This window comes from Metopolophium dirhodum, chromosome 1, assembly GCF_019925205.1.
Source record: "Metopolophium dirhodum isolate CAU chromosome 1, ASM1992520v1, whole genome shotgun sequence".
In the NCBI taxonomy this organism is placed as follows: Eukaryota; Metazoa; Arthropoda; class Insecta; order Hemiptera; family Aphididae; genus Metopolophium; species Metopolophium dirhodum.
This window is the reverse complement of record NC_083560.1, coordinates 53330729-53474907: the sequence shown is the minus strand read 5'-3', so window position 1 is coordinate 53474907 and position 144179 is coordinate 53330729. Positions and strand designations below refer to the sequence as shown.

Sequence of the window (144179 nt, the reverse complement as noted above, 5' to 3'; positions counted from 1 at the left end):
AGCCTTATTTTATTAAATTTTCAAGCTTTTTTACCCTACAAATAAAGTTTTATTGACGTTCATAGAAAAAAAGGTGGATAAGTGGATGTCGCTCTGCTGTACAGTAGGTTACAAGTGGGTCACTGTAATGGATGGTGTTAAATTTGAATTCAATGATATAATATCATTGTATAAGAAAAACGATTCTGAGCGAAAACGGTCAGTCAGCCTATGATATTACCAAGTATATTTGATGATATTATTGTGAATAAAGTAATTTATAAATAACCTATTTACGTGGAGCCTTGTTTTCAATTTTCAATCCTTAGCTATAAAAGTTGAAAATTTTATAAATTTTTAACTACAAAATAATTATTAAATTATAAATTTGATAAATTCTGTCCAAATTTGATCTTTAAATGCTTATAAAAAAAAAACTGTGCCTATGTATTTTCAATATTTTTCAACTGCTATTGTAAAAATATATCAGGAGTCTTGTATTAAATTTTTACACTTTTTGGCCCAACAGATAAAACTTTATTGATATTTATAGAAAAAAAAACTAAAAAAATTGAAAACTGAAAATGCCCGTAAACAGCTCAAAAAGTGTCAAAATATTTTCAAAATTGTATGGTGTATAGGAAATGCTAATATAAACATTCAGTGAAATTTTCATGTATCTACAGTTATTCGTTTTTGAATTACAAGAAAATAAGGAAATCGGTACATGAGAAATCGAGTGAATATCTAATGTTGTAAAAATATGAATTTAAAACGCTCATAAAAATTTAATTTGACTTTCTTGTAGAAATTTTTTTTTTGATAAAGTTAGACAAACTTATGAGGAATCTTGTATTAGATTTTAAAATCTTAGATTTAAAAAGAAAATTTTTTATGAATTTCTAACTCAAAATAATTTGCAAATTTTCGTGATTTTTCCGTATTTTTTCAAGATTTGAACTTTAAACGTGTATAAAAAAAAACTGTGACTAAGGATTTTTAATTTTTTTCATCTGCCTTTGAAACAATAACCTAGGAGCCTTCTATTAAATTTTCAAGCTTTTTTACCCAACAAATAAAATTTTATTGATATTTATAGAAAAAAAATTTAAAAAAACTGAAAACTGACAATGTCCGTAAACAGTTCAAAAAAAGTCAAATTATTTTCAAAATTGTATTGTGTATAGAAAATGCAAATATAAACAACCAGTGAAAATTTCATGCATCTACGGTCATTTGTTTTAGAGTTACACCAATAACCAAAATCGATTTTGTTAAAAATCGATTTTGCGTAAAAATTCCCGTTTTTCCTTAATTTTTCTTTTGTTTTTCACATCGCTTTTGAAAACTACTGGGAAATTAAAATTTTGACCTCCCCAATGCACCAACGATATTCACTTTCCCATCGAACAAGATACTGAAGTCGAAAATCGAAGCATTATTTCGACTACTTATCGTGTACACAGACACAAAAATAAAAAAATAAAAAAAAAAATAAAAAAAAAAATAAAAAAAAAAAAAAATAAAAAAAAAACACACATCATTGTAAAATCAATACATTCATCGTTTCACTCAGAATCTAAAATACTAATATAATTGGAAACCAGAAAATGTTTCTAAACAGTTCAAAAAGAAACAAAATATTTTGATTTTGTCGTGTATAGAAAATGCAAATATAAACGTATAGTGAAAATGTCATGTATATATACGTTCATTTGTTTTAAAGTTACACCAATACTAAAATTCGATATTGACAAAAACCAATTTTGCGTAAAAATTTCCGTTTTTCCTTGATTTTTATATTGTTTTTCCTAGCGCTTTTGAAAACTATTGAAAATTTGACCTCCTGAATGCACCAACTAGATTCACTTTCCCATCGAACAAGATACTGTTGAAGAAAATCGGAGCAGTTTTACTGCTCCAAACCGTGATGACATACACAAAAATAAAAAAATAAAAACACACATCATCATTGTAAAAATCTAAAAAAACTATGTTTTTATATTTTTGAGATATTTTGGTTACAGAATATCCTACTTACGGGGAATCTTGCTGTAAGTTTTCAGTCCTTAGCTATAAAATTTGAACATTTTATAAACTTTTAACTACAAAATTATTTTTAAATCTTAAATTTAATATATGTTGTCAAAAATCGAACTTTAAATAGTTATAAAAAAAAATTGTGCAAATGTATTTTTAATATTTTTCAACTGCTATTTAAGCAGTATATCAGGAGCCTTGTATTAAATGTTGATGCTTTTTGACCTAACAAATAAAATTGTAATGATATATTTATAAAAAAACTAAAAAAAATTGAAATTTGAAATTGTCTATAAATAGCACCCAAAGCAAGTCAAAATATTTTTAAAATTTTATCATGTATAGGAATTGATAATAATATATACATATAACATATGACACGAATATCAAAATTGAATTACAATTTTTTGTTGATAAATGTAGATAACACAAGGAATCTTGTATTAAATCTTAGACTTAAAAAGAAAAATTTTTATGAATTTCTTTAACTCAAAATGTCATTGTAACAATATATTAAGATCCTTGTACTATCAAAAAAAAATTGAAAATTGATAATGTCCGTAAATAGCTCAAAACAAACCAAAATATTTTGTAAATTTTATTGTGTTAAGAAAATTCTAACATAAATAACCAGTGAACATTTCATGTACGGTCATTTAATTTAGAGTTAAACCAAAAACCAAAACCGATTTTGTCGAAAAAATGCGTATAAATTCCCGTTTTTCATTATTTTTCTTTTGTTTTTCACGGCGCTTTTAAAAACTACTGAAAATTTAAAACTTTGACCTCTCAATGCACCAACAATCTTCACTTTCCCATCAAACAAGATACTGAAGTTGAAAATCAAAGCATTATTTCGACTACTTGTCGTGTACGTAAACACAAAATTTGAAAAATTAAAATAAAAACACCATTGTAAAAAAATTTCCAATTTTTCACCCACCAGTAGGAAACAAAAGATTATTACTAGTACATGTTCCGCACCCGTCAGAGCAACACGTGTGTTACCTTATCGTGAGTGCGCTTTTATAGCTTCGATAGCCAACACAGCCACGTCGAACTACACCGATACCAGGTAATATGACTATTAATTAATTATTAGTTATACAATACCCAGGCATTAGTATTCTCGATATGAAAAAAAACAACCCGGGCACCATGCCCATCACATCAAACCTCAATAGATCAAACACTCAAAAAAATATGCACATACATACTACCAACTCCAAAATCCCCACATCACCATCAACTAAAGGAAGTTAACCTATCTCAAATTCTCCACCGACAACACGGAATGTAATCGCAACGAATACCGCCTCCCACCACCCACCCATGATGGCCAGTACGATACCTAATGACACCGCGTCAAACCCAACCGTATACACCGATAACGTCATACCCAATGTTGATAAAAACAATTACACACAACCGACCTCCAATAATGGTATTAATAACACCGATAACTCATTAAATTTCACTAGCATTGCCGCTAAAGAGAACACCCAATAGAGAACAAGCAATTGTGTTCAACTCAATCGACGGAGTCCCGCAAAAGGATTACGTAATAGCTGTCGGCCAACTCGTCCAGCCCAAAAACATATTATTCGTATCCAGAATCTCAAACAACAGATTTTGCATATTTCTTAACAACAAAGAAATACTTGAATCGCTCATCGCCAAAAATCCAGCAATCACTATAAACGGACATGAAATACAGTTACGCAGGCTGTTAAACCCAGCAAAACGTATTGTTATATCTAACGTCTGCCCCTCCATACCTAACGCAACTATACTGCATGCCCTTCAAAACTTAGATGTATCACCCTCATCTCAAATTAGCCATCTAAAGGCGGTATCAACCTCGTGGGATATGAACACATCCTAAGTTTTCGAAGACAGATATATATTAAACATGAAGACATACAAAAATTACCCGGCTCTGTCCATAACACACAATCAGTTCCAATTTAGAGTCTTCTTCACGGATGACACACTTACCTGCTACACTTTCCATAGAACTGGACATACGTCCAATACATGCAGAAAAGATCTTTTAAATGATATAAACATGCAAACAGCGCATGATCACAACCCTTTATTACAACTGGAAAACACACCTGAAAAATGCAATGATAAAGCAGATACCACTTTACCTATGCAACCTCTCCTAATACACAATACGACAGAGAACACAAGCCAGGATTGGTTAGAAAATCTTCCCAACACAACAGACACAGTGATAATACATTCCTCTCCATCAGCCCCTACAAATACTTACACAAGAAAAAGCAACGAAAAAGAACCTCTCCAAATTACTGGGGACCCCCTAGCCAACACCTCAACACACAACTTACCAAGCATGGATACAAATGACAAAAACAAAAGACCCTTATCGGAAACAGCTTCGACGCCGATGTCAACCACCACGAATAACTCTCCTCACTCCCCTATCTCCAATAACAAGCCCAGCAAAAAAAAACCAAAAATAAGCTCTCGTTCCAACTCATTCTCACAAGCTGAAGATAGCCCAATAGTCAGCTCTTTAAAACCAGTTGAAAGCCACTTCCTCGACATCAACAACGATCCAATCTCATTGCTGCAATATCAGTATATAATTGAAAACTTCTCAAATAAATCCATCAACATACACACCCTATTAAAACAAGTCAACACCGACATCCCAACGATCATCGATATAACCGAAAAAATTCAGCCAATGATAATGGAAACCAAAATGAAGGACAAGCTCACTAGACTAAGAAACCTTCTCTTCCAAAGTCTGCCGCCGCCAGATCTAAAATCGAATACACCGAAAGAATCCACATACTCGGGATGATCTTTGACAGCAAACTCTCAAACTCTTCAAACTGACTTATCAACACAGACACCTTTTCTCCGTTTACAACAACTCCCTTCTGGCAATGGTCCCCTAAAATCAACACGCAGCTTCTCCATTTCAAAAAGAACAGCACCTCACATGTAAAAATCACAGCAATCTTCAACGAAATTCTACACACCAAATTCCATGATTTCAAACATATTTACACTGATGCCTCAAAAACCATTGTCGGAGTAGGATTTGCTTACTGCACATGCCGTACTTCAAAATGTTTCAAACTACTACCTGAAGCCAGTATCTTCACAGCGGAAACTCAAGCCATCAAAGAAGCATTACTATTCGCAAATTCAATGTCCACAAACAATATTTTAATAATCAGCGACTCTCTAAGCGCCCTTCTAGCCATCGAAGCACCTAACCCCTCTAATGAGATAATTTACCAAATTCATAACATCTCCTCGACCCAAAAATTGATTGAATTCATGTGGGTTCCTTCTCACACAGGCATCCCAGGAAATGAAAAAGCAGACACACTGGCAAATGAGGCAATCACCTCGATCTCGTCTTCATTCATTTCCACTCTTCCATACCAACAAATAAAAAGAACCATATACACACACACTACCAACATGTGGCAAAAATCCTGGGATGAAATACCAATGTCAAACAAATTAAAATCAATTAAAAAGAAAGTTACCAAATGGCATCCTCAGCCTAATATCCCTAGACGTTCCGAAGTCATCAACTCAAGAACAAGAATCGGCCATACCAACCTTACCCACATACACATCATAAAACACGAAGAACACCCTCTCTGTAGCCAATGCAATGTACCGCTCTCAACCAAACACATAGTCCTAGATTGCCCGCTGCATGTCAACGCAAGAAACATCCTCAACCAACCCTCATCGATGGAGGAAGCACTAGGAGAACACAATACTCACTTAATACATAGCTTCTTCAAATATATCGGTATTGACACCAAAATCTAATGTTGTAAAAAATCTCACTACTAACAACTGTACTCTTAATATTATATAAAGCTGTAAAACTACTAACCCATAAACATGTAATTCTTATCTATAACTAATTGTATATAAAATGTAAACTTTCCGCAGGCTAATAATGACCTTGGGTTGAAGCCTTAACTTCAATAAAAAAAAAAAAAAGATTTACTGTTCGTTGGATGGAAAGAGATCATTTTCATACACTTCAATTTTGGTGCTGGTGTGACAAAAACTGCAACATTATATTGATAATAATACCATTCATGCGACATTTTTGGGAAATTAGCTAAACCTACGCCTACCATGTAACTAATAGAACAATATTATTAACATTATTATTAATAAATTCGAAACATATACGAACTAAATTTCTTTGAGTGAAAAGGAAACCAGTGACAACCAGTTACCTAAATATATAAATATTATAAATATTATAAATACTAAAATATGTGTGAATATTCAGACACAATATTTATAAAATATTTATGACATTTATATGCATATAGAATTCGTATCAAAATAGCCAATTCCTAAGTCAATGATATATTAATAATGGTATATTTATAGGAGTACCAGAAATCTATTATACAACGCAATATTGAGTCAATTATTAAGTTCATGAAATGTAAATTGATTTCAAGACAACATCGAAAACATAATATCTACATAAATCTTCGAAGCTATGTATTGTCATAACACCTTTTTAAACTATAATTAAATATAGCGTAGGTATCATGTTCTATAGATTGATACCATACTATGACCTTCGTCCATTTAAGGGGCCCGGTGCCAGTTTTTCAAATTTTCCTCAATTCTTGAAAATTTAAAAATTAAATTTTATATTTTAGTTGCTACCTTAATTATAATACTTTTTCACTAATCTACTACCCGGTACCTATTTAGGGGGAGAGGTAGGGTGTATCATATCCAAAAAAATGACTTCACGGAAATAATTCTTCAGCCTTGTAGAATTGTCAGAATTTGATAACTATTTTTTTTATCTGAAAGAACATACAGGCCGCATCGAACTCCGATTTTTTATTTTATTTCAAATAATGGTATAATATAATTTATAAAAAAACCACTTACAATTTTACTATTTTTGAAGACAAATTATAAAGTTTGAGATTAAAATATACAAAAATGAAGTTCGATGCGGCCTGTAAATTACCCTCTATTAGTTAAAAAAAAAAAATATCAAATTTGGTTGATTCTACAGAATAGGATCGTTATTCCCGTAGAGCGTATTTTTGTGTACAAAATTACATTGGCACCGAGCGCCTTAACAGTTTTAAAAATAACCATGTAAGCCCTATTAATAATATATTAAGCTTATTTATTGCCAATTTAAAAATCGACGGCAAGGCTAAACAATTATCATAAAAAATGGCCATCTTACTACGTCGATAGTTTTATTGAAACAGGACTCCTCTGCACAATCTATTATCTTTTTAAAATGTGTGTTGTCTTTTATTTCAATAATAATCGCTAATATAATAATATTATATATACCTATTTACCTAACCATCTATATACATTTATTTATATATAATAGCTCAAACCATAATATGCAAGAAAAATATAAATACTTCTTAATATTTAATACTAACCTATAGGTACTATAATAACTTATGTAATAAAAAATGTTCTATCAAATTTAGTGGTTTTCTCGTTTTTGAAATGCAGTATCATATATGCAGTGTTGCAAAGTGTTTTAAAAGTATTATACATAAACATTTAAAGCGTGTTTCAAACTTTGTTATTTCTTTTTAGTATTACGATTTAAACTAACATGGATTTTTGAAGTTGTTGTTATATATTGCGATACTTGCCCTGAAGTAAACAAAAGATTATTAAAAAAAGGTGTTTATAGTTTAAACCATGTTAGCGAAAAAACATTTTAAAAAAAGGTTGTAACTTTGCTGTACAGTAGGTTACAAGTGGGTCACTGTAATGGATGGTGTTAAATTTTAATTCAATGATATGATATCATTGTATAAGGAAACGATTCTGAGCGAAGACTCAGTCAGCCTATGATATTACTAAGTATATTTGATGATATGATTGTGAACAAAGTAATTTAAATATTTACCTATTTATAATATTACTATTTTTTATTCGTTGCTATGGTGATAAACAAAGCGTTAGAAATTAAAATCCCATTTTTAGTGGTTTTTCGTAGTTTGTTGGTAGTTTTTTCCGTGACATTAAATAACTATTGAGAATATCGAAAAATGACCTCTCTAAAGTACCATCTTTATCCAATTTTCTAAAAGATACCTTATCTTTAAATTATATTATGTTAAAATCCAAGCAATCCTTCTGGTAGAAATGTTGTACACAGGATTTAAAAAAAACAAAATAAACACCATTGTAAAACCACTAGATCTCTCACTCCGCTCAGAATCTAAAACGTTTTAAATAAAAAAAAAAAATTTAAAACGTTTTTTTTTTTTTTAAATATTTGTACTTAATTCAGGACTTGGATTTGAAAAAAAATTCCGTTTTATGTTTTTCAGAATAAAATCGTTAGGTAGTGTGTGTGTATCGTTATTTATAATTAAAACGTTATACAAGTTTTGTGATTATCGTTATTTAAAATAGTGTTAATACCTATTAAATTTGTTAGTAATAACTAATAACTAATGGCTCGGAATATAATATAATCAATTCTAATATCCGTATACGCATGAAATAATTCTACGAAACCAATATAACTTTTAAATTATTTCGTTTCGCGTTAAAAATATTTTTAAGAGTAACAACTAATGTAATATAAATTTAATTTATTAAAAAAAGACTGTTGTCTATACGTAGTCACGTATGAAATGTTATGTAGGAAAACCACGTTGCGTCATAATCGCAGTAGCGTAAGTCAGCTGTACGTGCGTATACGGTGTACGTCAGTACATTATAGGAAACCTTAAGTAAACGGTTTTTATTGTACATTATAATACAGTATGGTATAGAATAGGGACATCCCTTGAACTTGAGAAATCGTTAAAATCCAAAAAATGTCGACTGTTTCGCGACCACCGGCGCGATTATTATAATAATACGCGATGAGGGTCGTGCTCTGGGAAACCGATCCAGACGCGCGTCATAAGAACATTATAGTAATAATAATGAAATAACTCGAGCGAAAACTGATCCCATTCGGTTTATTATAATATTATAATATAGTACGCTATAACGATAATTACGTTCACCGACTAGCCTCGCCAATCCACTTGCCTTCACACCACTAAGTCGCATACAGAACGGAAAACTGAATCTGCCCCGTGGGTGGACGGACGCGATGGCACACGATGTCATACACGACGAGTGACGACCGGTGGTTTTTGTTGACACGACACGCGGTGGACGTGTAAAATAATGTTATCCCGGGGTACATCGATCGGCGGCGACAGTGTCGGCCGGCGGTGTATTGTCACTCGCGTAGTACATGAAACATATTATTATTATTATTGTATACGTATAATATTATTATTATTCTGATTATTGTGTTGTGGCGACGGACAATGTGATTCGTCGAGGGTATATACGCGGCTAGCGGCATTGTTATATTTCGTACATAATTTTATAATATAGTGTATATAGTATGAATATTGTATATATATATATATATAGTATATACAATATACACCTAATGACGGTGATGATGATTTATACAGTATTATGGCATACTGTTTATTATAATATAATGGTAATAACAATAATGATATAATGACGATACAACATGCGCGAGCGGATTTTGACGGCGACTTTACGTATCAAAGATACGTGGGTTAGCGGTGGCGAAAAGCGAGGCGCGGCTACGCGGGGACAAAAACGCGATTCGGCGTGGATTTACGGTCCGGGGTTTTTTTCGTCTCTCACAACCCTCCTCCAACAATATCGTTTATTCGTGCTATTTTTGTTATTGTTTTAGTTTTATTCATTTTTTTGTCCCGTTATTTTGCTTTCGACGAGCTTTGCAATGGACGCGGTTGATAGAGCTGATGGCGGCGGAGAGAAAGCCCACGCGCGCTGTGGCGTACAGCGCGACTATGTAATAATATGTATATACATCGCAGAGTACGGCAATAACAATGGGATTTTTCACCATCCCACGTCGGTTAACACATATACCCACATATACCCACACATACACACACATTACATACATATATTTATATATATAGATAAAGGCCTGAGACGGCGGCGGTGGTAGTGGCAGTTGCGGCAGTGGAGATTCAGTAATCCCGGCGCGTCAAGATAGGCGCGATAGATGACCTTTGCAGCTGACTCGTTCTCACGATAGTTTTCCACGCGAAACGTTACCACACAGATACAGACACACACAAACATAAACAACATATATATACATAAACACCCGCGCTTTCTATCTACCTCCTCACCACCGACCCGAACCCAGTCATCATTCATCGCGCGAACACCCCTCGGTTTTACCCTTCACCGCCGACCAACATCTGCTGGACTAACCCTAATCTACGCCCTACCCCTCAACTCCTCACTAGTGGCTGCCCGTACGAAACATAATATCATATTCTTCAAATTTACACACTTACAAATATTCACGTTATAGGCTACTTTATAATATAGGTACCTATAGTAATTACATGTAAGTGGAAGTATACAAAATATATAATATATAATATAATAATATTATTACTATACTGCAGGTGTGCCGAGTTGATACTATACTATGTTTTGAGTTATAACTAAACGTGCGCGAATCGAAGAACGCCTGGCAAGATTAATCTAATATTTGTATTTATAACCTACAATATTAGTAGGTATATACAATATAAACGAGGATACAATATTATATTAATATATATTATATATCTCATTGATAGTAAATAGTAATTTAATACATTTTTCAATGCCTTAACGGAACTCATTGATTTTTATTTGTCAAAACATAATATTTGTGAAAAAATTGTTCTAACTTCAAAGGCTTGAAAATAGGGCTTGCAAACGTTATAATAACGTTTTATTTGAAAAAAAAACAATTGAAATTTGTAAGTGTAATTATGACGGAAAACAAAAATCAAAAATAATTAAATAACGCAAAACAAAACATAACGATTAATAAAATATATTATATAATTAAACATAACACAAAACGTAATTTATAGAATGTCATTAAACGAAAAATATCGCAAAACGTAATTTATAGAATTTCATTGAACGAAAAATAACGTAAAACGAAATAATTTAAAATCCATTTATTTAACAGTTAAATTGGTTTCGTAGAAATATTTATTTTTTGCATACAGACATTAGAATTTATTATCCGCATAATTTAACATATTAAACCTCTATATTTAAAAATTTAAAATTCATAGGTACTTACATAAAGAATCAAAATATTATTTTAATAGCATGAAATTAGTCTAAGAATTTTTAAAATGCCATTGTATATTATGTTTGAATAATAACAAAAATCGTTGAGTATAAATCTTTAATAAACATTTTAATAATATAAAATATCGTCAATATATGACTTTCAATCACTCATATAAAATGTATGTTGCTTCAGGCAAAAGATTAATTCTAATTTCTAACAAAAAAATTACTAGGAATCTTTTATTACATTTTAAAACATAAGGTCTTAATAATATACAAAATAATTTGCAAATTTTCATAATATGGACGAATTTTGTAAAAAAACTTAAAATGTTTATAAAAATAAATTGTGGTTAAGTATTTTTGATGTTATTTAATCGGATTATGAACAAATGAGGAACCTTACACATAATATTCAAAATTTTTTACAGAAAAATAAAAATTATTACAAACATTTATTAGCTCAAAATTAGGTTAAAAGTTCTGAAAGTTAAATCCTATTTAGTACCTAAATACTAATATGAATATTTCGTGATAGTTATAAGTATCTACTATACCTATTTATAGAGATCTCGAATTTCATTTTTTTACTATAAATGTTGATTAAATGATGTATGCTTGGTCAAAAAGCTTGAAAACGTAATACAATGTTACTTATAAGTTATTTTACTGGTTGTTAAGATTTGATCACACATTTCCGTATCAGCATCAGCAAAATCACATTTACACTGATGTTTGAAAAAATTGTTCAGCGTAAGGCCACAATGCCATATATATTGTTTATGAGTGTTTAAATTTCAAGTTTTGGCAACATAAGGTATTCAGACGTAAAATAATAATTTCTCCTTAAACGATTTTTGTCGGAATTTCGTTATTTTATTGTATACTTTGGTAACTAAAAAAATATTTTTTGAAATTATTTTTATAATAATATTGTATATATTAAGATAATATATTTGATTTACTTTTAACAACAATTAGTGTAACCAGATACCATGGTACCTACTAAAATATTTTTTACCAATAGAAAAATAAATTACTTTTATAATTAGGTATATAGAATATAGATATGTATATACACTTTTTATAAAATATTCTTAAAAGTATATTCTAATAGACTGCACATTTCCGCTCAGAATCGTTTTTTCGGAATTATTTAATTAAAATTTAACTTATCCATTACAGTGACCTAGTGAAGAGCGTCTATATTCTATACAGCTAATTAAATTCCCCGTTTCTATTTTTGCTTTTAAAGATTTTTTGAAAAGAACTTATACTGGGAATCGTTTTATCTTTGACATCCGAAAACCAACTAAATCCAATTTGCCACTAGAAACAATCCTCAGAGATGAAAAGAAATTATTATAGGTATTATTAATTATAATAATCGTTGGGTGTCTATATACTATTATAATGATATTAATTACTACCTATCACATTTTATTTTAATACCTCGTTTTGTACCTTATTAGAACGTATGCTTAGGTATTAAAAATAAGTTATTTAAAATGTAATACATAAATGAAAGTAATTCATAGTTTAATGAGTATTAATTAAATAGGTGTCATATTGTTAAAATCCTACATAACATCCTAAATTATATGTATATTGTATAATAACATAATATAATAAAAATGTATTACAAAGTAGATGTAATGCACTGTATCAACCTAACCTGTAAAAATCTAATATTAGTATAAACGTAAGAAATTAACTATATAGTAAATAATATAATATATAGTTACTGTATATACACCAATGTTTACACACAATTAATATATCAATATCACGCATGTGATAAATTATGAAAAAAATAATAATAATAATAATAATACACTGTGTCGTGTATTTTTCGAGATTGAAAACGCCGACAACATTAGACCACGGAGGAAATCATTCAGCTTTCGTATGGAAAATTGTTTCCAGGGAAATCCAATGCCTACTTTCAATGGAAAACGGGCAACGGCAGATACAACAACTGACCACTGGACCGCATGATTAAAACGGTTGCACCATGCGTACACACTTATATATATATATATTAAGAGCAACATGCAATGAATGAATTTTTCTCTTCCACTTTTACAAACACACACAAGCATACGAATGCACATAATACATACAAATTTATATATGTGTGTGTGTGTATGCGTCCGTTTAATAATAATAGTAACGTGAGCTAATGAATTAAACGCACAATATACACATGTATACATATATACAATATGTGTTCAACGACCGATATGCTTCTACTAACTCTGCTCAGTGTCCTCTTATACGACATGCAGTCATCGTGTTAAATGGTCCCAACAAAATAAAATGTGTTTTTACAACACTGTGTCCACCACTCCCTACCCATCGGTTTCCGCTATTCACTTAACCTTTCAAATTAAATTCGAATTTATTACCCAAATGGCCAAATATATATAATTATAATATATAATATATTATATTTTTATACATTTTATTTAGATATGTTTGGCAAAAAACACATCTAAAATACCATATTCCGCGTGTGTTAGACAAAGACAGAAAATCACCGGGAGGAATCCCCTTAAATCATATTCATGAAAAATTGGCCTAGTGCGTATCCTGGATTAAATTTAGGCAGAGAGAGGGGGGGTCGTTATAAATGCTACCTATTACGGCACCATAATATTGTTATAATTATGCAGTCCTTATCATTTTGTTGTTATCAAGCAAAAATCTGTTATCTAAAATATGCGTGGCAATTCGTATTTTGATTTTTGAAGACAGAAACCCAATTAACTGGATATTTAACTTTATACAATGTAGGTCGTAGGTGCAATTAGATCTATTGTGGTTCACAATGTCATTAATGCTATTAAGATAAGACCACAGAATTTATGACATGACATAATATATAAAACTGTTAAATATATTAGGTACTTTATTACAGTATAGTACTGTACTACTTCTATAGGAATATGAAAAATATCCGAATACAAAAATATAAATAAAGAATTATTGAAAGACTGGTTTTTGGAAAAAATTTTTCTTCAATTCATATTCATCATGGGTGACAGTGACTTTTTTAATAATTTAAAACCAACATTAATTAATGCAGAGATCTGCAATGCAAAAACAATTGGAGAGACACAACATTTTGAGCTCTTTTTTAAACAAATTAATATACTAGGATATGGATTTGTTAAAAGCAAAACAACAAAATATGATGGTAATTATTATTGTATTTGAATAAATACTCAATTATATATTTTTTTTCAAGTATTTTTACTTGATCTAAACCTCTACTTTACAATACTTTTGGTTTTTAAAGTAGGTTTGTAATTATCAATTAACATATTATAGTTTAGTAGGTTTTTTTAATTTGATTCATTCTTAAAGTCTATCAACAATATAAATATATAATTATATACAATAACATATCATCAAATGACTAAATTGATATTTCTCTTAAACTCACTTAAGTAACTCACACATAAATAAATCAACATTGTATATTATATTGGCCCATTTTACAATAAGATGCATCAGAGAATTAGACAAATTAAGGAAAAACGGGAATTTTTAAACAAAATCTGTTTTCGAGAAAATCGATTTTGGTTTTTGGTGCAACTCTAAAACAAATGATCGTATAGGTACATGACATTTTGACTGGATGTTTATATAAGCATTTTCTATACATTTTCAGTTTCCGTTTTTTTTAGTTTTTTTTCTTCTATAAATATCAATAAAATTTTATTTGTTGGTTACAAAAGCTTGAAAAATTAATAGAAGGCTTCTAGGACCTAGAATCTAGGTTATTGTTTCAATGGCAGATGAAAAAAATTAAAAATCCTTAGTCACAGTTTTTATTTATAAGCATTTAAACTTCAAATCTTGACAAAATACGGAAAATTCACGAAAATTAGCAAATTACTTTGAGTTGAGAATTTATAAAAGTTATTCTTTTTAAATCTAAGATTTGAAAATGTAATACAAGACTGTCCATAAGTTTGTCTACCTTTATACATTTTTATAAATTTTAATATAATAAAATTATGTTTAATATGATTCGGCGGTTTGTACAGCAATAACATCTATATCTGTATGCAAATCTGTTGTTTATAAATAGAATAAATTAAAAATAGTAACCATTATTGTGTGTGTTTTTCAAACTTGAAAAACTTTTTTTATATAAATTATATCAAAAAAATAAAAACAACGTTGCACAGCCAAAGTTCTCCTTTTTATGTGGTGAAAATCTCGTTTCTTAGTTATGATTGTAGCCTTCTCGGTTCTTTCCCGCGCAAAACAGTTTTTGCTATGTTGTGCATTTGTAAGACGGAGACAACACATGCGGGTGTAGTGTCATCTTACTATATAAATCATAATACGCATATTATTTCTTAGAGAATAATTTTAATGCAATAGGTATATTACGTCATCACGAACCCGCTTCAATATTTTGTTATTTATTTTCTATATATTATACAAATTGGAGTGGCGAAATAACTATGTAGTAGGCAGGTACATAATATTATTAATATCGACTGAAATGGTCGGTGGAAATCGTTGTATACACTACTATCAACCGCGCAATAAATGGTAGAGCCGATTTATCTTCAAGTAGAAGTCTGCGATATAGTAATATAGATGTATACTGCAATACGTCATAATATACTTAACATAAACTACCGGTGCAGTTATTGTTGCGGAACGGGCCGGGAAACCATGTACTTTACAAAATAATATAAATTATTGTTTAATTCAAGCTGTGTTATAGTTATATAGGTATAACGTACACATACACACACATATATAATATATACACGTGTACTAGGAAGTTGGTTTGACTAATCTGGTCGTGATTAACGCCACGCGTCCCGTATTAGTGTGTGTGTGTGTTGTACTTTACGGTCGGACGCGGACAAAACGGCAATGCATGCGCCGACAAGTGCATAATGAGTTTTCGGGGCTCTGCAGCGCAGCGTTTTCGTATTATTACGCGTACAGTGTATACGATATATTATTGTATTACTTGTGTGTGTAATATATATAATACGTGTGTGTTGTGTGTATATAATATCGGAGTTGTAACCCCATCGCTGTCCGTCGTCAAAACTCTGCGGTCGTTAGTGACTCGCGGACAACATATAATCTATCACATAATATACACGACTGCAGTGCGGTCGCGATGGCGGCAGTGGCGCAGTGCTATAATAAATTATTCGAAACAATCCGTTGGACGACGTAGGTGAATAATACGATTATATTATGTAAGTAATACTGTGTAAACTGTATATATATACGCATGGTGTTCGCATAGTTTGAAAATAGATGGTAGGTACCATGCAACTACTAATGTCTCAGAAATACGAGTCGAATATTATGGTTCATTTTCGTTGTTTTAATTTTGAGACCCAATCAATGAATCACGGACACTATTTATTAAGTGTTGTTCATATTACTTGAATTACATTTGCACCAAAATGTAATTATTGCATCGATAATAGTTCCTATTGTTATCATAAAAAAATAGATTTTTTTTTTATTAACATCATATCGTAGTCCCTCAGTCATTATATGTGTGCACGGAATTATTTGGCTCAAATAATAATTATTACATTTCTTACAGACAAAATAGTTCATTTAGGTTCTAAGAGGATATAAATGAATGTATTGATTTTACATTGAGTATAGTGTTTTTTTCTTTTTGGATCTGTCGTCATCTTTTGAAACAGGAAAAATACTTCGATTTTCAACAATGAAAGTAGTTTGGAAATTTGTATCTAGTTGGGAAATAAATGTTAAAAAAACGAGGAAGTTGCTCTGCTTTTTAAAATACTTTTATAATTTAATTTTCAATTAAAAAAAAAAAAGGTGGGTAAGTGGATGTCGCTCTGCTGTACAGTAGGTTACAAGTGAGTCACTGTAGTGGATGGTCTTAAATTTGAATTCAATGATATAATATCATTGTATAAGAAAAACGATTCTGAGCGAAAACAGTCAGACAGCCTATGATATTACCAAGTATATTTGATGATATTATTGTGAATAAAGTAATTTATAAATAACCTAATTACGTGGAGCCTTGCTTTCAATGTTCAATCCTTAGCTACAAAAATGTAACATTTTATAAATTTTTAACTACAAAATAATTATTACATTTTAAATTTGATAAATTTTGTCAAAATTTGAATATTAAATGCTTATAAAAAAATTGTGCATATGTATTTTTAATATTTTTCAACTACTATTGTAACAATATATCAGGAGCCTTGCAATAAATGTTCACGCTTTTTTACCCAACAAATATAATTTTATTGATATTTATAAAAAAAAAACTAAAAAAATTGAAAACTGACAATGTCGGTAAACAGCTCAAAAAGAGTCAAATTATTTTCAAAATGTTATCGTGTATAGAAAATGCTAATATAAACATTCAGTGAAATTTTTAAGTATCTACAGTGATACCTTTTTTAATTACAACAAAATAAGAAAATCTTTACATGAGAAATCGAGTGAATATCAAATGTTGTAAAAATATGAATTTCAAACGCTCATAAAAATTTAATTTGTCTTTCTTGTAGACATTTTTTTTTTGGATAAAAATAGACAAACTTATGGACAGTCTTGTATTAAATTTTAGATTTAAAAAGAACATTTTTCGTGAATTTCTGACTTAAAATAGTTTGAATATTTTCGTCATTTTTACGTATTTTGTCAATATTTGAACTTAAGATGCTTATAAAAAAAATTGTAACTATGAATTTGAATTGTTTTCATCTGCTTTTGAAATATTATACTAGAAGCCTTCTATTAAATTTTTAAGCTATTTTAACCAACAAATAAAATTGTATTGATATTTATAGAAAAAAAAACTAAAAAAAATGGAAACTGAAAATATCCGTCCGTCCGAATAAGTCAAAATATTTGGAAAATGTTATGGTGTATGGAAAATGTTAATATAACCATAAAATGTGAATACAAACAACCAGTCAAAATGTCATGTATGTTCATTTTTTGTAGAGTTACACCAAAAACACCTTAAATTCTTTACAATATCGATCTGTACGATCGATAGTCTGTATCATGCTACTACACTTTTTTTAAATAATAAGAATAATGTACCTAGGTATAGGCTATAATAATAGTGCAATATAAGAAAATAAATTCTTAAATTCTTTACAATATCAATATCTACTGCAGTGATATTTCAAACGAATTCAATATAACCCAATATAATGGAGGATTGTTTCCAATTTATAACGACTATAACGAGCGTGTGTTTACGATACCTTTTCATATACCTGTGCAGTGTGTATACATCACGCGGTGTGCTGGCATATACAAACATACTATTGTCATGTATATATATGTTGATATATGTCACCTAAAATTGTATAAAACCAAAACGTGACCGAATCGGACCGTATATTATTATTATTATCATTATTATGATATACGAGTGTGATTAAAATAAAACTATTGTAAGCGAGCACTCGTGCGTGCGTGCGTGTGTGTGTGTGAGAGAGAGAGAAATAGAGAGAATAACGGCGGCGAAATCAACATAATGACGTGGCCGTATAAAAGCCATTATATATGTTATATAGACGTTATCGGGTCCCCGAGGTGAAATAATTCAAAGTGGCGATACGCGATGACCGGCGTCTCTTGCCGCCACTGCCACCGGTGTTTACACACGCGCGCGGGCACGGGAGTTCGCGTTTTCGTCGTCAGCTAGTGGCCTGCAGTCCATTCGCCGCGCACTACGCCAAGCTTCGTGATGACGAGGAAATAATTTGCTCTCTCTATATCTCTCTCTCTTTCGCCCCATCGGCCGTCATCCACGTATCGTCTGTCTTTCTCTCGACTTAGACGGCGGCCTCGTCGCTGTTCATTGTGCACAGTCACGCAAATCCCAAAGCACTGGCGTCAACCAAGCACGTGGTGGTGGTATATCTCATATGTATATAGGTATAAAACCGCAGCCGTAATGAATAATTAAGCATAACTGTACTGTAATATTACGCGAGCCCGCACACACACGCACGTGTATATATATATATTGCAACGTATTATAATATCGTGATTACGCAGTGCTTGTGTGTGTAAATGTCCGATATTTTGATGACCCCTACGCGGGTGTGTGTTTATTCGGATAAGTCCGTCACGAACCCGGGAATCGACATCATTTTCATGATTGTATACATATATATATATATATATATATTAAATAGGTGTGTGTATTTAGTGTTTATGTGTGTGCGTGCGCATGATATACATACATTGTATGTATTATGTATACCTTTACTATATCAAGCGCATATCTGGATATGCACTTACCATTTACTAGATAATTACTATTATATTGTACAGATATGCTTAAAACCTTTAAACAACATTATTTTCATATTATAACCCTTTGCAGATAAAATCCGTCGCATTAATAGGAGGGATATATAACGTGAAGTAATGAGATCGTCCCACAAAACCCACGTATATAGGTATATAGGTATAGTAATTATTATACTCATCAATACTCATGTGGTACAGCTAAGACAATAACTAAATATTTTCATGTAGATAATTATTAATAATACATCTATTGAACACCTTAAAATTAACATTGATTGTATGTCGAAATTTTTATTTATGTGGTCTACTGCATGATAAACCACACACTATTCGTTTTCTATGTGCACCTGCACTCTGCAGTCCACTAAAACAAGTGTCTTTTTTTACTGTCCCGAAAGAATTTTACGAAAGAAAATAAACACGCACATCGTCGTAAAACCAATATAATATATACACTTATGTCCTGTATATATAAGAGTATAAAACTCACTTTGCTTAGAAAGTAAAAGATTTAAGTTTATTTACTTACATACAATTTAATTTTTATTATGTTAGGTATCTATAATACACATAAAATATTTTATAATTTTGAATTCGTATTTATAGTTGATGTCATAAATAATTGGTTATAGATTCGTAAAAGTTAATTAATGATAATGAAACATTTGACAGTACAAACAAACATTATTTGATGTATATTTATACAGAACAAATTAGGGTAGACTCTTACAATTTATTGTAGTTTTTAATAATATTAAATTTATAAAATGTTCAACTTTTTTCAAAAGCATTCAAAATTTAAAACAAGGTTTCACGTAAATAGGTTATGTATAAATTACTTTATTCACAATAATATCATAAAATATACTTAGTAATATCATAGACTGACTGACCTGTCTTCGCTCAGAATTGTTTTTCTTATAATGACATTATATCATTGAATTCAAATTTAACACTATCTATTACAGAGACCCACATTTATCCTACTGTACAGCAGAGCGACACTCACTTGCTCATCTTTTTAAATTTATATTTACAATGTATGTCAATTAATTATTATGATTATGCCAATTAAATTATGGTATAGTCATATTGTCCCATATTATTCTCATAAGTAATAATCAATCTAATCAATAAGTTTTCGATGAACATTTCAGGGAAACTTTTAAAAATAAAAATAAAACTATGACATAAGCTAAGGGGGGGGGGGGGGGATACGGACCAGGGATCTACCCCCTTGGGTTGGCCACTGACATAAATACATTTTAAATAACTGTTGTATAATGGGTTACGTGAAACTATCTTCCTATGATTAATATAATGACTTTTTAGTCTTACCTTGATCCTTGATGGTTGATGTGCTGCTCTCGTAAAACGATCGAGGTGGTTTCGTCATACAGGAATTTATGAGACTCGCGAAAATACATAATAATATGAACAAACTCCGTTTCACTGACATCGGGTTGCAGCCTGCACACTACTAAATAGTAAAGGCCTTTTGAACATGGATGGATCAAACGCAACGTACCATACTCGAACATTTTCTTTTTCATTTACATTGTTTAAATTCATACACGAGACACGACACTCCGACGATGGAATATAAATAATCGAAATCGGAAATCATTACACGGCATACACACACGCAAGCGCAAACGGCGATACTAAAACGGTTGGAACGAGTATCAGATGGCGCGACAAATACGGAGAAAACGGACGCGCCGCGACCGGTGACCGAACGGAAAATATCATTGTTGTTACCACGAATCACGATGTAGAGAAGATATATCATGATAATAATAATAATTACGGATATTTATTACCTAGATATTATGATTATCTTCATGAGTTTATAACCTCACTGGATTCATGTATGGCGTGAGTGTGGAGTGTTGTCGTCGCGAAACCCGTCTGATACTTTTAAGAATTAATGTTTATAGAAATAAATTATCAGAATTCAGCGATAAGGTTTAGCTATTTGCAACATCGCAATGATAAAATGATAAATATATTAATATTCTACACTTGGTTAACAGTATAATATGGTTAATATCGTGATAACGTGAACCATAATTACCGGGAAAAAATATAATACCTATTTTGATTACCTAAAATGGTAAGTTTTAATGTGATAAAGAATATGTATATTAATGTATTTTATTAAATGGTAAGTGCGGTAACTGGTTACCATATGAAATGAGTAGGATTGGGTTCTATACTTCCTGGTAAGTATATATCGTATATCGTAGGAATATGAAATATACTATGATAACATTATTGTAGTATACCGTTTGGCGCTTACTAACCACTATGGTGTGCTATAATATTCTGCCAATCGCAGCTATGAATTTTTTTTTTTCAAAATCTCGGTCAACAGTTCACGGAGCAATGTGTAGGCGTCGGTATGTGGACCACATCTGATGGAAATTATGACGGTTAGTGCCAGTTGTCGGGTAACCACTAGGTATATTTTTCGTCAAAATCAGTTTTATAGGAAATTGATCATCACGGTAGACTTTTTTTTCACATCCGATCACACTATCCGATTTTTGATTTTATAATATTGTATTTTCATCGCGTTCAAGTATGTCTAAACATGCGTATAAAATATCTATTATTGTGATCTCATGTCCAGCAGGTTAGTGCTGCAGTGCAGTGTAAGTGTGTAACGGACATTCCGCCGAAACGGTTATTATAATATATTGTTGTCTCTCTCATCGTCATCGGCACTTCCTACTTACGAGTTCCGGGCCAACGAAACTGCGAAACTCGTCGTCTGTTCTCCAAGGATCGCTTGTCAAGGTAAGACGAACATATTATTAACAGGTTCCCCTGATCCCTGTACTCGTGTGTATATCACATTTGCAGTGATGAATTGATAAAAAAAATTGGTAGATATAGATAATTTGTTTGAGATTTTAACTGCAATTATAACTACCGTATTTTTCACGTAGGTATGGTGACAATCATGTTAAGTGTTAAGAAATATTAGGCATAATTGCGGTTAAGATCTCAAGTGATTTTAGTGGATTTTTTTTCTGAATCTATGTGATTCAATGAGTTAACAAAAATGGTACAATCAGAATTTGTAGCTTTTAAAGTTTGCTATTTTGCGTATTCCCACTCATCGTACCATCAGGGGAGGGGTATTACTTTATGTAAAAATAACATAAAAAGTAAGTACGATATGTAATTTTTTAGAGTACCATCTTATTAAACATGCAAAATACATTTCGAAAAAATCCCAAAAATCGCTTGGGTACTAAACTGCATATTTTGTTCTAAAACTATAAAAACAAAAAAATTATATACATTAAACATGAGTTAAACAAGACCAATATAAATTAGTTAATGCTAAGAAATGTAGATACTTTACATTTTCACACATTACTATTTTTTAGATTAGGTTACTATATAACTATATAGGCATAATATGATTGTTATTTTTAAAATCGTTAAAAATGAATAGTTCGTAATTGTCAAGGTTGGGAACTCTGAACTTCAACAATTTAACTCCTCCCATTAGTTGAAAATAATTTAGTTTTAACTTAACAAAAAGGTAGACAAGTGGGTACCGCTCTGCTGTACAGTAGTTGTAATGGATGTGTTATATTTGAATACAATGATAAACCATTGTATACGAAAAACGATTCTGAATGGTTAGCATAGTCTTTATAGTATTATTATTTTTTATTTATTGCTATGGTGATAAACAAAGCGTTAGAAATTAAAATCCCATTTTTAGTGGTTTTTCGTAATTTGTCGGTAGTTTTTCTCTACGCTTTCTAAAACTACTTGGAATTTTCAATTTTGACCTCCCAACTAGGTTCACTTTTCTATCAGAGAAGATGCTGAAGTCAAAAATTGAAGCATTCTTACCATCCAAAATGTTGCTAACAGACAGAAAAAAACACACATCATTGTAAAACCAATGAATTCTATATATTTTTCTATGATAAAAATCGGAGTTGTGGTCTAAAACTTAGTGGTTTGCTTTTGTAAAATAAAGTAGGTACCTATAGGTATGTTAGTTACCGACTATTGCATTAGGCGCACTATAAATTGAACTCTCCCAGTCCCAAAGTCCGAACAAATCGAAAAGTAATCAGAAAATATACCGAAATTATCCACAAAATTACGCAGGTATAATAGGTGCGAGAACATTCAAAAATCGCAAATATAGATGCTAGTGAAATGCACCTAACAGGCTTCACCACGACATTTTCGTCGATACTGCATTATTGGAATTGACGACATTGCGGAAAATACAGATAACGGCGGAAAATCTCTATAGGGACCTATAATGTATAAGTTCACCACATAGTTCACGCTAAGTTATTATATTATATTATATAACTTACATAAGATACGATGACAAACAACAGCCGATATTAAACACTATTTTAAATTAAATGTTTTGTGTGCACAATGCCACAATGGTGATATTATTCTGTAATATACATACAAGAACATTTTAAATTAAATTAAACTTCGAGTTTGTTGTTATTAATATAAGACTAATATTCCAAGCGCAACGAGTCAAGTGCACAAATCGATTCGCTCACCCTATCGTCCCTATCCAATTATAGCATTTTCAGCTACAATAATAATAATATAATACCGCTATAGATCTAGGAGCGTCCACGGTGGGGGAAATAAAGACAGACATCGTTTGAGAAGTACATAATATTTCATATTAATTTTGATAAATTACTATATTAGTACCTATTATTGTATTTGTATACAACTATGAACTAAAAATAAAAATATATTAAACATTCAGAGACATACAGGCCCGGCTCAAAAGGTACGTGACATAGGCCCACGCCTAGGGCGGCACTTAAGCAGCACGTTAGTAAAAGGGCGACATTTTCAAAATACTGATAATATTATATTGTTAGGGATGGCAAAATTTGATTTTGCCTAGTTCACTATTTTCGCTTGAGCCGGTCCTGGAGATATAGATATAGTGTGTTCAACGACAAAAACATAAATATTTCGGATGAATGACCTTGATCTTTAAAATGCATTGATATTATTAAGTCTTATTAAAGTTAGCTACATATTGATCAAAGAAAAATAACAACAAGTGCAACTTTGTAGTTGTTATTATTATAATAGTGTCATCTCGCACTATTACCTACAAACATAACACATTGTTAATATATTAACATACACAACAGATAGAGAATTAGTTAATGTTTCGATTTGTGAATGACGTACTTATTTATCTCAGTTTTAATACTATTTCTAATTACGGTGTTACAAATGTCCATTTGATTTAATATGATTAGTTTCAAGAACTATATCACGCTCTCAGTTTATACATTTTTTTTACACATTTTTTGTACATTTTAAGCCCATTCACACTAAATAGTTTGAAGTAAGATGTGGGTACCCGCCGTGTTTTAATACTTATTATTCTGAATTCACTTATATATTGAGTATACTTTTCTATAGTAGATAATATAAAAATAATTTTTAATAGAAGAAGCAGATAATAGCAATATTTTGTTTACAGAGAAAAAAGAAAAATCCTGATACATTATTTAAATACTTGGCTGAGTAAAACTACAATGTATTATCTACTATCTGCTGGCTCATATAAAACAATACCTACTTATAAAATTATAAGCATACTTATTTGAAATAATAATTTTTCCTAAACAACTTAAATTCAATGACACTAAAAATATATATTAAACAATCGTTTCTTAACCGATGGTTCGCAAATAATTTTGATTGAGTCAACCCAACATATTATTATTAAAAGTTAAAATATAGATGTTTTAAATATTTTAAAATGGGGAAGTATGTAACTGCTCTGCTGTACAGTAAGGTGTCGAGCGTACCTCGTCAGTATAATAATATGTCAAATTTGAATTCAATGTAACAATAATGTTTTTATGTATACATATATTATAAAATATGATAATATCTGTAAAAGTTTCAAGTCGCCATGAATAATATTTTTTAATTACAACAAAATAACTAAAATAGAATATCGATTCATCATTTTAACATCCAATTTCGTCAAAATACAAATTAAGGAAATATATACTTAAGAGGATGTCAGCACACTATTTTTTTTTATCTCTCTGATCCACGTGCAACATATCAAATTTACGTTTAGCAGAACCAACCCTGTGTTATTACTTTTAATATTAGAGTTAGTTGACCTTTTATCAAACTTTAAGTTAAAAACATTACCTGTATCCCTACGTTGGCTATTTTATGATATTTTAATTTGTATGTAAGTTATGAGCGTTTAAATTATTACAATTTAAATACGCTTATACATTTTATTAAAATTAAAATATCGTAAAAAAGCCAACGTAGGGACACTGGTAATGTTTTATCTTAAAGTTTGATTATATGTGAATTCATTCTAATATTAAAAGTAACAACACAGGGCTGGTTATGCTAAACATAAATTTGGTATGTTGAGCGTGGGTCAGTGAGAGAAAATAAATAATGCGCTGACATCCTCTTAATATCGAACCAACAATGTGTATATCACTAACAAACGCCATATAGACGCATGAATTGATTTGTTGGTATAATACAATATTAAGACTAAGAAAACTAAGAACTAAGGAAGTCATCAAACTTTAATGGTACATATGACATGTCTATTATCTATATATTGAATTTTTTATTTCACTTAAAAATCTATTAATATAAATTAAAACCAAATTATATGCAAAAATTATTATTGAATTATTATCAATCTAAAAAAAATTGTTTCCTTTAAAATTGAAGGTACCTATATAAATTCTTTGACGTCGTGTCGTTGGTGAATACGAGTATATTAGGTGCATACGTTAAAATACATTGAAAGCTAAATAAAATCCAACTTAAACTTCATTTTTAAAAAAATTGGGGCGTACACTCATACATATACACAATGGTTTAGTACCGTTGTCTTCAACTTTTGCTACCAATGTATATTAGAATATGTGGAGACCAATAATTATTTATTATTCCATTTTCGGATAACATAATTTGTATGCTCTCGACTATCCTGAAAAATATATTTCATTAAGTCGTTTGAGGCTTCACCATTGGACTGGAAGAAAAATATTTATTTTAAAATATAGGTATATTAGATACATCAGATACATGAACTTTTTAACATTTTATTTAGCCAATGGATAGAGTAAATGTCGTTTAAAATAGTTTTATGATTGTAATATTATATTATATATTATGTTATAGCATGGCGTTTTGCTATATTGATCGTATAGTATAATGATAGTATTAATACCAGAAGGGTTGACGTTTTTTTTTAATAATCACAATTGTGCGTATAATACAACAGAGTTTATGTCCACATTGACATCTCAATTTACGATTGTCTGCGATACTAAATAATTTATTAGTTCATATAGTTAATGACAATACATATTATTTACCTATATGTGTGTGTATATACAGATCACTTGCAGTTAAGTTGTAAAAAACGTGACAAAATATATATTATTAATTTATATACCCTATAATAACAATACAACAATCCCCTAAGCGGAACGAAACTGAAAAAAAAATAATAAAAATATTCCATCGAGGTGTAGTTTTTATGTATTTGTTTTTTTAGCGGGGACCCTCCTTTTATAGCTCTTTTATTCACATCTCCCCTAGCGTGGCAAAAACAAATGATTTACTAATTGTTTGTAATGATACTGTGCAACATACGTCGAATGACCGAATTATTAAAGTTTTAATCACGACATTTATTGGATTTACGGTGATCGTTTTAAACATAATATTGTAACCACCTAGTTAGTATATAAGATACTTCGTTACATTCATAGCTTTGTATAGAATAGGATAGGATGCGTTGACAGTTTTTTTTATTTTGTCAAAATTTGTGACTTATAATGAAAATATAACTATATACCTATGTAGAAATAATAATTTCATAATATAATTTTAATACCATCTTTTTACACTATCTATACATTAAAAATGTAAGTATATATTTAAATAATTATAGGTATAGCTAAAATATCTAAATCATTAGTCAAGTATAATGTATGTATTATATAATATTATAATAAGAATAGAATCCATTTGAATATTATTACAAAGTACCTATATGAATCCGATTGGACCAGTCTATAAATTATTTACCTATACTTAGCATTTTCCATTTTCCGCAGGCTTAGGTTTGACAAGCAGTATTGACATGGATAAACTTGAATAATTTTTGCAGTTTCCTATTTTTGGATTGTACTTTAAAAGTTTTGAACTCTAATTATTTTCCTCTGGCCTTTACTTCCAACTAAATGGGAATGACTAATCTTGTTCACCACACCTCCATAGAACTGTCCCACACCTCTTCTCTACTTATACTAGCAATTTCACCTATTATTTCTATCCTTGTCTATCTACTTTGGTTTTCCAAGTCTTAAAGTAAACTGGTAAAAGCTCAACGCCAAACTCTGATGCACACCTAATCTTACACTAAATTTTTCCGTTTCTCCATATGAACTCTTCACTCTGGTAATTTCCCCTTCATATATTAGGTAGGTACTTATTCCTTGTTTATTTCACATACATCCTTGGTACTCATTTCCAAACACAAAACATTTCTTAGAGCTATATACGTCTCTTCCAAATCTAAAAACACCAACCACAAAAAAACATGTTTATTTCTTACAAAAAGTACAGCACAAGGTACATTGTAATAATACAATCGATAAACAATCATAATCTGTTTATATAAACTGTACTTTCAACATTATGTAATAAACAGTATAATAATACATATATTATGCGCGTGGCTGGTAAAAAAGCTGTCGTCTACTCGTTTGTAAAAAGGTTCAAAGATGATGACGAAGACTGTCGAAAAACAATGAAATAAAACGTTTGAGGGTGACGTTGACAAATTTCGATATATTTTACTATTGAATCGGTTAGGCGGAGAGTCATCGCGATAACAGTGCGTAATATATACCTATATATTATAATATACTGTTAGCGATGGGAATCGTCAATAAAAATAAATTAACATAAATTTTTCTGCTAAATCTAATAGACAACGTTTAGTCGTTTACGTGGTTTCCATTTTGTATTCGCTATATTATATACATATTATTTAATAATAAAGCCACTACCACTGTAATAATAATACTACATGCGTACCCGTGGCACAAAAACCGCAGTGTCGGATCAAATGACATGTATTTTATCATTAGGTACACATTTTTTGTAGTCAACACACGATGCGACAAGGTTAAAACGATTACGGCGTGGGGACTTATGGTTGGGGAAAGGGTGGATCCGTTCCGCAAATGGAATTTCTGAGTTGAACGCAGTGTGTTTATACTATAAAGTATATTATCATACACTTTATACAAGTAGTATACTCTGACGATTATAATATTATACCTTATACATGCACGTTACACGTCACACGTCTTTTCTCTTCATAAGGAAGTGGAGAAAGATAAATTTGACCGACAAGGTGATAGCACCATCATCTCAACTCTCGACATTTGTGTATGTTATATATATATATATATATATATATATTATATGCCATTGATAGGTTAATCTGATTATAATATTTTATAAATATGTGAAATTACAATCATAACAAATTCAATCACCCACATAAATCGATAATACTTATAAGTTATAAAGATAAAACATGTATACCAGGTATAGTCAATACATACCTACCTGTACGATACTTCTATCTTGTATAATATATTATTTTTGTGGCAATGACTAATGGTGTTGAGGGTACACCGGTGATGGAGTTGCATGAGTTATTCCACTGTTATCACGCCAACATAATACTTTATTGGGGGATGGAGTGGCCGAGCGGACTAAGGCGTCGGTTGCGACCTCACCCGGGCATGGCAGATACCTACGGGTGCCCACTAAAAAATCTGCCAAACGGTGTAAACGTGTTTAAAACCTACGGTACCCTCCCACACAGTAAAAACCACCCAATGGCCTAAGTTGCCGCGGGTTAATTAATAATAAAAAAAAAAATACTTTATTACCTAACCTCCTTTGCCGATTACCGAATGTGTGTTGCACCGTCTTCATCATCGTCTGACGTTGACATCAGTGTTTCACAAATTTTTATACTTGAATAGATGTATATACCTAACACTGTACATATATTTCTGCATATATTATATAACTATAAACATATAGGTATATATTATATAAGTTAAAAATAATGAAATAGGCGTGGCTGGGAAAAACCATAGCCAACAGTGTTGAAGTCATTATTCACACCCCTGCTCTTTGGATGAATTTAAATGTGACCCCACCATCCTTTCCTTTCAGACGATCCAATTTCTTACGCGGTGTATCCTTCCATACTCCACCACCACTCCTCCTCTCACTCTATCGCCTTTCACCCCATGTTATCAGCGTCTCATCACCCTCCTCTCCCCTCTCCCCCTTCTTTATATAGATATATAGGTACTGCAGTATAATATATACATATTATATATGTGTGTAGTATTTTATATACATCACGTTTCCTCAACCCCCCACTCTCACGTTACTGTATCTTTTTTTCCGCTACCATTTTCGCGTCCCTTCATCCTTCTGTGGTCTCGTGCCAAATCTGTATGCGGCATGAGCGTCCAAAATTGACTGATACATTTGGTTATCAGCGTTTGCTATATATATTATATATTATATATGAATAACTTAATATTATATAGATACTCACTTGTATTCAAAACTATTTCATCTTTTTCCTCTTCCCAAGGGTATGCACCTATACAATGTAGTATACGATATATAGGTACCTGGTTTATACATAGATTATAATAAATCAATATGTGTATTACACACCTCATTTATATACACTATATGGATATTGTATATGCAATATTATATACTAAATAACCTATCAGCATGCCACTCCGCGATAGCATTACATAGGTTATTGGCATCTTCAATATATTATATTATAGTACAGTCTCTGACTCTTTTCCGACGTATGCAACTTCAGCGTATATAAAATGTATTGTTTTTATATTCCTCACTGTATTTTTAATATCCAATATTGTTCATAAATCAAATAATATCAAAACCACTGCAAATAGAATATTCAAACACCGAAAGACCTATCCGGTAGAAACTAGAACTATTGTATACAAATACAATGTTGAGAAATTTCTATTTATGGTTCTATAATATTATATAGAATATATAATAAAAATCAATTATTTAATTTAGATAATATTTAGTGCGTGTTCATAATCCCTGCAGCATTTAATAAAATAAAACTCAAATTTTTGTCCTATATTTAGAGTAAAATTCTTAAACATATATTTTAATTATAGTTCATTATACCTACTTAAATTATGGTTTTTTGTAATTAGCTTAAATAGTATATAATATAATTATTAAACTAACTATACATAATAATATAATATTCAGCTTCATAAATACAGTTTAGTTTCACATAATACAAATACTTATAATATAGTAAATCGTAACTATGTATGTTCCATAATTCTATATGGTGATAAATGATAACTTAGTAGTCCACGGGAGTTACAAATGCGCAATCAGTAAACCATTAAGTGTTATATGCTATTATATGCGATTTTCGATTGACCTATTTTATTGTTATTTTTATTAATTAACAAAACTCAAGAAACTATAAATTCGTTTTTCGCAAAGAGAAAAATACGCAATTAATGTAAAATACAAAAGTCTATATATTTCCATTTTATTTGTTCGCATTAATTGCATTTATAAGTAAGTATATATATAACGACGCGGACATCGCAGCTTATTTCAATTGAATTTACACAATTTGCATTTCTTGCTATTAAACACTCGAACGTCTAATGACTGAGAGTACGTGAACAGAAATGTAAATGCGGAATTTTGATTTGAAATGAAGTAGTATTTACCCTTGATGCCTTCACTTAATTCCATTCTGAACGTGCTAAATTATTTACCCTCTGAAAATCTGTTAACATTGCGGATCCGTATAAAAAATTCGCCGTCTTGAGCTTGCATTGCACGATTCCTTATCAGACTTCATTAATACATGAATACATTAATAGATATAAGATGTTATTTTATGATCTTTGATTTTATTATTTTCAACACAATATATTTTATATAGAAATTTATAAATCCAACAAAATGTACTATAAAAACTATAAAAACTAATCCAATAAAATAAAAATGTTGCATTTGCCTATATATAGAAGTCGTCTATGATTTAAAACTAGAAGTTAGTTAAACTTTAAGTTTCATTTTTATTTTCCGTTATAAGTGATTATATTACGTACAAAACAAACCTACAATTTTTAAAGTTGTAGTATTACCAATAACAGATTATTTTAGAGTATTTTACATTGTTGCAAATTAGGTGGGTGCAAATGATGCATAATATTAATTATTATGTGTAGGTAAGTAGTTACATTTATAGCAATAATAGTTTATGCTAAAAGCTAATAAAATAATTCATAAGTACGAGGTACACCAGTATATATATATTATTATTCGTATAAGCTATAGATCAATTTTTTTAAATCCTAAAGTATAGCTTATTAAATCTAGTATATTCTGGATTTTGATGAATTTTTTTATAGTTATTATACAGTTTGATTAAAAAAAAGATATAATCAATATGAACGGTGATGTACGTTTAAATATTGAATTATCTTCAGTAGTTGTGGTGTAATACATTCGTGTGTAGATAATGTTATAGTGTTAAAGTGGAGTATTTAGTTCCCAATAATTTTTTTAAATACATATTAAAATGTCTGCGGCAAGTGATGAGCTATAAAATCGTAAATTCCTCAACTCAAACCTTCTTCTCGAAAGTTCTTTATTTTCTCCCCAGATTTAAATTATAGGTTCATATAGTTAAACCTGTAGAAATGTACAAAAGGTAGTGATTCTTAAAATGTGGTAGGTATATGGAAAGCAACGTGGTGGTACAAGAAATAAATTAAACTACAGATACATTAAAAATGATTATAATATTTTACTGATTTATCATTTTGAATAGTTTTTTTTAGTCGTTAGTTAGTAAATGACTCTATCACAATACAGTGTACACATATTTTGTCATAATATGTGCAGGTATCTTCGTAAAAAAGAAAATTTTGAGTACCTCTGTCGGGCTCTATCTGTACCTATTATAATATTATTTATACTTATACCTACACTATACCGTATTAAACATAATTTTATAGGTACACATATTAAGTTTTGCAATGTAAATCGGTACGTGAAGTACGTTCACAGTATACGTGAATATTACGGTTAAAAAGCACGAAAAAAAAAACCGAAAACTAATATATATATATTTACAACTAGTAAGTAAGGGCGATGTAATTTTACCACGCACTTCTTTATAATAATTCCGACCATTTCGTATATTAATACAATAATAAGTCGAGAGTGCCGCGTCTGGACAGTGTTTGGCGGCCACGTGCAAATAGTGTATATATATATATATTGTATAAAGTATAAACCTTCGCCGGGTGTCTTAATGTATATAATATTATATCCCGTCACCTTTTTGGGGCTGACCCGCGGTGTTATGTATATAAACACTATATTTAATCTTTACACTCAAAAATACTCCCAGGAAAACTAAGATAGATGTGTCCCTCAAAACACTGCTATTTTATCTAGATAAAATTATATACTATATCTAGTATTTACGATACCAAATTCGAATTGACGAAACTTCCGCATACAATGCGTGTTCGTGTAATAAGTTAAACTGTGTGTAGGTACCTAATTATATTTGGTACCTTTGTTCGAATCACTTTTTTGCAGAGCTTTTAGACATAAATTGTACTATACAGGCACCAGACAGTGGTGGATTTAAGGTAAAACCCAGGCGCTAAATGTTACAATTATTAGGGTCGGATAGCAGTAATTTATTACTAAATACTTTAAAGATACTATATTAATAATTATTATAACACTTACTGAGTATATTGGCATACTGCTATACTTAATCATATTATAATGTATACAAATAATAGTAAGCAACGATGAGAAATATAATAATAAATAATTCATTTTAATTTAATTTAAATTAGGTGATTACTGTATTTATAAACAATAAATACCTACATTAATATGTATTATAATGTATACTATACGGTTTTTAAATAATTTATAGTATTTTAAAATAATTTGGCTACTGTATAAGAGCTTTTGTTACTTGTTTGTTATTGCCTCACAGTCACCGAGCTATATAAAACGTATCACCCCGCTACTTCCAAGTTACTATACGACAGCTATGTAAAAATATCATAGGTACCTATATTATATTTTCAAAATTCATGATCGATTTTATATCTCGACACCTTACGTGTGTTATAGGTGTCATATAGTTATCTAAGTCTTATATAATATTGTATGTTTTAATTAATTCACTTAGATTATATCCAACAGCTTAAGACGAACATTATCGACGTTATATGTTTGTGGGTAGGTACATAATACGCATGAGTCTGTTTTTCAATATAAACATAGCCTATAATAATAATATGTTATCATTACAATTATAGGTAAGTGGGTAAGTCACTATATTATGTGATCTATTTAGAAAAAATGGCGAAAAATTCCTACAATATTTGAATTTGTTATAATAGTTAGAATGTTGTAGACTTGATAGCTGCTTCTATATGCATTGTATGATATAATAAGTGCGAACCTATTTTTCAAATGTTATTATAATTTATGTATTTTGAAACATTCTAAAAAAATAATTTTGATGAATTTTTTCTTGCAATATTTTCATACTAACATTCTATTTAAAGTCTTAAAGAAAAAAAAAATATCATCAAAAGAATTAAAACGTATGTGAAATTTAAAGGATCTTTAGGAAATTGTCTTTTTTTTGTGTTTATTTACGTGGTACCTAATCATTATGAGATACTAATTATTATTTCTGCTACCATCTTAAAAAAATGTATCATTAACATTTTTTCTTATTTGAATGTTTTGTGACGACACAAAAAATATCCTAGTACAATGGACGGTCACCGGGTGGGGCGGAATGACGTTAAGTTGTATACAGCGCAGTGGAAATAAGTCGGTAACAAACAAGTATAGGTATTTCACTACCTTTTAATGGTATTGAAATCATTTTCGTGTACACGTGTAGTCGTCGAATATCTCATTTGGGCAAAAATGAGGGAAAAGATCAAAGTAGATACTCTTTGATGGAAACGGGTATTATATATGTGTGATTGAGAAAGGTACACTTTAATAGTGGAAACGGATACCGCCCACGACGGCGACCGAGTGACGGTGGTTCGTATGCGTAATAACTTTTATAACGACATCGTGCGCATTATAAAACGGTTGTCGAACAAAACCTATTTTGGTGTAAAGTTTATTGCGTTGAATCATAATAATATTATCACTGTAGGCAGAATCCGACAACGACGAAAAATCGTGAAAATCTAAAGCCCCGACCTCGCGTATAGGTACGTAGTACATAATAATAATATAACGCTGTACACTACACAAAATATTAATATTGTTATGTGGTGCGCGGCGGCGGTGGCAGTGGCTGACAACGCGCGCAAGTGTGGCCGCCACAGATTTGGCCGTCTACAACGCGCGTTATTATTATTATTATTATATTTCATAATAATAATAATAATAATAATATAAAGGCGAACGGCGGTGGCGGACGATGACGCGGTAAGGGAAGGGCAATAAGACGCGGGGGAGGGGAGACGGCGCGGAAAAACCACACGCACACTCGCGCGGCTTTAATACTGTAATACATATAATATTAAACCGGCGTCGTCGTGGCGGTGGGTGAGCGGCGGCTGCGGCGGCGGGTGGGTGGGATTGGCGCGTCGCGATCCGTGCGCGGCGGCGGGTGTACGGGTTCGAGCGGGCGCCGTCGAGCGGACGGACGAGCGGCGAGCGTGTGTATAGGTAAAACCACTGGCGCGCTCGCCCGTTGCGGTTAGTCAAAAGCCGTTTTGTGGGAGGAGTGTGTCCGGGGCGGCTGCGGGCGCCGCCGCCCACCGACGTGCCCGACCGTTCGGCCGGCGCCGCCGTCGCGACATTACAGTTCCGACCGGATCACGTACCGTACCATCCGTGCTGGCAGAGCGCGTCCACGACGCATACCTGTCGCCTGTCGGACTACCATAATATAAATAGACGGAAAAAATATCATCATTTCCTAATTTGAAATCAAATCGTAATTTTTAACAACTTTATTCGGTATTCAGACACCGCTGTACACACGCCGTAACACGCATTGCACACGTACTGATAGTAGGCACGGTAATAATATACGGACCGACGATCATAACAATAACAATAATTGTTTATCGGGAACTGATTTCACAATATTTGCGCATAGTTTTTCGGTGAAATAGTCGCGCGCGGACGGGCGCATTTTTCCGGCGACCCACAGGCCCGTGTCGTTTTTGCCGCCGGAGTCTACTGCTGCAGCCGCGGGCCACATCAACCCGTACGCCGTCGTCGTCCCGTGCGATGGAGATCACAGTGTCCGCGCCGATCGACTTTAGCGTGTCGGTCAAGAGGACGCCACCGACGGCCGTCGTCAGGACGCCTTCGTCCGGGGCCGCCGCAGCCGCCGCGGCAGCGGCTGCTGCTGCCGCTGCAACGAGTTGTGGCGGTGGCGCCTCGTCCACCGCCGCCGCCGCACAGCAATCCAACGACAGCCGCCGTTCACCCGCCGCTTCACCCGCACCGCCATCGGGTCTGCTCAAGTTCGTTCAGCACGACCACCAACACCATCATCACCATCACCACCACGCCACCGGTGCCGCCGTCATAAACGCCTCGGCCGTGAACGGACACCATCACAGCAGCGCCGGCGGACACAGCGCGTTCCGCTTGGTCACCCCGAAAGCCAAGCACAACGGTAAACCGAAATGCACACTAATTATTATTATTATTTATTAGTACGGTTAAGATGAAGTTATAATCAGCCGGTGAACGATTATTGATGTTGGGACTGTATTAGTATATAGATACTACAGCAGCACTGGGTGACTGGTATTTTATGATCAATATCGGGGTTGCTCTGAGGATATGTGGGAAACACATTTTTTCATGTATATGTGTTAGTGTTAGTCCAGAAGGTTTCCCGGTGGGCCGCGAACAGTTACGACTCTAGTGCTGGCATTGCCAGTTGCCATACTAAAACAAACTTTCACCTATAACTTATTAATTGATATAAATCAAATTTAGTTTTCTTTTCATTTTTTAAATATTAAACTTCCTTCTATTTTTCTCATTATACCTACCTATATAAGGCATCAGCCAACGTTGCTTGAGTCACATTGTTCTATATAGTATAGTATCATACTATAACTAGTATTACATAGAAAATAGGTATAGGGGTACAGATTTCATACACTCAGTATTTCAGTGTTCATCAGTCTTTAAAGAAAGATACGTGTGTCCAAACACTCAAATCAATAACTTTTCATGATAATGCATATTGTACAGCAACAGCATAGTATAGAAACCTGTGGCATTTAGCTTTGTCCTGGGCTTATACTTCATACCATATAGCTATAGGTATATATTATACTAATATTATAATTTTACTACTTATAATATGTTCTCCTGTACCTGTATCTATCACAAATGTATATGAGATGTCCCGAATACTTGAATTAAATACCTATCTGAAATCGGATATTAAGACGCGTAGTATGGTTTATGTACCTCCCTATATTAAATATCAAAAATAGACAATATAATATAAATTCTCTCGGGCCGATTTTTATTCCGAATCAACTACTGAAAGGGGTGCCTGATGGGCGATGGTATAATATAAACCGATCTATAATGTAATAAACACGCAGCGTATGTTTTATGCATGTTAATAATGTAGGTACCTATATGTACATACTGTTAAATTTCCGAAACACCATTTATTGCTTACTATACAGTTATACACTAAACACTATATTATAAGATATATAGGTTAATGTCCTTTTTCCCTACTAGTGATACAAACCGAGTACCGACAATACGTTTTAATAAATATAGTATATAAATATAATGCAATATCATCATTATATAATATTATATTGTATCGCGGTCCCTACATTTCAGTGTTTTCTATACTACTATAGCGTATAATAATTATAGAATAAATACAAACATACTATAATATCGAATATCTATATAGTAGTTATTACCTACTTAAAATGTTTAGGTTTTTGTGAAATAAGATACCTGTCAAATTTACCTACTTATTTCATGTTTAATAGTAAATATTATGTATTTATACAGTACCTATAGGTATCAATATAGAAAATAAATATACAATAATATATTATATATGATATAATGTATAGGTACAATTATAGGTGACCTGAAAGGAGTTTAAGACAATATATTTTTATTATATTATATGATGTATGAATAATAGTAATACTAATACATACTAGGTACCTATAATAACATACTAGAACAACATGACGAAACATCAACGTGATGTTTTAGTATTCATGACATAATAATGCAAACAAAGTTCATTTAAAGTAATGTATAGGTGCTAATATTTTTGGTGACAGGTAAAAAAATATACAAATTAACTTCAAGTTTGTTCTCACAAATTTATCTCGTGAGAAATAAATTAAAACAATAAATATCAAATCGATGCAATAATGCATTTCAAATAATAAAAAAATGATCAAATTTTGTACCTAGTAAATTATTATAATTTTAAAGACACATGTTATTACTATTCACTATTATTTATTATATTATGCCTAATGGATATAAATTAACAAATACCTACCCTATTTAGGTATTCATTACAGTAGGCAGGTAATAGGTTTATATTATCTAATTTAAAAACGTAAAAATCAATTAATCAATTAATTTACCTATTAAAAAATAAAAATTAGTTACAATTTCTATGTCGTAACTACAAAACTGTTAACAATTAGGTAGATGTCCTAAATCATGGAAGTAAGTTACCATTTATAGTTAGTTAAACATTTAAAAAAAATCGTAAATATCGCTACTATTTAAAATTTATCAGACTGTATATTTGTTAATTTATTTATTTATAAACAAGTTATACTATGAAAAATAGTATATAATGATAATACAAATAAGAATACTTTAAGATATTCTAGCTGGGAGGACAAAACAGGATGCCTGAGATGCGTGCTGTATACTGAATAAAATTATTATTATTATTATTATTATTATTATTATTTTTTTTTTTTTTTTATTAATCATAGTTTAACTGACATTGTAATCTAAACTTATTGCTAATACAATTACATATTTTAACAATAATAGTATCATTAGTCGGTAGATAATGATGATAATATTACAGTGTTTGATAATGTACTATATTAACTTATATTATTTTGAAATATAACATTAGTAATTGGATAACATATACTTGTGTCGTTTTTGAAATTACTTACCATTTAAATATAAATGTAAAAATAAAAACAATATGTAATTGTAAATTAAAAATAAACTTCACTCGTTCAGAATCTAAAACGTCATATAAGTTTCAGAAAAATGTATATACTATATATACATTGAGGACAACTTAACTTTGTTAGCTTTTAACATAACACTTAATATACCTATATTTTTTATTTCTTCTGTCCGTTTGTGTGTCATAACTAATTCGACCAAGATCGACAGTTAATTTATGGTGTATTGGATACCTCGAACGTGATTCAAACTCTTGTTTAAACCATGGCTAAATATATAGGTATATGATCGCATTGAGACGCATTTTCGTTATGGACTGTGCACGTACAATTATTGCATGTTTTAGCATGGAAAGGAATCTCAGCTGGCAGTGATTTTTGGATTTATTTAGCCAAGCAATTAATAATTTGTATGGTTTTGTTAGCAAATAAATCGAACTGCCAGTGGCGGCCATGACACCTGCGTATCACAATGTTGCGATCATACCTATATATTTAACCATGGTTTAAACTTTCCTGATATCTTTAAAAACTATTTTAAATTTTCACAAAATCGGTTAAATAGTTATTGAGTATCTATGAACTGAGGAATAAGGTAGATACACCAAAACCAAGATACACTTATATAATATATATTTTGTATTTTTTCGTTTCCTCACGGACAAAATCGGGAACTATGCAACTAAAATTATATGTTGATTCATCCGAAGTTAATAGCCTCAAAAAATGACTGGACTGTTTTCAATATATAAGTTATATCAATGGATTACTTGAAACTTGAAGGGTGTTTATAGCTCAATTTTTCAACTCCTATAGTTATAGTAGCTTACAAAAAAATAAAACTGTTTTGTTTATCTAAATGGTTGCAATTGGTTAAATATTATATAATATTATGATAAGAAGAAATATGGAATACCTACACATTTTTTACAATTATATTTATTAAAAATACAAATCTTTGGCCTATACAACGTCGGGTAGGACAGCTAGTATTATATATAAATATACATTAGCTTGGCGATAGTTTTTAATTATATTTTACGTATAATAATAACTGTACATTATACATACAATAATTAAGTCACTGCTTTATCATGTTAAATAATAATACATTAATATTTCAAATACTCCCCACTAAAACAATAAAATTAATTATTCAATTCAGCTACGATATACCTCTTTTCAATTTCATACCATACCAAAATACAATGTACATAATAATAATGAAATATGTTTTTATCATAAAAATGCGTTTGAATCGTTAAAAAAATATTCTTTTTTCAATGATATAATGGGTGGTGGTATATTAATTGTTATAATAGTTACTGGTTATGTTCTTTGTAATAGTTAAAACTAATAAATCCTAATGAAAAAAAAACCATAAGCAATTTTGCATCGGGTTACACCCGTATACCCATGGTTGTTCAATGTTCCGTAATATACGCTACTAGACAATTTAACGTCCTATTTATTAACGGGTAGATAAAAACAAAAATTAATGGCTCGCCATTAAAACACCTTTTAATACGTTACGCCACTTAAATCGGTTCCAGACTGCGGGAAAGCAAGAATACGTAAAAACAGGAAATGATCAATTAAAAAAAATCAAATTTTCACATAAATGTCAACGTTTGCCTACGCAATAAAACATAAATTAATAAGCATAATATTATACAAATGTTAAATGTTATTCATCTTCGCCGTCGCGAGTTGGGTACTTAATAATAATAATTTTCTTGAGGTCTGAGGATAGGATTCGCGGTTCTGGTCACAGCAACTTTAATTGTATTTACGTGTGTACGTGCGCATAGGAAAACAAATGAGATATTTAGAAATGTGAAAAATCTTATATAGGTATTAATAATAATATAATATAGTCGTTATATAACGTGTCGAGAATACAGTGTACTGTACAGGTATGAGGTAGGTAGTATAATAGTTATGTAATATATACCTAGGTATTATGCTTATAAAATGTGTAGCGTTCGACGTGATTTTAAAATGTACAATGTCGTTTCATCGAATCGTGCATCTGACATAAAATACAGATAATAATAATTTCAGTTATTGACAAATGCGCCGACAACCAATCGAGTTTGGCACCTTATAAAAAAAAATCGCCGTCTTCGTATAATACACACACTTACAAATTATACGTAATATATATATATATTGTACACCCTCGTAAACAATTTAGACAATCGACATAATATAAATATCATAAAACGATCGTGTAAACGCATAGCATTCAGCTATTGAAGATATTTTTGAGTGCACGAGAAATAGTGGCTTTAGATAAAACTCCCACGCCAACTGCGATTTTAATAATAACAATAACCGTGTAGGTATATACTAGTATGTAGTAATTACCTATATAGGCATAGAGTACCGAACTCTATACATATATGAATGTATGGAAATATAGAATAAATTATTAGGTACATTATTACCAGCAGGTACTGTACCTCAGGTACATATACGCTATGATAAATTTGTATATTTAGGTAGCCCTAACTGTGATACTCTATAGAGTGGCACGTGATAATTATAGTTCTTAGGTGTTAGAGGTAATATACGAGATAGCCGTAAGCCATATGGGTATGGATATAGTGCGAATAGTATTGTTGAAACAGTCGAATCCGTGCGTGTATAAAACAGTGGATCAAGTGATATACAGTATTACAATTAAGACCTTGATTTACGTTCGACTTATCGTAGGACGAGAGGAAGGGTGGGGTGCGTGGAAGACAATAAAAATTATAATATAAATCTACGTGGCATTATGATCATAATATCATTAGAAATGGTCAAATTATTATAACGTCATAATATTGTTACACCCGTGTTGCCTTGTATTTTGTGTAGCTACAATCTGCACTGATCATCAATATTTTACGGTAAACCATCGTATTGTCTATTAATACTATTAAAAATGTTACTATCTAATCGTTTGTAATCAATTTCCATCTACGATAACTATTTATTCAATATATAATATACAAACTTCATATTAAGGGGGAACTAAATATAATATTATTGTATTATGTGAACTTATTTCTAATAAATATTAAACCTTGAGCGAATTGAAATATTATCAAGTTTCAGAGTTCAGATACAAGGTTTTCGTAACTCATAACATTATGTTATTAATTATTATACTTATTTTATTGCCACTATAATAGTACTATATTATATTTTTATGTAATATGTATATTGTATAATCTATATGTAGCGCGAAATGTCAAAGCGCGATTATGCTGACGATGTCAATACATAATAAATAATGATGTGTCTCCATACATTTATAACGTAAAAAGGGTGTGTGTGTATTTGTGTAATATATTATTGTTATATAGGTACCTATACTCGCGATTTGAGAATACGCGACGTTTGTCGGTAGCTGAAACGTGCCCGGAACGTACAATGATAGAAACGCCTTTACACACTGCATGTATACGCAGTACGCACACACACACACACACACACACACACACACACACAAACACACACCCCAGGATTGCCAGACCTTTGCAATTTTAAACGATTCGCAGTGCGGCTAACTTATTTAAAGACTAGAGAAAAAACACGTTCAAGATTTTTATTTTTATTCCTCCTCGAAAAGGATTTTTCTCGTGCGTTCCGTTTATGGGCACTGTGCACTGTTTTTCATCAAATTTTGCTTCATCCGCCTAAATTGTTTTTTTTTTTGTATTTGCAGTGCACGTATATTGCTCGAACAATATATTATATATAAATTGATTGGAAAATATATAATTATGTTATAGCACCTTACAAATTAGGTATACCAAATAGTATAAAGTACGAGTGATAATACCTTAAGATAGTACCTAAATATTCATTATTTTGTTTTATTAAAATATATTTTTTTGGAGACAATTAACAGTTATACAACGCAGTATATATTGTTTAGTGATTAATGTTTATTTTCCAAGTTATAATGAAGCATATCACAATAGACATATGATGCCAGAACTTTCATAATGTTTTAACTCGGCCTGCAGTACACAATTTATTCAATTTATCTCTTTCAACAGGTAAATTTCCACTGTTATGGAGAACAATTTATGTATCTTCAATTTTTAAATGATAAATCAAAAGTTATCAACTATTACCTTTATTATAACTTAGCATTTTACTTCAATTATTACAACGTTTAGTTGAGCTTTTAAGATTTATAATATATAATATTCAATACAATATATTGTACTTTTGATGGGAAAATCAATCATAAAAAACTTTCTAAGTTTTCACTCATATGTTCTGAAAGTGATTGATTAGAGTGGTTAAGTTAATTCGATATTGGTATATAATATTAAATATAGGTACTTACTGATCTAAATCAATAATGAAACTGATAAATCAATAATGAAAAAATAAAGTTTAAAAGTGGGTGATCCTCTTTTGTTATAGTTTTAGTCTTGCCTCAATGAAAAGACACAACGCATAAAAATCGGAAATAATATAATATCAAAACATTTAAACATTTTTTCAGACTTGGCTGTCATTTATGATTTATCATCCTTATTTCCCATACTACTTTTCAATGATATTTAACATGTTTTTAAATGCTCTACCATAAATTACCCAAATTATTGTTTCCGATTACAATTATAATCTTAGAAAACGTTAATAGCTGGAGCATTAAGAATACTCCGTTACTGAATATAAATAAATACTTCCGAAGTTCCAAATAATACTATGTGCCGTAAAAATCCAATCATAATTAACTGCTCCGTAGTAATAATTTTTTGGAAACAGTAACGTCTATTAAAGATTTGGTTATTATTATTTCAAGTGAACTCCCTTGCGTTAACATGTAATAAAGCAATGCGTATGTTAGGTTTTATGCTCGGAAACTGTATTGATTTTAATGATCCTTGGAAAGTATTATTTAATGCATTTGTACGATCGATAATACAATATAACTCAGTATTATGAAATCCTTTTATAGCTACTTAAATCTACTCTAATCAGTAAGTTAAAAAAGTATCAAAATAACTTACTCCATAAGGACTTTATTATAAATTCGATGAGACTACCAATTATTGTTCAATTATATATCTCTGTTTTTTTTCTCATTATAATATTATTATATAATAATAAGAAATTCCTATGTAAGCTATCTATATCTACGGATATTTAAAGAATTTTTTTGATTATATCTCTCTAATATAACGATTGGGGGGCACTGATTCATAAGTATTGAAAATAAAATATTTAAATGTATATTTTATTTTTTATTTATTAATAACCATCATATTATGTTATTGGCCAGAACTATTAGACATTAGTAAACATATTACTCAACGTACCTACCATAATTTAATTCTACGATTCCGTAATAGCCATTTTGTATTTATTTTTGTGTTAGATATTAAAGCCACAATATAGGCCGTTAAATAAAATTCCCATGCATATCATGCATAGCATTATCATCAATATTTTGATGATAAAATTAAATTTAAAAAAAAAAAACAGGCAAGTGGGTAACACTCTGCTGCACATAGGGTGTCTAGATAAGTCACTGTAATTGATTTGTTCAATTTGAATTGAATGATATAACATAATTGTATATAAAAAACTATTCTGAACAATGACGGACCGTCAGCTTATAATATTACTAAGTATATTTTCAGATATCATTGCGATTTAAGTAATTTATTTTACTATTAGACATTAGTACTACCAGTATGTTAAATTCGTTTTTGCCGAAAAAAAATACTTTTGAAAATGTCTGTGTGAATAAAAGTAATAATATACTTTAAAAAAAAAGTATCCACAAATAATATTTTTAAATTACAACCAAATAACTAAAACTGTTATTCTTCGTTTTAATATGACTATAAAAAAATATATAAACACAGTTTTTTAATTTCAGTATGAACTATATATTTTAAGAATCCTTGTTTAAATTATCAATCCTTAGCAATAAAAATTTGAACTTTAAATACTTAAAAAAAATTTGTCAAACGACCTTTTAACCTTTTATCAACTACTATTCTAACAGCTTATGTGGGACCTTGCATTTAATTTTCAAGCATTTCGACCAACAAAAAAATGTATTAACATTTGTAGAAAAAAAACTAAAACAATTTAAATTGTCTTTAAATAGCTCAAAATGCAAAATGATACAAAATATTTAGAACATTTTTAAAATTTCAAGTATTTACTGTTAATAGCTATTAAATTACAATAACAAAATAACAAAATATTTCTATGAGAATTTTGAATGTACTGGTGAATCCAATGACTAACTTCAAACGTTCATAAAAAATTAATTTTACTTCTCAGTGAACTTTGTTTTTGGTTAAATTTAGGGAAAATTATGGGGAATCTTGTATTCAATTTTCAAGTTTTTTGATCAAACTAAACATTTTGATTGAAAATAGTTTTAAAAACCACTAAAAATCGAAAACTCAGTAATTTTTTGTGCTGTGATAATTTTCTATCAAAAAAGTAAAATTAATAAACAGACAATTAATCTAATAGTCCAACTACGAGAGCTTCTAGGAAACCCGTACATTTTCAAACAATTAACAATTATATTACATAAACCTATGAAAAAAAAACACTAACAATAATAATATGAAACTGTTTTTTATTTTTCATTTTAATACATAATTTTGTCCAAATTTCAACTTAAAATATCTACCTATATAAAAAACTGTGTTTATATATTTATTAGATTTTTTTGGTCACAGTATGATAAGTACTTATATGAAATATTGTTTTATCATTTTGAATAATTTTCGAATCATATATATTACATTTTCAAGTTTTTTGACAAATTATCCACAAGATTTTAAGAAAACTTAAAAAAATAGAATTTTTCTCTTTCCTATAAATAGCTCGAAAATAGTCAAAATATAATTCAAATTTGATCATGTATGGAAAATGGTATAGTGTCGCTTGGCTATATGTACGCGTTTGTAATATAAATATACGTAATACGCAAGACTCAAGTGTTCCTCAGAAGCAATAACGCACGGATAGGACTCTCGTGGGGCACTTGTCGCATTATATAACTCCGTGGTGGCGGTCAGGGGCGGTCCGGGAACGAGCAGGAAAGGGGTAGAATCAGAAGAAAAAACGCCATCGTCGTTCGTCGTCGTCGCCGTCGCCGCGCCCAAGACGGAAAAGGCTGCAGTGGCGTCGCCGGCGACGATGGTGGGCGGGCACGTGACGTGGGTAGCGGTAAAACTGTTTTGTTTTGGGAGACGATTGTCCGCGGAGAAATTAAACCTTGGAATCACACACACGGACACGCGCTCGCAGACGGTTAACAATCATAAAAGTATATTACCCCACTCGTCCTTCCATCGCACATTGTGGTGTCGTCGTAAAAGTCCTGCGGCGGTCCGTCTTTCATAATATATATTATTATATATCTCGGTTTTAGATTCTAAACCGAGAGAGGAATGTATTATTATATATTTTTTTTTTAATAGAGTTTTATTACGATTGCTTAGTTGTTTTTTAGCGCTCTCATTCCTCTCCTCTTCCGTTATTATTATTTTGTTCTTAATAGAACCGCCCGCGTGCGACCACTCGTAAATATATATATACTGCACGTGAGTCATCCGGTAAAACGATGTCAGTGTCGTCGAGGGTCAACTCTCGTCTCGGCCCTAGCGATGTACGCATGCGACGATGATGGCGTTACGCGGCGGTGGCGGAATATTATACGTACTGCAGTTAATGAAAATTAACTGCCGTCGCGGCGCACCGCCACCACCGCCGAACTTCCTCTTACGCGCCGCCGCTACCCCGGGGCCCGGTGCTGCTGGCGGATCGCGTTTTCTATAATTTAATACGCCGCACACAGCACACAGCACACAGCACACACACACACACACACACACACACACACACACACACACACACACACACACATACACACATATATGATATAAATATAAATATTATCATTACGATGTGATACTGCCGCTGCGCGCCAGACGGTATGTATATATATATATTGTCTGTCACGCCCGGTCGCGATAAATTATTCCGTCAAACGCAATTAGTGGGAAAATGTACAGAGACACGACATGCGGCTCATCGCCCCGCGTACCTTACTACTCGCATCGCGACCACTGACCTAACTTAGCTCGCCGGAATGTTTTTCGCGTTTGCCATTTTTGTATATGTATATTGTACATGGATAGCGACGAACGACTCACGGAAAATGTGGTATTTGTAATATACGACGATGAAGAGAAAAACATTGTAACCATGTAGTATATTATAGTGCAGTACACGGCCACGCATCATGCATGCTTATCCCTTTTTTTACATTAATAATAAGTTAATTCAAGTTCAGATTTTCTGAATTTTTAAATGATAACCTACTAAAATACAGTATAATATTTTTAATTACTTTAATGTTTATACTATATAAGGAGTGTCCAGCTGTGGCGATACAAACTTTTGTTTTTCAAATAAGAACCACCCTTTTTTACAGTAAATCATCTAGCAGGTGAACTTTTTGGAAATTTGTATTTATCTAAATTAAAAATAAAACAAGTATTTTAAATTTGAATGAATACGTTATTAAAAGAAAATTGGTGAATCACCTTGTATAAATATAAAACGTAATGTGTCAAATGGTGGTCCTGAGTTAAAAATTTTTTTTTATCTTTTATATTGTGATATCTTAAAAACCGTTTTGATGAATAGCATATTTTATTTTTTAAACTATTTAAAACTCCAAAGCTTAAAAAAAAATCAGGATTTAGTGTTTTTGATTTAGTTTTGATTGAATTTGTACTTGATAACTTTTTAAGGAATTGACTTTTTCTTTACTTTTGCCAGTTCAATTCTAGTAAGTTCCTACTAAAGTAACATATCGTGAATCCAAGAAAGCAACACTGCATTACAGTTTAATAGGTGTAGTATATTTACTATAAATAATTTACAAATAATAATACTTTAATAATCATAATTTACTATAGTGAATTAACAGTGTTTATTTTTTGTTGGCATTCCAATTATTGAGTACTAGTATTGTTACAAACTGATATAAGTACTTAAATATACCTAGTATATTATTACAAGTAACAACGTATTTATAATAGACTGGTTATGAAAAACAATATAATTACTACCGATATAATTTAATATATATCTTATTATTTATTAATTCAATTTTTGGTTCATTTTTGTAATTTTGTTTTTAATTACCTATATTTTTGGTTTAATAGACGATTAATCGTGGTTTGTTTAATCAAAGTCAATGTTAGCTTTATACCCTTTTATATAGTTTAAATCTCTTCGTAGATGCTTGATACGGTTTTGTGATGCAAAACTGATATATTATGTTACTGTTTTTGAACCTGTTGGTGACCTAGGTACCTATACGTAACTATGTATTTGGTGAACGTAACAAATATTCATATGATATTTTTCATGTAAATAATTATTTATTTGAAAATTGATGGTTGGCCAGATTACCTAAAAAATATACAATAATGGGTTTTAATACTTACGCACAATTAGTATATTATTATGACAGTTTATAACCATTATTGATTACGCATTTTAGATTTTTACTTTTATTACATACAATATACTACCTAAGATCCACGCAATGACGTATGTGTCTGTTAAACTCAAATAGAAGTTATGATCTCCATGAACTAATCACGTGCGTGCATGTACCTACAGTCAAATAAACTATATCATATACGGGGTTTAATAAATATGTGTTTTGTTTGATTTAAACCAAATGTATATGAGCTATAATAACTCATATTATTACTAAAACAATAACCGTAAAATCTAGTATATAGTTCTTTATAGTTCTTCAATTTTCGCTCAATAATCGTTTCCGGTGCAGTATAGATAACTTTTTAGGTTACAGTACAAATTTGTTTCAAAGTCATTTGAAATACTGCACAATAAAATAATTATAGTTATACCTATAATACTTAGGTATACGTTGTATGAGACACAATAATAATTAATAGTATTATATTGTTTGTCGATAAACATAATTGCACGTGTTTAATTTATTATGCTCATACTCCCGTAAACACATAAAATATAATTTGCATAATAATATGCCTATGACGGTATTGCAAAGGGTTTGAGAAGAAGTATAATAAGCATGTCTGATTATGTTGGGTTGCATACTGAACATTATATGATGATAAAATGAAAAGGGGCGAAGAAAGTAATTCTTGTTTCATAATTGTATTTTGACGTTAAATTATTTTACCACGATAAACAAAATAAAACTATACTTAATTTACGGAATTGAAAAAGTTTGAATCCCGCTTCATATTAATTAAAATACATTAACATTTTATAATAATTGGTTTTCATTTCAACTTAAAATGTTAGTGAAGAATATGGCTTGAATAACTTACTAGTTGTACACTTTTTATTTGTATGGAAGTTGAGACATTTAAAAAATAATTATAAATATTTAAGTGATATTCATTCAAAACCTCTGATTTCCAATCTATCCTATCTTAATTTAATAAATACTACCCAGCGCATAAAAAGAAAATGGGTCAAGAGACATTTTAATTTAATTATTATATAGAAAAAACACCAGCTAAGAATGTAATTGCATCTCTTTTATGGAACTATTATTCTTACTAACGAAAATAAACTCTTTCACAGACATGTTGAGACTAACAAAAAATAAATAAAAACTAATATGGCACCAAATTATCTTATTCTACACAATAAAACGAAATTAAACAAAATATCACCAATTGGACGTGTCACTTTTAAGTCATTCTCACCCGTCTTAGAATCGTACATCCAATATCTCACAGTTTTTAATGAATTGAGACGATCCCTCTATATGATGTGCGTATCAATATGAAACGCATTTCAAATTCATAAAAAACCTATTGTAATAATACTGGTAGGTATTAATTAAAGTTTTCCAAGCTCGCCCTTAAACTCTTAAAAAACAAGAAATAATTTGAACTCAGATAAGTTCTTATTATAACTGTATTATATTATAATTTATAATTGTAGATACTAAGATTTTCTCTGCTGAGTAAATCCAATGGATATTTGCTCTAAGTAATTATGTCACTTCATGTTATTTTGATTACTATAATTTTATTAGATGTGCTTTTAATATTAATAATATGTTAATAATATTATAATATAATATATATTTTATATATATTTTTAATAAAATTTCAAAGTAAAACCACAACGTTATTGTTATTTGCATAAAAATAAATCATCCAAAATGATCTGAACCTGCATGAATTCTTAATGACTTCATAATGTATTATCAGTCATATAAAAGGGGACAGCCCTCTCTGCGCAAGAATGAAGATAGGGCAGGCGTGTATTATATTATTTCAAAGTATATACTATATAGGCATATAACAATACACTATTTCATTGGATAAATGCATTTACATAAGCAGATCTCAGTTAACAACGTGTGTACGTATACCTACTACCCTCATTAAATGAAATATCTTTACATTGCTCTGCTAATTTTCGTGATTTTCTAAAAAAGTATTGAACTATTTGAAAAGTTATACTTTTGCAGAGTTTAATTTTTATTATGGTTTCTAACTGTACATTGACCGAATAAAGTACATCACATACGACAATCCATTTTCTTTTAAAAATTTAAAAAGCAATAAAATCTAAAACGGAACCAAATTCGTATTAAATATATAAATATCTGTGGAATACCTGCACGGCTACAGGTGTATTCCGATTACGATTTCAATTTTTCTCTTTTAAACTTAGCACTAAATTGTTTTTTCTTTGAATTCTATATTATGCCATTTGTTTCAATTACAACAATAAGTTTGAGTGGTAAAAAATAATAAATAATGACATAGAATGAAAAGACAGAGAGAAAAGGCTTCCCAGCGGAGGTATTTCAATAACTCTGTACCTATTAGTATCGCGCTTAAGAAAATCCAATTTTTTGTTTTTCAAGATGATTGTCGGGTTATTTACACTGTAGGGGTCTTTATGTTGACAGACTAAAAGTTACGTAGATATAGGTTACTAGCGAGTATACCGGTATACTGTGATAGACATTTTAACATTCATCGGGGTGTGTTGTTTAATATAACCGTACATACAATATACATACTATATAATATAATATCGCGACCGGCTCGTAAAGAGGTTATACGGTACGCGCGAGATTTAGCCCATTATGTATGTATTATGTATACATATAATATATATATCTACCTACGACGAGTTGCGCAGCATAAAGTTTTTCGGTCATCAGAGTTTTTAAACAGTTTAGTGGAGACATCAGGTGTGCTTGTACCGGAGACCACTCTGTGCTAATGTGCCTTCTACATCCGCCACCCTTTCCGCGCTCCCACGTATATAGTATGAATACTTATATATATTTACCCGCGTCACCGGCAAGGTTGTTATATTAACACGCCGGAATATTATTATCATCATCGTTATTATTATTATTATCGTGTACTTAATATATACGCGCGCGCGAACAAAAGCTATTCGGCATAATTTCGCCGCAGCGCGTCCTCGGCCGGCGAGTTTGGTTGGACGGAAGAGGGGTGGACGGGTGGTGTTTGGATGGTTAAAAGCAGTTCAGGTTGGCGGGATAGGGCGTATAATATTATAATATTATAATATATACAGTGCGAATAATAATAATAATGATAACCCGCAAATTCCGTTGTGATTATGGAAAGAGTCTTGATATATAATATCCGCGAGCGTATGCGCGATCCTTTGCAGGGCGGGGTGAGAGGCTGCGTAAAGGGAGAACAGGCCATTATCAGATTCCTCGGGGAGAGCAAATTATATACACACACACACACACACACACACACACAAATTATAATATTGCAAGTGCTCGAAAAGCGCATATCGTATACTGTTGTGTACAATATTATACATTATATATTATATATACACTATATTATATACTCTGAGAAGTATAAACGCGTTCACAAAAATACACTGCCGCACTATAGCGGTCAATCAACGCACACACACATCCGTAACCTTGTCATGATTATTATTATTATTATTATTATTCGTAGGCGTTAAATTACTCGGGCGAGATTAATTGTATGAAATTCTCCGGGTTTTATATTAACAGCCGTCGCGCCGTTGTTGAACTGATTATATACAGAAATGGGACGGCGTCGTCCGTGTAATATTGTGTGTAGGTACCTAATATAATGTTGGCGCTACGCAGCTGCAGTTCGAAGTCGCCTTATCGTCACCTTTAAATTTAATTATTATACATTTTTTTTTAACAAACCGAGAAAATGATATAAATTTAAACGTTTCGTTTGACAAGTTTCACATTTTAAATACCTACACTCGAAAAAAATTGTATTACGTTTTCGGAATATCACATATTGCAGGAATATAGCGTGCGTATAATATTACCCCCACTGTTGTTACAATTCAACAAGGGCGTGTCGACGAGATATTAATTTAAATTTTTTATACGCTTCATCGACGAGTGATAGTACGATGTAAACTATAATATAATAATATATAGTATTGTAGAGAACATTTCGATTTAAATCAAAGCTGAAATACACGACGAGAGCGATTGTGTAGTGAAGTCGTCTTCTTATCTGCGTTGACGTCTAGTATATTATAATAATATAGTATAGTACTATAGTATAATATAGGAACCCATATAGTTTATATTTTACCATATAGTATTGCTCAGACCAAATATTGTGTTAAGTAAATGTAAATAAAATGTGGGTCTTAAGTGTAGAAGGAATAAAACGGTGCCGCCGTCTATGTGATGTACATTATAAACACAATATTTTATATAGATGCAATGGTTTTATGACTGTACAATATTATATGTATTTAGTATTATGTCATAGTGATATAAGCACACACACACATTCACATTCACATACACACATAATGTATAAACAGGTATATAGAGCTAATGGTATATTAATCTGGTGGGATTACGGAAATGCAGACGGTACGACCACCGTCAACGTCATATTACAGCCGACTCGAGTTCGAGCCCACAACTACAGTGTATATATCGACAGAATCATAAAATAAAACAGGGAAAAAAACAATCATAAAATACTTAATGCTCATATTATATTTGATGATATTCTTGTTATCTGCTAAAATCCAATAAGCAGTTGAACGATTTTAAATTTGGTTTGGATTTTATTGTACTGTATTAGTCAAACATAAACAATTTTGAAGATAATAACAAATCCTAATCCATGTCGTTACACCGACTGATAAAACCCACTTAAGACACATAGGTACTAATACGTAAAATCGGTGTGGTTTTAAGATCGCCATTTCAAGTTTTATTTCTTACAAAGTCATTCGGTAGTGCCCTATAATTTTTGACAAAATTCTTATGTATATTATATTCGTATATATTTGTATATCTCTGACAGATCTAACGAGGAATATGTATATAAGCTTAGGCGTTTCTTAATTTTCTTTACGTATTATTATAATTGATTGGACGATTTTCTTGGTCCGGGTGACTTGCGTGAATAATGATAAGCGTGATATAAACATGGTTTTCATTTTACATGTGGAAATGATCGGGCTGCAGATGAAACGAGCTATCTATATTGTATACAATATAATATATACGTGGACGTCTTGAACCTAATATCAGCAACTAAGGAAGAGGTCATCTGCAGTTATCGGAGAACCATTTTGGTGGTTATTTTTTTAGATTGTTTGTATTTGTTATCTACTGTTTGTGTGTGTGTGTGTGTGTGTGTGTGAGAGAGAGAGAGGGAGAAAGATAACGTTAGGGGCAGAGCAGAGAGTGAGTGAGATCACGGGAGGTGAAAAAACGATTTACTCTGCAGCAGTGCAGTGCCGACCGCCGGGAAGTTGAACGCGTTTATAACGGTGTGAGTGGAGGGTAGGGTAGGATTGGATATATATATATAGGGCGGGTCTGGTAATGACATACCACCGCCGGTGAAAAAGCGCCAAGGCTGAACCGGGCCGAACCGCGACTGGTATTTGTAATTAAACGCCGACGGACTGCGAGATAGTGGTTGGACGGGCGGCGCGGGGCGGCCGGCGAGTTCATTTATACACTACACGCGCGACGGCCGAGTGGTGTAATTACTATCGGGTATTCCGCCATTTTTCGTCATCCATATATATATATATATATATATATATATATATATATATAAATGCAGCGGTGGCGGATAGACCATCTCGGGGGCCCGAGATTCCTGTTTCATCCCTTTTCGAATCCATTTTGTATAATATAATAATATATTCATCCCAAAGTATGTATATATATATATTATAATAAATGTGTTTGTGTGTGTGTAAGGAAAGGTGGAGTGGGTGATATATATAATATATATAGAAACGCTGAAAGAATATTCTAGACACGCAGAGAGTATAGGATATATATAGAGATATAGTCTGCACTGTTGATGATGCTGCTGATGATCTGCATATTTAATATATACCCTGCCGTCGCCGTATCTGTATAACTTTCCTTCACGCGGATCTGTGTGGAAAAGCATGTATAAATTATTACGATTCTCAGATTGAAACTAATTAAATCAGACGGTTAGCCCCGAAATGGTTTTACGTTTCCTTTCTCCCACTCACTCTCTCGCTATCTGTCGTGGAGCACTTTACCGACACGTCTTTGATTGTATACACGCGCGGACGTCATAAAGTCAGATGGTACGATATTATATTATAATAGAGATCCACAGCTACACGTGCCTGCCCTGCAGCGAATCTGGAACACCGATTTCCATTTGTTATTTTTGATCAAAAATAGTTTGAAATTTATTTCTTCAAATTCGCTGTAGGTATAGCCTATACATGTATAATATAATATCATTATTGTTACAGAAAATAGTTTATTACGCAAAATATAGTAAATAACACATTAAAAAATATTTAATTTTTAATTAATGTTGTACTTAAATACCTATAACCATAATTGAATATTATAATATAGGTACCTATCTACACATAATTATACAGAGCGTTTATTTATGAAATATGGCGTCGTTACTCATTGCAATGAAAATGTACCAACTTATATTAGGGTGGTCCTTATATTGGACCAAGTTAGTAGATTTGTTAGATTGGTATGAGTCTTGATTTATAATGACAATTTACAGTTATGAGTAGGTATAGTTAATATATTCACTAACGGATATCACTCTACAAAAAAAAAGTAATCTCTGCAGGTGTATATGACATTAATGGTCAAGTAAAATCGCAGGTAAAAATATCATAGACTGAAACTTTTTGACTCTAAAGCAATAGTGTAAGTAATAATAATATACATTATACTTATATAGGTAAACATATATAGCTGTAGACCTGTAAATTAAAATGTTAAAACATGCTAGTTATTTTTTTATAAACAAACGTTTATAAGAAGTTGTTTTTCTTATAAAATCGATCAAGATTATATTATATAATATTATTATATTTTTATGCCACGTAACATTAAGAACATATACCTATACATATTATAATCTGTTGGGTAGATAAGTAGTTGTCACGAGCCCACGAAAATCACATTCTGAGAGATATAGAGATATAGAGAACCAATAAAATCTATTGGTAATAGCCATATAGGATACTATATCACTAGTGTCTTAAATATGTATCATGATCACTGTCCCAAAGATTAATTCGACATTCGTCGGGTTTTCACGGATTCAAAATCAAAACAAAACCAAATAGGTAGGTACATATAATATCATAATATTATAGAATGTTGAACGGAAACAGCATTCGCTCTATCGTTTGAAATCGTATACAATAACTACTAGTTTTTATTTTTTGTAATACCTAACTAATAAGTGAACTTTTTAGCTTACAACGAAATATTGTCATGACGCTTTCAATGACGTATTTAAAACTTGTCGTTAAGCCTACGATTACTTTTATGGTGGTTGTTATTAATAGTTTTATTATCATAACGGCCATACTTGATACCAGACATGTACATTTTATGATGCTCTAATTTCGTTTCGATATAATATACGATTATGAAATAAAAATGTATTACGTTCAAAGTAGTCATAAACCAAACTTACCCCCGATGACTGTGAGTAATATTTTATATGAAGTAGATTGACGATGAGAGAGGGAGTAAAAGAGGGTGGTGATAAGAGGGAAGACCGCGTGCGATTTCTATACTTTTTGATATGAATTTCGGGATTTGCGAACGATACGTGACGTCGAAAGGATTATATATAAAATGAGGAAATAAAAATGAAATCTATAATTGATAAAATAGGGATTTACCACAATGGAATTCCAATTACGTACGTCGTTTAAAGGATTATGCGACCGGACGAAAATTAAAAGCTCCTTGGCCGCCAAACGGCTAATGGTCGTCGGTAACGGCAATAGGGAGATGATCTCGGCTACCACACGTATTATTATATATATCATTTATTAACCTACGCGAACGCGCGTGCTTTTTCGACCGTTTGATGTCGTATATTATTGCGAAAGGGGTGTCGTAATCGAACACAGTGTATTATTATTATTTGAGGACATTTAAATATCATTAAACGCGAGAGGGTCGCCGAACAGTAAACGAAAAGAAATAATAAACGGCCGCAGGAGAATATATCGTGGAGAATTTGTTTAAAGCCTTTCTAGATCATTACCTCTAGGGTTAAATACTGGGTCGATTATATATATATGTATCGATGTGTGTGTTGTATCTGTATATATATTATGTACCCTCGACATAATTTCTATATATATACCCTATTGGATTTGTTACAACAAATCGCCCCCGTGGCCTTTGTGTTTTGGGTCCGGAGGAGTAAAGGAAAATAGAAAAAGAGGGACTCGCTCGCGAACCGATGAATACGGTCGCGATTTTCGAAACAGATGTTTTCTGGGTCATTCGCTCACTCTCCCCCGCTGCACCGCCCAACAAATTGCGAACGAGTAAGATTATTCACAGTTTATGTACATTTATATACATACACACACACACACACACACACACACTTATATATATATATGTGATGATAGATATATATATATGTACACCTAATTTCAGCACGGGGGTATAGTCTCGGAGAGGGCGTGCAATAACGTTGTATTGTTATCGAATCGATTCGTTCGCGTGCATGGGGTTTGAAACAACTGCAATTAATCATTTCGATTCACGTGACAAGAGCCTAATTACAAATTATTCGCATAGCCCAAGTCCGTAAGTATATTATATATATTATATACGTAAAGCGATAATTTCACGACAGCCGCGACGTCGTGGGTTTTGGAGGTTGTGACGCGTATGACCGCACGGTGACAAACGCCCGGCTGGGTCAGCCGTCGACACTCAAGACATTAGACAATACTTCATCGTTATTATGATAAATGAGTATTAGGTAACAATAATATGTCCTAAACGCTCGGTCAGTTCATCTTCTTCGCTGGTATTATCCAGTGTTATCTTCGGTTTTTTGGATTATTAACAACTGGACGGCGGGAAAAACAATCGCTTTTTGAGGAACTTTACTATACATAGGTAGGTAATTTTTTTGGAAATATGAAAATTCTACAAATTAACTTTTATGTTGGTAATGCATTTATAAAGTAATTTACTAGTAGTCCGCTTTTGATTTTGTTGATTTATCACGAAATTATAAATAATAACAGTTTGGTGTGAACGAACACCAATACACCATCTATAGATATAATATAGATATTAGACAGGTATTGGGTACATAATAATATATTCATAAAATGATGACCAATCATTATCTGCAATGTAGATTTTATTTATTTTTAATCATAAAATAAGAAACGAACAAAATGTTTACAACTGATCTCAGTATATATCGTATAAACGAACGCCACAAATATGTATGATATTATGATATAAATTAGCATCATCTAAGTATTATATTATACATATTGCACAATTTTTTACCATTTATACATCATTGTCGCGCCTCATTCGCAGCAAACGAACAACATTATATAGTGTCGCTTTTTAGCCAAACGATCAATCAATCTGTGGATTAATATATTATATCACTTCATATTCGCACTATAATAATTATATCGAATCGTACTATAAAAGTTTTATCTGTATAAGTTTATCCTTGAATTAATACACGAATTAAATCCAATCCATGGATCAATTATAGAAAGAAAAAAAAATAGTATTAATTTTCACACTGATTTATTATAAACCGATGAGTGGAATCGTCATAAGATGTTTGTGTTGAGGAATTAACGGAATGAATGTTACAAGATAATGTAATAAGGATCCCATTCGGACACTCGAGTGTTTTCACACTTGATTTTCATAATTGAATTGATTTGAATCCTTACCACTGATTTATCAATATCACGAATGCAATTAAATATAAACCATTCGCTGACTTATGTATTAAATATCACTTGAAAATGAACTTGAAAATCATTGTTATTTCCGTCTTTATATAATATAAATAATATTCAAGGGATTTCTTATGTCCAGGAAAAAATAATTTCAAACAATCACACTCATTTTATTCGACGGTAGTAGCTGCGTTGTTGGTAATAAATAAAGTTATCTGCCAAACACCGAAACCGTATTCGAATTTTCAAAATCGATCAGCGAACACTGAACACATATTGTTGTATACGTAGGCACTATAGACAGTAGACACAGGTTTGGAGTCGAACGGTAAAAGAAATCATTATTATAGTTTATAGTTTTATGATACAAATTGCGCTGTAAATATTATCCGATCGAGTAGTTGTTCGTGTTTGCACATCATCTGTCATAAAGTTAATCTCGTATATAAATATATATTTAACGTGGTTGTGACAACAGTCGTAAAATAATTTACAACGTAATACATACTACGCGTGTACAATATATTATTATTATCATGTGCTGCAAATACGTGTAACGTTCTTCCTGCAACAAACGAACTGACAAGTTAAAAATGTACAATATACGATCGATATGTATAGAATATAGACGATTATGCGTCGTACAGTGCCGATCACTCGTAAATCTAAGACGGATCCGAAAGCAAGTGTCGAGAAATCACTCTCGTAAAGGCGTTCCGGTTGAAAATGTTAAATTTATGATATTCTGTGCCTATTATAGTATGTGCATCATTCAAGGAGCATAATATTCGTACCCGTATTCACTCGTCGATAGCGCCAACGAATGTAAATATATCTGGAGCACTCACGATGAAATATGAATAATTTCAATAGAAATGAATAAAGAAAAGCGAAAAGATCTCGTATAATATATTACTGTATAGTTTGGTGTTATTACGTCATGTTTTCGGTTGCTAATCGAAAAAGCTGCGAAACGATTTAATATAATATAATGGCTCGAAATTAAGACACGTCGTCTGTTCAAGCCACACCGCCGACAAAGGTGTCTGACGTACATTTTTCTGAGAAACGTCATTATTATAATATTATGTTGCGGGCAGAGGTGTGTATTATATTTAGAATAATATAGTATATATAGTTTACACATAATATAATTATTGTTATAGCTAGGCACTCATCGCGTATCTTTAAATCATAACCGGTAACATGCTGTAGGAAGTCTTAGACGTGACTCAGAAATCGCTATTTGGCTTAACCATTCCCAATATTGCACTATCTGGGAATGATGTTATATGTTTGTCAATATGGTGATTTCCGTACAAATAATCGTATCATGGATTTGTTTTTCAAATAGGTATATAATATACGTGGTATATTATACAACAATATTTAGTATACCTACCTATGTTGTATGTATTTTATGAATATTGTACTTGAAGCGGCCGAGTTCAACGATTCAATATATCATCGAATGATCGTGTGATTTTAGTATTTCACAATCGTGTCGATTTTTAGCTGTGTCGAAATGTAATTGATATATACTAGGCTGTTATTTTGTATGGTGAGAGGAGGGGTTGGTTATTCTAAAAATGTAATTTTTGTTTGCTATTTTCGTAAATTATACCATTATGGAGTTTAAAAATGTATCATGTTTAGCAATAGTCGTATATTAAAAGTATAGTACATAAACCTAATGCTGATTTGAAAAACTGTACCTATCATAATAATATGATATTAATAAAACTGTATCATAATAGTTATAGTATATAACTAAATTTTTGTAGAATTGTAATATAAGCATATGTTTTAGTGAAATTGCAATCAATATTATTGATTGTATTTGTTATTGTATTATTATCTTGTAACAGTTGTTATTGTCAACTTTAAAGCAACAACTTTTTTCACCATCAATTAATAGTTATTATTTCATGAAGAACCATGACGGTGTGACGAAATTTCTATTATATGTGTAGTCACCCTTGAATGAGTTTTTACAATAATTTATCTTCAAGGGTGCAAACAATTTGTGTGAAATAAGTATTGTTATATATCAGTTCTAAATAAACTCAATACAACAACTGTACACGAGTTATCAAATTTATAAAAGTATCAAAATCCGTTTTGTTTAGAATAACCATAACTTGTAAAATTGGTCTGGCTTAGGTGCTTCATTTACGATATTATAACAGCCGACAGTGTGTGCTGTCTCATGTCTATGACCAGTGTTCGGATAAGATAAGTATTTTTTTTACCTAGATAAAGATATTAAAGATAATGGAACTCAAATGTATCTAGATAGATATGAAAGATAACTTAACTCATATTTATCTAGCTAAAGATAAAGATGAATACTTATGTAACTAGATAAAAAGAACGTACAATTTTTTGTTTAAATGGGTTTTAAATTTAAGTATACTTTAGTTGAGAACTAGGAACATAATAATAATAATAATGATAGAAATAAAAATAATTACATTATTTATAAACCATAAACTTGGTTTGAGAATCTGTATAAATATTTAAAATGCGTTTGTACTATTTCACGATTTTTATCAACAAAAAAAGTATCTAGATGAATTTATTTAGATTAGTAAAAAAATTATCTAAGATGAACGCTTAGATACCTTGTAACTATTTATCTAGATAAGATGAAAAATGAACAAATAATTATCTAGATATTCATCTAGATAAATTTATGTAGATAAGTCTGAACACTGATAATGACTTAGATTATACTATAAAAATATGAAAACGTAATATTATAGCTACTAGGGAATGAGTTGCAAGCTTTAATAGATTTATATATAGTGTTTTTTTAACGTGAGGAACTGTATAAATGTTTGTTGATTGGACTGATTGGAGAGAGAGAGAGAGCAGAAAGTCAAATGATGTCCTAGCTGGTACTATAGATCCAACAAATGATGATTGACATATTATAATATATAAATATTATTAGAAATACAAATCATAATGTAGTGGCTCCTAGATGGTCTTGGTAAATCGTTTGGAAGTGCGAACGAAACTCTGCGAGGGAATTAGACATAACATTATAATATAGATTTAGGTAAGTATAGGTAACGATAATAATAAAAAACAATGTTCTCTATTATACGTGACTGGGTCCTGGGTGGACGGTAAAAACGATCGAAAGAGCGCCCCTTAGCGAGAATAAGGTAGGCACCTATATCGGACGGGTATATTGCACGCGTTGTCGTATCGAATTTATTATAATTTAAATACCGGATGGTGGGCGGTTTACGGGTGGTGGTGCTGGTAGGTCGTGAGGGGGAGTGCGACGAAGACAAATAACACACGACAGTCATCTATAATATTATATACGGTTTATTGCAGGCGTCGTAAATAATAAAACCGTGTGTGTGTGTGTATATATATATTGTTATTTTATTATTATTATTATTACTGATAAAAATTGACGGTTTGTTTATCCGGGCGCACACGGCAACCGACAGTCGCGGCTCCGGCGTGTGTAGACGTGATGTGTTTGCTTAGCGTTCTATACATATATCTAAAACACGCAGAACGTCATGCGACACTGCGACAGGCTGTATATAACGCAATATTTATATTCATATATAAATATATATATATACATTTTGTATTATTTATACACGTAATGCCCTCTCCAGGTATATGCACTGCGACGTTATGATAATTTATGAGTGTGTGTGAGTGCAATTGTATATAATTTGGTGCGGGTATAATTTTTTATTTTTTTCCCAACCCTTTTCGGGTAGTTCATGCGACGTATATCGGGGACTTAGGGACCGCCACCCGGACCACACTTCGAGTAAATATTGGCACGAGGGGCACCGCGAGATAGCTACACTATACGGCAATCTAAATAACGTTAACGATTTCCTCGTCCGTCTATGCGTATATCATTGTTATATTATGAGTTGTGCGTGATACATATACAGAGAGTGTTTCAACCGCGTGTTTGGTATCGTACACCCGTTCGCCAATTATTTATGATGCGCGTATGCAGAGCCGCCCACCTCCTGTTTGAGCTTTAAAACTCACCTGAATATTTGAATGAATATTGGTACACTGTATTTTACTTTCAAAATGCTTGTATAATAATTACCTTTATATATAGCTCTATATAATTTGACCAACTCAAATTTTTGAAACGTAAAAACAAATATTTTTATTAACTACCTTTTGTTGAATAATATGATTGTGTTTTGTTATGGTTGGGTTTGAGCTAATTTTCTCCATAGTATATGGATAGGACTTTTGTAAGAAACGACATCTATAGGTAACCTACTAACGAAGTAATAGAACTGATTAATAAATGGATCCCAAAAGGAACTTGACACAGGCAGACAACTGACTGACGTGAAGAAGAAGAAGTTGAATAATATGAACCATGGTAATTGTATGGCCTTCTAATAATACGGCATCATATTGTGTGAAATCATGTTTCAAACATTTTGATTGGAAACGATTTATTGACCGGGACAAACAGTATGGTAATAGATGCAGTTGGTTACTGATTACAAGTACCTATATATGTGATACACAAACTAGCTTTTATAAAATAAATTAATTTGTACATGTAGGTGGTCCACGCAATTAACGTATATATTTATCAAATATAATAAAATCTGGAGAGGGCAATTTATAGACAATTTATAAATATCTATATAATATAGTATAATATATAATATGGGACCTATATTATAGGTGCCTAGGTACTGGCAGTGATGTTTTGATATTTTTTTCTTTGTATATTAACCCGTCTAGATGACGATAGGTATTATATACGTATTTCTTATGATAAATATGCACTATAATAAAAAAACTATGATAGTTACCTTAACTTCCATCGATTCTCACATTATATGCCGATAAACATACACACATAGGTAAATCCATAAAACCATCATATATTCTATCTATACAACTCTGCCTATCCATCTATATAATATATTAATATAAATATAAACGATTGTGCGCGTTTGTTAGTACTTCATAATCTCGAAAACTATAATAATACCTATCGAAATCATATTCACATATAATATTAGGTTTGGTTGGTGCTCCCGTTTGTTTTTGTTTTAGTTGAGTACCACCAAAAAAAAATTATATATTTAGGTACCTAGATAATAATTTCCTAACTGGGAATACAACATATTTTGCTGGGTCAGCTAGTTATTTTAATAAAGAACTATATTTCGTTCTGTTTCCAGATTGCATAAAGTTCGGTATCAGCCGCCTGGTGGAAAAGTTCAACGACAGCCGTTCGGCTTACGACACATCGTACGCAGCGAACAACAACAACAACATCACCAAGAGCCTCAATGTACCAGATATCGATAACCGTCGCGGTGGCGGTGACGAAGACGATGACGAGCGAGAAGTGAAGAGGGAGTCAGCCCGGAAGATATGGTCACCGGTGAGGAGTTCACCATCGCCATCTTCGTCGTCCGAACTAGACGTGGAGAGCCGGTTGGCGTCGCCGGACATCGACGTGACCAAATGCGGTACCACCCCGCCACCACCAGCGCAACCACCACAGCCCATCGTATCTATGGTACAGGTGACTGCCCGCAAGCCGCCGGTAACCGCCAAGAACTCGGAGGCGTTTAGCGTCAGTGCGCTGCTTAAGCCAGACGCGCCCCGCACCATTAGACATCCGTTCAACCACCATCACCACCCCCATAACCAGCAGCAGCAACACCATCAACAGCACCACCAACAGCACCACCACCAGCAGCAGCAGCCGCCGGCCATGACAGCCGTCGATACCATATCTGTCACAAGATCGTTGCTGTACCCTACCGTCCAGTTCCCAGACCTGATCAAGGACACCAGGAAAGAAGTGCACCTGCACCCATCCGCAGCCAACACTCTGCTTCAGAAACACTTTTCCGGTTTCAGCTTTCACCCGCACTTCTATTCGGCCGCCAACATGCTGAACCCATCCAGTGGTTCGCCTGAGCACGGTGGAAACGGCAGTGGAAGTGGCGGAAATGGTGACCCACATACCGACAACAATCAAAACCTACTCACCAGCTCGCTGTATCTGAGTCTAGGCGCCGTCCAGGCGGCCGCTGCTGCTGCTTTTAGCCATCCTCTGTCCACAACAGGTAAGTCCACGACATAATTATCCCAACTCAAGTATAAATTCTCTACATAGTCTTATTCTCTATACTATAAGGCATATAGTGTTCCGCGCATTTGTGTCTGATAGAAATAATTTTCCGCAATCGTTTCTGCGTCGGGTCAAAAGTAGAAAATGCTCAATACTTTTCTTAAGAACTGGGAAAAACTAACGAAAATCGGTGGCGGCAAATGTGAACATAATATATTATAATTACATTGTATAGAGACTATTGTCAATTTTATGAAACTATATAAGTATCATCTAACTGTAATTTTATATTTGAAACATTCACAGTTTTTATTTTTTTTAAATTTAAATTGATTTATATTAATGTTTATATAAAATGTTTGTTTCTTGGCTAAAAAGCTTGAAACACATAATCATTCAAAATTTCTTATACTTGAAGAAACAACTGCAATTATATAATAACAACGTATATTGATAGTTACATTGTTTTATATAAAGATAATTTTGAACTATATATACCTTCTTTGATTAGATGTGTCTCATTCACTCCATAGATTACAGTTAAAAAAAATCGTAATTTTAGTTTTAGTCTATTGTTTCGATTGGTAGTAATTTTTTGGTTTATTAGGTATCAATTAAGAGAATATTATAGCTATAAGCAATTATAAATAAATAGATAGAAATTATTATTGCTCCAATAAAATGTTTGAAATTACATGTACGATGTACCTCTAATATGTCATTATCCATAATTTATGTGCGTGATTAGTTATTACTTATTAGTATGAGGGTTGCTAACGTATTATTGTGGTCGTTGATTAGGAAATAGGGGGGAAGGGTTCTTTAAAATGACCTTGGCGCCAATATGTGTTTACTCCTAAATTGAATAGTTACAATATAATTTAACTGCATATGTACTATTAGAAAGTTTCCAATTCAGTAGAATAATTTGACACATCTTATAGCACTTTTTTTAATTTTATAAAATCCCAAGTACCTTGAGGAATAAGTTAAACTAAAAAATAACTTTTTTATTGGTGTAGAATGATTATTATTGTAAATAATGTTTGAAATCGAATTCAATTCAAAAATTTGCATTTGGTGGTTGGCAAGATGTACATATCTTATTTTCAAACTACGTCAAGACTATTGCAGTATATGCTAGACTAAATATACTATAATATCCTCCCATACATTGACCGATTAATATAGTTTAGTATCAATTGTCAACATTTTCTTATTTTTGAATCAATTAATTATGATATAATATTATTAATTGATGTGCGGGGCTACTCTTTTATACCAAACCGAGACAAATTCCCCCTTTGCTGCCCATAACCTAACCTTCGTCGTGAGGTGTATTAAAAATGACTTGCTTGCCATATTGCAGGCATGAGTTCACCGGCGGCCAATCCGTTCCATTCGTCGGGCCAACAGCAGACTTCCGGCGGTGTGGTGGTGCCGCACCCGTCGGCCGAGGACATGATGAAGCTGCGTCAGCAGTTCGCGCCCGGCGCCAATCAGCCACTGGCCGCAGCGCCACCGTCGGACCCCGGCGGCCACATGCGACACCACCACATGTTGATGAGGGGCTCCGTCTTCGGCGACGTGTACTCGTGCATCAAGTGCGACAAAATGTTCCCGACATCGCACGGCCTGGAGGTGCACTCCCGCAGGTCGCACAACGGCAAGAGGCCGTTCTCGTGCGAGCTGTGCAACAAATCGTTTGGCGCCGAGATAAGCCTGAACCAACACCGGTTAGTCGTGTCCGACCCGTTCTATATCGTAATCATATTTTTCCATCGTTTTATTATTAACAATTTTGCAATAATGATATAATATTGTATTATATTGTATATTGTGTTCTACATTTCTACTGGATTTTTTGATATTCAAGTTATACACACTTATATACACATATTTGCTACCTCTATACGTCTTACCAATAAAGTGTCATATATACCTAATATATACTACGACAACGGTAATAACTTTTATTTTAAATAAATATTATAAAACTATGCAAATTATACGTGGATTTATCTGCATAAAACAACATTTTATCCACCACAGATATTAGTGCTAAAGTCCGCCAATTTTGGGCTGTCAATAATTATAAATGTTCGATCAATATTAGTTACTATATCCTTGTGATAGATATTAATAAGTAATAATATATTTAATTATATATTTAAAAATATAAAACAACAAGCAAAATAAATATGAAATTTATAAAAAGAAATGTATCGGGTAAAAAACATAATTTGTGAATGGCGCTTCGACAACTTAGGTTTAAAAAATAATATATGTAGATTAAAAGCATGTTTATGAGACAAAAGAAATTTGTTTATATAGAATCTCTGAGAATCTTGGCATTATTAATCAGCATAACAAATGTAACATTAACTAGGCGTATAGTGGTAAAGAGATTTTTTGGAGACAAATGATTTTCAATCAGAAAAGTAAATTATGAAATCCATGTGTTATAAATGTTTATATTTTGTTGATCAAATAAATAAGTAATGTATATTATAATAATGTTGTATTTGAATAGACAATTTAAAATAATAATACGCATACTGTTCAGGCAATACATATACGTATAGTAAATACACCAATAGGCAATATATAATTTAATTATGTTTCAATTTTTTCTCTAGACAATACATATTACTGTCTCAGTATTAATCACGTCACCGGATTTCGTTGATTTTTTAATTGTTTGAAATTTGTGCCGTATTGCAGTGTTGTGGATATAATTATTGACGTTCAATCACAAGCCCAAAACACTGTTTATATACTAACGCAACTTCACCTATAATATGTCTACGAATATACTTTAGAGCTTAAATAAATCGATCAATCTCGTTTGTTTTAATTCTCTGTATATACTTGTGAACAATTATTACGTCAACTCAAAAAAGTATTATTACGTAAATTATCATTCCATCGTACTGTACTCGGTTGCTGTCTTTTTTAGGTGGCTCTGTTGTCGACGATCGGCGCACAACGTAGAAAAGCTGTTTGAATGCAAACAGTGTGGCAAAACGTTCAAAAGGTCGTCAACTCTTTCTACGCACTTGCTAATCCACTCAGACACCCGACCATATCCATGTCAGTTTTGCGGCAAACGGTTTCATCAGAAATCTGACATGAAGAAACACACGTACATACACACAGGTAAGGGCGCTAGATTTTTTTAAGACCTTAAGATTTATATCGTATAATATATAAGTTAAGTCGGCCGTGTATAATGGTTGTATGGTACGAAAAAAAACTATAAAATGTATAAAGTATATATTATTGAACACATCACCGCGAGGGTTCGTTTTTGATGGGATAACTTTGGCCAACTAATTTGTCGAGTAAACGGAGGGTTCCTTAAAGGCCCGTCACTGTAATCCTTTTCCTTTGACAGCCATTAAAACGAGTCAATTAGATCAACAAGCCAAGACGACGGCTGCGTTCCAATTTTCCTCTCCACCGTCGCTCGTTTCGTGTTTTAACATGTTGTCGCCCCCTCGCACTTTAATATTTGAAACCTCTCACTTTCTCTATCTTTCTTCAACTCACGCTCACTCGCTCTCATTCTCTCTTCCTCTCTCTCTCTCTCTCTCTCTCTCTCTTCCCTATCCGCGCACAAATGTGTATACACCGACGGCAAAGTTGTGTCCTATCTCCGCGTCCTTGGCGGTGTCACCGGTCAAACGACGACCGGGCGGAGTTGTAAATTGGAAACAATTACGTAATGGTGGTGGGCGCGACGCACTGCAGCTAGCTATTATAGTTTGGCCTTATATTTATAGGACGGCGTGGAGAAAGAGTGATGGAGATAAACGCACGACCGAGAGAGAATAACGTCTCTGCTTTATATTATATATAAAACGGCATACCGGAGGGTTGATACTTATACTGATTAATTGCTAAACAAGACGGCTGCTGTCGGGACATAAGTCTTGCGGAAAAGATCGTCAGGACGCTATTAATTGTTACCCCCGAGTACCGCTAAACCGCTCGCACCTCACCGCACCATACAGTACCCGCCGCGTAAAGTGTTCCGCATCACCGGCCAGGTCCCTTGTCCAGGTGAATTATTCTGCTAATTACTCGTTATAAGGGGTCGCCCGACGTTTAACAGTAAATAGTAACAATAATAATCGTTTAGAATTTTGGTGGAATATTGCAGTAGACTTGTTTTTAAGGATACATCGTTTATTTTTCTTCGTCTTTTTAAAATAAAAAAAATGTATGTATATGTCGTCGTTTTTGTTCTTTACAAACCTTAAAAAATAATAATTACGATTATACACAACGATGAAAAAATATTGACCCGATATAATTAGATGTGCAAAAATGATAATAAACTATAGGTATAATAAAAGTTAAAAATATTTTTTATTTTATGTTTTGTAACTATTGTATTATGTTTCTTTTAAAAAAATTATTTATCTCCGTTTTATAGACAAAACAGATATATAATTTATGTCCTTTGTATAGTTATATTCATAGTGTGTCTGTTTACATTGTACATAAGCAAACAAATACCCTAAATTATATACATATTATGTATACTACATCGACTGGCATTATTTAATAAACATTCAAGCGTGTTTTCAGGTATATAATATTATCGCTACACGGTACACGCAATGATATTGATAATAGATATTATGATATCGTAAATTTGTAAACTAGTAATACGTAGGTAGCCAGGTAGATAGGATATTATATTATCATTATAGTATACGAAGACGTCCTTTCAAGGCTATTTAACAACCTAAAGTATTATGTTTATAAATGTAAGTAAACATTTCAATAATCTATATATTATTATATATAAAAAATAAAAACAACTATTGAGGATATTCCGATCGGCCATTGTTGTATAGGTTGTATACGGAACAACATAAATAAGCTATAAGGTTTGTGAAACACGGACTCGACCTCTGAATATTTTATCAACTATATAGTAATTTCAAATTACATAAACTTTTGTACACGTACTATTAATATAATATGGATATATCGTAAGTAGATACATCAACATTTCTAGTATTATATGTTTTTAGTTATTTTCAATTAAAAGTAAGTTTGTACCTATGTATAAGTAAACATTTTTCAATTGTTTATATCATTTTATTTTACAACAATTATTTTAATGTATAGTTGTACTTAAATTACAGTTCATACAAAAATACGCTCCGTTTTTACAACCCTCCAAAGATTTTGTTTGTAGATTAGTAACAGGTATAGGTAAATTTGTGACTAATTGATTCATGAGTTTAATATTACAATCGAATTATTTATCACATATGCATAGAACGCCATGTACCTAGTATGATACTACAACCCAACATAAACAATATTGAATGAGCTATTAACTATTCAACTTATTAAACCAATCTCCTAAATGGTAATATGAATAGGCAATAGGTAATAACATATACTAATATGATATAGTTTTATTTTGCAGTTGAATAACAAATTATTAATGTTTATTAAAATTCAAAAACTAAATAGTAAATTCTTGAATCTTTGAGAATATTTTATGTTCTTAGGTGTAAGGTAACTATAGAATATTGTAGTTTGTAATGAGTGGAATTAAAATAAAATAAATAATTGTTTGATAGAAAAATACTTAATAGAAATAAATCAATTATAATGGGACTTGGTATAAATAGGCTGGGCCCTAAATGAATCGAAGACCATAGATTTTCTTTCTCAAAATGTAATTTATTAATTTAATGTTTAAAAGAATATGTATACATTTTTTTTGCTTTTTTATTTTTATTAGAGTGTTCGCATTTTACTGTCACGAGGGTTCTCTTTACACATCCAATTAAAACGAGAGGGAAAAAAACTGCTAGAATTAAAAAAAATATATATATATATGTATAGGTATAAATATATATACTCTCTGAGGGGAACGTGGAAAAAAATAAAAGAAATTAAACAAGAGGGCAAATCTCCGGTAATTCCGAAAAAAAACGTTCCCTCTGCACTTGACCGACGCGTGTTCGGGTCGGAATTTTTTTCCTTTTTAATTTCCCGAAAGTGGGACCTTATACAAATTCAGTTGATTAAAAAATGAATTAAGAAGAATACAAATTTATTTTTGGGTCGAAGAAAATAAAAAAAACTGGTTGAAAACACCTCGTCATTTGTCCTCACTCCTCAGCATGTTATTCGATATACCTATATACTAATTTATATTTTAGACACTCCAATAATAATTATTTTAAAACTAACACAATGAAATAGATCAACACAGTTGATTGATTGGATTTGTCTTGACCACACACGATACATGCGCACGCGTAACTGCGCGTTTACACATCCACACGAGATTTTATCTGGTCTCGGTAATTTATCGGGAAATGGCCCCAAATCGAACCTGCAATTACTTTCCAATGGACAATTGTATTTTAATGCGTCATTTGTCTTTTTTATTGAGTTAATATAGACTTACTGAAAACGACTGTCGCTCGATCGATTTAGACTTTGCGAGTTCGTTGGTTTTTATACACTTTATAGTTGATGGTCATATGGACATATATATTTTAGTGTTCCGTATAGATATTAAGTGCGTATACCTGAGTTATAGATAATGTCCGAAGCTTGGCTAATATTAAGCTTAGCACTGGATTTTAACTAATAACAATTTTTTAGACTTCAGCCAATCGGCTACCTATATTATACAAGTGTATTATATATTTATACTATAGCCGATACAATTTACATTGTCCGACCACTATTGGCTTAAGACCCAATTAACAATAAAAAAACATATCAATATAATTAATATAACTTGTACAAACAAATAGCAATGAAGACATTTTAAATATATTTTATAGTTCATTATAATAAGGGCTCAGAAGTTGTTAAATTATTTTTATTTATGTCTTAGAAAATACTTTTCTAGCTACAGATGTGTTTCAATTTATATGAATCTAAATAATATATATTTTTTAATTTATTGATTTCTCTTACACTGTTATGTTTTTTTTACGTTTTATTACCTTTTAGTTTAAAACTATTACAGTTCTTCATAAGTATGTAAGCAAGCAATTATTACAGTGACACTTGTGTTATTTTTCGTAACTTAACCAATTTCCACTAATTAAAAGAAAAATCATTAACCTTTTTTCATTATGATTTATACTAATTTTTATAACTTACAAATTTTAGAAGTAAATACTACCTATGCAATCCATTGAAGGGGCCACAATAGTTCTGCATGTACCTACTAATGACAATATACGCATTAATTTCATAATATATTAGGTACATTTTACATTTTTTATGTCTAAAAGCATAATTTTTTAGCAAAAAATATAATTGAATTAAATTATTTTATTTTTGTGTGTGAATAATGTTATTAACTATATTATACTGGTGACTAAGGTCCATTATGGTAAATCTTAATATTAGTAAGCGATGAACATTATACAAATACATATACCTTTAATATACATTGTATATTCGCGCATAAACAGTGAGTCACGCACTTAAAAGCAAAGACCTTGAAATCGGATAGAATTTGACAATACACGTTTTGGAAAACTTTCAAATTTTGACTCAATAAGAATTTGCAACTTTTTCAACTGCAGAGACTCTCATTTGTGAAACCGGCAATAAAAAAATGAAAGCAATTTTTTTACGATCAATTTCAATTCTAATTCAGAGTCCCATCATCGGCTATAAGGAGTATTTTGTGTGACGTCTTCCAAGTGTGACAAGTTGTGTACCACACACGCCGTGATGCTACGGCGAGCGTAGGACGAGAAATAAATTCGCTCTTTCCGGTGGCGCCGAACGAGAGAAATTCGCGAGTCGGCGTGATGAACGTATAGTGCGGCTAAGTGCTAACGGGTACTATAATAAACGGCATAGGCGTACGTTTAACGGTCGTTGTTTAAGTATATTATACGGTATCAAGCAGTTTAAGGATAAAGCCAAGTATTATCACTTTAATCGGTGTGGTACCATAACAATGTACACGTACACACTGTGCTCGTGTGTTGGTGTTAAACCACTGCCGCGGGGAAGTTTGTTCGCCGGGATTATCCGTGAAATTCATTCGCTGGGATTATAATATTATACGTCGTGTGGTGCGGGGATCAGCTGACGGTATAGTACCGCGATCACGTATTTATATCTTGTCACGATTTTCCCATGTTAAATCGTGTGATACCGTCGATATTTAAGGCTGCGATAAAATTTGATGATACTCGCGATGCGTACCTATATGCACGGGTGAATCTGCAGGTTTTCCGTGAAGTATAATAATATAATATTATATGACCCGACGATGTATGTTTTAAGATAATTTCAAAACGTGTGCCGATATTTTTACGCCTCCTTAGTGTATACATACTGGAAAATATGCAAGAAAATGCATTCTAATTCGATTCATATATTATTTAGTTAATACATATTTTGTTTAATTTTTAGTCAGGGACTGGAACCTTTTGAATTTATCGGTATCGGTTCCGGTACTGGCTCTCTAAAAATAAAATAACTGTTCTGGGTTTTTAGATAAAAAAAATAATGGTATCGGTTCCAAATAATTTCGATACTGGTTACAGATAATTCAGGTACCGAAAAGTATAATAATTTTAAATACCTATCCAGAATGTGGATTTAATTAATGGTCTTATGAGAAATATTAGAAAACTCATATGATTGTACATAGTTTATACATAAAACATTAATACCATTAAATTATGATAAATAAAATTTTTTTTTCAACCTTAATGAACCTATTTAATTTAAAAATGCCGGTTCGGTTCCAGTCCCTGGTTCTAGTGTTACAAATTGAATACGCGCTATTATGAAAAACTTGCGAAATCGTGAAGTACAAAATATTGTATGATACACAATTAGAATATTGATCGATTTTTTTGGCGTGCGAAGGGGAGGGTGAGTAAATTGATCTCTGGTTGTTGTTTGAACTTTGAACAATGTGGTAAAGAATACACGATGCCTAAACTTACCTATTTATTATTTTCGTTCTTTAAATAATTATTTTATATTGTATATGGTATGATAATAAAAAATAATTAATATGTATAATACGGTATAATAATCCTAATCGATTAGGATATCATATGACATTGGTGCCCTGCTGTATAGGAACCCGGTTTGTTCATTCAAAATTATAAAAATAACAATAATATTCATAATGATATTATCGCGGTGCCGCACAAACTTTTAATGCAATGAAAACGAAAACTTATCGTATTGACATATAAGATGTATAATATAATATGAAGAATACAAAAAAACAATTGTATAGTTTTAATCGAAAAGCAACTCGGTGTGCACTCGCGCGCGCATGTTTGTCTTGTATTCGTATATTGAGTTCTAATGAAAATGTTTTCGTTCGTCGACAATAGATATATATACGATACAATATTATATAAGGACTCGAGGAAAGTCGTCGAAACTTCACCACAGCAGTCTGCACTTGTAATAATATATATATATATATATATATATATATATATATCCGCTACCCACGATGACAAAACGTTTCAAGTGGGTAGGTACTATATATAATATATATATATACCTGCTGCGGAAAACTCAAGGAAGTAGATATATGTACGGCGGTTGGCGGTGGTTGGTCGTGGTTTTGCAGAGTAAATATAATACGTATGATAAACCGAAACGAAAGGTTCTGTCAAGAGACCGGGTGAAGAAGTGTGTCGGGCGGTGGATGGGAGGGGGAGAGTAGATAAATAACCTGTGCGTGTGTGTGCGCGTACGCCACCAGTAGAGGTACCTATATGATGCGGCGGCCGCGGTATAACAGTTGCAGTAGAGAGTCTGTCCGAATCCATTTAGAGTGAACTGAAATAATATTTTCGTAAGCAGCTTTGCTCGAGTGGCGGCGGGGGAGTAGGCGGCCACTTTAATATATAATCCCTCGCGCCGTATACACGCAGTCGAACCTCATCGCGTCCCTCGAAAACCTCTCGTCACCGCCGCACCCGTAAACCACCGCCATACATAAACACGCGTGAGTGTGCGCTCGCCGAGTCTTTGGAGAGCCTGCTGCAACTGCTGTCGGTATATAACCACCGCGGAAAAACACTTCGCGAAAGCGGCGGCGAGTAGATTGATTTTAGTAAACCTTCTGCCAAACTTTAACCTCCCGCTCTACGCTGCGCGCGCGCACGAACTCACATCACGCGAGCTTCCGCGCCGCCAGCCAGCTACCTGCTAATCAAATTACGACGGCTCGTGCGCGTATACTTTTGGGGCGTATCTCTCCTCCCGTCCTCCCGACGTCCGCCGTCCACCCGTCCACCGCCGCGGCAAACTCGGCCCACCTGACGCCGCGCGCGGTTTTCCCGTCCTACGCGTATGTATAGGTATTGCGCGTGCCGCCGCCGCGAGCCCTTTTTATTCACCGTCGGCTTCGGTGCCCATCGTCCAACTCCTCGCGGCCCCACTCCTCCCACCCCCCCCCCCCCCCCCCCTTTATCGTCCCGTCTCTGTCCACCGTGTTTCTCACATTTCCTTTTTTTTATCGTTCCTTTTACCTTCTTTTTTTCGGCCGCCCAGCAAAATCTCGTTACCGATAACAATCTCACTTTAACCGACGCCGTTCAACGTAGCCATATATATACGCTATTACGCGATGCGATTCAACGCACACACACACACACACACACACACACACACACACACGCGTGTGTGTGTGTGTGTGGACCCGACTTTCTACTACGTCTATTTTGGGGTGACGTCCCGACTTTGTTGTGCAGCTGCAAGTTTTCTTCCGACGTTTCTTTTTATTATTATTTTACAAACGTTTACGGGTCCCGTGAATCGCAATGGCCGCAATTCTCAGATTAATGTAAAAAAGAAAAAAGAAGAGGTGTATGCAATGTTATAGGAATATGCAAATGAGTTCTAAAACATCGGGGAAATATGTTTTTATTCTCGAAAATGTGACGCCGGGAAATATAATAACCCAGCACCTATATCGATGTACCAGCACGCATATTATCATGTATTCATATATATATAAAGACGGGTTCACCGACACTTGGTTTGTTGCATCGTGTCCAAAAGTCGAACTCGGCCCAACTCTAAAAATTCCCTGGTAGAACATGGTTAGCGAATGATACTTGCATGATTACCATGGACAATCGGAATACGATAAAAGCAGCATGACACGACAGCTGATGACGTATAACTGTGAACCCGGCTTAATACTAACACATGGCCGGTGGTAACATTGTGAGTAAAATGTCGTTCAATAAAAAAATAAAACGTGATCATTATATGACAACCTACGCGTATGTGTATAACAACATCAATAATATAATATAACATTTATTATTATTATTTTTATTACTCACTGTCGCATTGTCGCGTATAAAGTGCGTGTGAGCGTCCCGATCGACAGCCGTGCGACTAGAAATATTATTAATATTTTATTATTATTTGTTATTACATGAGGGCACGCTACCGTCGCCACTGCGACGAAGTGGCATTCGCAAGTCTTTCTCGCCACTCATGCTCCATCCGTCCGCTCAACATCCCACGGTAGTCGTCTTATATATTGCCGTCCTCGCAAGTGGCAGCCGCGCCTTTTTGCCACCACCCCGCACATCAATCGTTCTTCCCACCCACCACTCTTCCACGCACACACACCCACACGCCTGTGCAGTTGTTTTATACGTATTACTGTGACCGTGTGCGCGTGCGTATTCGGTCGTCGATCTCTCTCTCTTTTTCACCGTCGTGCCAACGTTAACAATAACACTCGACTGGAATTGGCTATACGCTCCTGTTATATATATATATACTGTAAGTACACTTGTCCCATCTGTCGAACGGCAATCTCGATGTCTCACTTCGTTTTCGACCTCTCTCCTCCTCCCCCCCCCCCCTCGAACGGTCTCTCTCGCGGCTGCAACCCCCTCGCGCTCGTCCCGTGTTCCTGTTTTACCACTGTGGTAACAAAACAATATATCGGTTTTCACGCGCCGTACCTATCGGTTATTTTTCATTTTGTCTCTCTCCTGCTGCAGCTTATCTACTTCACGTCTCCATTCTCTCGTTTACTAGCTGTCTCTGCACCGTTCTCAATTCCGCCACTTCTGAGCGGTGATGTCGTCTTAGAATTTTCGCGTTAATTAATAATACAGCGTACGAATACTACAAACATTATAACAATAACAAAAAAAAATGTTTATACCTATAATATTATTATCGTACACGAGCAATACCGATCGACTCGAAGCCCGCCGAAGACGCGGTAAACAAAACCTTCAGCTTGATTATAATATTGTATTACAATAATAACGTCAAGTACCTACCACGTATATAATAATATTATATATTATATATTATATATATTATATATAGGTATATATATAATAAGGGTAGTCATCGTTTTATATGAAATAACAGAATCGCTTCAAGTGGATTATATCGACCCTACATCGAAAATGTGTTGATTCTACACGTTTTGTCAGTTCCCCGCATGTAGAGTTTTAGATTACAAAATACTATAACGGCAATGTCAAAAAAATACAATATATTTTGCATGCCTATATAACAAGCACATAATAATAGTAATAATAATATGTAGGTACTTGTTACGTATTTTATATATAAGATAGGCGAAGGTACACACACGAGCATTGACAAAGTACGACTGCTTTATTTATCATTACGCACGACGGCGGACACACATAATAATCACATAATGTTGTATATATATATATTTATCGTTACAGATAACATATCGGAGTATCGGACACACCGTACAATGTACATACATAACATCTTTCCCTTCTATATAATTTTAGTACAATAAATTAACTTATACAAAATTCATACAATTTAGAAAATAATAATAATGATTTAACATTTACAATTTTACACAATACATAATAAATATAACTTAAAAATTTAAATAGATAAACAATATATTTTTTTTTTTTTTTTTTTTATTATTATTCAAGTTCCCTTGGATGTACCTCATCATTTAAATAACTCTTTTTCAATTTGTTTACATGCATTAATCTGATTTTATCACCAACCCGGACTAAATAACTGCACGTTCCCAACATTTTCATTATACGTCCAGTTAACCATTTCTGCCCTTTTGAATTATTTCGAACAAGAACTTTATCATTTATTTCGTACTTAGTAACATTAATATTTTTATTCTTTTCTACAATATTTGGTGGTTTTAATATGGACAAATGATTTTTTGGTTTAAAATTATATATTAAATCTGACGGACTACAACCTGTGCTTGTTGTTGGTGTGTTACGATATGATACTAAAATATTATTAATTTTTGATTGTATTCTTTTTACATCTCTCTCTACACACAAACTCTTTATTAATAATTTTTTTATCGTTTGCACTCCTCGCTCTGCCAACCCATTAGACTCTGGATTGTATGGCGGCGAATGTACTAGTTTTATACAATTTTTCTCACAATATGCTTTAAATTCATTTGCGCCAAAAGGTGGACCATTATCGGTTACCATTATCTCTGGGGAACCAAAACGACAAAAACAATTTTCTAAAACTTCGATTACTTTTGAAGCCGTTGTACTTCCCATTGCAAAACACTCAATCCATTTGCTAAAACTGTCAACAATGATTAATAATTTAACTTGATTTATTTCTAGAAAATCGATGTGTATTCTTTTCCAAGAATCTGATGGATTTTCCCACGGAATATACACTTTCTCACTAACATTCTTATCGTTTTGATTACATTGGCATTCCGTACACGTCTTAATAAACTTATCTATATCAATATCGATATTAGGCCACCATACATACGACCTTGCGAGCATTTTCGAACGAACAATACCCGGATGGTTTTTATGTAATAACATTAATACGTCTTCTCTTAATGACTTTGGAATTACTACGCGATTACCTAATATCAAACAGTCATTTACTAACGATAATTCTTCCCGTCTTTTATAATATTGTTGGCAATCTGATTTTAACGACTTTACCCCCGGCCAACCTTCTTTCGTATACTGACTTATTTCTTTTAATACTTCGTCTGTACTCGTTTTTTTGCTCACTTCCTTATACGTTAAAGGTAAATTTTCTAATAATAAAATTGAACAAGCATTTTCCCCAGTATTACTACTTTGAGGTAATCTTGATAACGCGTCTGCGTTACTTATGTCTACCCCCTTCCTATGTTGAATCTCGTACTGATAACTAGACAATATAACTGCCCATCTTTGTAATCTAGATGAAGCTACAACAGGTATATTCTTTGACGGATTAAAAATTGATTTTAACGGCAAATGATCAGTTACTAAAATAAATTTGCGTGCAAACAAGTATTTATGGAATTTTTTTACTGCGAAGATTATTGCTAACCCTTCACGCTCAATTTGTGCATAATTTTTTTCTGCCGCTGATAAGGTGCTAGACGCGAATAAAATTGGCTTCTCCTCCCCATCTATCAAATGACTAAGAACTGCACCGACACCATAGCTAGAACTGTCACACGTAACTACTAGAGGTAAATCTGGATTATACGTGACTAATAATTGACTTTTTATTAATACCTGTTTTATATTTTCAAACGCTGATCGACATTCGTCAGACCAATTCCAAGGTATTTTATTTTTTGTTAAATTGTACAAGGGAGCTAATATAGATGACGACATTGGAATAAAACGTTGATAATAGTTTATGAGACCGAGAAATGATTTTAATTGTACTACATCATTAGGGCACGGTGCGTTTCTTATCGCATCCATTTTATTTCCATCGGGATGTACGCCTTGACAATCTATTTTATGACCTAGAAATTGTACACTTGAACAATAAAACTGACATTTCTCAAAATTTACTTTAACTCTATACTCATTTAAACGTTCTAACACCGCATTAACATTTTCTTCACACTCTGACCTTGACGAGCCGCAGATTATTATGTCATCTAAATATACTTGTACTTTAGAAACACCTCGTAAAATATTTTCCATGACTGACTGAAATATACTTGGCGCTGACGCTACCCCATAACATAAACGATTAAAACAGTACAACCCTTTATGAGTATTAATTGTAAGAAACTTACGACTTTCAGGTGCAACCTGTAATTGTAAATACGCTTCTGCTAAATCCAAAACAGTGAATACACTTCCCCCGGATAACTCATTAAACACATCATCGACTCTTGGTAATGGGTGTTGTTCAATTTGTAATTTTGGATTTAAGGTAGTTTTTAAATCTACACATATTCTAATTTTATTATTTTTTTTTGGTACTACTACAATAGGCGATGCCCAGTCACTAATTGAAACCTTACTTATAACTCCTTCAACTTCTAATCTATTTAACTCAATTTCTACAGCAGACTTTAGTGCATATGGTACTTGATATGCTCTATGGAAAACTGGTACGCTATTTTCTTTTAAAGATAAATTGACCTCATGGTCTTTTATATAATCAGCTGGTTTATCATTTAATTTAACCACCCCCGGGAAACTTGAGTTTAATATTGTTAATTACATCTATTTCACTTAAAACGCAATTATTATTATTTACAGAATTCATAATATTTTTCCCGATTTTGCAATCTACATTACTACTTATACAATTTAGACACATATTCGATCTCCAGTTTGAATATAACTTATCTAACCAAGATCGACCTACTAAAACTTTTTTTACAGAGTTTTCCGTTATAATTAAATATAGTTTAATATTTTTTTGATTTGACATCTCGACATTTACAAGTGTTTGACCTAAAACCTTGACTGGTTCACAATTTACAGAACTTAATTGAATATGTTTTTTTTCTAATTTACATGAATTATTAAAATACATATTAAAATATTTAATCGGCATAACTGAAACCGACGCTCCACTATCTACTTCAAACGGAATAAGCTTATTATTAACTTTGATTTTAATCACAAGTGGATTTCCCCCACTATTCTGAGACACATTATTTACTAAATCAATAGACTCTAAATTATTTTTAATTTTTGTCTTACACATTTTCGACGTATGACCTTTTAATTTACATGAAAAACATTCCCACTCTCTGGCTGGACACGTACGGACATCGTGCTTCCTTCCACATCTATAGCATTGACCAAACTTAAGACTTCGTGAACTTTGACTGCCGTGCTGAATTGACTGACCATTTTTTTGACCAGGTTTTGACGACTTCCCAGACCACGGTTTTCCACCAGAATTTCCGTTCCACTTGAGTTCCGACTTCGATGACGAATGTGTTTGACGAGACACATTTTTCCCATTATTGATAAAATTTACTTGTGATTTATTGTTCATTTGTTGTGTTTGATTACAAACCAACTCCGAATCCAAAGCAATTTTACATGCTTCTTCAAACGTTAGGGACTCTATACCAAGTAATTTTCGTTGACACGATTCATCACTTATCCCTACAATAAGCCGATCTCGCAGTGCATCGTTTAAAAACGAACCAAATACACAAAAACTTGATAATTTTTTTAATGCTGTTATGTACTCCCGAGTTGACTCACCCTGGTTCTGTGTACGTTGGTTAAAAATAAATCTTTCACTCACTACAAGACGACGTGGTGAATATATTTCTTCCAATTTGGACACTAACTCGTCGTATGACTTTAATTGTGGTTCCTCCGGCAAACAAGCATCTTTTAATTGACTATATGCTTCCGAACCAATGTATGCGATTAAATAGGACTTTTTATCAGCCTCTTTAACTTTTAAAACGGTCAACTGCGCGTTTAATCGATCTAAATAATTACTGAATGATTCCGAACCCGGTATGTATTGCGAAATATTCGACATTATAATCACAACAAGAAAATTAAATAATATTTTCACCGAATATTCATCTTCGTCGCCAAATGTTACGTATTTTATATATAAGATAGGCGAAGGTACACACACGAGCATTGACAAAGTACGACTGCTTTATTTATCATTACGCACGACGGCGGACACACATAATAATCACATAATGTTGTATATATATATATTTATCGTTACAGATAACATATCGGAGTATCGGACACACCGTACAATGTACATACATAACAGTACTCTGCACCATCGGTCGGTAAACAATCAACTTTGTACACTACATTATGTAAACATTGTACGAAAAATGTACAACAATGTATATAGGTAATTACTAATTTATAGCATGTACATAACTCGAAAAATCTCCAAACTTTTTATACCGCAATGGTGGTGCAAAAATTGCCGCTGTGGTTTTTTTATGTAATGTTTTCTTAAACGGCTTGGTCAAAATTCCGATGAAATAACAACATAAAACATATATACGTTTCTACCTACGCGTGTATGTAGGTATAGACGTACATTATTACATTATTTTGTCGAGGGATTTTTTTGAAAATAAAAAAAAAAAACGTATAGTAGGTCGGCCCGCCGCGTAATATTAATACTATATTATTACAGGGTTAGGAGCAGTAAGTCAGGGTGGAAACAAAAATAGAACACCCGCGAACAGAGGGTGAATGGTGGAGTGGTAGGAAGTGAGAATAGAGAGAGAGAGAGCGAGAGAGAGTGATGTGGAAATTGATAATAAATATAAAAAACTAAAAAAACACGGACACGAACGGCGACCGCCGCGTGACGTTTTGCCCAGGATACATATACATATTGTAGTCCCAGTGAATGGCGTGAAACTATATATACATTGTGCTAAACATCCCTCGGGAGCTCTGACCCAATCGCGTTAATTATTAGCGCACGGGTCTTTATCGCACAGGGGATTTGACTACGTCAAGGGCTATACGCGCGCAGCCGGAGGGACGTGTGTTATATATCATAATACCCATAATATCCATAATCATCATGACTACGATTATACATCTATAGCGTGTGAGTATTTCTCTATAACTATATTATTATATTTATATAATATCTGCAGTGCGTGCGTGTGTTTGTTTATTTCCTGCCCGGGTTTGCTCGCACGGCCGATGGGCGTCATAAAATCAAAAAATTCAGCTCACTCGTTGTACTTCAAACAGCCGTACGTACCTTCCTTCTGATGCCATATCGTTTACACGTGTCATTGCGTTTTTATTATACAGTGATTTGAAGTTTTAAGAAGAATTTTTTGGATTTCATACTATTTTTGACATGACTTAATTAACTAATATTATAATATTTTTCTAAATTAAAATTAAAACTGCATTTAGTTGATATTTGTCCAGAAGAAAATGTATTTATATTTTCATTTTTATGCACATATACATTTTAGATCGGTTTTATTTGTCTTTATCTAGATACATTTTTTTATTATCTGGTTAGTCTGGCACCGATATTGCTTAAGAGACATTGGACATTATAGAAATGATTACTAGAGTAAGATCATACCCTTAAAGAATAGGACGAGCATGATCCCCCCCCCCATTTGTATTTGCATAATTTTCCTGAGAGGAAAAAAATATTATTCAAATGTATTCATGTATATAGTATATGTAATCCCGTTCGTTACAGAAAACTGCCACTACCTATAATATATAGTAACTATACACTATAATATTATACACCCTCAACAAGACATTTTCTGTGAAAAAAAAAAAAACAAAATTATATAGGTGTAACTGCAATTTAGCATAATATGTCTCGCCCACGCTTATCGGTTATAATAATATGATACAACTGATGATGGTATTACTTAAATGAACGCACACTGAATATAAATATGTCACATAACACAACAATACATGTACATGAAATACATACATGTGTATGAATGAACACTGCAAGATCTGAAGATTTGTCGTAATGCGTTGCAGCGCGCCAGCAACCCTTAGACCAACGCACATCTCCGATTACACATATTTTGGGTTGACATCATATTATTATGTATATTATTTCACACAAAGAGTAAAAACCAATATTGTTAGGCTGCAGCGATGGAGGTATACATTATAATATTGTGTCTAATAAATTTAATTCATATTTTAAAACGCAGGTACGATCGAATAACACGTAGCTATTATAGTGCACCTATACGTATAAATCGCGAGCATTTTATTTCATAATTTTTTCGTATATATCTTATATCTCATATTGTGTATGTATATAATAAGTTATACAGATAAAGTAAGAAAGTGAGAATTTTATATAACGCCTATAATTTATGTGGGTACCTATAGTATAGAAATAATCACAATATAATATTATAGGCCGTGCATTTTATACAATAATCAAAAATCTTAATGAAAAATGTGAAGTTCTATCTAAGATATAATATCTATGTTTAAAGATGAGTAAAAAATTTAAAATTTAAAGTTTGAAACACTTATGATTTTATATTTTATTATTATTTATTAAAACATGGTTTACTTCCTTGACATTTTGCTAGGTATATAAAAAATGCGAGCAACAACTTAACACTTCATGTATAATATTAACCGATTTTTCATTATGCTCATAATATTTAGTTTTACTAACTACCTACATACTTTAAGTTATGATGGGTATTAAAGGGCTCACCTTACACGGTTATAAGAGTAATAGACGAATAGATTGATGTACTTATGTAGGTATGTGGTAACCAGAACGAAAGTGACAAATTAATAATTTATATTTTGGAAGTTTGGAAATGTAAAAATCATAAAAATAGAGATATATGAAAATTATATCGAGTGTATTCTTAATTATTTAATTACTTAACTTGATGGTTGATGATGATCCATCAAAAAAAATACGACCATCCCTATATTCTGTAGATACGTATGAATTATGCCATTATAGGTACCCATAATAATTACAAATTAAGTAAAAAATTAAAATAGAAAATTAATTTTGAATTGTAGTTTCAACTTTCAACTTTCAATAGTTTCATATTACCTAAAAAATCTTTAGAATGCAGAAATTTCCAAATTGAGCCGGAACATATTTAGAGTTTTGACGACCTGGATAAAGCTTTGAAGCCACCCCTATTACCCATTTAAAAAAAATATCATCGGCAATTAATTGGATGCAAAAAGTTTAATATAAGGTCATGACAAATCTTCAGATCTCTTCACCATAAAATAATTGGCTAATTTAGCAACATAGAAAAATAATAAAAAGTGAATAATTTAACTTTTGAAATTACCTCTTGGGTATATTATGTTGCTTTTAATATACTATTGGCTTTTATAATTTTAAAAAAAGATTATCAGATTGCCTTGACTAAGGTCCAAAACAATAAATATAGGTAATACAATGTATACCAACAGCTACCTATAAAACCATACACTACAAAAACCTATAAATATACAATTTAGAAATAATACTAAAATAATGTCAACACGTAATTTAGAAGTACCTAGGTACCTTAATTTTTGGTAAATCTGTTTGACTTACTGACAAAAACATATGAAAAATAATTAAAATATAAAATACCTATATGGAAAGTAATAATATGATGCTGCCTTGCCTCTAAATCACAAAAACATTTCCCCACCTGAGGTACCTCCCCCCCCCTCGTCAACTCTTCCAATATACGTTCCCGCGTTGGCCCGGGCAATTCTCCGGTGACATTTACACGACATACGCGCGTTCGTCGATCGTAATCAATTTTTTACCACACCGCAAGATTTTTTGGAACAGGACACCCGTCCGGCTATAATAACATGGCCGTATTGTATAATGTACACTGCGTGCATGAGACGATAACCAGATTTCATCCCTCTCACCCTACCCCACCGTGGGTCTTAAATTCGGGGCCTGTGAATGATAATGACGCGCGCATTGTTCGCGGTACGCAAAATTAAATCTAATAATATGGGCCCGTAAGTGACGCCGCCGCCCTCGAGGCGAAACGGATATAATATTATAAACTGTACAGCCGCCGACTACCCGGAACACGCAAGTCACCGGTGCAGTGTGTGCACGACCATCAGACCGGGGATCCATCGAGTAATCTCGTTATAGAATGCGCTCACCCTGTATATAATACACGTAAAGTACAATGATTCATGGGTCATACACGCCAGAGCAGCGTATTATTATTATTATTATTATTATTATTATTATTATTATTATTATTATTATGATTATGATGTACACACTACACACGCAACGAGAGACCGCCGGGCCACCCGCTTGCACGTGTCAAACGACGACGGGCGCACTCCGACTATATTACAAAATATCACCGTTCGTATAATTATTAATTATTATTATTATTTAATACTATTATTATACAGTCTGGGTTCGTATCATTATATTCGACCGTTACACGGTGCAGCCGACGACGAGATAATCGTCATAATATTTTAACAAGGTTCAGTCGCCCGCTACTGCTCCCACGGCTGCAGGTGCATCAAACGTTTTATGCACGCGGACCACGCTATAAATTGTTTATTTAGGTACCTACTATACTGTCGATTTAAGGTGGTAAATTATTGTAAATTTAATTAGAATTGTTCACGTATGTAATGTGCACACTGAACGAAATATAACGACGGATTTACGATTTGGCTGCACGGAGGATAATTTGAGCAAACCTGAGATTTATTTTTAAGATTCCAACGTTTATATTTATAATATTAAAACGATAAAATCAATTTTCCACCGTGTCAAAACACGATAAATATACCATCAATTAAACGTGTAACTCGAATGTTGTAATTTCTCTAATGAATAGTGAAGTTCTAAATCGAATTATTATATTGTCTCATCACAAAAGTATATTATATACTGACGTTCGAAGTCTGCACCCTGCGCCGTTTCTGGAACATTGTTTGATCTTTTAAGCGATAACGGTTGTCGAACCATATACTAGAAATTCGCTAAACTAAACTGGTTAAAAATTATCCCACATTATCCCTCACCGGGATAATGAACCATGTAAATTATATGGTCCAAACCAGGCATAGGAACCGAACTTAAAAGAACCGGTTCTGGAACCGGAACCATTAAATTATTAAGAACCCGAACCGAAACCTTTATTTTAACAAATAGAGTACTGGAACCGAATCTGATTTTTTAAATTAAAAATGTTCTTTCAGGTTCAAAAATAAAATAATTGTATTTATCATAATTTAATAATATTACTGTTTTGTATATAAACTAGGTATATGTATAAACATATGAGTTTTCTAATATTTCTCATAAGTACCATTAATTAAACTCGCATTCCGGATAGGTATTTAAAATTATTATACTTTTTGGTACCTAAATTATCTAGAACCGGTACCAAAATTATTTGGAACTGATACCTTTATTTTTTTTTTTTATCAAAAAACCAGAACCGAACCGGAACAGTTATTTTAATTTTGGAGAACCAGTACTGGAACCGATTCCGATAAATTCAAAAGGTTCCAGTCCTTGGTCTACACATCCCGGTGCATTATTTTTCTCATCGGTTTAGCCTAGTGAATTTCTAGATAGTTTTTTTTTTATTTATTATTTTCATTTACCTTGAGATTTAATTTTCATTGATTTTTTTGTTGTTGATATTTTTGTGCACGAAATCATTATTATAATATATGTAATATATCACCGAACGAGAGGAAAGTTGTCAGCTTTATTACCTATTAGAACCATCTACAGCGTCGTAGGTACCTATACGATGACGAATACATTTTTGTAAGCGGCTGATAGTCACGGGTTTTCTTCTAATTGTTCCCGTTTCTATTCCATATATGAAATACATTTACAAACAATACTTACGATGACTTGTTTTTAATAATTTAACCATCTAGCTACTTAGCTATACTATCTAGTATACTATATACCTATTTATTATAATTTATAGGTATATGTAGAGATGTATAACATACATATATATATATATATATGTACCTACTCCAAGGAAATAATAAATACAGACATAAAATAGTAAATACGGTGACTACTGTTTAGTGTATTCCTGTTTGAGTGGAAGTACCTACCTATCAGTTAACGGGCAAGTTGATGTCGGTGTTTATACTTCGCTTTGTAGACAAATCCGACCTTGGTGGTTTGAATACAGCGCATGGAATCGGTGTATTTTCGTTCAAGTGTATACTAAGAATAACCTCTTGAAAAAATCCACTTGGTAAAAATTGTACAATAAAATGCAAGCAATACTGATTTAACTCTCCAAATTGAATGTGATTCCGTAGAAAAAATGAACAAATCTTTGTAAAAATCGGGCAGATGGCTCGAATTTTATCGGTCAATTTTCCTCAGACAGAAGTTGATTCATATACAACAATGCTAAAAACCACGGCACCATGGTATATTTTATACATTTTAAAAAGAACAAACTGCCTGACAATATGGTGGTTCCAGACTTTCAGTCTATACCCGTTACTGAAATATTAATTTCAGTTTTTTATCTATATATGTATTTTATGTATATTATATATTGTTATTCGTGGTGTAATGCGAAACGCGATCAAATATTTAATACAATATTGTCTTGTATACCCCATGTGTATACTTATATAATATATTTTAGTATAATCTGCAATTGCCGCGTGCGATTGATGAATACTGGCAGTTCTATACTCTCTTTCACCGCAGTTGCAGGGTGGCAGCACAGGGGACGATGCTCATTCCGACTTGAATTGATAATTTTTCGTCGTTTCCTTAATGCAATACGCATTGTATGTTATACGTCGTGGGTTCTGCGGTTTCGGTTAAGCCATTTATACCGCCACACGTACACCGATCGGGATGTCACGCCGAATAATATTAACGTCGTATAATATACCCTTTGGCAAACATCGACGAAAACAACGCACTGTAAGCCAATAGTGCGCGTACATATTTTGTTTTGTATACGTGTCAAACGCGACGCTCGGGACCCACCGCACCCACGACGGTCGACGGAATCCGTTTATAAAGCCGCGGACCGCGCGAAACGGTGTCGAATTACGTACACGTATATATATTAATAATAATAATAACAATATAATGTACACATATATTCGCATAATATATACGCCACGCTGTAGTTTATAATACCAAGCTCGTTAACGCGACAGTCCGTTTTGTATGGCCGCGAAAATCGCGTTAGAATAATATTAATATATTAGGTATACACGCACAGTCCTTATATTATGACGTGTGCAGTATTACGGTGTACTGCAGTCGCGAACTGCACACATCAAGCTCGCACCGTAACATAATATTATACGATGTGTGCAGTGCCAACTGCAGCTTTAGCCTTTAGTGTAATGACGATACAAATGTTGTGCAGCGATATGTTTAAGTATTATTATACTTTATGTATACACGCGTGTATATATATAGACTTCGCACGATATTGTGCTGCTGCAGGGACGACGGCCGGTGCACCCTAAATAGCGGTGCCGAGCTGAGCAATTCGCGGAGCCTCGCCGGGGGAATTGGCAGTGGAGAAAAAAAATTTGTTCCATTGTCGACCGCCCGGCGACCCTATGTTCGCGCTACCCGTGATATTAGCTTTATTGCCCTCTTCTCGCGTGCAGCACTCTGTCGTATATAATATACGTATTCGCTATATATATATGTGTGTGTGTGTGTGTGTGTGCGTAGATAATAATAATCGTATAGATATATAATAATAATAATAATTCCGCGTCCAAGACGTATCACATATATATATATATATATATAATACGAGAGCGTTAAGTGCCGGTCTGGAATGACTCCGTGTCTGCAGGCGCAGTGGTGACCGTGCGTGTGCGCGTGCGACGACGACTTTTATTGGAACACATAAATCATAATAAACGCCGCTCGCGCGTCGGAGGCGGTTTAATAGTTTAATTTGACTATACGTCTTCCTATATGATATGTAATAATATATATATATCCTTCACGGTGTTTGAGGGGTTCGATCAAATCTCCAAAGTCTGCGCGTATATTATACTCAGCCGCTGCTCCAGTACAACATCAGCGTGCGTCTGTCAAATCGCACACATCACATTATGATATACAATATAATAATTGTATTATAATAAGCACGTGTGTATGCATACATCAATGGACTATATGATAAGTTAATAACGTGGATATAGGCAACATAGCGCTGGAACCCCTCGAGTAGCATGGATTCTGCACCGTACACCTATAATATATAATATAATATAATATTAATTTATTGAAAAAAGCCCCATTTGTCTCAGTACAGAACACATAATAAGGCACTATACGTATAATATGCATATAGTATGTATTATATAATATATAGTGATTTGTGAGTTTTTTCCACCCCTATAATATATATATGCGATTGTTAACTTCCTAATTAAAATTACTTATTACACCTGCAGCTGGTATATATATATATTTGACTTTATACCCAACCTAACTTCGCCAGAACTACACGCGTGACGTTTGGTAACCGTCTAATCCTCATAAGTCAATAGCGTCCAGCTGTTTGCTAATATATATTTATTATTGTAACCATCATAATATATGATATATCTACAAGGCAGTCCCAGTAGTTTGTTCAACTACAATTTTATTAAAAATAATATTTATACACTTATGTGTATCCGGTGTTTACTAGTCACTACACATTTTGAATTTCATAATAGTTTTAAAACAGCCAATGAATAATTGGGCATTTTAATCATTTGACTTTCAAAAATAACATAAGACAAGGGTATCTCTGAATACTTGCATTGATAAACATGAATGTAATATAGTTTCTTAGGCATTTAAACCTCAACAATCTTAAGGTTTTTCCCGTCATTGAACCCTCCCACTCCGAATAAAAATTATTAACGAGTATTACATTATTATTGACTTCTTCATAAAGACGAAATCACCCAAAATTTTAATGTAACATCAGGGAAGACATGATTTAATATCACACACATATCTATATTGAAATATACCTAACCTAAGGTGTGGCTGGTCATAATGTTAATAAATATTTAATGCGATTTGGCTGCAAATCGAGACGTAGCAGCAAGGATTTTTTTACCGAGTAAAATCCAAAAGTCCTAGCAGTGACGGTCCAAAATTACCGCATCAGGGAACAATTACCGGCTATAGGTACCTATATCATATTATTATATAGTGCACGCGCGTACTAGCTATATGTTTAATAAACCTAATCAAATATTACAACTCGTACGATATACCACCTCCAAAGTATAATTTACGGTATGCGTAGCTTGCGTGGATGCGTATAGTATAATACTGTATGTACGAAGGACGGTGCGGTGTGTGTAAGACACTCAGGGAAAGCGATAAACGAGAAAAAGCAGAGAAAAAAAATCGACAAACGGATATATAATATATATAGTTGCACGCGCGTACCTACATTATATAATAAATTATATATAAATAAGTCCTGCGGGAGACCTATATATATATAGTGCTGTGTGCCTGTGTGAGAGACGAATCCGGGAGTTGATATATTGACGACCGATTGGTAAATAAGATATGAGGTGACGGGAATGCCGAGCACGTACGGAATTTGATAAGACGATGAACACATTTAAAAATCCCGGGACTTTATTACTGGACCGAATGCTGTATACGCGAGCGTGTATATAAAGCAATCGGAACGGCGGTCGCGACGGGGTGCGTGTATCCGTATATATATATATATATGTGGGTGTGGGCCACAGGGGTGGGTGCAGACGTGCAGTGCGCGACTGCGACAGGAGCGACGGGGACGAGGTGAGAGAAACGCGTGCTCGCCGATCTGTAAAATGGAAATCTTGGCTCGGAATCAATCAAACGTCCACGCGCATACACACGCACACACATTCATTTATATATTATATACATACCACTCCCACCTTTGCTCAGACCCGATCGCCACCCCCTCACCGGTTTAAACGATGTGCTTTTTTACTTTGTGTCCGACTGTATATTATATATATATTCGCGTGGCGCTCGTACAAGCCATGTCCACCCTAACCAGTGGCAGCCCACCTCCCCTATAATATTATAGAAATACCTGTATATTGTATAATATAGATTCATACGCACGTGTGTCTATTATATATAGGCATGTTTACTATATTTACTCTGTTCGCAGCGTTTTATTTGAACTGCTGCGCAATCGTTTTTTATACACGCCGTTTTCTCTCTGTCCGGACCTTTGCGTTTTTTTTTCTCCGCTTATAAATCCTACCCGAGAATTTTTTCCAACACGGTATTTTTTCTACCGCCTATCGCGCATTTCGATTCAACGCTTCTATCAATTTATCATTATGACGTATAATATAATACCATATTACTGCGTATACCGCGTCTGTACAAGGAATGTTATCATTCCAGCAGCTTTATTTTTTGTGATCTGGACAATGTATTTATACTTGACTATATACGTTTATTTGGAAGAATTTCAACGTTTGTTTTGTTCCAATATAACCGTATTAATATTTCCGAACTTCATCGTATATAATATAAAAACATTTTTTTAGACTACCTATAATATATGCACGAAATCTTAAACTTTTATATATCAATTTTATACGAAAATCGTATTTCTAATGCAAAATGTATACAATATGTTAAAATTGAATTTACCAACCTATTACCAGCTATAAACCGTTAAGTTGAAATACAAATAAATACGTTTCTTTATTTAAAACATATTTTTATCAACATTTTAATTCAATTATTAACAAAGTTTATTGAAAAAATATACCTCTCTACCGAAAAATATATTAGAAATTTATCAATAATGTGATTATGGAAAATAATTACTATAGGCAAATAATTATTATACGGAACACTAATATTTCTACAACACACAATAATATTAATAAATATCGATTCGAAATATTAATTATTTGATCATCAACTGCAAAGTTATTATCAAACATTAAGTATTTACTTTTTACGTTTTTAATTCATATATATTTAAATTTTTATGAATAAGAGATTAATTAACTAAAATTGCAAAAAATGTTTATTGTTTCATTCGGATTTTCTGGAAACTGGAAAGTGGAATATTCGTTTCTGGCCTCTGCAAATTTAGACAGTGAACCACAATGACGAATTCCGAACCTTGGTTTACTTACTGTAATTTATTTATTCATGTTATTATTTGTTCTTATACACCACTATTAAAGTTATTAGTGATTAAATTTTTTTATAAAACTCAAAACTCGGAGCTGTGAATGTTCAATAATAGTTTTGATTATTGTTCATGCTTTTTTGAATAATAATTCAGATAAAAATAGGTGGACTCTGTGGCGCCCGGGCAAACGATACTGTCATACGAATCAGGGACTGGAACCTTTAGGATTTTTCCGGTTTTGGTTCCGGTCCGGTTCTTATCAAAAAGATATAATAGGTTCCGGTTCCGATTCCAGTTCTTAAAGTTACAAAATATGGGTTCCGGTTCCGGTTAATTCCAGTTCTTACCGGTTCTTAAAAATGAATTTTTTCAAAAATTACCTATTGCTTATTAAGTAGTTTTTTTACTCACTAAGTCATAACTTGGCCCAGTCTTATAAAAGATACTTTTAAAATTTTATTTAAATACAAATACAAATACATCCATTCAAAAAGTATTTAAAATACATTCCAAATACTTTTTTTAATTTTACTCAATTTATTTCAGTTTGAAAAATTAATTTTATAATTGCTAATTTAAAATAGTGTAATTTTAGTTTGTTACATTCATCCAGATATTATTAGAACTTTTTAAACCTCCTTCTAAAATTTATACTGGAAAATGAAAACTAATAAAACTGGCTATATAATAATTTTGAAATCATTTATTATTAGGTGGGTAATTAAAGAATTAAACAGTTATTAATAAAACCAGAAATTAATTTAATTATTTTACTAGGTAAGAAATTATTAATTTAAGAAGTGTATTCAATTTTCAAAAAATATTTTAATTGATTAACAAGTGTACTGGGTTTAGGTCTTAGAAGTTGCTAATAACTAATAAGCAAAACATAAAATTACAATATGAGATTAATAAGTCGTAAATTACTCGTATGTTTCAATGTGTGAGTGTGTGACTGTGTTTGAGACTGTGAGACAGAGTTATAAATAACTATATAAATATTATTTCTCGTAATAGTCTTAGGTATTTGGTAAAGATTGTAGAAAAACACATCATTGTTGTCGACCATTCTCGGTACATTACAATGAAAAATGCAACCCGTGAAAATTGTGTGTAAATTAATCAATCTCGGTCGTACCTATAATACGATTATTTAGAGTTAACATTTTAAAATACCACATCTTATTATGTAGAAAACAAAAATATTTCTATGAAAAATAATTATTTGATGCAATTTATAAAATCCAATTTAAATAAAATGTTCAGTTATTTGAAATACAGGACTTTTTCTTAGAACCGATAAGAACCTTAAAGAACCGGAAAACTTATTGTATATTAAATTGGGGTTCTAGTTCCGTTTCCGGTTCTTAGATTTTCTCCAAGAACCAGTTCTTTCGGTTCCGGTTCCAGTCCCTGATTCGAATATACAATATAATATACGTACCTTAGTGGCATATTTAGGTTTTTGTCTTGGGGGGGGGGGGGGGATATGATTTTATCCAGTAGCCCCCACCTTTAAAGTTAGAAGCCTTAAGTTAAGACTCCGAAAACATTTGCACATTATTCACAGTCTATTGGTGGGCGGGATTGATCCACTTGATATTAAACTATCCTCTCTACCTTTTATGGAAATTAATCACCTTTCACATAATGTGCTTCGGTATTTATTATTTAAGTAACCATTATCTTGATTTTAACGTGTAAATACATTTGTTTTAGTTTTAATTACGTACCTTTATAATAATAATATTATTATTAATATCATGCGTCTCGAAAAAGTGTCTCACGATTCTGTATAAAAGCTTAAAAATTAATATATTATATTTATAAAGTTATATATTTATCATGCAAGCTGTACCTATAGTCTACTCAGACTCTACTGCAATAGCACATTGGGCACATATATTATATACGTACGAATACATAGAAACATAATATTTATTTTGCGTTTTAGTGCAAATGTAAAATAATAATTATCCATTAAAACATAATATTATATATATATATATAATATATACATTGTATATTTTACATATATAAGTATATTTTAGTGACACTGGTAGTTTCATAGGAACATAATATATCAATATAATATATAATAACATTGGTATTTATTATACTACTGCTGGTATATCCAACGGTTTTATGACGAAATCAAGTTTAGACGTATTAAATAAGAACATGGGATTTATATTTTTATTTTGGTATTCGGTATACCATATAATATATTATGTAAAATTTGTAGGTAGTAGGTAGGTAGTATAGGTACCTATTTTAGTACATATACCTAGTTTTATATGAATATTTTAAACACAAAATATATAAATCACGTTCCGCTTCGGTATATTTTCTGCACCATGAGCTGTTTTTACCGACCTTTGGGTAAACATAGTAGGTACTAAGTAATAAATATTAAGTAACAATACATACATAGTACTTAAGAGTAATTTATTAGATAATATATAGGTATATATATGAAATGTGCACTGTATAATATAGATATAATATAGGGCGTGCTTCATAGTAAAACATGTATAATACGCTTTTCCACAAAAACTACTCGATTTATAATAATTTCACTCCGGAGGCTTTTGTAGAACGATAGGTTTTCACGAATACACTCCTTGATAACAATACCTATATAGCTATGAAGTATGGCCTGTCCTACTCACACCCACACACACACATAAATTACACACCACATACTTATACACCGTACGCGTTGTAAGCCCCGGGGAAAACCTATATTTCGCATTTCCAAAGTGGCTCTTGGTTTGGGATTCTGCATACATACAATTGAGGAATATACCTACGATATTAAAGCTACCTCTCCATGCACATTATACACATGCATATACATAATATTACATATACATACATAATATATACATAATTTAGGTACATACATATAATATTATTATTATTATTATTATTATACACCACTTGGATAATTGATTTGTTTTTCCGCATATTAAATTAAATTTATATTGACAAAGCGTACCTATATTATTGTTGCATACCTAATACGAAATATGTGCCTATACTATATTATTGTTATAAATTTATTATAATACAAGGTGTATCACTATAAAAGCGCTTGCCGTTTTCTGCGATAGATTATGAAATTCAACCACCAATAATGTTATACGCAGGTATATATAATATACACATTATACAATGCCTATGTACGTGTCATTATAAATTATACATTTATAGCAGTGAACATGCCTATAGGCTATAATATTATAGTGAACCTGCACTTTGCAGTGGGCTGTTCAAAGTCGATTTCTGATGGTGGCTAAACACGTACTGCAGGTTATTTTATTCACTAGATTATACCTACCGCTATGCACTGCGTGTGTATAGTAAAATTTAACACTTTTATCATTTACCCGGAAAAACTTTTAAAACTTTTTAAGTTTAGTTGGATAAATTTAAGCGTCGTAAAATTGCACTCTCGCAAAAATTCGTATATACTTATATATCGTATATATACCTACTATCTGTGTATGTATACACACCATAGGTACACGTCGACCAACTTATTTTTGCTAAAAATAACGTAGGTATATTTAAAGGTGAAAAGTATACAGTATACATGTATAGAATATTCCTATATAAAAAGCATATTGTAATAACATTGGCTAAATCCCCTGAAAGTTAAATATACTGAAGCACTATAATATAGGTGATAGCTGCAGGTAATAAATTATTTTAAAAAAACGCTTTATAATAATATTATAGGAATTTATATGTAACAGTAACCAGGTCACCATATAGAAATAATATTTATCCGAAGGCTAATCCTACGTTATATCACATTTACACAATAAGCACACGCATGCGATGTGAAATTAAACAAATATGACAGTATAGGTATAGTCATATATTTTGGATGAATATAATATGTTCTCCAGAAAATTCTCCAAATTAGATAAATTGATATAGTTATTAATTTTCTCATCTACACATAATCCATCATCATCGGTTTATCCGATTTTTGTTAAATTAGTACCTATAAGCATGCTTATGGATAATAAAATATAGATAATTCTAAGTTTTAATCATTAATATACATTTCAATCAAATAATAAATTACAATGCATAAAATAATAAAATATATATAGTACAAATGCATTGAAATGTTTAATTTACGACAATTAATGAAAACTTTGCACCGTTTTACTGATAGTCATAAACCTAAATACTAAAAATATATATATATAATAAATGAGATTATTTTCCTCGGTAACATACTATATGGGTATCCCAGCCCCCAGGTATGTAATGTTGTGATCTTTACGCCTGGAAAATTCTCATTTCACATCACTACATAGACTATAAAATACTCATGCGGAATGGTTATTAACGTGGATTTTTTTATTATTCGTTATTATAAGATATCCGTGTCGCGCGCGTAAACGTTGATTTTTTTTTTATTTTCGTTATTATTTAGTCCACCCCCCGCTCCCAACCCGTTTCTACTTTATAGAAATATCATCAAATATTATAATATGTATATATCTAATTTACGTCGTCACAGGCCACAGCTAATATGTAGGTCACCTGCAAACGCCTTTGCCGCCTGCACATTGTATATGATATTATATAATATTATAGTTAAAGGCTTCCTACAAACAACTCTCCCTCACACACACACACACACACACACGGACACGGACACACACACACATATATAATAACATAATACGGGCCAACGTTATTATTTTATCCATCACTATACATATTATACACCTGCAGCAACCTATATAATAGATATATACGAGGGTAGGTATATTATTATCGTGTATATTATATTATAGGTATATATATATATATATCTACAATGTGCGACGAATATTCCCTAGGGGCCTTTATCTGCGTTCACGTACGATAGTAGTAGTAGCGTTAATATACGCAATATTATAATTTATAATATTACGACATATCGTCGGCGGGTCGTAATGCTACGGGGTGGGTGACCGTCGATCGGGCGCTGCGGTGGCGGGGCGGCGAGCGGCAGAGCGGGATGCGGCGCGGTGGCAATAATAGAAACCTCGGTTGGGTGCAGTGATTGGCCGCGCACCGGCTCCACCCATTCGGGCGAGAGCTCACACACGGACACGCGTACGCACGTACACCCGTACACACCCGCACACTCACGATCGGGCGCGCGCACACAACCGCGTCGACATGTAAACCGCGTGTAATGTGCGCGCGTGTGTGCGCGAGCCGTTTGTGTTTCGGCGTGCTTCGCGAAAAGAACGAAGAGCGGGCGCCGTGTATAGTAGTTGTGGTGGTGGTGGCGGCGGCGGCGGCGGTGCAGATGGCGGGATGCTGCGGCGGCGGCGGAAAGGCGTCTGTAATCGTAACCATGGTAACGGTTTCGGCGCGGCCGCCGCGGAGAACTTCATTAGGGGCTGCTATATACCGTTCAATCACGCCGCCGCCACCGCCGCTGCCAGATATGTATATACATAATATATAATATTATATATTATGTGCGGCGAACGCGAAAATCCCCGGGCCGGCGAATACCTCTGCAGGACCGCGCGCGTCGCCGCCGCATCCCGCGGTCCATATGAGTATACGCTTATTTATATGCTAAAATGTATATAGATGAGATGCTATACGTGTGGCCATTATACCTTATCTACCATGTACTAGGTATGCGTATATTATTTTATTTTATTCCGATTATCGATCGATTAAAAAATACCGGTATAAAATATCGTTCAATAACGTAATATCCGAAGTTTGTATGATGCCTACCTAATGTGGCTATGCGTGAGTCGAATTCAAACCTAATAATATAAAACAGACATAGTGATAATAGTATAAGGCTAATTTTTTATTTAACCGAGAACGAACTTTAATGGTGACATTTTTACTGAATCTCTAATAAAGACTATTTCATTATCATTATGGTTTAAAAATAGTTTCGTGTTTTCTTTTACAAAGAATTTTCATCTTGAAAACATGAAAACACATCGCTATATACCTAGGTATATTATCGTATCATTGCGGCGCCTTATAAAAATGACAAGGTGTTTATATCGTAATGGTTAAGGCACATAATTATAATTTCATTTTCGAAAAAATACCAATTATATATATAGATCACCTGTTACTACACTTGATATACAAGGTGCAGGTGGATCACCTGCTACTAGAACGCCCTGGAGATTTCTTTTAAATGCAATAAAAGTTTTAATTTTGATTTTATCATACCCCTATATCTGTATACACGGCGGTGCGTATGCGAAAGCGATGTAGGAATGTTATAAGCTCGGCTCGAGGGTTGAATAGTTCTATTTAATAAGACGCCGTTGGCACTTCCCTGCAATCATCAATCAGTATATAATAATACGCCACGGCAATATCCTTACTAAATGTATATATATAATATGATTTTCCTTCAAACGTCACGTGTATATATATATATGTATATACTTCGGCAGTTCCTATATACATCTGTACATATAGCGAATCACGTGGACATATATAATATTATTATGGATTTGGTTTCTATTCACGACCGCCATGATTCACGCGTATTACATACGCCTGTATGGAGTATGCCATATAACTACGACGTATAATAATATAGATATAAAAAAAAAACAGTCTTATTTTTATTTACGAAAGCGTAATCTCTCACGGTTTTATACAACGATTGGATGGGTGTTTTCGTCATAAATATTATGTTGTTGTGAAAACCACGAGTGATTTTTAAACACAGCATCTCTCGTTGTTACATATTATATTATATAGCTCTGTTATAGTGCCTGGGGTAACGCCAAAGTAGTCATAAAAATATGTAGCAGCATATTAACATTGAATATACATGGGTACATATTAAAATATAAAATAAAAAAATTAAATTATTTTATTTTGACCTCACCGCACCTAACCAACCCATATTCAGTATTTTTTTATTTAATTAACATTATAAGTATCAATAAATTCTAAGCTGCAGGAAATTAATAAATATAATTTGCAACAAATAATATGCCCCCCCCCCAAAAAAAAAAAAATCCCACCGTAAATATGCCACTGTTACACTGTATAAATATCAAAACTATTAATGCATTTATTATTGAAACTATTATCTGCAGTGGTAATTTTTATATGATGCTCAAAGTTCAACGATGGTATAAAATTAATGAAAAGATACAAGGAAATCACGGTCAAGAGCTGTGTCATTGTAAGAGGTTTAATAATCACTAGGAGAAATTCATGACATTTGTTCACATTCGGGTTATAAGATCAGTAATTTCCACCCAGATTGTAGAGATTTTGAGATTATAGATTCAATTTTAAGGAAAATATTATGTCATCTACTGCAAAGTGGAGAAGTTTATCATTAAATGATAAACTTTGTTGTCACAAATTTTGTGATCCACTATTGCCTATTGGTAACTGAGTTCATAAATATTATAAATAGGTTAGGTGATAGGTTTTTTCAAGTAGCCTCTTCAATAGTCAGTACCTATAATCAGAATATAGCTTATTTTCGATTTTTATACTTACTGAAAACGTTCAAAACTCTATTTCCATGAAACTTTTTAAATATAAATGACTCAACCAAACCAATATACTCTCCCACCCATACCCATCCATTCCGTGGGCTGAAGTTAAACTTCTTGCATTTGATATCGTTTTTGGTGCTGCTGTATTTTAATATTATATGCTTTAGTTATGCTTTAGTATATGCTTATTATTACATAAAAATATAACTTTATATGACGTGTAATATGTACCTATATAATACTATTTTGCTTACATTTTAAATATACTTATAAGTTGTAACATTATACATTAAATAATTTAAAAATATATTATCAGTACCAGTGTACCACGCAGTTTTCTATTATTTTACGTACGTTGTAAACCTAAATCGCAATTTTGTATGCACTTAAATGGCTATATTAGTCGTGTTTTATAGCTTGAAATTGTGGTAAAGAATAGTTTTTTAAGAAAATAATGCGTATGAATATATAATGTCAAACACAAATAATCTTTTAAAGTTTAGCAAAGAGAAGTGCAATTTTGTGCAGTCCGCATAAAGTACATAAGAAAATGTATTTAGGTATGGTTAATAATTTTATTTATAACCACTTCGCTTCTCTCCTAATATACCTAAACGATTTCACAAAATATATTTTATCATTATATGCTTATATTATCTATATAAACTAAAATATTAAATATAGGACGATATAGATATAGTGTTATTGTAAGTTGTAAGACTTACGCATATATAATATATATTATATATATACCTAAGCGGCTACGCATTCACTTCCTGCTAATATATGCATATATGCTAATATATCAGCGTATATAAATATGCAGTCATATACGCTACAAATTCACAAAGTCGATATTTCTGGGCGAAGTCTAAGTTTTTGACAGGCACTTTTGATGGGAAATGCTTTGATTATATTCCTCATTGCGTTGACAATAGAACACATGGTTATAAAATGCCGGGTGTAAGATATGAGATGATTAAAAATAAAAATAAAAATTATCTCTGATATTCCGTACTATACAAGTATAATAATACGCCTATATTATTATGTGACAATTATTGTTGTTTAAATATACACTTACACACACACCCACACCCACACACACACACACACACGATGGTATTGAACTTTACGTTTTATTATAATATACCTATGTTCAACGCACATTTCGGTTCACAGGTGAAAAACCGCACAAATGTCAGGTGTGCGGCAAAGCGTTCAGCCAGTCGTCGAATCTAATTACGCACAGCCGGAAGCACACTGGGTACAAACCGTTTGCGTGCGACTTGTGCGGCCGTGCTTTTCAGCGCAAAGTCGACCTCCGCAGGCACAAGGAAACGCAACACACTGATTTCCGGTCCGGAAGTCTCACGTAAGCCCGACCACCCAGTCCACCCAACGAAAAAAAAAATTAAAATGAAAAAAAAAAATGAAAAAAATGTCTATAATGATTGCCGCGCATATAACACTATATTATAACTCGCACCTGTACCCACTTTTACATTAAATTGTTATAAATATAAATATATATGAATATAAACTTATATAATATATATATATATAAATTTATTAATATATACTTATATATTATATCGTATAATATTATGTTTAATATACTATATAAGTGTCTTATCGTTTCTTCTGTTTCTTTTTTTTTTTAAACTTCAATGTTTACGATGTTTTTCCACCTTCAATGATCAATGGTAAATCATCATAACTATTATTATTATTATTATTATTATTATTATTATTATTATTGTCGTTATATTGGATCGATTGAATATAAATCGCAGTCGCTGTGTGTTCATAATGTATCATAATGTTTAAAAATATTGTAAGTACACGCGACGTCATGCATGACATGTATTTCTTAAATTAAATTTTATATAATTCATATAATAATACTTAATATTCTGTATTTGTAATATATTATATGTGCATGGATCTTATACCAATTATAAGGTCAATGAGTATAATTATAGTTATATAATATATCATTATGGACGCGCTTTTAATAATTATTATTATATATATATCATAATATTATAATAGCTGGTGTTCTTGTTTTCATACAAATGTTTCTTTATTATTTATTTACGTATTTATTATCATTATTATTATTATTATTATTATTTTTTTTACCCTAAATAGTTACCTGTATTGTCTAGCTTTTCTTATAATAATAATTTTTAATGTATTTATAATATGTATTTCGTTTGATGTTTACGTAATTTATGGCAATTTTGTTTTGTTGAATAAACGAACTTATCATTTTAACACAATTCATTTCAACCGTCATTTGCCCAAGTGAACAAAACAAATGTGTCGATACCTGCATTGCAATTGAAATGATATTCAAATATTGCCTTCGTCCTATCTAAACATAGAATAAATTTTAATATTATTTATTAAAAAAAAAAACGTAATAAGCAATATTACAATATATAGGTATACCAAATACATACTGAGCAGATGCCAGATAGCAATACACATTCTATAATCTTCACCTCACAAATCTTAACTAAATATTCATAGAAACATGTCATACTGTATTTTTCTAAAAATTATTGTTATCATGCAAATCGGAATAAATCCTAACTGTATCGTGGAATAGATATAGGTATACCGCTGCAGAATGAAATATAAAATAAAAATAAATGTTAATTATAATATTGACTTTTTGTAATTTTATTAAAATATGACTTATATGTCAGGAAACTCACTCCCTGACGTGTTGACCGTTACTAATTTTTATTGCGAATAAAATCACCTGACTTTCCGTTGTAACGTACAAAAATAAAATCGTACCTATTGATATGAAAATGATTCATTGTGTATCACCTAATACCAACCACTAATCACCTAATAAATATTTAAATAATGTATAATATGTATGCCTCGTCCTGCCGAGCAACAGCTGGCCGTTAATTCGGTATGGCGAGCTAAAGGTATCCTCGGATCCTCTAAGTTTGGTATGCCTGCATACGAGTTCCACGCTGTGGGATCCGCCTGAATATATTTGGATTAAACATTGATATAATCATTATAATATTGCTTTTGCCAAGAAAACGGGTTTGCAGCTATTATAGATTCAGATCAGTTAAATTCACGGTGTGCATAATAATGAAAAGATCTTCATCTATAACTTTCAGCTGGCCTCAATCACGGGAAAGTTACAAGTTGAACCATACTATATATAGTACGCGTAAGTAATAGGGGCGGACTGGCTAGGATGGCGGGTGAGTGATCCCCGCCTGATTCTGTCAAAAATGTGGACTGCTTGAATACATTTGGGCCGATAACTTATAAATGTTTTATTATTAGCCCAAAACTGGGCCAAATTTTCTGTTTCCCCGGGGCCAATTTTTATTCACAGGTAAGTAAGACATATAATAGGTATTAGTTGTAAGTAAAGAAAAAAATAACTAAATATTACATTATACGGAGTATAAATATTGTAATTAGTCCGAATACATTTTTCTTATATTTTATATTTTATATTTTATAATCTTATTATTATAATTTAAAAAAAATTCCTATTCAAATTAAAACGAGTTTAACTGGCCCAATAATAAAGGAGATATAAGACGTATAAAATGTTTCTACGTCGTAAAAAATTACAGTGAAACCTCTGAATAACGACCACTATCAATCACTGAAATGTTGTCCAATATTCGGAGGTGTCCGCTATTTAGAGGGCTCAGGTTTGTACTTGTTTCCCGAGAAAACGTTAGGCATATTTGAAGATGACAAGACGTCCGTTATTGGAAAGTGTCCGTTAGTGGAGGTTTCACTGAAATATGTAATATATTTTAACTCGCTGAATATTGGACTTGAATCAAAATGTGTTAACTGTTAATTGAATAATCTAAACTTTCATGATATAAAACCAAAAAGTTAAATCAAATTGTGCTATCGACGAATACAATTATTCTATTTAAGATATATAGTGCTAAATATTTTAATTGTATGATACTATGATTTATGTTTGCTTGTTATAAATATTGAACTCTTCATATAAAACAAACCAAACATTACACTAGGTATAACTTGTAATACTAATACAATGTACAAAATAATATAACGCACAGCTGATACAATTTGCACCAACGTATATTTTATTTTAACAATTAGCTTAAGCTACATCATGTTATACATGCAATAGGTGTCAAAGTCATGAATGATTAAAAACATAAACATAAAGCCTCACATAAAAAAAATAATAATGTTAACACTATCCAGTTAATAATAATATGTACCTACATGTACAATCATTAATCAAACTGCTACAAAATATATTTATTTTTTTATTCAATTTGTAATATTTTGATTTAGTATCTCCATTTGTTAGATCGTGAAACAATATATTTTTATAGATGTGAATATCATACTTTTTTCAACGGCGCTGTTTTTGTGTCGATTAAACATTTTTAAAAAAATACGATTTTATTAATTAATTTATTCCTTAACTAATATAGTTTAACAATATAGATAAAGAATTAAAGACATAATTAAAACAACAGAAGTTGGTAACTTTCAAGCCGCTGGCTGTGCGGAAGTGAGATAATACAGTATAAAATCAATAATAATTACAATTGTAGGTAATTTATAGATATACAAGTAGAGATATAACAATAAACAATAAACAAACAATAACAATATTATGAATTAAAAATAAGAATAAAGCAGGAATTTATTGCATTTGAAAAATAAAATTCACTTTTATGATACTTACAATTAAAACATTATCCAAGTTTTGCGTTTATCGTTATTCAGAATTAAAACGTTGTACAAGTTTTGCATTTATCGTTATTTATAGTAGTGTTAATACCTATTAAATGTATTAATAATAACTAATGCGGGCAGGTAATGGCCCAGATACGGAATATAATATAATCAATTCTAATGTCTGTACGCATGAAATAAATATTTCTACGAAACCAATATAACTTTTAAATAAATGGATTTTAAATTATTTCGTTTTGCGTTATTTTTTGTTCAACGAAATTCTATAAATTACGTTTTGCGTAATGTTTTGTTTAATGTTATATAATATTATATTTTGTTAATCGTTATGTTTTGTTTTGCGGTATTGAATTATTTTTGATTATCGCTTACCGTTATAATTGCGTTTACAAATTTCAATCGTTTTTTTGTAAATATAACGTTATTATAACTTTTGCAAGTCCTGATAATAAGATATAATAATATTTTGGTCGAGTTCATTTTAGTGAATAACAAAATAAAAGGAGACAAAACAATATGGAACATAATATAGTGTTTTACAATAATAAGATATCTATGGCAATATAGGTAAATAGGTAATGTTTAATATACTTAAATAAACTTGTACTTATCCAAATAATTTTACAAATATTGTTATTAAACTATTTTTTTTTTAGTTAGGATAATACAAGTTATCTAAGTTAATTTATTAATTTAACACAAAACTGTACAAATACATAATCAGCTTCTAACTGTGCATAACAAGTTCTTAATTTAAGAATAGTTATATTTATATTGTGCTTATAACGGGTACAATGAGAATGATTTGGTATTATTATGTTATATTTATGCCTAAATAATAAGGTACAAATATTTTTGAGTAAGGGTTAAAACCGATTTTGAGAGTGTGCAAACTTTCTGTAATTTTAAAGTACGGTAAATATTTTGTGTAAGCCGAGAATTCGTGGACAAAAATTGTGAAATCCGCCAGTAAAATGCTATATTATACCTTAAGGTATATATTTTTGTGTGAGGTGAAAATAAGTGGACAACGAGTGTGTAATCTCCCAGTGATGTTTGATATAGTAAAACCAGTGTACTCTGAGGAGGACATTCCCGCTTGCACATGGTGTAATTACCGCGGAGAAAAAAACAAAAGTACCATGAACATACAAAATATGAGCGATATGGAGCTCAAAATATGTATACTACTGTTGTCAGTGCTCGAATTGGGAAAAATTAAGTAGAGGAGCTCATCCAACGATTTAAAAACTGCGTTCCAAGGGCGCAATTATTCAACACAGACCCGTGGAGGCCTTGCCCCCCCCCCCCACGCTCCTGCCTTACATACATTTTGAATAATGAATACCACTTTTCAGCAACACATTTTGCATTCCAAATAGGTATAATATGTTTTGATAGCAATATCTACATCTTACATTGTTACAGTAGAAAAAAAAATTAATAATAATCTACCTGTCTATTCAATATACTAAATAGATAACAAAATCAACAATTATTGTTTTTGATTGAAAAGAGACGACATATTTTGATAAATATAAAAATTCAAAAACACCGATAAATGATAACCATAACTGTTAACATTTCATTCGGAACACGATTTAAGATGGTATATATACTAGCACACATCAGTATATGTGCCTTAGATAATATACTTGTATTGTTGACCGTTGTATATGATCTATGATCTGTGAACTACTGACTATATAGGTACAACACAGTGTGCTATTAGATATAATTAATTAATAAACTAATACAAAAAATAATTTTATTATGAACAATTGTAAAACTTGTTATATAATTGACATCGATTGAAATCTACATTTTAATAAAAAATTATTTCGGCCATGAGTTTCTTCCGTACCCCGTCCAAATAAAAAAAAAATAGTAGGGGTACGCAAAAAAAAATATAAAAATAGTAGGGGAGCACCCCCCCCCCCCCCCATTCGAGTACTGACTGTTGTATCTTAGATATGTACTATTTCTGGATTTCAATAGTGATCAAAATAACCTATTGAGTTATACATATAACTTTATACATAGGTGTATCTTCCTCAGAAAATTACAACCTCACCTAAACACGCTAATTTAAAATCTCTCAAAATCAGATAACCGAGATCGACATAATAATAATGTAATATTATAATATTATACAGAAACATTGATGCTATGGTCTCTTATTATATTAAATAATTAATAACTTCTGTTTGTAGGGCGCTACATTAATGCATAGCCTGCGTTTCTGCTATTGTTTCTGTTAATTCCTGGACTTTATACTATGTATATTAATATATAGGCATAATTTTTATTTTTGAGTGTTAACTTTATCAAAGTTGTTGATTGTACTTTGGCATAAATCGTATATTATATAATCATTCAAAAAAAAATGTAACTGAATGTCGACTGAATGAACGTGTAGTGTAACTAGCTACTTCGCTCCATTGGTGTTTTTGTGTATCGTAAACATTTTTTAATTTAAATTACTAATTTTGAATGTCTGTCTGCTCCGGGCTTAAGTTGGTTTTGATGTCTCTGTCAAGGCACGTGCAAATCGACCGAATTAATAATTGCATACATCAAACCAGCGCTGAATTTGGAACTGACATAAATCAAATGTATTTCTATAAAAAAAAAAAAACATAAGTACCATTATTCTCTTCCGGATAAGTTTAGATTTAAACGTAAAAAACAATATCCAGCAAACTAGCACTACAGGCGATTCCATCGTTCCATGAAATTAACCATCGTCTGATGATCACACGCAATGATGACACATCGAATTTCTAGCTTAAGTTCCAAGACATTTCGAATCTGGTAAACTGGTGGTTTAGTGTATTCCCATAAGAAAAAATCTCACGGTTGCAAAATCGCAAAAACGGCAGCTTTTTAAAATCTGGCGTTCTCTTTGAAACATCCTATAGATATAATATATATTATATCATACTGTTTTAACTAAAATCGAATAAAAACAATTGTACATTAATAAAATATGATATTATGTCCAACAATATTATGATGAAATAATCATAATAATACTAAATAATAATATTCGTCGTGCGATGATAACAGCCATTATTTACTGCAGTAAAGTATAATATAATTTGTACAAAAATCCCAACATTACGAAAATGTGAGAGAAAATGTTCTGTTTAATAATATAGGTCCAATATCGATAAAGGTGTTAAAATGAAATTTATAAAGTTTCACACACCACACACAAACGGCCCGTTGTGATAAACGAAAATATATATATATATCTGTTCTGGTTCGGAATAAAAAACGTACTTCGGTTGGTCTTTGGAATTATTCACACCTGCGACACGAATTCAGGATCGATATTGTTTATTATGCGTCAGTATAATATAATATTATCATATTTACACAAGATAAGCTATGAGCTGCAGGTCATATATTATTTTAAAAATTGTTGATTATTGCTAAGACGCGTACAATATGACATGAACTGCGCATACAACTCACGCCCGGAGCTAGTGTATCTAATATATTATATATAATATACGATGTACAATGTACACATATATATCGATTCAAAAATATTGTAAGTACATCACATAACGCGTATGCTGAATAAACGATTTTTTTTTTCCTTTAATAAACTTAAACGCGTCGAATACACTTTTATCTCCTTTTTATTAGGCGTACGCCAAAGGATTTCATCCCGCGTGACCTCCGCCTTTTCAATCATTTTATATTTGTCCGTATATTATATTATATTGTATATATAGGTAGGTAGGAAGGTACGTACCGCACGAGGGGTGCAACCCGGCACGAGGTCCAACGTGTATATACGTGCAGGTTTCCCATCGAGAGGTTTTCACGTATAACTATATATAAATGCACTTTTTTTTCCTCCTTTCGAATGTTGAACGGTCTTTGCTGACATTTTTTTTTTCTTTTTACGCTCGATTTTGCTTCCGCTCGCACGCCGTCCAATCCCGCAGAGAAATGTTTTTCTCTCCCTCCCTCCCCCCCCCCCTCTGATCTACCTCTCGGTCTCAACACATACACATACATGCATATTATAGAGACAATATGATATAATATATACCACGGTGTCGTCTTTACCGCGCGGTATGAACTCAAAATCAATAACGCGTGCGATATAATATACGCGTAATATTGCATTATATTATATACCTACTCGTTTTTGTTCGCCTGTACGCGCGAGGTTGATTGCGCGTTCAAAACAAAGCATAATATTTTTCATTTTTTTTATTAAAGAAATAAAACCTCGGTGGCTGTGGGGCCATTGGTATCCGCCCGTCAGTGATTTAAATTATTACTTATTAAATTATTGTATACTATATTAGTATTATTATTATACTTAAGTATAATAAGGCAATTGCTTAAACTATTAGATTTTTTAAATACTTAATTGAATTATGAACAGTGTTTGTATAGTGATATTTTTTATTGGACTGTTGTTGGATTCTCCTATACTGAGAGACTAGCATTACTTGAAATATAAGAAGTTTTATTAACTAAAGCATAATGTTATATTATACCTATGCATATATATATGGGATATTATGTACAATGTACTACATAATATATTGTACTGAGGCGTGTATGTACGGCATTGTGATTGAAAAGTGAAAAATCTCGATACATTCGATCAAAATATGTCCTTCATTTTATGTCCTGTGACTTTATACCGGCAGATATATAGTCATCATTAATATATCTGCCGGCATAAATGTACCTATTGTAATATGCTCTACACTCTCAGTGATTGTTAATAACGTCCCACCTTAATTTTGGCTCCATCCAGCCCCCGACGTGGTTAATTATGTCAAGTGGTACATTTACATAATATAAATAAATAAGTTATACATTCAATTTTTATTTTTTATTTTTAATAACTAGTCAATCACTTCATCTAGTCATATAATATTATATAACCACGATATTATCATAGATAATAAATGCATGTATAGAATATCCGCATATACCTAATATACGCAAAGAACTGTGAACGAAGAGTCTACCAGTTACCATATAATGGCTATTTGCGGTATTATATATACTGGTTATACGATAAAGACAATTTTGATCATCACGTAGATAATCTGCCGATTTTTGAATTATATAATATTTGACTTCAATATGTTTGTTTTATTGTTATTATTATGGACCATTGTAATCAGTGTTTTTAATATATATTATAAAAAAGTTTACAAACTAAAATAATATCTAAATATGTGTATTGTGGTTTCACTTATCACGGTTTGTTGTGATACTACACCTTAATTACTTGTAACCACTTTGGTAACTAATATATGCTCTTCGATCACACTTAAATACATGGTATGTCTCATCCATGTATATTGTATATATTATCTATGGATATTATGCCACCGCGTTCCGTTAATAATTATAGGTACCACGATCATAAATGCACTGAAGCTGATCACACAACGCCACAACACCCAAATACAATCACCCGAATTCTGAAACTATTTGATAAACCTAAAGCATAACATTTTTTTCTTTTAACAAACTATCGACATCGTGATTCCTAATATTCTTAAAAAAATAAATAGAAAATATCGTCAACATTTTAGCACTTATTTTCTTCCCTTTATACAAGTTTAAGAAAATATAAATACAAAAGAATATATAATAAATTCCTTGGGGGGCGAAAAACCCCTACAGTAAGTTCTCCTCGCATAAATACGATACTCTGGTTATTATATGTCCACACGTAGGTACAATTCATAATTATAATATAATCTTTACTTATACTAGAAAAGGTTCTCATTATTACTCGCGACTCCTTATCCCACGTGTGTATTATAATATAATATAATTTTACGGGAAATTTCAATTATCGTGGAACAACTCTGATCTGGTAACATTTTTGCTGCCAGCTGTTGTAGTGCTCGAGATTTCAAAGTTATATATGGCCGAGAAATGGGCGAACATTTTCAACCAAAAACCACGTTATTACATTATAACCGCTGTAAAAACAAACAAGGTTTGTGCGATGGGACGTACCTATGTTATATGGCTTTATTATATCTACTATATGCGCCTGGAACAGGTGGAGAATATATTATTTTAATATACTTCCCCTCAATTACATTAAGCAACGAAGAGCAGTCGAACAAATTTCCAAGGCACTCGCCTTGCCCCAGGGACGGCCTCGCTGAGTCGAGTTGAGTTAATAATAACTTTTTAAACTGTTTTATTCTCATCGTGTAATACACGCATATTATTACGTTCGGGCTCACATTCAGATTTTTAACGAGCGCTTCGGTGTAGGTACGGTCGTTTATTCATTCGATTGCTTCACGCGTCTCTTATATTATATATATATATGTATATATTATAGTCGTCCCTCCCGTACATATCCAGTTTACTTTTAAGTCGAACATCTAAAAGTTTAGATACTTTTTTATACATTTATATATATATACAATTTCATTATGGTAATTTAACGTTTCTGCATTACTCGCGAACTACTACTATATATTGTAACGCTTTAAGAAAGCTCGCCGAAAACTCCGTTTATACAACGAATTTACATTTTATTCCGCCAAAGTTTGGTCGACTCCAGTGTGCGTGTGTGTGTTTTATTCCATCAAACTCTTTTGGAATACATACGAGGTTGAATGTGCACCGTATTCATATTGTGAAATCTTTCGAGAAACGCACAAGCGCGAATGATATGAGAACGATAAGTAATTTAAATAACGTCATTATACGAAATCTAAGAGTATAAATAAATCATATTGTACTGCGGATACACATGGGTACGACATAGGTATAGTGTGGAGCTCACTTCCGATAGGCCAATACTATAATGTAATAAAAATATACCTGGGTATTATTTTATTGTATAGGTATTATTATATAGATATTATTGTTATTGTCATTGCGCAGGTGTGCAATTGTTCACTCTGCGCAATTTCCATTTTACACCATCACCCACTGCGCGTTTATCGTAACCTATATATACCGGGATAAAAGTGCGCTGGAGATGAAACGGGACACGGCGAATGGTCAGTCAAACTGCGGGACCGGACCCTGCTGTATAGGGGTGTGTGTGTGTGTGTGTGTGTGTGTGTGTGTGTGTGTGTGTGTGTGTGTGTGTGTATAAATCGACAGGTTTTTCCAATCATAAAGGAGATTTACGGCGGCTCAACCGGACGGCCGAAACGTTTCTTCGCACTCGAATATATATATATATATATATGTCCATAGACATTCCCACGTGCAGGCGGCGAGAGAATATAAAGGGATGATGCGGTGTTGTGCGAAACAATTGGCACGGCGAGTCCGGTCCCCAGAGAAATCCTGGGCCGAAACAAAATCCTTGCAATAATGAGGTCTCACACAAACTGGCCGTATACACTGCATATATATATATATATATAAAAACATATTGTATATATATATATATACATACACGCACACGTAGTCGAATCTTTCGCCAGACCCGAAAATGTGGTGAATTCAATTTCGCTCTCTTCGTCGCTTATATAAATGTGTGAGTGCGTGTGTGTGTGTGTTTGAGCGTTCGCAATATTGTGTATGAAAAACCCGTCTGCGGAAAGCGCGTGTCCTGGATTTAAAGGATCTCGGCGGTCATTCTTTTGAAGTAATTTAAATGAACTGAGCGTTGATTTTCCTCCCCGGCGCGATTTTCCGCACCGCTGGACGCGCAGCCGCCGCCGATAGATATACAACTGCAGTCGAGGGCGATCGAGGTCATCGTCGAGGATAATTTAATAATAATTTAATCGATTCGAACCGTCAGTCATCATGTGCGTCGTATGCCGACGGTGGCGAATTATAGCACCAAAGCGTTTCGCATAATATCGTATAAAATTATAATACTTTATTCGTTTAAATGCGTTTATCGTTTGTGATATCATTGTTGTTGTAAAAATAGTACCCACTCATATTGTACGTATAATCTTTTGACTGTACGAGGTTAATTATTGTATTTAATATAGTTATAATATTCCTATATTATATGCATACTTATGTTTCACAACAACGACCCGAACCAAAATAATAACACCATTACAATAATATTTTGTAGAAGTACACGACGTTCTCACTGCGCCTATCCTGATAGTACGGAAGTTCACATATTTTATGTGGAAATTCTAGTAATGAACACGATTTGTTATGAATATAAAACGATATTTTTATTATATATACACTGCGCGCGGGAGTATTATTATCACAAAAAAATATTTTAAAAATCGATCGGATTCAAAGCATTTATACACAATTGTCTAACTATCATAATATATTAAACGTTATTGTTTTCATTTAATTTTTCATACCCTCATCCAATACAAACCGCGACGTATAAATTTTATTTTACATGTTTTAAATGCAAATTTGTCGGTATCCATACATAATAATGGTACAATGCAGAGGATCATCTCGCACCACTACAACCATCATTATCTAGTACCGTTATTATTATTTACTACATCATAATATTATTATTATTCTACGAAAACCATCCGAATCATCAATCAGCTCTCGTGAGCATATCACAATATACATAATAGTATACACTATCTGTCGGGGCATATATTATGTGTGTTGCAGAGTAGTCACGAAATCTTCATTGAAATCCAAATTTAACACCGAGTGCATACAGATTTTTGTATTCTCTCGCAATCAATCAACCAACGCCGTAGAACATATTACGTGCACGTCGCAACTTACTACGTGTGTATCAGTGCCACAAATGTTCAGGTTCGGTATGTATTTTATCATAATATATATGATATTATTATCATATTCACATGCACACCCATATAATATGGGAAAAAATGAATACATCCATTTCCCGAACTAATATAATATTGTCGATGAAAATAATAGCTATTTTGGTAGGTACACGAATTATGGTTTGTTAATATGGTTTCCCGACAGCACGATGTAAGAACATTGCTTCGACATCGCAGATAAAAATATATAATTACATAAGTATAATTAAAAATAAATAATATAATCACTGTTGTTTATGGTTTTTGAAACAAAATATTTTCAACTTCCTTCATTTAAACTGTTTTGTCACATTATCTAAATGTAAATTTATTTCTTTAACATATTCAATAAGTATATTTGACACATTAGCGATGAATAACGAGTTTTTTTGTGTGTTCTCAAAGTTATAATAAAATAAAATTGTACTTGAAACTCACATAATATTTGTTTTCACTAAAAACAACGCTACTGGTTTATACCCTTTTTAAAAGATAATATACAACCAGAACCGAAACAAGCAAAAGGCACCTGCAGCAGTTATTGCGGTGTAAGCCAATAAAACGTTCTGCAGATATATAATATATACCTATATGTATATTTTTAGATTTTGTGAATAGCGTTTCGCAGTTACTCACAATAATATTATAATGTATACCTAATATTTGCGTGGAACATATAAATTCATATTCATCCGCGTGCGAGTGTGCTTTTATTGGCAAACGTCTAAATGTTGTTTGGCGGCGGGCGGGACGATAAATTGTTGCCTTGGGAATCGTTCACCGTTCAGCGAGATTACATTTTGATCTGATCATCCGACACCATCACGATATTATTCCAGGACCGAACGCCATCCGGTCCCGCTCTCCTCGCACGCCCCTCGGAAAGAGGGCGATTTGAATAAAAAATATTAATAATATTATTTATATCATTACTACTATTATTATTATTATTATTATCATTTACCGTCCAAACAGTTTGATTATTTTTCTTCCCCCACAGCCACAGAAAAGCTGACAGCCATTTACGGTTATATCGTTATAATTTATACGACACCAGTTTGTGTATGTGTGTGTGTGAAACGTCAATCATACGGATGACATAAATGATTTATGATCCGAAAACGTTGAACTGTACTTAAAATAACCACCCGAGTCAACAAGTCATAATAAAGTGATGTTCCTGCCAAAAAATATGTCATACCTACGAGTTATCCTAAAGTCTGTTTTACGCTACAATTGTTATAAATATAGTGTGTGTGGATATTATAATATTATTATTAGTAAGATTAGACTTGGATTGACGTGGCAATAATGCTGAACAGAAGCATATTTGAATAGTGCACCGCCGAATCAGACATCTGAAATATATTCTACCGATACATTTTCATTATATTGTTTTTTCTATTGTTATATTCTTGACAAATTTCTTTCTTTCTAAGAATAACAATAATGAACTAAAAATGGATCTATTATTCTGTATCAGTACATATTATAATGAATACTTATTTAAATATTCATAATACAATTTTAAATTAAATTATCAAAATTAACATAGCATTTCCTTTATTTTTTTATATTCAAAAGTTTAAATATTTATATTTATTTACTTTTGACAAATATTTATATTTAATTACTTTTGACTATTATTGATTATATAACACAGTGTTGAGAAAATAGAAAATACGATTAGTATAATAATTAATTTATTGGTATTTATTATCACTTCATAATAAAAATAGATATCTCTTTACAATATTCGGGATAGGCGTTTTTTATTGAATTTGATTACGGGGGACACACAATATTTTTTTGTGTAAAAAATAATTTACCTGTAAAAAGAAAATTGGTAACATTTACATCATTTACATCTCTAAATATTATAATAAAATAAGCCGAAAAAATAGAACAGCGACAATGTGATCTACCGAAAATAGCCTACCCTGCAGCACGCCGTGTGAACTCTAATCATAATTCGTAATTTATTAAAAAAGTTTATTGAAAAAGCATAAAAAATAGGTCTTAACTCTTAAGACATATCAGAAAAAATCATTAAGAATAAATGTACTTACATTTTACGTTAATAATAATAGTAATAATAACACTGTTGATATTATAATTTGAAACGTTGACAATATGGCTACCTATATTATAACAAAATTTGAATATATTATGTAAGTGTTCAAGATTTATACTATTGTATTTGAAACATAAATTGTTGGCAACTTAATGACTATGGTAAAATTTTACGATGAAAAAAAATTTTTATATATTTATATTAAATTAGCTTTATCATACCCTAGCTGAGTCCTAAGATCAGATCACTGTAGAACTACTCACTCAGAACTAATGTCACTGGATGCGTCATTCTATCATGGAACAATGTCTTATTATTTATTTTACAACAAATTTCCTTGTTGTGTAACTATACATATTGTAAATATTTTACTATTTTCAATAAAAAGGATAATTCAATATAAAAAAATAGCCTTATCTCTAAGGAGATATTTGATACTTGATTGAAATAATACCCAATACTGTACAATACTTCGAATATTTTTCGATATTTTATTCAAGGTGATGAACACTTTCTCCAACATCTTAATATTTTAAAGTGATGATACAATTATTATTCAAGAAATAAATTAGATATATAGTAAAATATGTTCAATAAGAAAGGCGCATTAAAAATATTATTAAGTATCATTAAGTATTTAAAGAAATCCATTGGAATTTGAAAAAACTCTTGAAACCTAGACCATTAGTTTTTCAAAAATTAGAATAAGAATGTATTATTACCGAGTAATGATTTAGGGTGAAACTTATAAGGGTTTTGAGTCGTCTTTGTCAACTATTTCCGCAAGTAAATAATTTATGTAAATTTATTCATCAATAAGACGAGACAAATATTCAGTCCTTTTAAGCTATATAGTGAATTCTCCCTTCGTAGGTATTAAACACTTTATTTCCGACACAAAAAAAATAATAATAACATCATTAAAATATTAAATATAAATTTATGCTACAACACTTGAATGTATAATATTATAATAAATGATAAAAATCAACTTTTAATGTATGAATTTAAATTTTAAAAAAAACCAACAAATTACATCAGTTCATTTTAACATAATAAATTTAATTAAAAGACATTATTGATATTCCATCCAAGTTACTTTAAACTAAATTAAAGTATAATAAATTGTGTATTAACTATGAACTTGTAAAAGTAGGTACATTGACATGATAAAAACGCCAAGTCAGGGATCGTCATGTAAACTTTCTTGATTTTTAATTTTTGGAAATGTATTAACTGATATCACACCCAAACGGTATAACAATTTGATCCAAAAAAATGTCGGTGTGAACAGCCCCAAAAAAAATCATTTTCATTTTCATTTAGTGAAATAGATCTCTGAAACTAGAGAGCGGATTTCGTATTGTTTGGGGTCTTGTTAGATTCACATTTGTAGTGACTAGTGAATTAACGATTAGGAGATAAAGTTCTGAAAATCTTCTCTGCACTTCTCCTAGCCAATGTGAATCTAACAACACCCCAAAGCCCAAACAACAAAATCCGTTCTCCAGTTTTGGAAATCTACCTCCCTAAATGAAAATCTAACGAAAAATAACTCTTTTTTTTTATCTGTGAAAAATTAAATAATCTTTTTTAAAAAAGTTTTAATTCTACAGTTAGTATTTACTTGATAATCTCTTTTTAATAAGTTATCAACCAACTTTCTAGCTATCATAGTTAAAAAATAGAAATGTTGGGACTGTTCACGCCGACGTTTTTATGGGTTCAAGTGGTAATACCGCTTAGGTGTGATATCAAATCTCTCTCATTAATATTTTATATTAAAGCTAGCTAAATTACCCACCTACTCATCATTATTGAGTTACATTTTCACTATTTTCCTGTTTAACACAAATTCTTGAAGTTTTCAAAATTCAGACTTTTTTCAATTCAATTATCATACTTACTTGATTAAAAATCACGAAAGTAATAATTAATAAGATATTTTTTTATGTATGTATTACATAAAATAAAAATATACATTCTACGATTAAATTTAATTTCTAATACAATAGTTATTATATAAACTAATAATAAGCTAAATTATTTAAGCTCGATTAAAAACATCTACTATGTTATGATAAATGCAAGCGGTTGAAATGTAACCTAACCTCGGTTATCATATTATTTATTATATAGATTGGTAACAACCGTTGGTGTGCCAAAAGTGTGTAATGATTTTATGTGAAATAATTCAAATTAAGTAATTTAAATACTACGTTACTCACTTGTTAATTGTATTAGTGACTTCTGAAGTTCTGACTAACTAGTGTATTCATAATTTTAGAGTTATATCCAAATATCGTAGAAAACTATTATTAATTCTGAAAATATCTTAAACTTAATACATGGGTCTTTAAGACCTTTATACGAAATATAATTGTCATTTGAATATTTTTTTTTTATATACCAGTTCCTAAAAGCTATTAATTCTAAAGTACGTCCTGTTAAAAGTATATAATGAAGATCTATAATATTAGTTTAAATGTAATATTAGTAAAGATGCTTAAACTACTCAGTTTAGAAAATCTTAGCAAACGTATTATTTTTCCTCACTTTTTCTTAGAAAAAATACTTTATTGTTATATTGTTTAATGATATTTTACTATACCCTTACAATTTAAATTTGAAACAATTTAATGAATCTGTATTATAATGTGTTGTTTTATTAGTATTACTTTTTTTGAAATGTGCACAACTTTATGGTAATAGTAGGTTGTATGTGCCTACCAATAGTGTACCGTGTACAACATTTTCATCATTTAATTTATAGACTGGTTCGTATAATTATATACATATCAATATAGCCAATGTACGTGATATATTGTGAAATTTTAAGTAAAAATATAAACCTATATAATTGTAGTATCTAATTTTAGGTCAAGCAATATAATATTTGGTTTTTACTGCGGATGAAGTTTACGTTGTATCTGATAAACAACGATAACATGATTTGATTGACATTGCTATGATATAATTATAATATTATATTTAATATTTCCAGAACTGCTTATGAATGTATACAAATCCAATATACGAGTAAAAAATGCAGTTTTTATTTATAACCTGTAATATACGAGTAATATTATACAATAGCCTACACATGGATGGAGGTAAATAAAGACACTTTCTTTATTAAAAATCAAAATTGAATAGTTATAACTTTACTATACTCATTATTCTATATAGCTGTAAGCCGGTTACGTGGATATTTGAAAGGAATGAAAAAGAAGGAAACCACTATGCCAAAGAAATTGTCGAAAGTTTTATTTTAAAGTATATCCATAAACTTTCAGCGAAGAAGACAGAAACTGAAAGCCGTTAAAATACGTTAGGTTATATCTTTTATTCTAACAATTTAATATGATTACCCCCCACCACACAGAATCAAAAACATATTTTTTAACTTCAATACAAAAATACCAGATATTTTGTATGCGCAGCTTAATACACTTATTTTTATTCAACCTTATTGTTTTCCTGGTATATTATATATACATATTAATATAATACTTGAGATGTTATTTTTTAATCTAAAATGTTTTACGTCTTTTTTTATTATTGTAAGCCAAAATAATATACAAATATTGTTAGGTATATAATGAATTTTTAAAAGTAATATTTTACGATTTTCACGCTTTATAATAAAACAAAATATTGGTACGAAATACGAATGTAGATACAATGGAATAATATGCCAATTTAAAAATATCATAAACAATGCATATCAAATACTTAATGCACTAATTTAATACATTTTAGTGAAATAAATATGGGATATGTTATTGCCTATTTTCTAATGTATCTATATTATATACGGTAAAACATAACTAATTTCTAATTTAGGTAGTTATAATAAAAATAGGTCACGTACCTAAGTATAGGTACGTAATTTCGATTTAATGTGTGAAAAAAATTGAGTTCCTACAACACTAATTAAAATTTAGTACATATTATAGAACACTGCCATACAAAAGTAAAGATTTTTATTATATTTATTTTTCGATCACTGATTTTGAATGGATATAAAAAAAAAATTACCATTAGGAAGCATTTAATCGGTACATTGTAATAAATAATATAAATGTTGTCATATAAAAAACGGAAAATTAGAAGAAAAAAATTAAAATATTTAAATAGGTACCTATATATATACTGTTTGTGATTTTATACTTACAAATAGGACGTTAAAAGTTTTATATTCATACACGATTTTTGCGCCTGATATACTGTTTTTTAAAAACAAGATATTTTTACATGCAAAAAAGACAGTGGTCAATATTTTGGGAAGAGTCTTTTTTTATTAGCACCCTTCGGTACTAATAATGTGTCTTGAGTCAGGTTCCGATAAATTCGATTTGCGTGGATAATAATTCTCATATGATTATTATGTATTTTGCATTCGACATTTTAACGCACCAAGCCCGTAATATCAGGGTCATTCACTAAGCATATTCACCCACATTATTTTCGTTTATTAAAATTTTTATTTTGTGAAATACGTATTCATAAAAATCAAGTTTTTAACCTCTTGAAATTGTTATACAATTTAAGGAGTGACACAAACTTTTGTTTTTCAAATGACAACCACCCTTTTTACTGTTAATTATTAAGTGGATCGAGTTTTTGAAAATGTTGATGACGTAGACAACTAATTCAGAATTCGAACAGCAGTTTTTCAGTTATTAAAATATCTATACTTTGGAAAATTGTTATTAATTTACAGTAGAAATGTGGTGTTTTCAAACAGAAGTTTGATATCCCACACTCCTCAATTATTAGTAGTATCTACAAAAAATCTCGAAAAATTGAAAATGCTGTCTTTAACTAGGTACAAGTATTTAAAAATTCCAAAAATCAAATTTAGGTAAACTAGGTACTTTATATTTTAAGAAAATAATGGGGTGAGCGTGCTCGGTGAATCGCCTTGTATATAATATATCATTACGCTATAATACGTTAACTGCGTCCACCGGTGCCCGCCCTGTATATATAATATTAATTATTACACCGTATAATATGTAGACGGAGGCTGATTAATGCCTCGAGGAGGATTTCGACCGGAAATACGACACACCACTGTCGGCTTATACGTGAGCAGACGTCCGTTGCGAATGTCGCGCGCGCCCGCGATATTTATTAACGCGAAAGTATGCGTGGCTTCTGTGGGGAGGGTTGGATTTAATTTCAGGACTGATTTCGAGCGGTTAATCACTCCTCCGCGGGGGCGCCGTCGTAAGTATATAATACGCGATATGCCTGCCCACATGCTACGTGTGCGTATGTACACCTACCGTATTTATGCGCTATATACAGGGTGATTTTTTTAGCATGCTCACCACCGTTTTTTCCCCTTTGATAGCGGAACTCATTGAAATTCTGATTTTTAAGTAGAATTTTTAAGTGAGTATACTTAAAGACGACGATATTTTCAAATTACTGAGACTACTTATACTAGGAAGTGTACTAAAGAGTGTCCTGTGATGGCAATATAAACTTTTGTTTTTTTTAAATGAGAACCTCCTTTTTTCACTAAAATTTATTTAGTGCATAATTTTCTTGAAAATGTTGATGTATCTAAATCAAAATTCTTAAGAGTAGTTCCTGAGTTATTACAATTTTTATACAAATGATAATTTTCATTAAAAATGGTTTTATTAAAATACAAACTATATGTGGTATTAGATGTAATATTTATTATAGGTACTTGGATGATTTTTATAAACGATTTATATTGATAGATCGATGGTAATAACTAACATTTTGAAATCGCAGAAACCCCCAACTTTACTTAACCCACTACCATAGACATAATAGGTATATTATCCTTAGTATACAAAGTTATATTACTCAAAAACTATTCTTTCCAATTTTTAGATAATTTCCAATAATTTAGATACATAAAAATTCTAAAAAAAATATTTATTTAAAAACAGAAGTTTTGTATTGTCATAGTATCATCCTTAAGTAGTACAAAAAATCTTAAGTATTCGAAAATATGGTCATAATATTATAGTCTTCAAGCAGGGATGGATTGACGATTTTTTTCGACCTGAGAAATATGAATCAAACCGGTCTTTGAACCGCAAATATAACTTTTTTTCCCCCAAAAACAGCATTTTTTTTGCTTTTTAACACATAAAATAAAGTGTTACTTAATTTACAATTATTTAAACATTTATTTGGTCCCTCCTCTAAATTAGTAAAACATTTAATAACTATAAAAGTATTGGGTTAGTCAAATAAGGTTAAGCTGTTTCGAAGATGGACTTGTTTTAGGAAGATTGAACATAATACATTTTTCGATAATTACAGAAAGTATCTTTAAATATTTTGTAACCAATATAAATATAAATATTTACATTTTATACTGTAGCTAGTTAAAAGTTAATTACATTTTCTAAACCTTTTATGGAAATTCATTTTATTATATTTCTTGTCTTATATCTATATTAACTATATGGTCTTTAATGTATAATAACACATTTATATCCACGAATCACAATCTATTGGCTATTATAATATCTAGGCTATGATTTTATATTATCATTTAATATGATTTTCTTTTCTACCAACACATTAATTGTAATGCCTATTATTGCATCAATATTTATTAATTTACACGCATTCACTTATAACACCGTCTGGTCAACGATGAATAATCACTCTGTGTATTGTAATATACATCCGAGGGACAAGACCGTGACTGCTGCTATATAGTATCATCTTCTCGCAGACATGGCTATATGCCTATATCATATTGTAATTATTACACATGCAGTACCTAGTATAACTCGCACTGTGTGTTATTTTGCGTGGCCCAACTTTGCAGAGTCCTCTCCTCTCCCGCGGCAGGTACCTATAAGTGTTTTTCGAAGGCACTACACAGAAGCGTATTTTTCGTCCTGCAGGGTTCATGTAAAGCTCCATCCAAAGGCACCGCCACCGGGTCTATGAACTATTATGCGTAATATTACGCGGACTATCGTGAGAAATTAAAATTTAAAAAAATATATAATAGCACGAACGAAAAGAACATTCTGTTATAACAACAAACGAGCGGCGAAGAACGACGTCCCTATATACGGGCATTTATAGTGTTCAAAAATTAAGTGGAGGATAGGTCGAAACATGATAGTACCTACCCTCTCCGCTCCTATTTATATGCACGATAAAAATGTTTTGAGTCACAATATTGAATTACACGTGGGTATTATAAATATAATACGATATTAATATTATACAGGTCGATTCTGTCATTAGTGTTATTACTTATAATAGAAAGTGTCGTACTACGCTGATTTTGTATACAAGAGGAATTACCAACCAAATTTAAAATGGGTGTAACCACGCAATTGAGCCCTCTCGCAAGCGGCTGATTGGAATATCGGTTTATTATATGTAAGTACCCACTATTTAAAATCGACTGAATTAATCAAACGCGATGAATGAAAACCATTGATGCATTTAAAAAAAAATTCCGTAACAATATATTATGTACCTAATATTGTGATACATAATGTCATTGATTGTATGATGGAGATAATACATTTTATAAACAATAATCGAATGTAGGTTTTAGGTTTTAGGTTTAGCATGTTTGTTACCTGTTCATTTTATTGTAATAGTTTTAAAAAAAGATTTTTAGAATAGATAATATTTACATTATCTGCTTACGACTGGAAAAAAATATGAAACATATTTCTATGCATAGTTTATAATCAGAATAATTCAACTTAATATGTTTAATTTGGAACAAAACGAAAAAGTTTTAATTTACCTGATTTCTATATTAATATAAAAAAATATAATATTATTATTACAGTGAAAACCTCCAAAAGCAAAATATGATCTAATATCATTAATATAAAAATGTACAACAATTATTGCGAATAAAACCATTTTTTATATTGCACTAGCTTATATATTTTTTTAAATATATTATTAGGAGCTTGCTCATTTTCAATTTAAAAATTATTAACACTCGTTTACGAAATCCTATGAATTAAGATGAAATATACCCTTTATACTCATGGCTTCTAACAAAAAAATATTTAGTAATAAAAATTCTGATGACGTTGTCAAATAGTGGGAATTAAAAAGCAAATTGCTCCACCGTCGGAAACTTAGCTATTAAGTATCGGATATTTTGAATTTAAACTTACAAAGTAAATTAATTTATGACTCAAATATAACCTTGTATTACAGTTGATACTTTAATATAGAAGGCCAAATGTACAATAGAAATTATAGAATAAGTGTTGTTTCATAAGAAAGTACCTACCATAGAACATTTTTTTTCTTACTAAAAAAAGCAAAAGAAAAGTAAATTGTTGTGGGCCGCATAGATTTATATTTCCCGGGCTGAAAAATAACACCCACCACCTCTACTTATATAGATTCGCACTGCAACAGTGGCGGTTATATGGTGGGGGAGGGGTGCTTGTTAGAACACGTTCCGGTTCTGGAACCAGAACCTTTAAATTATTAAGAACCGGAACCAGAACCAAAACCTTTATTTTAATAAATAAGGTACCGGAACCAGAACCAAAACCTTTATTTTAATAAATAAGGTACCGGAACCAGAACCGAAACCTTTATTTTAATAAATAAGGTACCGGAACCAGAACCGAATCCTTTATTTTAATAAATAAGGTACCGGAACCAGAACCGATTCCTTTATTTCAATAAATATGGTACCGGAACCGAATCGGAATTTTTAAATTAAATAGGTTCTTTTATCTATTTATGTAAGTAGTTAATTTTAATCAAAATCAAAATCAGTACGTTATCGTTCAAAATAGCATCGGAATTACATTTTCTTTTTTAAACAGTCTGAAGCAGTTATGAGAAAAACTATAAATTATAATAAATCAATTGATAAAATCATATTTACAACTACTAGGTACTTATTGGTACTACCTATGTATTGGTTTGATTGTAAGAGCAAAATAATCCAACCACGTGTCGACACGTTTTGATTAATGATTACGTTATACGAATAAATTAGGTGACATTGTAAACATTACAAACATTGTAAACCACACTTTTTCCAACAACACATTGTAATAAATGTATTGGTAACCAACAAACGTTGAATACATCAACATAACAATTTAAAAATGCATTACTAAATTGAGGTTTTTTTTGTGGTTGTGAGATGAGGTCATCGTCGAACGGTGGAACAGATGAGTGTTATATAACATTGTAATTTGTGTTTTTGTTTTATGCAGACACGGCTGAAATAATCATCGAATAGGTAGGTACAACACTATATTGAACATGTAATTGAAATTATTATTATTTTAAAAAGTCAGACATAAAAACTGGGGAAGTCGCTCTGCCGTATAGTAGGGTTTGAGTAAATCTCGTCATTGAGATAATAATTCAAGATAAATAATTGTTACGAAAAACGATTCTGTGGGAGACGTGATGAAATAGACATAGGTATCCTCTATTTTTAAAGATATTTAAAATACTATTCATAATTTATTTTTCTTTTAGTAGTACCTACGGGCTACGATATGTTGAATTAATTTTTTCCAAAAAAATAACCAGACTAATTAGTATAGTATTCAATTCAAAATACATCGAGGTATAACCAATAGGCTCCTTCTAAAATAAATTAATAGGTACACTATGACTTTGTTACCTTATGAACAACTTAAATTAAATCTCATAAACCGTCTAATTCAACGATTCTCAACATTTTTATATCCACGTACCACCTACAAAGTTTGAAAATTTTCGTGTATACGGAATTTTATTTTATTTGGAACTACAAAATGATGATAATAAATAATAATATAAGCATTTAATGTATAAAAAGAAAATTATTATTTATATTATTATTAAATATATCAAATATACCAATTAAGTTCTAATGTGAATGATCCATTCCATTTTTTTTTTTTATAAAGGGAGATGTTCTTATCGCACCATCTATGAGCTTTCCGTGTACCACAGGTTGAGAAACGCTGCTCTAATTAAAGGACTTGTATCCATATATTCATAGGCGTACACAAACTCCTATTTCAGGTGTGGCTTTTTTTTTGACCACCCACCCCATGACAAAACCCTCCTAAAAAATAAATAAAATAATATAGACATACATACCATAGGTAAGTAGAAATAAAATTGATCATTAAAACTGATACATAGTACAATATTAGTTCAAACATTATGTGAATTAAATATAAATATAAATTTTTTAAATATATTAATCTTTGTTCACCTGTTATCAATTTTTTACCCTGCATTACAAAAAGTGAGTTATTGCCTCTTTTTACCTAACCACCTACCTAAAAAAAAGTCTCAGGTGTGGCTATAGCCCTACAAGCCAAATCCGTGCGCACGCCTATGCATATATTACCGTATAATCAAAACAAAAGGTGGAGGTGTCGTTACCTGTTTATACTTAATAGTATACTATACTATACGTCTTTACTAATACCCATTTTAATAAAGGTACTAAATAATAGCATGTTCATAACTTCTATACTCTTGTTAAAGTTTCTCCAAAAGGATACAATCACTCCGTATTCATGTTCTATTTTTTCTATTTCTCTTTCACCATGATCACTCATCACATACGCTCATTGCATTTGACGTGAACAGATTTTGTGATAATAAAAAAAAAAACGAGTCAATATAATATGTAAGTATAAGAAGAAACTGTATTTCCACCAGATAAGTAGGTCAGTGCACTACCTAGTTGAGATATAATATTTAACGACTTATGTTTGAGAGTCTTTAACAGTGTTCCTAACAGATAACAAAAAAATCATCTAGATAAAGATAAAGATAACAACACTACATTTTATCTAAGATACAGATAAAAGATAAACAAATCAAATTCATCTAACAAAAAGATAAAAGATAAAAATATTTTATCTAGATAATTATCTAAATATTTAAATAACAGATAATTTCAGAAATTATAATTAGAACAACTAATTTAAAAAAATATATATACCGTCATGTAAATACACAAAATAATACACACACAAGAAAACCCATAGCTAACAGCTGTTCTTGTCGGGCTGGTGGTGGGGTCACCGGCCACTTTTCGTGTCACGTACTATTATTATTATTATTAATTAACAACATTGAAAAGATATTTACGAGTATTATGTATTTGTGTATACGAAATAATGTTTATTATTATTATAAGTCATGTGCAATTAAAATTGGTTTAGAGATTGTTTATAGTCCATAGATTTATAATATAAAACATAAAACCCGAAATATATAAATAGCATCTCATGTATTACCTATCAATTGTCATTAATTTCAGACGCATTGCAAATACGGAAAGAATAGACGGCTGGTTTATCTTTATTTCTCAATGAATAATATTATATTCTATGGAATTTTGTTTGGGACGGCGGTGGTTATAACTTGCCATCTGTTCTATTATTCGTATTTTAATTATAGTTTAAAAATATTTATAAAATTCTGGGAATTTGACATATTTGTTGCGACAGTAATATACTAATATAGGCTAATTACATAAATTAATTAGTATATTATATTATATATTATCAACCGAATACAGAATATTAATTACTAATAAGTAATAAGTACTAAATAGGAATAATTTATAGTCTTTTCAGAATAACGTCATATATTTTTAGCCCTGGGCCCCTGGATGTTATTTTACGTACAAGTTGTGCCTCAGATAATGAGAATAAAAATAAAACATTTTCGAACAGATCTAGCTAATTTTCTCCAAAAAATTTATCTTGTAAATTTATCTAGATAAGTCCTAATACTGGTCTTTAAATACAATCTTTAATTCAAGTTTTAATTCAACTCATCCGAATATTATATTATATAAAACAACATCAACAAATTCAAATAAATACAAATCGAATCTTATTTTAAAATAAAGAGTCTATAATAATATATTAATATATACAATATACATTATATAATATAAAACATTTTAATTTCATAATTGAAAAACTAAAAATAAAATAATTGCTTCAAAAAATATAATATTAATATAATGAAATAACAATTGACAAATAGAATCATGGCTTAGGTACTACTAAAAAATAAATAAGTATAATATTATATAGGAATTTTATAAACACAACAAATTTAAAATATTTTATATAAATACCTACCTTGTTTCGTATTTTCATACATATTATTGATAAAATTAAAAAAAATTATTTTAGAGGATAATGATTAATGATAATCGCTTCTAGTGATATGCACTAAAGTTTGAATTTTGATACCTGTAAATAAAGTTTGAATTTGAACAATAGACCTTTTTATAACCGATTATTTGTGAGCTGCAGTATTTACAAACACCCCTTTTTTATCTTTAGTCATTTTTTGGGGCAGATTATGTACCTGACTCAATGATAAATTGTTATTTTGTATATAATTGGAATCAACACCCGTTTGACCCATTCACGCCTTGGGAATGTATAAATATCACTAGGATTTTTTTTTTTGTTTTTTAGAACGGAAAAGTTTCGTAATCACAAAGGGTTTTTTTTGTAAATTACAGATCCCTTTTTAATTAAATTTATAAAATTACACTTCATCAATCTTAACGGTAATTTGTCATTTAAACAATTGGAAACAATCTAGTACTTTTATTTTTAATTTAAGAGCTAAAAGAGTTTAAAAAATAATTGTTGCACGTACCAAATATACGCTATACATTTTAAATTTGTTATTGCAATGTGAAGACGTATTGATTCAAGTTGCCTGCCTACAGCAAAAGTTATGTTTTTATTTATTGAATAAATACTATTAATTATCATAGTTAACAAATAAAAAAGAAAAAGAATTATAGGTATACGTTTTTTGTATTTTATCATTCTTGTACCAATTTATTATGTAAATCATTGTAAAGTTGCAATATTCTAATGTATTGTGTCTTTCTGTCTATAGTGTTTAAAACGGTTGGTTATGTTTTTATTACAAAACTGAGAGTGATAAGAGTAATAGATATTGTTCATTTAAATCTAAAAACAATGAAAGTATCAACATTTTGTTTTTTAAAATAATAATATTAATATTTTCACACCATTTAGGCAGGCACCAATTAATATTAATATTTTGTGCAATAACACTTTTTTTCAAATAAACTAAAACTTATGAAAAATTAACTTATGGTCTTTATCAACGTTTTCGAACAGGTCTTACTAAAATAAAAACATAAATAAATGAATACATAAATTAAATTTGTATATATATAATAGTAAATTTGAAGTCTTCGTTAAATAAATGATATTAGCTACTTATACAATAATGATGTAATTTATAAACTAGTTAATGCCAGAGACGAATAATAGGCAGTACAGTACAGAATCGGATGGTACATATTATAAGTCATCTTCTCAAGTGCCGAGAGACTTGCGATCTTTTCTGACATTTCAAGTACTCCGCAAAAGTGTAATGAGCAATTTTTCTGATCATAGTAGTTACAACGGTTGTCGACACTACGCACACGGGCAATTGTCACGCTATGCAATTTCTATGTGATCTATGCGATACGTCTAATTTGTGTGATAATTATTATTAGATATTAGTATTAACATACTTTTTTAAAGTATACAAAATTTTAGTAGGTAGCTACATTATTACTCTAGTAGTTGTGAAAACAGTGTGTGTCCGTCGATGAATCTTCAATTTACTACTTGGACTGAAGACTTGTCACACATGCACCGCACGCCAATGGTTTCTTAAATTTTTAATTGCCCCTGTGCGCGTGCGTTGATGACTCGTCAATGTGCCACTTCCATCAGACAACTGCGATGTCTGTGACAAGTATTTCGATCAAAATAGTCATTTGGCGAGTTATCGACGCACGCACAATGGTGAGAAACCATTCTCGAGAAACTATTCACTTGCAATGTACATCGCATGCGTATGGTTTCTCACCACTATGCGTGCGTCGATGAATCGACAAATATCCATTTTGATCGAACGACTTGTCACAGACATCACACGGATAAGGTTTCTTCTCCATATGTGTCCGCTGGTGTGTCGTCGAGCTGCTTCAATATAAGTTAAGACCTTATTGAAAAAGGTCACACGACTAGGTATTGCCTCAATTTGCTTGGACCACCAGTTAAATCATTCATTTAGAGTTTTGAAATCCAAATCACTAAAATGTTGCTCTACTGAAGAATATTATGTTGGATATTTCTAAAATGTAGGTACTGTTGTTATATTAAATAAGTATTTACGACAAACAAATTAATTGTTTTGTACTTATAACAACACTTATTTGTTTTTCGTACGATTGCTTGGTTACTATAATATTCTGTTTATGATCGATTAGAATGTATTGACTTTATTGATACCATATTTTTAAGCCAGTTTTTTATTGTATTATACCGTTTAAAGTAATTATAACATCAAAATGCAATAAATTATATTATAATGATGTATAATTTTCACGGGTCATAACCAGGGCTTAGCGCCCGAATCATTTATTCGGGTTTGGGTTTCAGGTGCTGGATGTATTCGGGTGTTCAAACACAGGAATAAAAAATATAAGCAAACGTTTGGCTTTTAATTACCGTTATTTTTCTGGTTAATATTGGTTAATACGGGTGTTCAGTAGGCAGTCTGGAAAAAACATAACTTTCAAAGGTTGAGCACACCAAAAATTGTTGAGCCAAAAAAAAATTATTTATGCTATTTATTATAAAATATAAATTCCCAACACGAATGCGCAACATTTGTTTTAGACCAAACTCGGTTTATTAATGCTCAGTAGTTACATTTTTCTAAGAAACTAACCTATTTATTTGTTTATATCCAAGTCGATAGATATAACTTAACTAAGATGTTCAAAATAGGTAGAGCTGTAGCCTGTAGAGAAATAAATGAAACATAAATTCCTTATGATTTTCGATTTCCGTAAAACTGGTAATTATAGCCACGAATTACGATATTTGTAACTAAATTATAATACATAATACCACTTGGGAAGTTGGTTGGAAAATTATACTCTGTAGGTATTAGTAGTAATTAGTTATTAGTATACGTACGTTTCTCCAGCCCCCCCCCCCCCCATATCGAATTTCAAAATTTTTTTGGTTAAATATTTAACGTGCAGTTGGCGTGAATTGGCGTGACTGGTTTTTAAATTTGGTTGACCCCAGGTCAAGTTTAAAAATGCAAACAAAGTGGAGGGGACTGTAGAAACATTTCTACAGCCCCTCCTCATCTGAATTTTGAACTTTAAGGACTTTTTTATGTCTCAATATTTAGCGTGCAATTGGCGTGGATTTGCGTGACCTATTTTGAAACCCTGCATTTAAAACACCAAGTACCAGGGGCGTTACCATTTTTTAGACATTTCTCCAGCCCCTCCCCCTCCCCCAACGACAAAAAATTTTTTTCGACTTTTTTTCAACGCCAATATTTGGCGTGCGATTGGTGTGAATTTGCGTGACCTATTTCGAAACCGTAAACCCAAAGCCCTTAGTATCGTGGGCTTTGCCCCTTTATTGCCATTTCCCCCTCCAATAGCAAAATAATCTATTTTGCATTTTTTTTTTACGTCAATATGTAGTGTGCGATTGGCGTGAATTTGCGTGACCTATTTCGAAACCGCAAACCCTGCAAAGCTATGGGCTTGGCAAATACGAAGAACATACGAAATTATTTACAAAAGTTATAAGCTATATATACATATATTATATGTATTTATTGTTTATATATGTAATATGTATTTATTATTATGTAATAATAATTCCATTAATGAAACAAAATCATTATAAATTTCAATTTCAATCGTACCTATAACGTCGCTTTGCCTATCGCCTTTTTCCTGCCAAAATTCGAGCATTATAGCAGAAACAGTTTCCTACTCAGCGTCGAAGACTGAATTAAATATTATTTAACCGTTTTAATTCGTATGAATATTGTGTGTAATAAAACCTTAAATCGCTTATTTGTACGTATTCGGTGTATTACCATTTTTAGTATCAATAATTATTATATACCTACATAATGCACTCAATTATGTATCCATACACTTTTTAAATGTTATTTAATCAAAGAAAATTAGTGATTTGACCGTTATTATATATTATTATTATTTGATATTTTGGCCATGACCGTCAGCGATTATATGCGATTTAGTTTAATCAGAATCAATTAATGATTTTTTTAAATGTTATTTTCAAGAAAATATTTATTGAATTTACCTGTGATTGATTGTAAAATCGTTCCCGTTAATTTATTTTTATTATCGTTGAAAGCGAAGCTTGACGGACAAATGACTTTAGTTTTAATATAATAAGTAATAACACGACAATATCATTATGTATAATATAGCATATAAGTAACGTACAACTTGGACAATTATCTGTGACTATACACACCGTATGACGACTTCCATGCAAGTGAGTATTACATATACATCAAAGGCCCTATATATAATATGAACAAGTTGATGTCATCCCGTATCCGTATATAATATAGAAAGCGATATTTAGGCCGGGCGCACATTGAGACGCAGGCGACGCAGCGCAGCGTAGGGCAGTGCAGCGTAGTTTTATGTAATCTATTAGTTAGAACTTAGTAGCGCATATTGGGAGACAGGGCAGGGCAGAGCAGTGCTGTGCCTATGTTGGCCTGCGTCACGTAGTGTTCGCGACACAGATTACTGCACACGTGCCACGAGCTTTGGCTATAAAAGTGTTGCACAGCTATAACGTAACTTCTATTAGAAAACGACAATGTACACACACGCACATGGTTTGAATACTAATATTAATTGTATACTTCAACAATTATTATTAAACAACTAACTACAGAATAGAAATCACCACAAGAAATATATACAAAATTATATATCACATGAAGATTATAAAAACAAAATTATTCGGGTTACGGGTTAACCAGAATGTTTTATTCGGATTTTAGTTAGTTTGGGTGTTTTGAAACAGAATCATTCATGTTATATGGGTTTCGGGTATTTGATTTTTTAAGGCTTTTTTGACGTGTTAGAGGTTCTGGGTAATTCGGGTGCAAGGCTGCAACATAATACTCGTCGAACTTTTTCATCAATTTCCATTATCTTTAACATGTTTTTTGTACGGATTAAAGTATTAAATGTATCATCTAAAACTATGCCTAACATAAAAAATTTAAATAGGTACCTCTATGTATTATATTATAATATACCTATAATTATAATTATTACATAATTATATATTTTTGATATAAATTATTTTATTTTGAATGTTTAGAATTACCCATAAGTACGATGACGTTCCGTCTGTGTTATTAAAATGTGTACCTACCTACTATTGCTACGTTTTGGAAAATAATGTTTTAGTTTGTTATTATAGTTCACTTCCTGTTATGATTCATAGTGATATATTAAGATTTAAGAGTACTATAAACGATTTCACTCTAAACTGCAACACCATCCCAATCCTTTAGTCACTCACCTAGCATCACGTACTCTTCCTGACAACCCACCGCGCCGACTCAAAAGAAATTGGTGTCATGACCTATTAAATTAATGTAGGAATATAATAAAAAAAAAAATTAAATTACTGGAGGGTACCATCGCTGGATGATTTCCCTCATCTTGTGTTTCACGTGTTATTATTTGTATGTATATAGTGTTTTGTCAGTCATCCATTTTACTTATTGTGTTACGTAATACAGATTGTAAATTTTCTAAAAATAAAAAAAAAATAAAATAAAATAAAAAAGTGTACTATCAGCGCGGATTTCGGTAGATTCAGCAGTGAAATCCAATTCAATATTATATTCATTCCTTATTTCTTTTCAATTTAATTTGACATGCGATTTCGCAAAATGAATTGGAGTAAGGATAAACCCGTAAACCTACATATATTCTGCGAGTCTACCAAATTGAAAAAATGAATTACGTGATATTGCAGATGTCTATCAAAATTGAGATCAAAATACTATAATATTATGTTCAAAAATGACAACAACAAAATGTAAATAATATAGGTATAACAGTTTCTTTTATAAACAATAGGTTTGATATAGATATATAGTTATGTTAATATGTTTTCTACAGTTGTACGCCTGCAATTCAGTTACACACCTATATTTGGTATTTGCTGGTATATGACTGTTTATGGGTACAATATTCATTAATTATATTTTATATTGTTTGTATTTTGTATAACTTTGGCCATCATATAAGATGTGAAACAGAAGCATGTGCTTATGTATAAATCTTACAACATAGTATAATAATATAATGCAATGTAGTTATATTTAAGTTACCTGCTTAAATTAAAATTAAAATAATATGCTGTTAACTGTAGCTATATGTAGCGGTGTAGGGGTAATTTACCTACATTAGTTTATTAAAACGTAAAACGTCAACTATAGTTTTTTAGTTCCAACAGTTACAAATGAAAATAATATTAATTACATTTCCAGAATCGATAGTAGGTATACTAGGTACTAATCGGTATTCTAAAATACGTATGTAGTAAATTTTTTAATTAACTGAATAATTGAATCAATCGATAACTGTGGCTTAATATTATATATTAGCCATGCAGACGTACCTATATAGTGACGTGATTAAGTTAACCAGGTTTAATCGCACTTTATTTATATAAGCATTCCAATGATCCAACAATACAATTATATAATAACAATATCGAATATCAATTTGCTTATATTAATCTATATTTGCTAATATTTATTTGACAACGAGCCGCTCTCTAAATGATTATGGAATTATATTTCGTTACTGAGTGGGGCCACATCAACTTAATAAACGTCGTGGTGGTAATCATCGTTGTCGCGACCCCTTCGGTGAAAAATGAGCAACATTTCGCGACGATAATGATATAATTTCATTAACGGAATGTGTATATTGCAAGTCACAACGATTTCATCCGTCCTTCGTTTATCCTAAACGTAAGCGGGCCATGTACAGAGCAGGTCCTGTGATAGACTATTATAATATCGAGTAGGTACAATTGATTATAATAGTTTACGCCACCCGTTTTCAAAAAAAAACTTACCGGTTGGCGACAAATTTATGTCCGGTGGCACGTATCCTCCCTCCCCAATTCCCCATTCTTGAATCATTGGACATGCGCGAAAGCAGTGTGTTCCCTTTTGAAAACGGTATGTGATAACTTACGGGTAAAATGGTCCGGATATCCTGCATGTTCCTGACTTACTCGATAATTTCGACGCCTTGCGCCAGCTGCCTGATAAACGTAACAATATATTTCCAATTATTATCAAATGTTTGAAAAAAATTAGCCATTTTGGTTTTTTATATCTATGTCAACAATAGATTGTAGTGATCCCTTACTATCGTTTATTTGAGTTCGGCGACGTTGATGTTGATGAGGGTTTTCAAAGGAGAGGTTACAAAGTTACAAGTGACACAAGTTATTACGTATTAAGTATTTATTAAGTTAAATATAGAAATTTGAGGAAAGAGTGAAAAGTCTCTGCTCGAGAAATTAGTTAATGTTAACACTATTTAAAAAGTACTGGGAATGGACTTAGGCTGGCGGCGATGTGGAAGTTTTGCTTCACGACCGACCAACTAAGTCCTACAAATGTGATAGTGTGGTAAACTGACAATCGAGTTGATTGTGTGGTTTACCGGGTTGTAGGTAGCAAGACCGCGGAGAAAGGATTTCTTCTTGTTGATTGAAATAATAAAACTTGTTAAGTTGTAAAAGACGTTTATTTAAAATGTACTCTGGTGAAAATTATTTTAGTTCAAATATTATAGTGCTGGTACTGAGTGTCGTGAAGATGCTTGTGATGGCAATGGGTGAACACGTCTGAATACAGGCCGTTTTAGGTCTGCTTTTATAGGGGTCTCCTTCTCCCCTACCTTCCCCCTTGCCTATCGACTTATCCGTATTGCTCACAGAGTGCTATCTATATCCTGCACGCTTAGTTGTGCAAAAAGTCCTATCACTGTGTCCATGGTTGTCAATCATTGATTAGATACTACTTTTCTGTTTCTATTTATGCGTCGTGTACATAAAAAAAATATATATACATGTATATATATATATATATTTATGTACGTTATATATATATATATATAATATGCCCATTTCCCATTGTTTTATAGGCGATTGACAATTTCGTATATCTGATGTGGTTTTTCCTAAATATTACTTATTGGGTAATGCAATTGGTGGTTTATAATGGATTGCCAATTAACCTCCTTCACTATCTTAGTTGTGCATCGTATTTCTATTATTTATTATACCTGTATATTAATTACCTATTCTCCTTATTTGATTTAAATTTTTGTAATAATTATATTTGCATTATTTATTATATATTCTAATAATTACATTTTGTAGATTATATTTTAAATTTAGAGAAATACGATAAGAATAAAAAGATGAGTTGTACCCTTATGTCCTATTAATTGTCTTCTTAAAAAACAAATAGAGTTCGTTCTCATTGGTAATAATATTGTACCTATAAACGTGCGATCTCCGTTTACCTCCGACTGTTATAGTTTTTGTAGCACTCACGCTTTACATTTTTTTCTGACGAAAGTCATCCCGTCGCGCTCCTACGCTGACACCACCGTAAAAAAACACGTTTTCCGTGGATTTTGTACTTCTTGTTTAACGCCGACGCGTTCCCAAATATTATTTATTATTAATGTTATGATATATTACTTGTACATTTTCATGTTACCCAATTTATATACCATTTATATATTGTATTTCAATAAACAAAACCTTAAAACAATTATCGTCGTCTAATTGCGATACATATTTTATATTGGTGCTTATAGTGCTGTGACCGCGGTTGCCTGCATCACCCGTAACAAGTCCAATCAGTGCTCGAGCAAAAGTGTCGAGCCAAGACGTATAGGTATTGCTCACATACATGATACGTATACATATAATACATAATATTAATATTATATTGTTGTATAATAATTATTGTTATACTGGAACATACTGTATACTTTTCGAATCGAATAACCTATCGAGGGCCGGTGTGCCATTAGCTTATTAAAATGTGAAATGTAAACGCAGAAGAAAAGGCCAAGAATAAAAAAATAAGCGCAGCATCATGTGTAATGGAGAACGCGTACGAAAACTTTGCACTGTAACACATCGAGGGACCACTAACGTCATTGTTCCCGGCGTAACGAACACCATATGCGGCACGTGTCAGTGCATTATCAATTTTTTTCTCTTCTTCAATCTCTCTCACTCAATCTCTCTCTCTCTCTCTCTCTCTCTCTCTCTCACACACACACACACACACTCTCTCTCTTTCTCTTTCTCTACGAGTATGTGTGAGTGTACACACTCACCCAAAACACATTTCAGCCGCATGGCCCACGCATTATCGCACCCGAAGTTTATTCGATAATAATTTTTTCCGTACAGTCCTCTTCCTCCTTCTATACTTCCCGTCCAATTTGTCGGGGCGCACACCCTTTCCGCGCGAGGACCACCGCGATTATTTGCATCATTCGACGTGTTGTTTTATCGATGTTCAACAAAAAAAATCCGCCGGGACACTATACGCGCGTCTTGGACAAAACCAACACTCGTCGCAAAAACAATAATAATAATAATAATGGGGACGCGCGTATACCACACGATATATATTTTATTATTGTTGCAATAGTCTGCCGTGCCACCCGTCGACAGCGATTTCCACGCCATCCGGTCTGTCACGGTTTTCGAACGCACGTTTACCTTCTGTAATAATAATAATGATAATATAATATATCGTCTAAACGACATTGAAAACAATTGTTTGAGTTATCACGTGGTAATTATAAGAGCCACCGAAAGTCGTTACGTAGAATATAAACAGTATAAGGCTAGACATATTTTTTTATGGTGGGTACAAATTGGTGCAAATCGGGCACAAAACAATGAGGGGGGGGGGGGGGGGGTTGGACGATTTATGGGTGCCAAGACAACGCACCTAATTAATACCTATATAGTATTATTTTTCAACCAACTTCATAAGTGATATTATTATAATTTAGTAACGTATATCGTAATTCGTGGCAATATTTACCAGTTAACCAGTAATTTCGCAAAATCATGATTTATATTTTATTTTATTTTTTACGACTCAACGCTCCTATAGCCTACCTGTCCTATTTTAAACATTTTAGTTAAGTTATATCCATCGACTTGGAAAGTGGTAAATAAATAGATACCTAATTAATTTCCCATTTTCTTAGTTTTTGTAGTTTCTTAGAAAATTGTAACTACTGTTAATTAATAAACCGAGTTTAGTATAAAACAAATGGATGCGCATTCGTGTTACGAATTCATATTTTATTATAAATAACATAAAAAGTTTTTTTCAAATATTTTTTTGGTTCAACAATTTTTGCAGGGCTCAATCTTTGAAGTTGTGTTTTTACTAGACAATTAAACACCCGTATTAACCAATATAACCCGAATAATAACGGTTATTAAAAGCCGAACGTTTGTTTAAATTTTATTCCGATGTTTGAACACCCGAATACATCCAGCATACCCGATACCCCAAACCCAAATAAATGATCCGAGTTCTAAGCCCTGGTTTAAAACGATTAAAATATATGTTTAAAACAGTACCTCTAAAATCACAATGAATTTTGTATAAAAAACAGTATAATTTTGATTCTTTTATTGAATACAAATAAAATCGTATCGTAGAACTATTAGTGAGCTCCTCAATTTGTAGGTATTCATAGTATATTGCTTTTAATCATTCCAAGTTTTGAAGACTCTCTTTCGCAAGACCAGCTCGTACTTTGTACAGTGAAATGCGTCTTTAGAGCAGTGTAGCCATAATACATATTTGGGAACACGTCAATTAATGACTTTTCATTAATAAAAATAAAAATATTAAGAATGTGTGGTAATATAATTGCAAATTGTATACAAAGTACGTATTATGTCATTATGAATGTTAATTATATGATCTATGATTTAACAGGTAGCTAAACATTGTAAGTATACTCAATAAATAATTGTGTGAATAATAATCAAAACAATAAACTTTGCTGTTGAGGCTTTAAATAAATAAAAAAAAAAAAAAACATTAAAAACTGATAGTATACTACAAATTATAATACTTTTATGCCAATAACTAATAAGTTATAATAATATGAATACATTGTATATAGGTACTTATGTAGGATACAATATTACAATATGACCATCAGTAACATATTATCACGATGACTGCACGATGGATAGGAATTTTGAAACTAATAAGTAAGTAAAGCCCGTCTTCATTTATCTAATAGACTATCGGAAGGAGCTCTAAAGTTCATTAGGTAATACGGATATGCCAATACAATCATGATTCATTAGTTTTATATACATATAGTAGGTACCTACCTATATGTAGTTTCTATCATTAATTATCTATTGGTGAATTTTAAATTGAAACATAAGTTTTACGAATATTCCAATTAAGAACTCGAAATCGAGAAGACGATAACTATGCATAATTATTTATTATATTTATAGTGTTACAGCCTATAGGCTACCACTAGTCCAACAGTTGTTGTGGCCATTACTGCCGTCCACATATTATTTAGTTATTTGTATTAAATTAGATTCTACATTCGACGGGCGTAGCCGATTTCGGTGGTCTTTATCATCCCTAATATCTGGATTACATAAATATAAATCGCACAGTAATAGTGGCGAGTCCACGTGCTTAAGTTTTTGATAGGTTAGGCCTATACTATCGTGCAGTGGCGGCGCGAAATTGTGGAGACTTTGAAGCATATTGTATAATTTAAAAATTTTTAACACCGCACCATTTATTGAACCAAAATTAGCAGCAGGGGCCATTAATAATTATTAATTATAATATTTACTATAATATTTGTGTTGAGGTCTTACGATTATATATATATTTATACACCCACCCACCCATTTCAGACATGAAGCAATTGCTTCAAATAATCCTATATCCCGCCGCCACTGCTATCGTGCATTCATTGGAGAGTAATGAAATTCGGCGCGATTCGTCATGTTAAATTCATGGGGGGCTGCAGCAGTGGTGGCTGGAACACGCACCGCGCATAGAGATGAATATTATTTGCGTTTTGGGGGGGGGAGGGGGCACCGTGTATGTTTGACGGGAAAACCAGGAGCTAAGGGGTTGAAAATAAAAAGTGAAAAGAAAAAAAGCGCATAATATGTGCGCGTACTCATCATACGCACAACGCACGCACATACACTGCACTCACCGTATATATTGGTATATACGTATTTATTATTATATAATATACAAATACGCGCTTACATGTAAAAAAAGGGGTGGCCATAAAATAAAGTCACGTAAACGCCAAAAAAAAAAAAAAAAATACGCGAGATCCGACGCGAAAAAAGCATATATTCCGCAAGAGTTATGGGTCGCGTGTGTGCGCGCCGCGTCTCGATATATAGACGCTCTCGTCTTCGTCGACGAAGAGTTATTATGATCCGGGGACTGAGTGCCACGACCACACTTTATATATGCATATATATATATATTATATATATATATGGGGGTTGTGAGCTACACAGTCTCCCGTTTACTATGTGACCCTGTGACGCTGTATATAATAATATGTACGTGTGTGTTTTATACACAGAGATGTCGGAAAAGAGTATTTCTACATATACATATAATAAATATTATATCATAAGTTATAATATACATGCGCCTGCACGCGTGTGTGTGTTTTTGTGGCGTGTATGTGCGTGTGTGTGTGTGTGAATATTTATGAGGGTTAGTGATAAAAAAAAATACGTATATATACGCTTTATATATCTAAACGCATATACGAAAAACCTCCGACGACAGCTTGCAGCGGTCACTATTATATTATAATATTATATAAGACAAATTATTGCCGTCGTCGCGTGTGCGCACGATTTCTCGAATGCTCCGATATTTATTCGTTGGGAAATTAATATAATATAAGTTTTTGTATTCATTGTTCAGCTATATAAGACGTAAGCCACCTATATTATTATTTATTATGTTTTAAAATATTATACGTATTTGTATTGCGCACCGGAGTGTCATGCGATGCCACGAACAATCAACATTCTCGACGGAATATTATTACACGCAGTTAATTTCACAACTTGCCGACGGGTTTCGAGAAAATCGCTTTTCTACGCTGAAAATGAGTATAAATTTACGGTAGTGATCAATAGGATATTTTGTCGTGTGATATCTGCAGACACTGATCTATAAATCTAAAATTGTGGAGGGGGGCTAAATTTTTGAACACGAATGGAGAAATATGTATAGATCAAAATATATAAATGCATATAATACAAATCGTTTTTCATTTTAATTCAATATTAATACGTTTCCGTTAAAAAATTACATTTATTAGGTATTTCAAATGATTATTACATTTAAAGAATACATTCTAAACGACGATTTCTTTGATTGACAAATCTTTCAATTATCTTTTGTATGTTAAGTTATATTCTATTTCTGTACAAATATGTAGTTAAGTAAGCTCACTTAATCTTTCCTCAATCATACCTTAACCAAGATTTAATGATTTGTTTGATAAGTATGTTTTAACAATTGTCCTTTTCTCAAATGCATTTAGTTATACCTTTATAATATATTTAGTAAAATATTATGTATATTTAACCATGCTCCAAGTGTGGGAATTGATAGTTTTTAGGTGGTTTCCAATGATTTAAAAGTAGATAGTTTTTGTTGAAATCATCAATGGATTTTCCAATAAAAATACCAATATCATACAACGTTAAACTTGTTTTAGAAGTTGTTGGGTGGTTTGCTGAGTCTTGTAAACTTGACCGAACATTTGAAACTGTAAGTTAGTTCGGTAATTCTAGGATATTATTTAAAGCATCGGTGCTTCAATGGTCTTGAACAGGAAGAAGAAAAGAACTAGTGAGGTTGTGAGCTATTAATTAGGTTAGTGTTCTAGAAAGTGGTGAAAAAAACTATTAATATTTGTGGTGGATAATCTTTTTTAATTTTTTTGATTGTGAGCCTGAAAATAAGTTATAAACAAATACAATTCTGCCTCGAAATTTACATAAAGCATTAGCAAAAATGAAAAACTATTTTTTTTTTTTAAGAATACATACATAGGTACTACTACTTACTATACTACCTACTACTTACATATTGTATTATATCACAATTGGTAAGGAATTCCGTAAAATAATAACATTAGACATCGAAATAATATAATACATTGTATTCTTGTTTTTTTAGATGTGCATCAAGTAATTTATTAGCAAATATGTTACTTCGTTGCATGACCTATCATGTGTAATCAACCCGCATTGTAGATTCATTAATGAATACAACGAAAGTACTTAATTAGTCGTTCGTGAGGGTGAATAATCGTTGACGGGGTTATTGACAGTTGATGGCAGTACCTAACACTCAAACAATATTAAGTTTGTATATTCGGATAGAAACAACAATAATTAATTTAATTCAATATAATATTGTTGTACAAATATTTGCTTTTAAATTTCAAAATTAATAATGTCCAATTTAAATTCATTCAAATGAAATGGCTTAGGTTTTTAACTTAAATATTATGACTTTTTAAATATCTCATCTCACAATGAATATTTAAAAATAAACAATTTTTTCTTATACAATCTTTATTTTCTAGTAATAATAATATGATATTAATGATTGTTGAGGTTTTGCTTACAGGTTATAATTTGTCTATAGATGAATAAACTATCTATATTAATTTATTTTATGAATTGTATCACTTGTTTGTTGGCTGTCTCGTTTGTTCTAGAGATTGGTGGATGAATTCAGGAATATTGTATTTAACTCTGGCAGTTTTTGTTTATCCGTTTTGAAGAGGCGATATGTTTTACTGTTAGCTGAAGTCCACAAGTTGAGCATTTGGTTTGATCATCTTTGCTAAGACGATGAGAATATTTTGTATTTGCTAAGTTTAAGCTTAAGATTAAAATTGTATGTAGATAATTATATAGCCTAATCATTACCTTTATTTTGCTTCAATTGTGTTTATGGTGTACCCATACCTATATAATTAAATATTAAATTTCAGTGTTTTCTAGTTGTGGACAAAGTAATGAAAATTGCAACTGAAATGTACTAAAAATGAATAAACTTTGTCTGCGACAATTAATAATGATACAATTTATTCTTATGTGTTAAAGTCAAAGTAGGAAGTCGGGTATTGTGCACAATGCCTAATTTAGTAGTCAAGATACGAAATATTCTACATAATCCGAACATAATAAGTACTTACACAATGACCAATTGTGCAACTAGGGGGACTACGGGGGCTTAGACCCCTTGACTACGATTTAGCCCCCAACAAATATGCCTTATTGATTTTAGATAAAAGCCTTCTATGGGTTATTTTAAGTTAAAAGTTTTTTAGGAGGATTATAGCCATCCAGCATTTTAACCCTGGTTACGCATGTAACTGCAGCGACCAAATAAAGGTGGGAAAAGTAGATAAATTAATATTAAAACAAACAAAATTTGACAAAACTGAGAGGTATTTAATTCTAATAAACAGTTAAAAATATTATTATAGTTTCAAGTTTGTAAGATACCTAATATTATTTTTTTTATATGGACCACTATTATGACACTTTACAGTTAAGTTGTAACTTTAGGAATCATGTATAAAATACGGTTTTTTTTTATACTGAGAATTACTTAGTACATATTGTATAACAGTGTAACCCAGTGGTTAAAACCTAAGGCCCGCCAAGCTAATTAACGTTGTAAAAATATATTAGTTTTTGTTATTTTTTATAGTATATCAATTCCAAAAAAAAATAATCGTATACAATATCTTCAATTACATTACCTCTCTATCCCTACCCAAAAAAACGTTGGTCCCTAATGCCAAAGCTTATCACAGATTTGGCTCACCGTAAAAAAAAGTTGAAGACCCCTGGTGTAGCCATACCAAAATATATGCATAGTATAATGATCAATCAATTTAGAATATTTAGAATATGAAACATATTACATAAAATAACTATAATATATTTTTTTTTCATTTTTCATTTTTTTTTTTTTTATTATTTGTTAACCCGCGGCAACTTAGGCCATTGGGTGGTTTTCAAACTGTGGGGAGGGAACAGTAGGTGTAAATACGTGTGTGTAGTTTTAGCAGATTTTCAATTGGACAGCCGTAGGTATCTGCCATGCCCGGGTGGGGGATGATGGCACTTGTTTTCCGGACACCGTGACTTGCCCGAAGAAAAATGCCACCCGTGAACCGATGTTTGAACCAGCGCCGTTGTGCGTCACAACTGACGCCTCAGTCCACTCGGCCACTCCATCCCCCCTTTTTTTTCATTTGTTTTTCATGAACCACTATTATGGCATATAATAAGTTTTTTTCAATTCACCCAGAACTTTTGCAACTATTCGTGTGTGTTTTACTCTTACACAAACACTTACATGTAATATGTACACTGTACAACAAACTTACCTTATATTCTTATATCCTTATAATTGGAAAATTTCTCCAACATAATACTTATAATGATATCCATCGTGAGAAGTATACGTATAAGTCCGTTATTTTTCCATTAATTATGTGATACAATTCACATTTCCCACAGGACTCTGGACAGAGTATACTTTGTAGGTGCATTTTCTCATTTGTCCGGGCATTGTACAATATATTGGATTATTCA

The 144179-nt window shown here is 31.9% G+C and overlaps 1 protein-coding gene across 1 annotated transcript; it reads left to right on the top strand.

Annotated features, from left to right (window-relative positions):
• The first annotated feature begins 35545 nt into the window (after window positions 1–35545).
• LOC132935011 (zinc finger protein rotund-like) lies at window positions 35546–102161 on the top strand. Its single transcript, XM_061001443.1, has 5 exons — window positions 35546–36430; window positions 63548–64447; window positions 65822–66188; window positions 67412–67611; window positions 101110–102161. Exons 1-5 carry the CDS (start codon window positions 36037–36039, stop codon window positions 101304–101306), a joined length of 2058 nt encoding a protein of 685 aa, XP_060857426.1. The 5' UTR covers window positions 35546–36036; the 3' UTR covers window positions 101307–102161.
• The last annotated feature ends 42018 nt before the right edge of the window (window positions 102162–144179 follow it).

Coding starts and splice junctions, on each gene's coding strand:
- LOC132935011 (XM_061001443.1), top strand. CDS start 36,037: ATGGAGATCACAGTGTCCGCGCCGATCGACTTTAGCGTGTCGGTCAAG. Junction 36,431..63,547: donor CCCGAAAGCCAAGCACAACG/GTAAACCGAAAT, acceptor TTCTGTTTCCAG/ATTGCATAAAGTTCGGTATC. Junction 66,189..67,411: donor ATAAGCCTGAACCAACACCG/GTTAGTCGTGTC, acceptor TGTCTTTTTTAG/GTGGCTCTGTTGTCGACGAT.